Source organism: Chanodichthys erythropterus, chromosome 12, assembly GCF_024489055.1.
Source record: "Chanodichthys erythropterus isolate Z2021 chromosome 12, ASM2448905v1, whole genome shotgun sequence".
In the NCBI taxonomy this organism is placed as follows: Eukaryota; Metazoa; Chordata; class Actinopteri; order Cypriniformes; family Xenocyprididae; genus Chanodichthys; species Chanodichthys erythropterus.
In genome coordinates, this window is record NC_090232.1 from 55127804 (window position 1) to 55271982 (window position 144179).

The 144179-nt window shown below is 42.7% G+C and overlaps 3 protein-coding genes across 3 annotated transcripts; all 3 read right to left on the bottom strand.

Moving 5' to 3' along the window:
• Positions 1-21760: 21760 nt before the first annotated feature.
• LOC137032484 (microfibril-associated glycoprotein 4-like) lies at positions 21761-93356 on the bottom strand. The gene is made up of 6 exons (XM_067404247.1): positions 93351-93356; positions 93066-93275; positions 92886-92985; positions 92684-92803; positions 22078-22136; positions 21761-22015 (listed from the first exon to the last, which is right to left on the bottom strand). Exons 1-6 carry the CDS (start codon positions 93354-93356, stop codon positions 21761-21763), a joined length of 750 nt encoding a protein of 249 aa, XP_067260348.1.
• A 33745-nt stretch (positions 93357-127101) lies between these two features.
• LOC137032073 (microfibril-associated glycoprotein 4-like) lies at positions 127102-131222 on the bottom strand. Its single transcript, XM_067403588.1, has 4 exons — positions 131013-131222; positions 130824-130920; positions 127438-127605; positions 127102-127358 (listed from the first exon to the last, which is right to left on the bottom strand). The coding sequence occupies exons 1-4, from the start codon at positions 131217-131219 to the stop codon at positions 127102-127104; spliced, it is 729 nt and encodes a 242-aa protein (XP_067259689.1). The 5' UTR covers positions 131220-131222.
• A 5390-nt stretch (positions 131223-136612) lies between these two features.
• LOC137032072 (microfibril-associated glycoprotein 4-like) lies at positions 136613-138043 on the bottom strand. The gene is made up of 5 exons (XM_067403587.1): positions 137908-138043; positions 137623-137832; positions 137446-137542; positions 137196-137363; positions 136613-137105 (listed from the first exon to the last, which is right to left on the bottom strand). The coding sequence occupies exons 1-5, from the start codon at positions 137911-137913 to the stop codon at positions 136849-136851; spliced, it is 738 nt and encodes a 245-aa protein (XP_067259688.1). The 5' UTR covers positions 137914-138043; the 3' UTR covers positions 136613-136848.
• Between the last annotated feature and the right edge of the window lie 6136 nt (positions 138044-144179).

A 144179-nucleotide genomic window follows, 5' to 3' on the forward strand; every position in this document is an offset into this window, starting at 1 on the left:
CCCAGGGTACAACACATTGTTCCTCAGAGCTTTTCTCTTCTCAAGTTAAAAACATTTTTCTTGAGAGCTCACGGAAGATTTTACCAGAGATGCGGTATTTTCAGTTCCCAGCATACCTTGCATGTAACTGGATGAAAATAGTAAATGTCTTTTAGAGTGAGATACTGTAAGAAAATCAGCGACATGTTGCTGTTTAATGTTCTGTCATGAAGGGGTTTGGACAGGATCCTGTCCATTATACTTTTAAACAGAGTATATTTGATAATAAACATGCAGAAAAGTGATCGGTTTACTTTTATTTATTTATATACATCACAGATTAAGAAACTGTTGTGACACCAGTGACATCTCAAAATAGTTATTAAAAATCATTCACACAAATACCAATTACACACCAATTACACATTTAAATGATTCATGTTTAAAATCCCTTTTATGTGCTGAACTGTATAGGGCCATTATGAACAGAATACACTTATATTTTATAAATGGTTTATAATACTATGAAATAATTGAGTGTCTGAAATGTGTTTTTTTTTTTTTTTTTAAGATTTTTTTTTTTCTTTTAATTGCTTTGGTGCAGTTTTCAGAAGAAATTTTCAAAAGTACACTTTTTCCTAATATTTCAGCATGTTTTCAATTGTGTTAGTACAATACACAAAATCACAAAGTATCCCTTCACTGCACAAAATAAGTGTTTCATATATATAAATATTTTATTCACAGTAACCATCTTTCAAAAAGCTTATACTTTCAAACTTTTCATTTGCATCTCTTTTCGTTCAATTTAGAGTTTTTTTACAATCGCTATGACAGTTTTTTCAATACATTTAACAAGTTTCCTAAACTCTTAACACGGTTAGCACAACATCCGTGTCATGTCCCTGGGCTGATCTGTCTGCTGTTCCCCTGTCTGTCGCGTGTTGTTGTTGTCGTCTGTAGCACATGTGTGCGCTGTCATTGTGGCGTCTTCCCCGCCCCCTTGTTATTCCATTCACCATCTCGTTATTGTTTCACTCTTCACCTGTTCGGCATTAATCAAGTCCTCTATTTAATCCCCTCTCGTGTGCTGTCTTGTGCCAGATCGTTGTTTGTGCGTTGTGCCAGCAAGCTTCCAGCTTTGTCTCGTGTTCTGTCGTGTCGTGTGGATTCATGCCTCTTTGTTTTTGTCGTATCGGAGTTTTTCAGTTTTTGTTTTTCATCTTTTAGATGCTGTTTTGTTTTTCTCCTCTTCTATTGAATTCCCAGACTGGTCTCTCCTGCATTCAGCCCTGGTTGCGCTCTCCGTCTTCCTGCACGGATCGCTGTGTCGTTGCCCGGTCTCACACGCTGCCTGAGCGCCACCCGCATTCCGCCTCAACTGCGCCCTCTGCTGCATGACACTGTTCCATTCAGGCTCTTCAGCGACTGTGTAATTCTCTGTAAAACGCAGCTCTAAATTTGTTTCTGAGATTTCTCTTGGAGAAAAGACTTTAAATAAATCTTTTGAGAACCTGCAGACTTAGTCCGTGTTCTGATCTGACCTGACAGAACGATCTGGCCAATTATGGACTCAGCAGGCACAGATCCCCTCCGGTCAGCAGTCACTCAGCAGGGCATCCTCTTGGGCCAGCATGCCTCCCAGCTCTCAGCCACATCTCAGGGGGTTGAGTTTTTAACATCTCAGCTGGCAGATTTAACGGTCCAACTCCAGGAGCTTCGCAGGGAGACTTCAGCTAACAGAGCAGATGCCACTACCAGCTTTTCTTCTCCTCGTCATGAGCAAGAACCTCATGCTAACAACCCGCCGCCATATGATGGTAACCCAAACTCTTGTCGTGCATTTCTGGCTCAATGTTCTCTGGTTTTTGCTCTACAGCCTCGTCGGTATGCAGAAGAAAAGACAAAGATTGCATATGTATTAACCTTGCTCATTGGAAAAGCCCGTGACTGGGGAACATCGGTCTGGGAGGCTCATGCCCCTTTTTGCGCTACCTTTGAGGCGTTTCGTAAGGAGATGATCAAGCTGTTCGACCGGTCTGCTCGAGGTGAGGAAGCAGCGGCTCAGCTGGCACGCCTACGTCAAGGAAAGCACTCAGTGACTGAGTTTGCTATTGAATTCAAGACATTAGCGGCTTCCTGTGACTGGAACGCGGCATCATGTAGAGCTATGTTTCGTGCTGGACTTAATGAGGAGATCCAAGATGAGATTGCCACCCATAAGATCCCAAGTGGTTTCGACGACCTTGTTGATTTAGCTCTCCGTGTGGAGAGCCGCCTTCGTTTTCGGCATCAGCGCTTGACTGCTCGCCCCCCCTGGAGTTTCGGAGAGCTCACTAATGACATTACTCCGGCTCAGCCTTTGCCATCTCCAGCTGATCCTGAACCAATGTAGCTGGGACGCCTGCGCCTCACTCCCCAGCAAAAACAGGAACGACTGACTCGGGGCCTATGCTTTTACTTTCACTTTGCCATTAAGTGCCCTTTAAAAGCCAGGGCCCATCAGTAGCCAGGGGGATCCTGGTGGGCACTTCCTCCCTGGTTTCCTCCCCCTCTTCTCGCACCCTCCTTCCTGTTACTGTCCAGTTTAGAGGATCTAATTACTCCTGCTCTGCTCTAGTGGATTCTGGGGCCGGTGGTAGCTTCTTGGACAATGGTATGGCTGAGCAGTGGGGCATTCCAGCCATTCTCCTTCCTAGTCCCATCTCTGTTCGGTCCCTGGACGATTCCCTTATCACCACCATCACTCACGTCACCCCCCCTGTAAGTCTTGTTGTCTCTGGCAATCACCGTGAGGTCACTGAGCTGTATCTCCTCCACTCCCCGAGTGCCCCAGTGGTTCTGGGGCATCCGTGGTTGGTGCAGCACAGTCCTCACGTGGATTGGGCTGGTAATTCTGTTTTATCATGGAATCAGTCTTGTCTTGCGTCTTGTATGGGTATGGCCTCCTCTCCTGGCTCTGTGCTTCCTGTTTTGCAGGTGGAGGCGGCAGATCTGTCTGGGGTCCCGGTGAGATACCATGATCTTCGGCAGGTCTTCAGCAAGTCCCGAGCCTTGTCCTTGCCTCCTCACCGGCCAATTGATTGTGCCATCAATCTCCTTCCAGGCACTTCTCCACCCAAGGGTCGCCTCTATTCCCTGTCTGGTCCAGAAAGAGAGGCTATGGACAAATACATTAGAGAATCTCTCGATGCCGGTCTCATCCGCCCCTCTTCGTCTCCGGCTGGTGCAGGGTTCTTCTTCGTCAAGAAGAAGGATGGCTCCCTGCGTCCTTGTATTGATTATAGGGGGTTGAATGACATTACGGTTAAGAATAGGTACCCCCTGCCTTTAATGTCATCTGCCTTTGAACTTTTGCAGGGAGCCAAGGTTTTCAGTAAGTTGGACCTCCGCAATGCTTATCATCTGGTCCGGATACGAGAGGGGGATGAGTGGAAGACAGCATTTATCACTCCCTCGGGACACTTCGAGTACCGGGTCCTCCCGTTTGGCCTGACCAATGCCCCAGCTATCTTCCAGGCCCTGGTCAACGATGTGCTGAGGGACATGATTAACAAATTTGTCTTCGTGTACCTTGACGACATTCTAATTTTTTCTCCTTCTGTTCAGGTACACACTCAGCATGTTCGTCAGGTGCTACAACGGCTGTTGGAGAACCAGCTGTATGTTAAGGCGGAGAAGTGTGTCTTCCACATGGAGTCAGTTTCGTTCCTGGGCTACATCATTTCGGCGGATGGGATTAGAGCTGATCCCGCTAAGGTAAGGGCCGTAGCCGAGTGGCCAACTCCAGACTGACGCAAGGCTCTGCAGCGTTTTCTGGGATTCGCCAACTTCTATCGGCGCTTCATCCGGAACTTTAGTCAGGTGGCTGCACCCTTGACTGCTCTTACCTCTACCAAGGTACCGTTTAAATGGAATTTGAAAGCCCAGGGGGCCTTTGATGTTCTCAAGTCCCGGTTCATCTCTGCTCCTGTTCTCTCTTTTCCAGACCCTGAACGGCAGTTTATTGTAGAGGTAGATGCCTCTGAGGTTGGAGTAGGCGCGGTCCTTTCTCAGCGGTCCCCTAGAGACGGGAAGGTACACCCCTGTGCCTACTTCTCTCACCGCCTGAGCCCAGCAGAACGGAATTATGACATAGGGAATCGGGAGCTGTTGGCGGTCAGGCTTGCTCTGGGCGAGTGGCGTCACTGGTTGGAGGGGTCAACGCAGCCCTTCTTGGTCTGGACAGATCATAAGAACTTGGAATATGTCCGTTCAGCCAAGAGGTTGAACTCACGCCAGGCCCGATGGGCACTCTTCTTCGGCCGGTTCAACTTCACTCTCTCGTATCGTCCCGGGTCCAAGAACGTCAAGCCCGATGCGCTCTCTCATCTCTTTGGGGTCCCTGGAGGGGGTGTGCCGGCCGATACCATTGTTCCCAGGGAGATGGTGGTAGGGTCCCTTTCCTGGGGTATCGAGAAGCGAGTGGAGGAGGCTGTACGAGAGAGAGAAGTGCCAAGGGAGTGTCCGGAGGGCAGGCTATTCGTGCCGGCTGGGTTGCGCCCTGAGGTCCTCTGGTGGGGCCATTCGTCCAAGTTGGCCTGTCATCCGGGAGTCCGGAGATCGCTGTCCGCCATCCGCCAGCGATTCTGGTGGCCATCCATGGCCCAGGATGTCAGGCAGTTTGTGTTGGCCTGCTCGGTTTGCGCCCAGAACAAGAGTTCTAACCAGCCACCCATTGGTCTGCTTCACCCTCTGCCCATCCCTTCCCGCCCCTGGTCACATATAGCCCTTGACTTCGTCACTGGTCTTCCACCATCAAGGGGCAACACAGTAGTTTTGACGGTAGTCGATCGCTTTTCCAAGGCGGCCCATTTCATCCCCCTCCCTAAATTGCCTTCAGCCAGGGAGACCGCTCAAGTGGTGGTTGATCACGTCTTCCGGATTCATGGTCTTCCGTTAGATGTGGTCTCCGATAGGGGGCCACAATTTGTCTCCCGGTTCTGGAAGGAGTTCTGTCGGCAGATCGGGGCCTCTACGAGTCTGTCGTCAGGTTTTCATCCTCAGACCAATGGGCAGGCCGAGCGGGCCAACCAGGATCTGGAACAAGCGCTCCGCTGCCTGACGTCCCAGAATCCGAGCTCTTGGAGCCAACAGCTATCCTGGATTGAGTACGCCCACAACTCCTTGCCGGTGGCAGCTACAGGTATGTCCCCATTCCAGTGTTCCATTGGATTTCAACCTCCTTTGTTCCCATCACAGGAGCCCAATGCTGCTGTTCCGTCTGCCTTAGCCTTCGTCCGCCGGTGTCGTCGCACCTGGAGGAAGGCTCGGGAGGCCTTGGTCCGGGCTTCCAGACGAACCAAAGCAGCGACTGACCGTCACCGCACTCCTGCCCCTCGCTACATATGTGGTCAGAAGGTATGGCTGTCTACCAAGGACCTTCCTCTCTGGGTGGTTTCTCGTAAGCTAGCCCCCAGGTTCATTGGGCCATACCAGATCACTAAAGTGTTGAGTCCTGTGGTGGTTAAGCTCAAGTTACCTCCTTGACTTGGTCGGGTACACCCAGTATTTCATGTTTCTCGGGTCAAGCCTGTGTTTCATTCTAGACTTAACCCATCTGTTTCTGTCCCCACCTCCCCTCCTCCCCGTCTAGTGGATGGCTCTCCAGTCTACACAGTCAGAAAGTTACTGGATGTTAGACGTCGGGGTCGGGGCTTTCAGTTTCTTGTGGACTGGGAGGGATATGGTCCGGCGGAGAGGAGTTGGATTCCGGCTCTGGATATTCTGGACCAGTCTCTGATCAAGGACTTCTACCGGAAGCGTGGTAGGCCTCTCCCTGGGGCGCCAGGGGGCGCTCCTAGGAGGGGGGGTACTGTCATGTCCCTGGGCTGATCTGTCTGCTGTTCCCCTGTCTGTCGCGTGTTGTTGTTGTCGTCTGTAGCACATGTGTGCGCTGTCATTGTGGCGTCTTCCCCGCCCCCTTGTTATTCCATTCACCATCTCGTTATTGTTTCACTCTTCACCTGTTCGGCATTAATCAAGTCCTCTATTTAATCCCCTCTCGTGTGCTGTCTTGTGCCAGATCGTTGTTTGTGCGTTGTGCCAGCAAGCTTCCAGCTTTGTCTCGTGTTCTGTCGTGTCGTGTGGATTCATGCCTCTTTGTTTTTGTCGTATCGGAGTTTTTCAGTTTTTGTTTTTCATCTTTTAGATGCTGTTTTGTTTTTCTCCTCTTCTATTGAATTCCCAGACTGGTCTCTCCTGCATTCAGCCCTGGTTGCGCTCTCCGTCTTCCTGCACGGATCGCTGTGTCGTTGCCCGGTCTCACACGCTGCCTGAGCGCCACCCGCATTCCGCCTCAACTGCGCCCTCTGCTGCATGACACTGTTCCATTCAGGCTCTTCAGCGACTGTGTAATTCTCTGTAAAACGCAGCTCTAAATTTGTTTCTGAGATTGCTCCTGTCTGGATTATAGACTGCTTTTGTGTTGATTATTTGAAAGATCTGCTTTTATTTTGACTCTTGGAGAAAAGACTTTAAATAAATCTTTTGAGAGCCTGCAGACTGAGTCCGTGTTCTGATCTGACCTGACAATCCGTCTATGTAGGCTATACAATTAACACATTTCTTGTTGCTTTGATACAAAATGCATACAGTTAACACCAATTTAAAATGTTTGAACTTCTTTTACACACAAGCTCAACCAAGACCAAAACAATGTAATTGTACAGTCAAATTTACAAAGGCTTTCACACTATATGTCAGAACAGATAACATCATGTTCTAAACATAACTTATATACGCTAAAGTCAAAGTGAACAGCTGTTCATATTGTGAATTGAAACACAAATATATTCCCTGTATTTTATTCAATTTCTAATGAGAAACAGCTTATTGCAATTATGCAAATATATAAATCACAGCTGATTCCCATCTAGGAACCACACTCAGGTGTTGAGGTTTTTTCAATCGCATGATCACATGTTCTAAAAGAGGACTCTTTGGGCTGATCTTGTGTGGAAAAGGAACAATATAGAGCAACACAAAGAGAGAAAGAAAGAAAGAAAGAAAGAAAGAAAGAAAGAAAGAAAGAAAGAAAGAAAGAAAGAAAGAAAAAAATGCCTGCACGAGGGGAGGAAGATGAGTACCAGGACAAGGGAGAGGAGTGGGGCAAGGACAAGGACAAGGGAGAGGAATGAGGCAAGGACAAGGACAAGGGAGAGGAGTGGGGCAAGGACAAGGACAAGACAGAGGAGTGGGGCAAGGACAAGAGAGAGGAGTGGGGCAAGGACAAGGACAAGAGAGAGGAGTGGGGCAAGGACAAGGGAGAGGAATGGGGCAAGGACAAGGGAGAGGAGTTGGGCAAGGACAAGGACAAGGACAAGGGAAAGGAGTGGGGCAAGGACAAGGACAAGGGAGAGGAGTGGGGCAAGGACAAGGGAGAGGAGTGGGGCAAGGACAAGAGAGAGGAGTAGGGCAAGGACAAGGAGGAGTGGGGCAAGGACAAGGGAGAGGAGTGGGGCAAGGACAATGACAAGGGAGAGGAGTGAGGCAAGGACACAGGAGAGGACAAGGGAGAGGAATGGGGCAAGGACAAGGACAAGGGAGAGGAGTGGGACAAGGACAAGGGAGAGGAGTGGGGCAAGGACAAGGACAAGGGAGAGGAATGGGGCAAGGACAAGGACAAGGGAGAGGAGTGGGAAAAGAACAAGGGAGAGGAATGGGGCAAGGACAAGGACAAGGGAGAGGAGTGGGGCAAGGACAAGAGAGAGGAGTAGGGCAAGGACAAGGAGGAGTGGGGCAAGGACAATGACAAGGGAGAGGAGTGGGGCAAGGACAAGGACAAGGACAAGGGAGAGGAGTGGGGCAAGGTAGAGGGAGAGGAGTTAGAATGCGTGGTGGTGCTCAAAGAAGGATCAGAGCTAGGGTAATTGATCAAAAAAGAGCTACTATCATTGACACATGTCATAAACCATGAGCTATCGTACAGAGAGGCTGGTGAACGAGTACAGCCAAATCTCAGCCGGGACACCCGGCATCCATTGTCCGTATTTTCAGAGCAACCAACAGGTAGGATATTGCTTCTCCTACAGCAAAGTGTAAATAATTTTATAACTTATTGTATTAGAGTGACTGTATGCCTCCAGCCTCTAATATGTAACTGTATTTTGTCCCTCTAAGGATTTAACGTATACCTCCCTCAGGGGGCAGAGGAAAGCTCTTGGATGAAGAACAGGAACTTGCTATTGTCAACATGGTGATTGCTGACAATGAAATAAAACTGAAGGACAGTCATTCAGTCCAGAGTTGTAGAGGACAACCTTGTCTTTGTGAACATTGCAGCAATCAGCATGACATCCATTTCTCTGACTCTAGCTAAACACAGAGTCTGAATGAAACAACTATACAAAGTTCCTTTTGAAAGGAACAGTGAGCGCATCAAAGAACTCCTTCACCAATACGTCCAGGTAAGGTTATGCAATACAGTCATTACTGTACTATACACAGTGTGTTTTGCAGTAAACTACTCTATAAACCTGGAGTACATTAGAACATACAGTAGATATACAGTACAGCACAGCATTTACATACACTGTGTCTAAATACTTTGGAGTTGTCATAGAGTTGGAGGCCAATCAAGTCCCACATGAAATTATCTATGTTGACAAGGCTGGCTTCAACTTGGCAAAAAGGTGTCGCCACGGGAGAAACATAATTGGCAAAAGGGCCACAGTTATCGTGCCAGGCCAGAGAGGAGCCAACATCACCATGTGCGCCGCAATCTCCAACAACGGTGCACTCCTGCATAAATGTGAGATTGGTCCCTACAACACCGACCGCCTTCTCCTGTTTTTAGAAGACCTGCACGAAAGACTGGTGCTAGAGGTAGAAAGGGGACAGATGGGAGACCACTTGCCAATATATGTTATCACATGGGACAATGTGGCTTCCACCATTCCCGTGCAGTCACAGCCTGGTTTGACGCCCATCCAAGGATGATGTCCCATTTCCTTGCCCCTTACTCCCCTTTCCTCAACCCCATTGAGGAGTTTTTCTCAGCCTGGAGATGGAAGGTTTTTGACCATCGTCCACATAACCAAATGTCCCTCCTGGATGCAATGGATGCTGCATGCCAAGACATCACAGCTGAACACTGCTAGGGGTGGATAAGGCATGCCAAAAGATTCTTCCCACGGTTCCTTGACAGAGAAGATATCAGGTGTGATGTGGATGAGAACATGTGGCCAAATGCAGAACACCGGGCAGATTAGAAGAGTACTTTGGTCTTTTTTTTATTATAGTTCCGGTTCTTTTTCTGTTTGTATATCTTGCAGTAATGTCATTTTGCAAATAAAGTCTTCACTGCAGCAATTCTGTGTCTGTATTTTTTTTTTTTTTTACATAAACTGTACATTTTATAAAGCTACTCTGAGATGGTCATTCATTTTTTTGTATAGAATTTCTGCAGCAAAAGAAACAAACAAAATGCATGCATTTACTAAACCCAACAAAACAAAAATGTAGAGAGGCTTCAAAAGAAACTACAATGCAAAACACAATCTAATATCAATACAATATACTGTCTATTGTATAAGGGCAGACCTGACACATAAAATAATGCAGTTTCTGTAATTTTAGCTGATGATAGTGTTTTTTTTTTGTCATTGTCTTATGATTGACTAAATTTTCCTGTTGGAAGAGAACGTGTGTTAGTGTTTTGAATAATTATTTTATTTTAAAACATGTTTGCAGTGTTTTGTTACACATAGTGTATTGTGTTAGTTTATTATTGTATTTTGAAAATTAGTTTTGGGGTTTAGTTTACAATGTGTGATTTTGAACATGAAATTAACCGTTTTGCCAATTGTGTGTTTTAGGTGTTTTGTTGGTTAAGAGTTTAGGAAAATTGTTAAATGTATCGAATAAACTGTCATAGCGATTGTAAATAAACTGTAATATATTTTTTCCCCTTGGAATTGGCAACCACTCTTACCGTAAAATCAAGGAAAAAACTGTAATGTTCTGTAAAACGTAATTTAATTTTCTAAATGAAACAAGCTAATTTCACTGAAATATTATTGAAAGTTAATAGGAAAAGTTATGTGAAGTCAATAACTGATAAGGAGAGTAAATACTGAACTGAAGTGGTTTGTGTTTTTGTGATAAGCTGTTTGCTTAATCTAAAAATGTTCGTTATTGCGAGCTTAAACAAACTCCAAACATTTGAGTTTGTCATGTGTTTAATTATTTCACTATTATACATTAAGTGTTTGGAGTTAAGAAATGTTCATTTTCAATTGACTCAAATGAAAGAACTCACAGCACTAACACTGTATAATACCTAGTTTTTAAACTTGAACTATGTGAAGCAATTGGTTTCCCAAACTAAATGAGTTTATTTCCATGGTAGTATTACGGTAACATACTGTAAAAAAGGAGAGCTGAAAATTTACAGTACATTACTGGCAACCACTGCTGCCAGTAGATTACCATTATTTTACAGCACAGTTTTTTACAGAGAGGTTCTATCTGTCATTTTTGTCAATATTGAGTTATTCACATATTCTTTTTCTGTGACAACTTAAACTTTATTTGTGTACACTCAGAGTAAAAAAAAATGCTGTGCTTTTTGTAAAATAAAGAAAACGTCTCAGGTTACGTATGTAACCATAGTTCCCTGAGAACAGGGAACGAGACTCTGCGTTGAACAGAACGCATTGGGGAACCGTCACGTGACCCAGGTGTCGAAGCACTATCCAACAACTCCAATTGCTATTGGCCGGCGACAGCCTATGACGTCATACGGTGCGACCCGGATGTATAAAGGGAGCGCCTGGAGAGACAGTCACTATCTTATCGTCTTGAGGGACTGTTCTGAAGGCAGGCAACCTGAAGCATGGCAAAGGATCGCAGAGTCTCGTTCCCTGTTCACAGGGAACTATGGTTACATACGTAACCTGAGACGTTCCCTTTCGAAGGGAACTCCACTCTGCGTTGAACAGAACGCATTGGGGAACGATATACCCACGCCGCCATGCTGAAGGGGAGTGCCTGCCAAAAAATATGGCTGAGGCAAAGACCTCAAGGCAGTTCTCAAACTGCCCAGCAACTCCCCCTCGGGTCACACCAGGCTGTCAGTGACAGCATTCCCTTTGGCCAACAGCCCAAGCTGACCTTCCCACAGGCTTCTACCTTTCTCTTTTAACTAATAGAGCCTAGAGAAACGCTAAGGCATCTAGAACCCAATTTTCTTGTGAGAAAAGTGGTTCCTTTAAGGGAATGTGGCCAAGGAACCAAAGGGAACCTCGGCCAGTCACTCATGAGGGGAGCAAGGTCACCCTCCTTGCCACCAGAGAGGCCGACCTGGTCTTCTCAGGGAACAGACTCAGTTCAGGCCAACCCTGTCTGAATACAGAGCCTCTAAAACGCATTCTTCAGGAAGATAGTAGGTAAGAGTGACTGCAGAAAGGCAGAAACCTGCTGGAGAGCAGAACTCAGCTGAGTGCTATGAACCCTCATATCGAGGGGAGATAATCCGCTCACCTAGGATCTACCCAGTGCTTAATTAACGCACTGAGGAGGCTGTGCGCTGAAAACCCTGAAAAGGGGAGCACAAACCAGCCTGGGGCTGACGCTTAAGACAGGGCCTGATCAAGGCCGAACCATCATAATCAGCTTAGGGAGCTAAGCACTATTACAAACCCCAAGGGGAAGCGCAGAGCTCACCTAACAGGTAGACTATACCAAGAGCACATACTCATGGAGGCCCGAGAGGGGCTACAACATGACAACAGTTCTATATACATAAAGACAGAAGTAAACTTCAGAAAGAGGCCTGTTTCTGGTAAAGCCATTCTGAACATCTGTCTAAGCCGGCGGCGGACAGACAACTTCCATGGCAGCAATAGAAAGCTGCACAGTGCTCTTATGATAATCCACCCAACACAATCCGACGAGCAGTGTACTCAGTAAAAGTACCTTTTACTCTTTAAGCAAGAGGAGTACAGCGTACACCAACACGTATTAAGGAAGGCCTGGAAGGCCTATAACCTCAACAGACACGTGGTATCAGCTCGTGGCAGTGTTTAGGTCCCAAGCCTAGTAAACAGCCAGCAAAAGAGGGGGTTGAATCTACCACTTGGGCCCCTGGCCAATGAAAGTGTATAGAAATAGTTCTCAGAGAGAAATACACCTAAACAAACACTAGTGTATCCAAAAAAGGGGCGGCCCGCAGGCTAGCATCCTTCAGGACACACAGCGTAAGTCTTGTGGCCGTTTCCAGGAGCACAAGGTCCAACCTAATCCCTATGTGGCTCTTAGCTCAACTAGAATCATCGACTCAAAGAGGCAACAATAGGTTAAACCAAACCTCAGTAAGGTTTCACTACTGACATCTCATCCTGAGCCGCACAGAAAAACACAAACTGTGCCCATATGTAAACTAAAACGGAAGCCAGAAGCGGCCTACCGATTCAATGACACAAGGCTTCAGCTCGTGAGTTTCCAGGGGACCAAGCTACAGGGAACCAGCTCTAACCAACTAGCTATGGGAAGCTGACTACAACCTGTGCTAGGCTACACTTTCCAAACAGGCAAAGTACCCTAAGTTCTGAGACTAAAGGGAACCAATACAACCAACATGGTCTAAGGGAGGCTAATTAAGCCTACTACCTCAAACAAACATGCTGCAGGGCCTGAATCAGTGTAATAATAAAACAGTATGTGAGCAAACTAATATCCATTAAACAGCCAATATTAAAATATTGCAAACTAGAAGGAGGCTGAACAATCCAGCCTACAATCGCCGTTATATGTAATATAGCTGATAAACAGATAACTGAAAGGGAGCTGACAGATACAGACTTTTCTCAAAAAGTGATCTAGCTACCCTGAGTATACAACTCACATACAAACTAAACATTCCAACAGGCAATGTACCCTAAGCATGTGACTAAAGGGAACCAAACAAAGCCAACGTGGTCTAAGGGAGGCTATAAGGCCTACTAACTCAAACAAACACATGGCAGGGCCTGTGGTAGTGTACATATGTGAGCAAACCATGATCAGTTAATCAGCATGACAACTGCTAACTAGAAGGAGGCTAAATATCATAAAGCCTACAATCAGAGTTATATGCAATATAACCACTAACAAGATCACCAGGGAGCTAAAATAGATACCAACTTTCCTCAAAAAGTGGTTCTAACTACCCTGAGTATGCAATCCAACAGGTGATGCACTCAGTGACACAAATACACCTCTTAACTGGGGAATATGTAGTCACCATCCTCTCAAATAGAGGCCGCTTTACAGCAAAAAGGGGCCTACTATTAAGAGAACAGGTGCTAACCTGTGGCAGCATACGTAAGCTCACATATATATATGTAGGGCAAAAATCTAGAACTCAAAGTAACATAAAACTTTGAAATACATGCTATTTAAAAGGAAAAACATTCCCATACAGATCCTCAAATCTGTTCTAAGCCTAGCAGACGAAAGGCTAAAAACTAGCATTGTCCAAACAAACTTGATAAATACTGATATCAAGTGGCTCAGAGGAATTAATTTCCCTTAGCATGAAAGTTCTAGGAAGTGTGGCCTAGCAAACCTGCATAACTTATCTACGCAAAGATAAGGGCCTACCACCTGAGAGACAGCATCAGGGAGTCAAAACAGTCTATGACCTAGCTGTTAATCTCACAATTGCGCCTACACAAGCAAGAGGATAATGGCATACGGCCTAACAACTCCCTCGGGAGGAGGCCAGAACTAGGAACTATACAACCTGACAAGGGGGTAGTATACATAAGGTTATGTAAATAATACACCTAACCTAGCTCTAGCCTAGCCGCTAAGCTACAGGCCTTCTTACAAGGCCACAAGCCTAGTGAAGCCCGGGCTTCACCTCCAATCTCATGGATAAGAGAAAGAAAGTGAAGCTCACAAGCAAACAATGTCAGGCGGCCGAATAAGGCCGACCTAAACATCTACATATTAGCTGAAGTGACAAGTACTATCAACTTCAGTATGCCAAAAAAACCCTAATTTTCCTGACTACATGCTCAGAAAACTATACAGGAAATAAGGTCTTATTTTAAATGAATAAAATATAGACCCTCCTGCAGCTTCAAAAACCAAAAACTCCTAATGCTCCCTTTTACATAAAAGGATAGAATCTAAGGTTCTTTAAGCTTAAAGATCCTCTTACTATCAAACAGAAACAGCGGGCTGATAGAAACAATGACTATGGCCCAGCCATCAGTCTGACCATAAGAAGCATCTAAGCATGACATATGCTTATATATATATATATATATATATACACATATACACACAGGAGGTGGAAGAAGAAGAGGAGAGGGTAGCTATAAATCACCCTATAGCTGGGAGATTGATCACAAACGCAACAGTGTTTACAATCGATCACCCGTCTCATTCGCTCTTCCTCCCCCTCCCGTCTGTCTGGGTTCAGATACAAATCTGAATGGCTAGGGGTTTTTCCATTCCTCACCGATCTCAAAAGCGGAGATCAGAACGGAATGGAAAGTATGGAAGCTGCCGTATCAATGGACAGAAAGGAACCGCTCGCCGAACCGTTCGCGCGCCGCCCCTCTTTTAACGCGCCCTCCCGGCAGCCGCAGCCCGCCGAAAAGCGCGTCCCAAACACACAGCAGCTTGCATACACCCGCAAGAGTAGCGCTCTCCGCCGGACGCGATGACGTCAAACACGAACGTCATCGTCATCCGGTCGCTCTCGCCAGCCCCAGGGAAGTTGAGAGAATAAAACTTTCTCAAACTTCCCAACGAGCTCATCCGCAAACCCTATGATTGCAGCCACTGTTAAGCCTTAGCAAAAACTGGGGCCAGAACCACCAGGCAGAAATGCAGACAGCTCTTCCCTCGGGAAGAGTACCAAGCGAGAACAGAGTAAACAACAGACACACACATAGCAGTGCCCTCAAGCACTGTGTATGCGTGCTCCTCTCCAGACAGAAAACGCTCAGAAAAATATGTATATCAAGTGTCAAACCTTGGGACACGGATAAACACACTGTCATGAACGTTTTTAAGGTATATATAGAAAACCCTACCGGAGTCTTTTGGTATAGATGCAATCAGACAGAACAGGACCGAAAGACGAAAAAGATAGTGACTGTCTCTCCAGGCGCTCCCTTTATACATCCGGGTCGCACCGTATGACGTCATAGGCTGTCGCCGGCCAATAGCAATTGGAGTTGTTGGATAGTGTTTTCGACACCTGGGTCACGTGACGGTTCCCCAATGCGTTCTGTTCAGCGCAGAGTGGAGTTCCCTTCGAAAGGGAACTAACATGACGCGTGATCTCTCGTCTCCCTCTGAATGAAGTCCAGTCTGATAGTTCTCAGACAATGAAGTGTAACTTAGTGAATACTAATGACAAAAAATTAGACGCATGTCTAAAGAAACATTGAAATGTCAGGTTTTAAATTGTGTAAATCAAATCGAAAACAAACATTCTATGTTTATGTAATTTGTATGGAAAGAGAGCCATGTCAGAAGTCTGTGATTCAGCTCATTATCCACTAATGCGGCCATGCCCACGGAGCCAGCGCTATTCAGAGGCTAATTCTGAGGCAACACATGCATACATCGTCTCAATCGTGTATTTATTGTCTTAAAAAGTGTTTATCTGGATGTTAAAGCCATGGTTTGCGACCTCTAGAAGACATAACGTTAGTTCCTGGTTCCTGTTCTTGTTTAGATGAATTTGTGGACAAAAGGGACAGAGCGCCCTCCGGCTGCAAGTATGAATTGAAAACACCAGCGCTCATAGTGATGACAATAAATATTGAATAAATATTACTCCTCTGTACAGAAAATTTACATAAACATATGAGAATCCATCAATATTTCTCCAAATGTGCATGCTTTTAAGCTAAAAGCCTATATGAAATGCCATAGAGGTAACATAATTGTTCAGACACTTTGCATCACATAAATACATTATATTTTAAAGAATATAATAGAAAACCATTTAAATTGTAATAATATTTCACAGTATTGCTGTTTTTTCTGTATGTTTGAGACATTGAGACAGCTTGAGACATGATCACAGAGGGTTATTTCACAGCCTACCTGACTGAAAGAGCTCATTATTTATGCAGGTCATTAGAGCTCTTTGTGCGATTCTTTTGTCTTCTGAGGTGAGAATCACACATTATTCATGATGATTCACGCCTCCACGCATACTGTGTTTCTTGACAAAATGTGTCTTAGAAAATTTAAATCTCTCTGTTTTTTTTATATGAAGGAGTAGGCAGAATAATTTTTACATCATTTTGAAGCAAAAACTCTAGTCCACAACCTCCAGTACCCAGAAGTCTTGTGAACACAGATTTAATATATTTTTTAGGCTTTATTTCAGTGACTCAAGTTTTTTTGTTTTTTCAATAACCACACATAAACATTATTCCTTCAAAAATACAAACATGTACATACATGTTCCTCACATATTATGGTAGCCTAGCTTGTGCTGAATACAGTGTAATGACACTTTTTCCATTAATATGTTTATGAACAACTGAAAAAAGCACAAATGTCAGGGCATGTCAAAACTTCTCCAGGCCCCAAATCAGCCTCAGACTCCAGAGGGTTAACCACATTTAACAGTACATTAGCAACATGCTAACGAAACATTTAGAAAGACAATTTACAAATATCACTAAAAATATCATGTTATCATGGATCATGTCAGTTATTATTGCTCCATCTGCCATTTTTCACTGTTGTTCTTGCTTGCTTACCTAGTCTGATGATTCAGCTGTGCAGATCCAGACGTTAATACCGGCTTGTCTAATGCCTTGAACATGGGCTGGCATATGCAAATATTGGGGGCATAAATATTAATGACCCCGACTGTTAAGTAAACAATATGTAAACAAATGAGATTTACATAAGAAGGAGGAAACAATGGAGTTTGAGACTCACTGTATGCCATTTCCATGTACTGAACTCTTGTTATTTAACTATGCCGAGGTAAATTCAATTTTGAATTCTAGGGCACCTTTAATATACAAATGTTGCCCTATTCAAATAAATATTTTTTAATAAAAATGTTGCCATAGTCAAAATAAAATGTTGCAATATTGTTGCCATAAAAGTTTTAAAATATAAGCGTGTCACTAATTAAACTAGTATATAAGTTTAATTGGATGTCTACATCTCAAGAGAATGCAGAATTCAAGCAACAAATTATGTTTTATAAAAAAAGTTTGGGAGAAACACATTCATTCGGTCTTTCTTATAAGCTCGAGAGGAGGAATATATAGAGAGAGCTGACTCGCTTATAGTTACTTAAACGGTTTTCTGCATCACTTCTCCAACCCGCTCCTCACTCTGCTGGGGATACGGGGAAAACTTTGAGTTTGGGATAAATTTCAAGCTCAGAGCCCTCCATCCCCTTGGTCAGCACACCAAATACGCTTATTATATGTGTATTTTTTACTCTATTCAATCATTTGTAAATGTGAACTCATGAAAACCACCGCCACAGGTAATCAGACAATATTTATTTATTTGTTGATGTGTTTCATCATAGATTCAAATCTATAAATCAAAATTTATTGCAATTATGAAGAAAAGGTTCAGCACCCAAGGCTCTATCCTTTATTCCCTCAATGTACAGTGTCTTTGGGTGGATTAGGACTGTTCGTGATTTGGTCTTAGTGATTTAGGAGTCCTCTTGACTACTCATAACGTTTCACAGATTTAAGAGCTAGTTTTAGTGCTAAAATGCTTTGTGAAATACTCCTAAAATTAGGACTGACACGCCCATTATTTTTAAGAGTTTCTCCTAAATCGGCAATTCAGGAGCTACTATTAGCCTTAAGATGTTTTGTGAATACATGTTGTTTTGTGTTTTTGGAAACACAACCCCCCAGCAAAGTACAGCATAGAAAAGAACACTGGCTAAGATCCCTTGATAAAAAAACATCTAAAAACTGTATACTGACGTTAAATGATCTAAGTTTCAGTGTGAATAAGAAGGGAGCTAAGACTGTGCCCTGAGGTACTCCAGTATTAGTTAAAGTAGTATCAGAAAGATTTTTTCCAAGCCTAACAAACTGTGGTCGTGATAAGAGGTAATCTAAAATCCATGAAATGGTTGAATTGTGCAATTTAAAATCAATAAATTTTTTTGGCTAAAATATGTGGTTGTATAGTATTAAAAGCACTCGAAAAATCAAAAAACATGATCCTAACAGAGCTGGGAGTAGTTTCAAGATGACTATAAATGTTATGGACCATAAAAAGTAAAGCATCATCTACCCCAACACCCTTCTTATATGCAAATTGCAAGAGGACCTGAAAAACAGACATCTGCCTAGTCAGGTGATCCAATACAACCCTCTCAAAACACTTCATAATATGAGAAGTTAAAGCAATAGGCCTCAGATTGGCAAGGTTGTTGGACACCTTAGCTTTTTTGGGAATAGGGACAAGGCAAGCTGTTTTCCACATAGCTGGAATCTTTGCAGAGGACAGAGACAAAGAAAACAATGAATGAAGGACGGAGCAAAGCTGGTCAGCACACACTTTAAGGGTGCGTGGATAAACACCATTGGGGCCTGCTGCCTTATTAGATTTAATACGCTTTAACTACTGACGAACCTCTTCAATGATAAGATTAATAGCTGGGCTACAATCCTCAAGGCTGTACTGCCTAAGATTAGAAAGAACATTCTCGTGTAGAGAAGAAAAATCAAATTCATCAAACCTGGCAAAAAAAGCACTGGCATCATTAGCCTGTATACCTAGTTGACATAAACTGGGATTACTGGTCCCATATCCAGTAATAGACTTCATACCATTCCATAGCCCTCTTGTGTTGGTACAGGACATATTTCCTTCAACCCTTGCCTTATTTTTTGTTTGCCCTATTTGATAATGACTTTCAACTCTCTTTGAGCATCTTTAATCTTTTCTTTATCACCACTATAAAAAGCAACTTTCTTTCTATTAATAGCAGCTTTAACTTCTCTGGTAACCCATGGTTAATTATTGGGAAAAAATTTAATTCGTTTACTGGGGATTAAAGACTCAACACAATAATTAATATAACAAGTCACTTTGTCAGAAATACTGTCCAAATCACTATCTCCATCAAAAAACACAATCCAATCTGTGCATTCAAAGCACCCCCTTAGTATTTCACAGGCATCCTCTGACCAGATGCACACAGTAAGAAAGAGAAATAAGAACACAAACTACAACTTTCTTCAGCCACAGCCTTAGATGAACTGAAGATAAAAGACATTAAATCTCTGAAGATCTGATTCCACAACTCCACAAACAGCATTACCAGCTTCACTTATTACTAACCAGACTGACTTTATTTCTGTCACACGTCTACAGAAGATCTTATTGAGAATTAACAGAGGTTTAGATGTTGATGCTTTGTTGAAAATGTTAAGGTTGAGAATAAAATAGAATCACCATCATGTAGATCGGTGTTTGCTTTAGTTGCGCTCTTGACTCTTGACTTTTGTTGAGTTGCTTCTTTATCAGCTGTTTTCAGGAAATATTTCTGCACTGATAAAGCAGATCAACATGTCTGTTGTAGTTTGTGTTCTTATTTCTCTTTCTTTCAGTGTTTGTTCACAGCAGGTGTTTGAATGATTGAAAGAATGTTTCAGGAACATCTTACAAACATTTAAATAACATTCTACTAACATTAAGGAAACTGAACATTTTCATGTTTTTGGAATGTTACAAATCAACGTTCCTACAATGTTGAATTTTAGATCAAAATTAATTTGAAAGAACGTTTGAGGAACATTATACCTTATAAAAACGTTCCTGTAATGTCAAGAAAACTGGATGTTTTTAATGTTCCCAGAACAAACACTGAACATTTAAAGAACGTTCTATAACAAAATTCTGTTAGCTGGGATCTTGCATTGTTTGCTACTGAATGAACTGACTGTTAAAAGTACTAATATGAAAGAAGATCATACTGTTGTGTTTCTGTGATTAAACCAAATGTTCTTATTACACGTCACAATGATCTTGTGTTTTGAAATTATGTTTATGTAGAATGAAAATTTGTACAACTAGTATTAAAGTACAAGTGTGATCAGTTTGAAGTTTTGAAAATATACTTGTAAAAAAAAGCACCAAAGCGAAAACAAAAACTGTAATAAAAAGCATGTACAGTATATTCTCAAATTCACACACAGCTGGAAGTCATGTGAGTTGAAACTAAGCCAAACTTACAAAAGAGCATAAACACACCATGCCAGAAGCACAAAATATCACGTTCCAATTTCATTTTTTTTTTCCAGGACATAAAATATTTGTTCAGATTTTATCTGAAAACAAAACAAACAATGCTTCATATTTTGTATTTATCTATGATCTGGTTAATGTTGATAACTATTAAAACACACAATGACTTGTGAACACATTCAAATGATTTAACCCTCTTGTAAGTCGTTGTCGTATGGCAAAAAATTAATTTCTATTTCCTTGTTATTCAGAAAAAAAATACAATATATTGCACTATGGAAATTAAAGGCGCAGGCCTGTCGGTAGCCAATGATGAGCTGTTTTTAAGTCACATGGCATGTGAATAATGTCCTTCTAAAACACTTTTTCCTACAGTCACCCTCACACTGAAGACGCTTGTTGAAGTGCTCCAGAAGTTGCTCTTTTAACCTCATTTCTAAACATCTCTTCTCAAAGGGGTATTTTTTGCAGCATCTTAGATAAGTAAATTAGATATTTTTATTCACAAATCAAGTTTGCCGAACATAGTTTTACTGTAAATTGAGAAAATATCAATGTTTACATATGGAAACGCTGTACCACAGTGGAGGTCCTGTCAAGTACAGACCCTGGATTTACTGTAACTTATGGCAGGATCTTGGTATTTGTGGGATATTTAAGGAGGGATCTCTACTTTCCTTTGATAGCATCTCAAGATATAATTTACCTAGGCTATATTTTCAAAAATATTACTGTCACTTCTAAATATTCATTCTCAGTTATTGAGAAAATCCTTCTGAAACCTCCTCCGGACAAATTCATTCTTCTTTTCTATAAAGCTCTATACAGATTGATTTGGGAAAGAGCTCAGGGTGGATATTTTATTTATGGATTATTATCTAAAATTTATAGATGTTTTTATTCTTCTTTTTATGCACCTGCATACCAAAGCAAATTCCTTGTACATGTTGTAGTTGTCAATAAAAGTGGATTCTGACTCTGATATTTTGGAAGAGGAGTGGGAGACGGTCTGGTCCCAGACCAATAGGCTTTCAGTGTGTAACAGAATCCTCATATTAAGATTCATATAAGACACACAATTCAACTATTTCACTGCTCTGCCCTGAATGAAGTCTGATATAGGAGGTTATACTCATTGTATACAGGACTGTCATGTGATTCAGACTTACTGGTCCAGAGTTGTGGTTCAATTAAATAACATCTTTTCATGTATGAACGATGTTGTACTCAGTTATGTACAGCTAAGGGCAGCCTTTACCTAAAATTTTACCTAATGTTGAATACTGTTAAATGACATTAATGTAATAAGATGACTTCTTCTGTGGCGTACGTTATTGCATGTACACTGTTCTTATGTGAGCTCCTGTTTTCTGTTTTCATCTGGGCAGACTTCAAGCCCTCTGACAGACAATAAAAGCTGACCAAAAAATAAAGACAACATCATTGGTTTACTCAGTTGCATGGTTAAGGAAGGAAAGCACAACATTAAATCTTGTTATATAGCAGATGATTGCTTCTAGAAACACTAATATTCCTAACTACTAATATGCTGAAGGATTTCAAACTGACAGTGAAACTGCTCTTCCAGGTTGACCAAACAACACCAATGCTGAAATGGACTGAAGATATCTTCTCCCCATAAATACACACCGTTGGGGTTTGCATTGAGACAAAATTTGTACCAAAATGCCCCCAGAAACTCTTCAGCACAGTTTTCTCCATAGGAGTCTTGGTCTTTGTCAAAGGTGGAGAACTTCTGATCATTATGGGCAGATAAAGAAGAGCATCGCTGAGGACAGTAACTCAACTGGAATGAGTTTTCATGAGTATGAATGAAAGTGTCCTACCTGCTCCTCCATCAGTGAATCCTGAAACATGCAGTTTATACCCGTCAGTTTCAGGACCCACAGAGAAGGACGAGTACAGAGCAAAACCCTTGCTTCCAGTGAAATCCTCCAGATCCACTCTCAGCATGTACTTCCTGTTACGTGTCAGCTGGTGCATGTTCTCCAGCCCTGTTCACACACACACATGAAGAACATGTTCAACCAGACACTGGACACTGCACTTTGTTCATTTTCGTGAGCTCAGTCAGTCAGTTACATGCACTGTCGCCCGCATACAGTTCCACAGAAAACTCAGGTGTGCGTGTGCAACAGCACATGTGAGAGTTAATTACAGCATGAGGACAACAAAAGAGCCTTCGCAGCCTAACCAGGATTTTTTTTTCTTGAAACTGGTCTCGATGTGATTTGTAATAAATGAAGTAATTTCTCCTTTAGTTCACACAGGTATCATGACAAATATAATCCACACAGTTTCACAACCAAAAGTTGGCACTTTTCTTAATATTTTTAATCCTTTAAATGGATAGTTCACCCAAAAATGAAAATTTGATTTTTATCTGCTTACCCCCAGTGCATCCAAGATGTAGGTGACATTTTTTCTTCAGTCGATCACAAATGATGATTTTTAACTGCAACTGCTGCCCTCTGTCATTCAAATCATTGCAGTAGATGGGAACTTCATCTATAAGAGTGAATAAACCTTGCTTAGACAAATCCAAATGAAACCCTGCGGCTCGTGACGACACATTAATGTCCTAAGACACGAAACGATCGGTTTGTGAGAGAAACCAAACATTATTTATATCATTTTTTACCTCTAATACACCACTATGTCCAACTTCGTTCAGCTTCCTGTTAGTGAGGTCAAAAAACGCGTTGTGATGACGGAAGTGATGTCTCGCCCATATACTTCAATGAGCGCGAGACATCACTTCCGTTGTCAGAGCGCGATCTGACCTCATGATATAAATACTGTTCGGTTTCTCACACAAACCGATCGTTTCGTGTCTTAGGACATTAATGTGTCGTCACGAGCCACAGGGTTTCATTTGGATTTGTCTAAGCAAGGTTTATTCACTCTTATAGATGAAGTTCCCATCTACTGCAATGATTTGAATGACAGAGGGCAGCGGTTGCAGTTAAAAATCATCATTTGTGATCGACTGAAGAAAAAAATGTCACCTACATCTTGGATGCACTGGGGGTAAGCAGATAAATATCAAATTTTCATTTTTGGGTGAACTATCCCTTTAATTGGCGGCGTATCCTGTGGGATACAAACATTTGAGAGGCTGTGGGGAGAGTCAGGGAAAGTTTAGGTCTCATTTCTTGGTTTCATGTTGAAAGGGTGTTTGTTGTGAATCGTCTCAGGTTACGTATGTAACCATAGTTCCCTGAGATAGGGAACGAGACGCTGCGTCCGATAGGAACGCTTTGGGAACGCCTCCAGCGTGATAGCGTCTGATGCACGACTGTCAACTAGTCCAATGGCGAGAGTGAACGTCACGGGCGGGTGACGTCACGACCAGGAAAGGATAAATACACATCCGGTGCAACCGGCTTCAGCTAAATACTGCCGAGGCAAAACGATCACAGGGATGCAGGGAGTATGGCAACGCGACGCAGCGTCTCGTTCCCTATCTCAGGGAACTATGGTTACATACGTAACCTGAGACGTTCCCTTTCGAGGGAACTCGCGCTGCGTCCGATAGGAACGCTTTGGGAACGATATACCAAAACGCCATAATCACAAATACCTGTCTGTGTGAAACTCTGGCACACTTAAGACAGCAAAACCGATGATCCTGGAGCTGCGTCCAGGTCAAGGTCATAATACCTTACAAAGGTGAGTGGCGAGGACCAACCGGCCGCATCGCAGATCTCTTTGAGGGAAACCCCGAGATTAAGGCCTTGGAGGCCGCCATACTCCTAGTCGAATGTGCTCTGACAGCTAATGGACACTGCTGGCCAGAGACCTCGTAAGCAAGTGAAATAGCCTCGACTATCCACTTGCTTACCGTGTGTTTAGATGCTGGACGACCTCTGTTATGTGGTCCAAAGCACACAAATAACTGATCTGCTTTCCTCCACAGGGCAGTTCTGTGGACATATGTGTCCAACGCTCGCACTGGACACAGTAGATTCGACTTCTCCTGGTCTGGTGTAATGAATGGAGGAGGATAAAAAGGCTTGCAGCACAATAGGCCTTGGAACATTAGTCAAAACCTTCGGAATATATCCAGGTTTGGGGTAAAGGAAGGCTTTGACCATCCCCGGAGCAAACTCAAGACAGGTCGGGGACACTGAAAGGGCCTGAAGGTCTCCTACTCTTTTAAGGGATGATACGGCGAGAAGGAAGACAGTCTTAAGTGTCAGGAACTTATCTGAGACTGACTCAATAGGCTCAAATGGAGCTGTAGATAGGCCTTCTAACACAATAGCCAAATCCCAAGCAGGGACCCTCGTGCGCATCGCAGGCCTCAGCCTCTGGGTGCCACGGAGGAAACGAATGACTAATGGGTTCTTCCCAACAGTAGTACCATCCACATGGGCATGGTAAGCAGATATAGTCGACACATAAACTTTAAGTGTAGATGGGGTTAACCCAGATGAGAAACGGCACTGCAGGAACTCAAGTACTGAACCAATCTGGCAGTAGACTGGATCCAACTGTCGTTCTTGACACCAGGAAGTGAACAGTTTCCACTTCAGGGCATATAGTTTCCTCGTGGAAGGAGCTCTGGACTGTAGAATGGTCTCTACAACCTCAGTTGAGAGACCAGCTTCTATGAGCTTGGCCCCCTCAGAGGCCAAACCCACAGATTCCACATTTCTGGACGGGGATGCAGAATCGTGCCCCCGCCTGAGACAGGAGGTCCCTCCTGATCGGAATCTTCCAAGGTGAGCCATCGAGAAGAGCTATCAGGTCCGAGAACCATATTCGGCTCGGCCAGTGAGGTGCTACTAGCAATAGAGTTATCCCTTCCTGGCGAACTTTCTCCAGAACTCCCGGGAGCAAAACAACTGGGGGAAAAGCATACAGACGCAGCCTCGGCCACGTCTGTACCATGGCGTCCAGCCCCAGAGGAGCTGGAAGTGTGAGGGAGAACCAAAGTGGACAGTGCGTCGTATCCTGAGACGCGAACAGATCCACTTCCGCTTGGCCATAAATCTCCCATATGAGCTTCACCACCTCCGGGTGAAGTCTCCATTCCCCTGGCCTCAGCCCCTGCCTCGACAGAGTGTCTGCTCCAATATTCTGAATCCCTGGAATATAGATAGCTCTCAAGGAGAGCATCTTCCCCAGAGACCACAGGAGGATCTGTTGCGCCAGTTTGTATAATGGGCGCGACCGCAGACCCCCCTGCCGATTTATATAGGAGACCACCGATGTGTTGTCTGTTCTGACTAGCACATGATGGCCCCTCAGGTCTGGAAGGAAGAACTTCAATGCATTGAAAACTGCCATCATCTCCAGGCAATTTATGTGCCACGAGAGCTGATGACTCTTCCACAGACCCTGAGCTGAGCGGCCTTCCATTACCGCTCCCCAGCCTGTGAGAGAAGCGTCCGTTGTCAAAGTGACACGACGACATCGAGCTCCTAACACAGGGCCCTGGGACAGGAACCAATTCTTCTTCCATATGATCAAGGCGTGGAGACAGCGTCGCGTGATCTTGATCATGCGAAGTGGGTTGCCCCTCGGGGAAAACCCTTTGGTCCTGAGCCACCACTGTAAGGGCCTCATGTACAGCAGGCCAAAAGGTATCACGTTGGACGCTGCTGCCATCAGACCCAACAGTCTCTGAAACTGCCTTACAGTGCGTGACTGGCCTAGCTTCAATTCTTTTACGGCTGATAGAATAGCAGTGATGCGAGCTGGAGAGAGACATGCTCGCATTGTCGCCGAATCCCAAACCACACCAAGAAAAGTGGTCCTCTGTTGTGGAGTAAGTACGCTTTTCTTGGCATTCAGTCTCAACCCCAATTTCCGAATGTGTGCGAGAACGACATCTCGATGCCGAACCGCCATCTCCTCTGACTGTGCCAAAATCAACCAGTCGTCGATATAATTCTGCGTATGCCCTGCAGCCTGAGCGGGGCCAGCGCTGCATCTACACATTTTGTGAATGTGCGGGGTGAGAGAGCTAGGCCGAACGGAAGAACCCGAAATTGGTACGCTTCGACCCCGAAAGCGAACCTCAGGAACTTCCTGTGCTGTGGAAGGATGGAGATATGGAAGTATGCGTCCTTGAGATCTATTGTGACAAACCAATCCTCGGATTTGATTTGAGTCACGATTTGACTTAACGTCAGCATCTTGAATTTTAGCTTTTGAACTGCTCGATTCAGATGACGTAGATCTAAAATAGGGCGCAATCCCCCATCCTTTTTTGGAACCAAGAAATACCGGCTGTAAAACCCCGACTCCCTGTCGGTAACCGGAACCCTCTCTATAGCCTCCTTTGCTAATAAGGTTTTTATTTCTTGCTCCAACACCAAAGCCTGCTGAGGAAGCACTGACGTATGCAGCACTCCTTTGAATAGAGGTGGACGGCACCAAAACTGGATTTTGTAACCTTTCTCTATAATTTGCAGGACCCAACGTGAGATATTTTGAAGAGATTCCCACTCTACCAGAAAATCTACTAAGGGAACCAGCCTCTCGAGGCTGGCCTCTGGTGTTTTGTTCACAGCACATTTTTGATGTAAATTTATCCTCCTCAGAGGATGTGACGCGGTGTCGTGTTGATGTTCTGAACACTGCGTCACTAATTCGGTGGGAACCGCTGCGCCCCGAAGCACCAAGGGTGGCGGGGTTGGCAGAACGGCCCCCTGAGGGCCACGAGGTGGAACGGGCACCGTATACTGAGGTGTGTACTGCACCACCACGTGTGGGGCTGCCCTCAGAAATCTGACGCCACTGGCGTCAGGACTTCTTCTGCCCAGCCTTCTTCGCCTGAAGCAAAACCCTCAGGTCTGTCTTCGGCTTGGAAGGCCTGGGCTGAGAGTGCCGTCCCGGCCCACCGTGTCTTTGGGGTGGAGCTCGAGAGGCGACACTCTCTTTCTGCTGCGCTCGGTACGAGGAGCTGTACGGCTGGGACTGCTCACGCCCAGCAGCCCCAGAAGGTGGATGGCGGCGTGGAAGATACTTTTAAACGCCTCCGCCTGCTTCTTAGCTTCCTGGAACCTGTCGACAACAGATGTGACTGCGTCGCCGAACAGGCCAGATGGTGCAAGCGGAGCGTCGAGGAGAAAGGCCCTGTCTTTATCCTTCAATTCAGACAGATTAAGCCACAGGTGCCTCTCTGTCGCCACCAAGGCTGCCATAGACCGCCCAACAGCTCTGGCGGTCTCCTTTGTGGCTCTTAGAGACAGATCTGTGGCTCGACGAAGTTCTCGAACAGCGTCCGAGCCAATCCCCTCCCCACCATCCAAATCCTTCAACAGGTCTGCTTGGTACGCTTGCAACACAGCCATAGTATGCAAGCACGCACCAGCCTGACCTGCTGCCGTATACGCTTTCCCCACTAACCCTGATGTAGCTTTTAGTGGTTTAGTGGGAAGCGTGGGGGCCTTCAGGGACGATGCTGAACCCGGGGACAGATAACTCGCAAGCGTCTGTTCAACCCGGGGCATCGCCCCATAACCATGCTCTTTCAGCCCTCTTATATTAGAGTAGTGTTTCACATGAGGGCTGAAAAGACGTGATGAGTATGGCTTTTTCCAAGTTTTAGATATCTCATCATGCAAATCAGGGAAAAAGGGAAGGCCCCGTGGTGGAAGTGCTTTGTTTGATGACAGAAACCGCTCGTCCAGTTTGCTTTTTGGACGAGCGCCAAGATTCTCGGCTGGCCACTCGATGTTTAATTTTGACACAGCACGAGAAAGCACATCCACCAGCTCCTCGTACTCAGGGGAAAGTGATGGCGAGTCATCTTCCCCCATATCGACGCTCAGCACGTCTAATTCCTCAGAACTAGAGTGCTGATGCGACGAGCCCTCTCCCTGGGCGGAAGAAGCCGCGGGGCGGGCTTCCGACACCAGAGAGGGGGCGCGGGATCTGCCAGGTGAAGGCTGAGAAAAAGCACTCGTGCTCGTCTCAAACCCCGCTGACAGATCCATCTGCGAGCCCCACGACATCTTTCTCCGCGCTGCCTCGGCAGCAGCGGGTCCAGAGCCGTGAGGAACGCTTGCCTGCGCACTTTCCTCGAAAAGTGCGAGGCGGGAGCGGAGCGTTCTCAGGGGAAGTTTTTCACAATGCTCGCATTCAGCCCCTCGAAGGCTGAAAGAGCATGCTCCGCTCCCAAACACATAACGCACAAATCGTGTGTATCCCCACCCGAGAGAAAACGAGGGCAGGGAGGAGCACACGGTCTAAATGCTTGTGTGTTCGCCATGTTACTGATATATATTGTGCTGTATGATAAAGAGACAGACAACAATAAATAGACAAAGACAGTTTCACAAAGAGCGCTTTTGCTGAGGCAGAAAAGCTGAAGCCGGTTGCACCGGATGTGTATTTATCCTTTCCTGGTCGTGACGTCACCCGCCCGTGACGTTCACTCTCGCCATTGGACTAGTTGACAGTCGTGCATCAGACGCTATCACGCTGGAGGCGTTCCCAAAGCGTTCCTATCGGACGCAGCGCGAGTTCCCTCGAAAGGGAAATTCAGATATACTAACTTTGTTCATAAAGTTTTTGTTTAGCTCACGGGCAGCATTTAAAAACAACGTGACCACCTGTAGTGGGAAATCTACTCACCTTCTGATAAAACTTGATATATTTCACATATTTACAATATTTGGAGGGGACTTGCATGTGTAAAAAGTTGTTGTTCAGTGTTAGCTTATTACATTAATGTTGAACATTTATCAATATGTTTTTCATAATCTGTCTGTAAATGTTTGTACCCCCAGGATATGTCGCCAGTTTAGGGGTATAAATGAATTGAAAACATTGGTTTGGTAATGCCTTTTATGGCCAGATTTTTAAAACATTAATTCTCTCATAACTTAAAGAAAACATTCTTTGTAATATTCTGTTGAACAATAAATATAATGCCTATTTATGAATATATTAATCTATTGTGTCATATTTGATATGCAAATTTCTAGGGCCTATAAATTATCAATATGACCAAATCTTTGCTGAAAAACATTGTACACAATCTGCTGCATTCCTTCTGCCTCTGATTGATAATTCATCATTTTTTCCAAGTAAAGTATTTTTTACTCATAAATCTCATAAAAATTGATTTTTATGAAGTAAATGTGTAATAAATATTTTCTGGACTGAAGCAACTTGGGTTTACTTGATTATTCATACATCATTTTTTAATTTTTTTCATGTTAATGTAAATGTCATATATGACACAACAGGCTTTTGGGGAACATTTATTTGTCCATCTCTCAATTATCATTGATTTGTACATATAATACAGTTTGTATAGTATAAAAAATAATTGTCTATGGAGAGTCCCCACAAAGATAGTGAACCAGACGTGTGTGTGTATGAAATATGATACTCAAAAAAATATGTGCAAACTATATATATATATATATATATATATATATATATATATATATATATATACATATATATATATATATATATATATATATATATATATATATATATATATATATATATATATAGTTTGCACATATTTTTTTGAGTATCATATTTCATATATATATATGCATGTGTTTTTTTGCTGAGCATCATATTTATACATCTGGGCTTTAAAGCTCCTATTCAATTCAATGATAATTGAGAAATGTAAAAATAAATATTCCCCAAAAGCCTGTTCTGTCATATTTGACATTTACATTAACATGAAAAAATATAAAAACGAAGTTTTGGTAACACTTTACAATAAGGTTTGTTAGTTAAACATTAGTTAATGTATTAACACTAACCAATACATTCATTACTGTATTTACTAATCTTCTTTAACGTTAATTAATGAAAATACAGTTGTTCATTTTGGTTCATGTTAGTTCACAGTGTTAGTTCACAGTGTTAACAATGTTAACAAGATTTTAATAATGTATTAGTAAATGCTGAAATTAACATCAACAAATATTAATAAATGCTGTAAAGGTGCAGTTCATTATTAGTTTATGTTAACTAATGTAGTAACTAATGAACCTTATTGTAAAGTTTTATTTTTTACATAAAAAAAATTATGTATGAATATGAATCATTGAGTTTCTTCAGTCCAGTAAATGTTTATCTACATTTACTTTATAAAAATCATTAAAGATTTATGAGCAAAAACAGACTTGACTTTGGAAAAAAGTATGAATTATCAATCAGAGGACAGAAGGAATGCAGTAGATTGTGTACAAAAGATTTTTTTTAGCAAAGTTTTGGTCTTATTGATAATTTAAAGGCCCTAGAATTTTGCATATTAAATATGATACAGTAATATATAAATAGGCATTATACTTCTTGTTCAACATTATTTTACAAAGAATGTTTAGTTTGAGTTAAGTTTAGAGAGAATAAATGTTTTAAAAAGGTAGCTTGCCAATTTGCATTGCCAAACAAGCATTCTGTTTTCAGATCATTCAGAGAGGCAACATGTTCTAGAGATAAAAAATAAAATTCATGGGTTTTTTTTGTTTGTTTTTTTTATTTTTTGTTTTTTCATGAAATTGTTTTATTTATGTCCTAATTAGATGAAAAATAGCAATAAATTAACTTTCTGATTTCTCTTTATGGTCTTGCCCTTTTTAGGGCTAGTATTAAATTTAACTGTGCTGAATGAACACAATTTGTAGTTTGGATTAATTTCCTTAATGATTAATTATTATTTTGGGTGTAAATGTGGTCTTTCTCATAATGCACTTTATAGATTTCAAGAATGTTCCCTGTTTTGTTTGACGTGTTTTCTGTGCTTCAGTGCCTGGTGGCTGCTTGCCACTATCTTCTTTTTCTTGAATGGATGTATATGGCAGCACATAAAACAATTTGGTCAAAAGTGATGAACATTGGCACACAGATAGAAGAGAGTCTGAACATTGACCATAGAGTTCCCATTCAGTCAGTCACGTTCGACGTTACGTTGATACTGACGTAATGGGGTCTCGCTAGGGAGCCCAATCACCTCCAAGGATACAAAACAAGCCAATGGGAATTGGCCTGTGAGATTTACATGCCGGGCCCCTCCCCCGGCATCCGGGTATAAATAGGGCCGGCATACTCACCTTCATTCATACTTTTGCTTTGGAGCCGATTGGCTGATCATCTTTCACCTCCTTAAAAGAGTGAAATTTCAGAGAGAGCAAAAACAGCAATTCTAATTGCTATAAGGACACGGTCCTGCAAACAGCAATTTTAATTGCTACGTCCTGTTTTTGTTCCGGTGGCCTGCTCGAGTCTCTCCAGCTGGTGGGAAGGCACATTCAGCGATGGGAGTGACGACGCGCTGCCCACAGGACGGTGCTACGCCCATCCCTGGGTGCTTCGGCTGGTGAGGTATACTAAAAGAGCAAGCACGGGCGATCAGCGTCTTTTTCAAGATGTCTTTTCGTCCATGTGTTTCTGGATGCGGTCGTTTCCTGACCTCTTCTGACGGCCACGATCACTGCCTCATGTGTCTGGGTATACCGCACGCTGAGTCGGCGCTCGTGGATGGTACATGCCCTCACTGCGAGGGCATGTCCATGTTGGTGTTGAGATCGCGCCTCTCCTTCTTTGACACGGAGGTGAGAGGCCCCTCTGTCACTACCCCACCGTCAGCGGCTGTAGCGGCCGCTGGCCAGGCTAGTGCTCTGGGAGATCTGAGGATCACGGTGGGAGCCACTTCGTCGGGTCCGTCCCCACGAACCTCCCACCCCTCAACAACACCATGTGCCGTTCAGATGCCGCCTGCTGTCGCGGGGCCCTCTTCGGGGGTGCCCCACGTCACCTTTGGCGCTCCGGAAGAGGATCGGATGTCGATCGCTGCATCGGGGAGTGGGTTGAACGGCTCAGAGTCCGACGATGACTCCGAGCTTCCGCCCTCAGGGGCGGTTGCTCAGTCGGAGGCGGACTCTGAGTTAACAGCCATGCTTGCCCGGGCTCGAGTGGAACCCTCCACCGTGTCCCGAGCGCTCGCGGCTGGATGACTGGTTTCTGGGGTCGGGCCGTAACCGTCGAGGACTTTGCCCAGCAGTTCTCGGCGGTGCAGAAACAGACGGAGGCCATCAAACACATCTTGCCCAGGCGGGATGATGCCACCAATCCGCCTCGGGCCGTGCCTCCGTCTGCTCCTCGCCGAGGGCGTCCCCCTGCGGCTCAGGCTCCTGTGAGGTCGGAACCCTCCCATCCTCCTCGAGCCACCCGCAGGAAGGCCACGCCCCCCGCCCAGACCGCCAAGCCTCCTTCTAAAAAGAAGAAGGCTAAGAAGCGGCCCTGAGATGGGAGACCCGGAGGTTTCGGAGGCTGCTCAGGAGACGGGGACCGCTCCGCTCCTTCCCCCGGGCCCTGTCCTGTGAATCCTGTGTTGTTTTTTTTAGTTCCGCCGCTGGCCGCAAGGCCCACCCTTTCAATAAAAGAGCAATTTCTGAAACCTCTGGGTCATATAAGAAGGTCTGTGCTGGGGGTGAGCGAGCTTTCGCTCCCTCTCTCTCAGCCATTCCTTCCTTCACCACGGGCAGGGTCTTGGCGCCCCGGGAACGCAATGCCTTCCCACGCCACCCTGCCCACTCGGAGCCATGTGAGTGGACCCGACTCACAGCCTCGACTTCGGGACGCACTGCCTCCCGAGTTGGGCCACAGTGCTCCATGCTGCCCCCCCGTGGGTACTTCTGTTGTCCGAATGGTTTCACTCATACGGAGCTTGGGGGCGTGGCTACGCCTTCCCAACCCGTCCCGTTGGCTCATTCGGACAATCAGACTCGGCTATGCGATTCAGTTCGCCAGGCGTCCCACCAGGTTCAGTGGCGTTCTGTTCACCTCGGTGACAGGTCCCAACGCCTCTGTCCTGCGGGCGGAGATTGTGGTTCTTTTGGTGAAGGACGCAATAGAGCCTGTCCCTCCAGCCGAGATGAAATCTGGGTTTTACAGCACTTACTTCATAGTACCCAAGAAAGGCGGGGGGTTACGACCAATCCTGGACCTGCGTGTCTTGAATCGGGCCCTTCACAGGCTCCCGTTCAAGATGCTCACGGTGAAACACATTCTCACGTGCGTTCGTGCCCAGGATTGGTTTGCAGCTATCGACCTGAAGGACGCATACTTTCATGTCTCGATCCTTCCTCGACACAGACCGTTCCTACGGTTTGCGTTCGAGGGGCGGGCATATCAGTACAGGGTCCTACCCTTCGGGCTGTCCCTGTCTCCTCGCGTCTTTACCAAAGTCGCAGAGGGGGCCCTTGCCCCGCTCAGGGAAGTGGGCGTTCGCATCCTCAACTACCTCAACGACTGGCTCATTTTGGCCCAGTCACGAGAGCAGTTGTGCGAACACAGGGACCTGGTGCTCAGGCACCTCAGCCAGTTGGGGCTTCGGGTCAACCAGGAGAAGAGCAAGCTCTGCCCCGTGCAGAGCATCTCTTTTCTCGGTGTGGAGCTGGACTCGGTCAACATGACAGCGTGTCTCACCAACGAGCGTGCACAGTCAGTGCTGAACTGCCTGAACTCGTTCTCGCAGAAAACAGCGGTCCCACTGAAACAATTTCAGAGGCTCTTGGGGCATATGGCATCCGCAGCCGCGGTCACGCCGCTCGGATTGCTTCATATGAGACCGCTTCAGCACTGGCTTCACGACCGGGTCCCGAGGTGGGCATGGCACCGTGGCTCACTCCGTGTGGTCATCACACCGGAGTGTCGCCGCACATTCAGCCCGTGGTCAGACCTTGCTTTTCTACGGGCCGGGGTGCCCCTAGCACAAGTGTCCAGGCATGTTGTTGTTACAACAGATGCCTCCACCACCGGCTGGGGTGCCATATGCAGTGGCCAGTCGGCGTTGGGCTCCTGGACAGGACCCCATCGCCATTGGCATATCAACTGCCTCGAGTTGCTGGCAGTACTCCTTGCGCTGCGCCAGTTTAGACCGCTGCTGCAGGGCAAGCATGTACTGGTCCGGACGGACAACACATCGGCGGTAGCGTACATCAACCACCAGGGTGGTCTACGCTCCTGTCGCATGTCGCAACTCGCCCGCCATCTCCTTCTGTGGAGTCAGCGCCGACTCAGGTCGCTGCGCGCCTCCTACATCCCGAGCGAGCTCAATCGTGCGGCCGACGCGCTCTCATGACAGCTCACGCTCCCGGGGGAATGGAGACTCCACCCCCAGGCGGTCCAGCTGATATGGAGCCGGTTCGGGGAAGCACAGGTGGACCTGTTCACTTCTCTGGAATCCGCCCATTGCCAGTTGTTTTATTCGCTGACCGAGGGGACCCTCGGCACGGATGCACTGGCACACAGCTGGCCCCGGGGCCTACGCAAATATGCGTTTCCCCCAGTGAGCCTCCTTGCACAGACCCTGTGCAAGGTCAGGGAGGACGAGGAGCAGGTCTTGCTAGTTGCGCCGTACTGGCCCAACCGGACCTGGTTCCCGGAACTCATGCTCCTCGCGACAGCCCATCCCTGGCACATCCCCCTGAGGAAGGACCTCCTCTCTCAGGGGCAGGGGACCATATGGCACGCACGTCCCGATGTGGTTCCTGGACGGGACGCGGCAGACTTGAGTGGCCTACCGTCCGTGGTAGTCGACACCATCACTTCGGCCAGAGCCCCCTCTACGAGGCGCGCCTATGCCATGAAGTGGAGTCTGTTCGTTGAGTGGTGTTCTTCCCGCCGGGAGGACCTCCGGAAATGCCCGGTCGGTGTTGTGCTTTCCTTCCTTCAAGACGGTTTGGAACGGAGGCTGTCCCCTTCCACCCTGAAGGTCTATGTGGCCGCCATCGCAGCACATCACGATGTGCTCGACGGCAAGCCACTAGGAAAGCACGACCTGATCATCAGGTTCCTCAGAGGCGCCAGGAGGTTAAATCCCCCTAGGCCTCGCCTCATTCCCTCCTGGGACCTCTCCATCGCCCTGAGGGGCTTACGGGGAGCTCCCTTCGAGCCCCTAGAGTCAGTCGAGCTGAAACATCTGTCTCTCAAGACAGTGCTCCTGACCGCGCTCGCCTCCTTCAAGAGGGTTGGGGACCTGCAAGCATTTTCGGTCAGCGATTCGTGCCTGGAATTCGGGCCGGACTACTCCCAGGTTATCCTGAGACCCCGGCCTGGATATGTGCCCAAGGTTCCCACCACTCCCTTCAGGGACCAGGTGGTGAACCTGCAAGCACTGCCCCCGGAGGAGGCAGACCCAGCCCTTGCGTTTCTGTGTCCCGTTCGTTCTCTGCGTGCGGTCCACGTAAAAGCGCAGAGCACGAACGGGACACAGCAACGCAAGGGCTGGGTCTGCCTCCTCCGGGGGCAGTGCTTGCAGGTTCACCACCTCCTTCAAAAGCTCTGAGCAGCTCTTTGTCTGTTTTGGAGGTCAGCAGAAGGGAAAGGCTGTCTCCAAACAGAGGTTGGCCCACTGGATAGTGGATGCCGTCGCCTTGGCGTACCAGTCCCAAGGTGAGCCGTGCCCTCTCGGGTTGCGAACTCACTCCACTCGGGGTGTTGCTTCTTCCTGGGCGTTGGCGCACGGCGCCTCTGCTGCAGACATTTGCAGAGCTGCAGTCTGGGCGACACCGAACACATTCGTGAGGTATTATAACCTCCGAGTGGAACCGGTGTCCACCCGTGTGCTTTCTACTCGTAGTTAGCCATGGGTGTTCGCTTGCTGTGCCATTTCCCTCAGGAGAGGGAATGCGAGCACTTTTTCCGCTCCTCAGTTCAGTTCCCCGTAACGGCAAACCCTGTGGAGTTCCTCCTGCATCTTGCGGCGGCCAGACGTGGCGGAGGTGTCCGGCGCTAGGTCCAGTACTCGTGTGTATGCCCAGTTGGTCTGCCCTTGTACTGGGCTAGATGCCCATATGTCATGATTCCCCTCGGGTAATCCCATATGTGTTTGTCCACGGTAAGGTTTCCCTGACGGTAAACCCGTGTCTTTCCCTGGGCGGCTTCGTTTTGCCCCGTCTCTGATTGCTAGTCGTTCCTCCCGAAAGGTAGGACCTACATCAGAGATCTTCCATATGCGTTACTGTTCTCAGACCAGTCCACATGTGTCTTCCACACGTTACCTCCCTTCGGGCAGGGTGTGGTCTCCGTAGCTTTCCCCTCCTCGGGGAACGCTTTCCTGGCGTTTTTGTCGTTGCTGAAAAACGAGGGATTGAGTTCCGAAGCACTCTTCCCCGTGGGGTAGAAACAGCAGCTTCGACTTCTCCACGGTAACGCCCTGTCCTCTCCATCCCACCGGTATGGAAGACATTCCTGTGCTTGCTCTGGGCGCTGGAGGGTTGCGAGTATGGGCCGCATTTGCATTTGGCACGCCTTAGCCTGCCAGCACCTTCCTCCCTAACACTCGTAACGTGGTTCAGTTGCTATGGCGTTTTCCACGGGACCCCATTGCGTCAGTATCGACGTAACGTCGAACGTGACTGATTGAATGGGAACGTCTAGGTTACTATTGTAACCCCCGTTCCCAGAAGGAGGGAACGGAGACGTTACGTTCCCCTGCCATAGCTTGGAGCCACCGCTGAGCGGCCAGGTACCTATCTCGGCTCCTCAGCAAAAATATAAATGAAGGTGAGTATGCCGGCCCTATTTATACCCGGATGCCGGGGGAGGGGCCCGGCATGTAAATCTCACAGGCCAATTCCCATTGGCTTGTTTTGTATCCTTGGAGGTGATTGGGCTCCCTAGTGAGACCCCATTAACGTCACCGTTCCCTCCTTCTGGGAACGGGGGTTACAATAGTCAAGTCAAGTCAAATTTATTTATATAGCGCTTTTACAATTGGTAATTGTTCAAAGCAGCTTTACATATTAGAAGCACAGAAAAAGGGAAGTGGTTAAAAATAAGCTGTACAACCAAGCGTGGTAATATGTAACATATACAAGATGGTGCTACATTAAGCCAATGTCGGCTGACTCACGGGGTGGAAAAACCCCCCAAGGAGAAAAACCCAGCGTGCTAACACTGGGAAAAAAGTCCTAGGAGGGAAAAAACCCCTTGGAAGATATATATAATATATGTAAATGGATATGGAGATCAAAATCTGAATTATACATTTTTATTATAGAGATTAAAAATAGATTATATATAAATATATGTAAGTGGATACGGGGATTAAAAATCTGAATTATAGATGCAGCCAGAACTGGGTCTGTAGGCCCATTGTCTCCTGGGCTACGTTGTAGTCAGGTCCAGACACAGGTTCTCCATCTGATCTGGATACGACCTGGATCCAGCACCCGGCAAACCTCAGGATAAGCAGAGAGACAGATATTAGCGTAGATGCCATTCTTATTCTGATGTACAGGTATATCTAGTGTTATAGGAAATGTTCTCGGTTCCGGCCGACCTAATTATTGCAGCGTAACAATCCTTTAACGGATTTGAAAAAATGTTTATATATTTTATGTATTATATTTTTTAGATGGAAGAAGGCGGTTTTACAGATACTAGAAACATGACTTTCAAATGAAAGATTGGTATCAAAGAGCACACCCAGGTTCCTAACTGAGGACGAAGATTTAATGGAGCACCCGACGAGTGTTAGAGAGTATTCAAGGTTTTTTCGTGAGGAAGTTTTTGGTCCAAAGATTAGGATATCAGTTTTTTCTGAATTTAATAATAATAAATTCCTTGTCATCCAGTTTTTAATGTCAGCTATGCATTCAGTTAGTTTTGTGAATTTGTAGGTTTCGTCAGGGCGCGAGGAAATATAGAGCTGAGTATCGTCAGCGTAGCAGTGAAAACGAACACCATGCTTCCTAATTATCTCTCCTAAGGGCAGCATGTACAGAGTGAAAAGCAACGATCCTATTACTGAGCCTTGTGGTACCCCATATTTAACTTGTGATCGATACGACATCTCTTCATCAACTACTACAGACTGATAACGGTCAGATAAGTAAGATTTGAACCATGCCAAAGCAATTCCACTAATGCCAATATAGTTTTCAAGTCTTTTTAAAAGAATGTTGTGATCGATAGTGTCAAAAGCAGCACTGAGATCTAATAACACTAATAGAGAAATACAGCCACGATCGGATGATAAGAGTAGATCGTTTGTAACTCTAACGAGAGCAGTCTCAGTACTATGGTATGATCTAAATCCTAACTGGAAATCCTCACAGATTCCATTTCTTTCTAAGAATTTTCTTTCTAACAGTTGTGTTGAAACTGCCTTTTCTAGTATCTTTGACAGAAAAGGTAGATTTGAGATTGGCCTGTAATTTACTAAATCTCTCGGATCTAGTTGAGGTTTTTTAATAAGAGGTTTAATAATAGCCTGCTTAAAAGTTTTTGGCACGTATCCTAGTGATAAAGATGAATTAATTATATCAAGAAGTGGACCTACAACCTGTGGAAACATTTCTTTCAGTAGTTTAGTCGGCATTGGGTCTAACATACATGTTGTTGATTTTGATGATTTGATAAGTTTAGATAATTCTTCCTCTTCTATAGCGGCGAATGATTCTAGTTTTACCTCAGGGACACTACAGTGCACTGTCTGAAGCGAAACTGTAGACGGTTGCATGTTTATAATTTTGTCTCTAATATTGTCAATCTTGCAAGTAAAGAAGTTCATAAAATCATTACTGCTGTGCTCTTTGGAAACGTCAGCAGTTGAATCTCTGTTTCTAGTTAATTTAGCCACTGTGTCAAATAAATACCTAGGATTATGTTTGTTTTCTATTAAGAGGTTTGAAAAATATGTAGATCTAGCATTTCTTATAGCCGTTCTGTACTCAATCATTTTTTCTTTCCATGAAAGGCGAAAAACTTCTAGTTTTGTTTTCTTCCAACCACGTTCAGCTTTTCTAACAGCTCGTTTTAGAGCCCGAGTGTGCTCATCATACCACGGCGTTGGATTAGTTTCCTTAATCTTCTTTAGACGTAAAGGAGCGACTGCATCTAATGTGCTGGAAAAGAGAGAGCCAATAGTTTCTGTTGCAGCATCGAGTTCTTCTAAGTTGTCAGGTATACTAAGGCGATGAAACTGCTCGGGGAGATTATTTATAAAGCAATCTTTAGTGGTAGAAGTGATGGTTCTATCATATTTATGGCTAGGTGGTGGTTTTGTAGCCTTGGCTAACTGTATTATACAGGAGACTAAATAATGATCTGTAGAATTACAACAGCATCAATATCAATTCCATACGACAGTATTAGATCTAAGGTATGATTACGACAATGAGTGGGTCCTGACACGTGTTGTCTAACTCCAATAGAGTTTAAAATGTCTGCAAATGCCAATCCAAATGCGTCTTTATTATTATCTACATGGATATTAAAATCACCAACAACAAGGACTCTATCCGCAGCCAGTACTAACTCTGATAGAAAATCAGCAAATTATTTGATAAAGTCAGTATGGTGCCCTGGTGGCCTGTATACAGTAGCCAGCACAAATGTCAACTTACATAATGTTACATAAAGCACCATCACTTCAAAGGAATTATATTTGAAATTCTTTTGAATGATTCTGAATATATTACTATAAATTACAGCAACATTACCTTTGCCTTTCTGTCGAGGATTGTGTCGATAGTCATAACCTTGAGGACTAGCCATGTATTTAGTAATGAAACTTCCTCAGAAGAAATACATAGAACGCTGCCACCCAACATGAACAGGCCTGATTAGGGCCTATCCGTCGAGGTGGGGCGTGGCCTTTTTAGGTGGTCAGGTTTTTCCAAAGCATCCTGCCAACAAATCAGCTAAAAAGGAGGCCTAGTTGGGCCTACAATCTCAGCGACAAGTGGCGTTCAGCAACTGTAGAGTAAGAACACAGACTGTGACAGACTCAAGGAGGCTGATGTAGTTATAACCAAACCTCAGTAAGGTTTACCACCAGAACTCACCCTGAGAGGTCAGCCACTCAGAACAGTACTCGGAAAAAGCACCTTTTTACTCTCAAAGCGAGAGGAGTACATAACTGAACTCCAACATGCTACGCAGGAGGCCCATAGGGCCTACCTTACTAAACACGTGGCATCAGCAGGTGGCGACCATAACAACACCAAACATTAGGCCATGCATTCAAAGATTAGTTTCTAAAGGAGTGCATATTACGCCACATACTCCAAGAGAGGCCCGCTTAAGGCCTACTCAACAGAGGTGGGGCAATGCCAACGGTGGTATTGGATTCACAAGCATCCTGCCAGTATGTCAGCTAAAAAGGAGGCCTATAGGGCCTACAATCTCAGCAACAAGTGGCATTCAGCCCGTTTGTCCATATAACACACACTGAGCCAACATGTAAACTAAAAAGGAGGCCTTATTAGGGCCTACCATAGTAAACACGTGGCATCAGCCAGTCCAAGACCATATCAACCATCAGGCCATGCATTCAGTGGAAAACCATCACGCACTACTTAGAGTCCAATAACTAGAACTAGAAGCCCAATAATTACTGCTTAAGGTCTACTCAACAGAGGTGGGGCGTGGCCAATGGTGGTATGGGTTCTCGGATTCCCAGGCATCCTGCCAACAAGTCAGCTAAAAAAGGAGGCCCCGTGGGGCCTACAATCTCAGCAACAAGTGGCGTTCAGCCTGTTTGCAGAATAAAACAGCATGTGAACTAGAAAGGAGGCCTGTTGGGGCCTACCCTTCTAATGACACGTGGCTTCAGCTAGTGAAATGCTGTAAACTATGTGAGCAAACTATGATTAGCTAACAGCACTTGTTAGAAAAACAATTGCTAACTAGAAGGAGGCTAATTAACCATAAGAGCCTACAATCAAAGATATATGCAATATAGCTGTTAACAAGATCACCAAAAAAGGGAGCTAATAGAAACCAGCTTTTCTCAAAAAGTGGTTCTATGCTACCCTGAGTATGCAATCCCACAGGTTATGCACTCAGTAACACCAATAAACCTACTAATGGGGAATATAGGTCACCAGTGTCTCCAATAGCGGCTACATGAAAAAGCCTGCTATTACGGGAACAGGTGCTAACCCTATGGCAGCATAAGTAAGCTCACATACAATGTAGGGCAAAAGTCTAGAACTTCAAAGCAAATGCAGCGCTTTGATATATATGCTGTTTTCAAAGAGGAAAATAATTCTCTCCATACAGATTCTCAAATCTGTACTGAGACATAGAGGACGAATGCTAAACCCTAGCAACATTAACTCAAACTTGATTAAAGAAACAAGTGGCTCAGAGGAAAAAACACATTTTCCCTAGCATAAAAGTTCTAGAAAGTGGGGCCTTGCACACACAGCATGACTTATCTACGCAAAGATAAGGGCCTACCACCTGAGATAACAGCATCAGAGAGTCTAAAAACAGTCTACAACCTAGCTGTTAAACTCAACAATTGCACCTACAACACAAGGGGATAATGGGCATACGGCCTAACAACTCCCTCGGGAGGAGGCCAGAACTAGGAACTATACAACCTGACAAGGGATAGTATACATAGGGTTATGCGTAAATAACACACCTAACCTAGCTCTAGCCTGGCTGCTAAGCTACGGGCCTTCTTACAGGGCCACAAGCCTAGTGAAGCCTGGGCTTCACCTCCAAATCTCATGAAAAGGAGAAAGAAAGTGAAGCTCACAAGCAAACAATTTTAGGCGGCCGATTAAGGCTGACCAAACATGCATAATATCTGAAGTGACGAGTGCCAACTCAAACTACCCTAGAATACAGCAGATGAGAAGCTACTCTAAACAGGTGGCTAAGAAGCGGCCATTTTGTGGCCTGCACACTAGCCAACCAATCAATTTCAGTTTGCCCAAAAACCCCTTACTTCTTCTGACTGCATGCCCAGAAAACTATACAGGAAAATAAGGTCTTATTTTAAACACATAAAATATAGACCCCTCTGCGGCTCAAAGACCGAAGACTCCTAATGCTCCTATTTTACATAAAAGGATGGAATTTAAGGATCTTAAAAGCCTAAAAGATCATCTTACTATCAAACAGAAACAGCGGGCTGACATAAATAAATCACTATGGGCCCAGCCATCAGTCTGACCATAAGAAGCATCTGAGCATGAATTATGTTTATATTATGTTTATATACACATGCATATAAATATATATTATATATGCACAGGAGGTGGAAGAAGAAGAGGAGAGGGTATGAGTGATAGTGAAAGGGGTATAGGGCGTGGTCATACCACGACTAATCCGACAATGAGACCATCTTTGGGGGATGGGCCTTTTGTTTCCACTCCAAGAGCTGATAATACAGAACATGCGTTGCAACAGTTGACAGATATGATGGGTAGACTTGGAACCCAAATAGGTGATTCGATCATGGCAAGACTTGCTGAGACTGGAGTTATAAATGCTAATTGTAACTCGCAAAACAGCAGACATGTGGGCTCTGATTTTGTCAGACAAGATACGCCTCAGGTCACAGTACATGTTAAAGCAGACAGGGAACCAGTGATGTTTAAAGGTGACGGTTCTGATAAATACTCTGTCTGTGATTGGATTGAGTTGACAAAATCCCAACTAAATAAACAGAAGTGCCCAGTATCCGATCAAGCTGATGAGATACTTTCGAGACTAATGGGCAAAGCGAGGGACATTGTGAAAATTGGGTTGAGGAGTGATGTTTCTCTGGATGTGGTACGCAACCCTGAAATGATCTATTCCATACTGCTCAAATACTTCAGAGATGCTTCTTCGTGTTTGCCTCTGGCTGATTTTTATTCCACATGTCCAGAGCCAAAAGAAAATCCAGTTGATTATTGGATTAGACTTAACAAAGCAGCTGATTTTGCTGTAGAAGGGTTGCGCAAACAGGGTAGAGTTATGGATAACTTTAGCATGGAAGTGGCGCGTATGTTCGTGAAACACTGCCCTGACCCTGAGTTGTCATGCCTTTTTAAATGCAAGCCAATTGATGAGTGGAACGCGAGAGACATCCAGCGGAGGCTGGATGATTACCAGAGAGAAAAAAAGAGCACCATTGAGACATGCTAGTCCTCATCTTTGAAACCTTGCTGCTGTCGCCCAGTGCAATGACCCACCACAGTCATTTGAACTTTGTGAATCTAATACACAGACAAGCTGTCCCAACGTTCCTCTACCTACACAAAGTCAGCTAGGTGGTGCTCATTGTACTGACACAGTCACCTCCATGGCACAAAATGTGCGTAAGCCAGATGGGGAAATCTTTAGCCGAATGATGAGTATGCTTGAACAAGTGCTCGAGAAAGTGGCACAAAATAGCAATGCTCATATTTCACACAGTGCTGATTTTAGACAGGGCGATGGAGTGAGAATATGTGATGTCTGTAAAGCACGAACCCATTCCACCAAAACTGTCTTAGAGAGAGGCTATGTTTCTCTTGTTTTTCTTCAGGTCACACACACAATACGTGTCAACGCAGAGTGTCTGCCCAGTGCAGTCAGACTGGGGGAAACTAATTGACCCGTATATGGTGGGGGGGTGTACGGGTCTAGGTAGCAACTCCCATATGACTGATGTTGATGTTGAAGCTGCGACTACGCTGCCCAAAGACTTTCGTGATTCAACTGAAAATGTAATTGTACAGAACACCAACACAATATGCAGAAGCGACAGTTTGTTTTACACACCAGTCATCGTGGGGAACAAGTTAACTCTTGGTGGCATGCTCGATAGCGGTTCGATGGCTTGTACAATGAGTGAAAATGCAGAGGCCAAACTCCTCGATGCTGGTGTGTTGAAAAAAGAGAATGAGTCCAATTTTGATGTATTTCTGATAGGCTGTGGTGGCAGTCGAGTAAAGCCTAAATCTGCTTATGATGTTGAAATGGAAGTGTATGGCTGTAAGATCATTGTTCCTACTCTGGTTGTTCATGGCCAACTGGATGACCTTATAATAGGGACAAATGTAATCAAACATGTGATCCATCAGTCTAAGCGTTGTCCTGCCTACTGGAAAGCATTGTCTCATCCATGTTTGAATGCTGATTTAGAATCTGAACAGTTTCTTTCCATGTTAGCAGGAGTGGAACGTTGGAAGGGTGGGGAAATTCCAGATAAGATTGGAACAGTCAGATGTACTGCAGCAGTGTGTCTAGAACCCGGTCGTGAATACCTGCTGTGGGGAAAGTTGGATAAGTCTAGTGCTATTTCGCCAGGTAGTACTGTGATAACCGAACCTACTACTTCCAGATCGGCTCCCAGACATGTATTAGTGGCTAGACTTGTCACTCCTTTGTGGGGTGATGGGTGGATACCACTGAAACTCATTAACATGTCTCATCAGCAAATACTGCTGAGACGCAATGCAAAGATTGCTGATGTGTTTGCATGTGTGGCACTTGAAGATATGGAAAATGTCGTACCTATCAGTAAAGATGTTCCTCTGTTGAGATATTCTCAGGTGACTGACTCCACATCAAGCCAGGGTGGAGGGGTAAATGAGTTAAATGAGCAGCTGCTACGTGTTGGTCTGGGTGAGCTGGATATTAACTCATGTGAGGTTCCTGTAGGTTGTAAGAAACAACTTCTGGATCTTGTTTTGCGGTATGAGGATATTTTCTCCCGCCATCATCTTGAGTGTGGTAAGGCTGAGGGATTCATGCACAGAATTCACCTTACTGATACCAGACCCTTTCGCTTGCCGTACCGGAGAGTGCCTCCGAGTCATTATCAGGCTCTTCGCAAAGTACTTAATGAGATGGGAGTAGATATAATTCGAAAGTCAACCAGTGAATTTGCCTCTTCACTGGTACTGGTTTGGAAAAAGGATGGGGACCTGCACATCTGCACTGATTTTCGGTGGCTGAATAAAAGAACATCCAAAGATGCATACCCGCTTCCCCACCAAGCGGATTGCTTGGCTGCACTAGGTGGTAATTGTTTGTTCAGCACCATGGATCTCACATCGGGGTTTTACAATATGCCCTTGCATGTTGATGACAGGAAATATTCAGCTTTCACGACCCCGATGGGGCTGTACGAATATAACCGTCTTCCACAGGGGTTATGTAATAGTCCTGGTAGTTTTATGAGAATGATGACAGCAATTTTTGGTGATCAGAATTTCTTAAGCCTACTCTGTTATCTTGATGATCTTCTTGTTTTTGCCCCTAATGAGAAGACTGCTTTGGAGCGGCTAGAAATGGTCTTTAGTAGATTGCGTGGACACAACTTGAAGCTGTCATCAAAGAAATGTTTTTTTCTCAGGAAGTCAGTTAAGTTTCTAGGACACATAGTTGATGAGACGGGTGTCTCTACTGACCCTTGTAAAGTAGAGAGCATTGCAAGAATGACTTGCACTGATCTGATGGAACAGGATGGCGTGACTCCGAGTCAAAAACATATAAGATCATTTCTTGGCATGGTAAATTATTATCAACATTTCATACCCAAGTACTCATCCATTGCCATTCCTCTCTTTGAGTTGCTTGCAGGGCAGACAAGAAAATCTAAAGGTGGTTGGAGGTTGAAGCGATCTTCACAGGGCCATAAGCTGAGTCGTGAACACTGGACTGATGACCATGTTAGAGCCTTTGAGATGCTGAAATCGTCCTTGCTTAATAGTGTGGTTCTGGCACATCCAAATTTTGATCAGCCTTTTATGCTTTCCACTGATGCTTCGTTGGATGGCCTTGGGGCTGTTCTTTCTCAAGTGCAACAGGGCGACACTATTGCCAGGCCTATTGCATTCGCTAGTAAATCGCTGTCTCGGTCTCAGAGAAACTATCCTGCTCATAGACTAGAATTTCTGGCTTTAAAATGGGCAGTGTGCGACAAGTTTAGCCATTGGCTAAGAGGTAATAAATTCACTGTCTGCACTGATAATAATCCGCTGACCCATATCATGACGAAGCCAAAATTGGACTGTTGCGAGCAGCGATGGGTGGCGAAGTTAGCCAGCTATGATTTCGACATTAAGTATGTCCCAGGTTCTCAGAATTCAGTTGCTGATGCTTTAAGCCGTGTGCCTTTTGTGAACGTGGGACACAGGTTGCTGAATGAATCGTTTGATCATCTTAGGTGCAATATGAAAGAGATGTCTGATGCCTCTGTTCAAAATGCTTTTAGGCAGGCAGCGAGTGGTACTGACAAATTCACTCATGTTGATTCTGTTGTCCAGAATTTTACATTAGTGCCAAGTGATGTTGTTTCAGCAGTCTTGCAGTCTCACAATGAGTGGGAAACTGGTGCTCGGGTACGCGCTCTGACGGCTTTGCAGAATTTGCCCCAGATTGTTGATGCTGATTTTAACTTTTTCCCTGCATACACAGCGAGCGAACTTTGTGGTAAACAACGCAGTGATAAGATTCTCTCTCGTGTTTTGTAGTATGTTGAGAGATGCCGTAGGCCCTCTAGGAGAGAGAGAGCGAAAGAGCCTGCTGCAGTTGTAAGATATTTGAAGCATTGGGAAAAACTTAAGATTATTGATGGGGTGCTTTACAGAGTGTCTAGAGACAACATGTTGAAGACGAAGCGGTTTCAGTTTGTTGTGCCAGACTCTCTCAGAGCTGAGGTGATGAAGGGCACTCATGACCACGCTGGTCATCAGGGTCAGTTCAGAACCCTCAGCCTGGTGAGACAACGTTTTTTTTTTTGGTTGCATTTCGATAGGGATGTGCGTGAATATGTACGCCATTGCCAGCGATGTGTTGTAAGCAAAACTGTTGAACCCGATGGTAGAGCCCCTCTGGTAAATATACAGTCCGGCAAGCCTCTGCAGATTGTCTGCATTGACTTTTGGTCAGCTGAAAATTCGCAGAACAAATCCGTTGATGTCCTTGTTGTGACTGATCACTTTACTAGACTGGCTCAGGCCTTCCCATGTAAAAATCAGTCGGCCAAGGAGGTAGCCAGGGTTTTATGGGATAAATACTTCTGTATCTATGGGTTTCCGGAGAGAATTCACTCTGATCAAGGTGCTAGTTTCGAAAGTAACCTTATCAGTGAACTACTCAGAGTTTCAGGTGTAAAGAAGTCCCATACAACCCCATATCACCCGATGGGAAATGGTGCTGTTGAACGTTTCAACAGGACACTTGGTGGTATGATTCGCGCATTGCCTCCTGGTGAGAAACATGAGTGGCCGAGACGGTTACAGACTCTTACCTTCATGTATAATTGCACGGTGCATGAGACGACGGGGTTTGCACCCTTTTATCTCATGTTTGGGAGTGTCCCCCGTCTACCTGTAGACATGATTTTCGAAGTGTTTTGTGTGATTCAACATCATCAGATTACCCTAAGTATGTGTCCACCCTATCTAAGGATCTTTCTGAAGCTATGAACATAGCTCAAAAACTCGCTTCTAAGGAGCAACACCGCCATGCTGTGCTGTATGACAGAAAGGCAAAAGGGTCCAATATAGAAGTGTCTGATCGTGTACTTCTGGCAAATCATGCTGAGAGGGGGAAGAAAAAGTTGCTGATCGTTGGGAATCAACTGTTTATACTGTGGTTGACAAGATTCCTAGCACAAACACATTCAGAATTCATAATACTGTCACTGGACAGGAAAAAGTAGTTCACCGCAATATGCTGTTATTGGCCAACTTTCTTCCTGTGACAGATGCTTTCTGTAATGATTCAACATCTTTGCCTTTTTGAAGTGATGTCGAAGCTGATAGTCCATCATCAACCTTTGAGAATGCCTCTTTGCATAATTCCAACCCATGCTTCACACAGGATGGGAATAGAGTTTCTGAGGGTAACTGTTCAAATAAGACCGTTCATGCAGGTTTTTATGTTGACACTAATAAAACAGCTGTTGATGACTCTGCTAGTATTGCCCCCAATCCGACTGAATCAGTGCCTATAATGGATGAAACGAATATCTGTGAACACACCGAGGCAACTTCAGATTCTTGTGTCAAAGACTGTACCTATAGGACTCTAGAATGGGTCTCTCAGTTGCCTGATAATAGCTCTGACCGGGCTGATCCTGGTCTACGCAGTGAAGTGTGTTATCCTGTAAGTGCAAACAATGATTCCGTTGTGGTGGATGCAATGGCAGGGGGATCTACCACTCTTCCAGAACAGTCTTCTGTTACCTTAACACCGCCAGGCCAGCAATGTGATGTGAGCAGTAGTCATTCTGTTCAAGAGCAAGTCAATGATGATGTTCCAAGTGGATTTTCTCGTGTGACATCCCGATTTGGACGTGTTATTAATCCTGTAAACAGATTGGTATATACCATGTCCAGACAAGATGTAAGCTACGACCCTAAGAGTTATGTTAAAACCATTTGTAGGTCAGTTGTTCAAGCTCTTCGTGAATAGTGTTATTTGCTGACAACATTTATTGTTTGTGGATGTTTTGATTGTGTAAACCAAAATAAAAAAAATAAAAAAAAATAAAGAATATATACATTTTTTTTCCTTTCTTTTTTTTCTTTATTTTCAATTATTGCGAGAAAATGTACACACTTGTATAATACGTGACGGAGTGGTGGGGTGTAAATTGGGCACCCTACAGCCAGTTGTTGGGTTGAGACTCTGGCGCCAGTCTCTTCCCATTCAATCCTTATGGGATACTGTCACGATCACCGTCAGTTCCTGTCACTTCCTGGACTACATTCCCCATAATCCTCTCTGCCAATCACCTGCACTCACTCCACCAATCACTACACTAATCACCACACCCAGCTGCCATGCATTACCTGGACTATAAAAGACTCACACACTCATCACCTGATCGCGAAGTCTTGTTTTCACTTGTGTTACATTTCTGAGCGTTTCCTTGTATCCTGTTTGCCTGTCTGTGATTGATCTTGCCTGATTCCTGTTTTACGACCCATTGCTGCCTGCCTCGATCCTTGCCTGTACCCTGACTACGACTCTGCCTGTTCCTTATTGCTCCTGTTTGTTCCTGTTTGACCCTGCCTGAACGACCACGCTCACTTCTAATAAAACGCTGCAGTTGGATCTTACTCTGAGTCCTGCCTTCGTTACAGAAGACTTCGCCATACCCAGATCCAGCAGCTTCTGTGAGCGTTTCCAGTCTCAACATGGACCCCGCAATACGTCTCATCCGACTTCGTCAAGGTAACTGTACCCTGGAGGACCATATTCAGAAGTTTCTGGATATTGCTTACTATTCAGATTTGCCTGACTGTGTCTTGATAGACTTTTTTTGTGATGGTGTTAACCAGCCACTCCAAAATAAACTACGACAAGAAGGACCACGTTTATCACTCAGCGGTTTTATGGATTATGCGTTATTAACTGTGGGCTCTCCATTTACTGTGGGTGTCGCAGAGAAATGCAACACCACGGTGAATTATGTAATGGCTGCCACACCAATGGACACTCACAAAATGGTGGCTACCATCACAACAACACCAAGTCAAAACATAGTTGATCTTCATGAGTCACGTCACGCCTTCGCTGATCGCCCAGAGCAACGTCACACCTTCGCTGATCGCCCAGAGCAACGTCACGCCTTCGCTGATCGCCCAGAGCAACGTCACGCCTTCGCTGATCGCCCAGAGCAACGTCACGCCTTCGCTGATCGCCCAGAGCAACGTCACGCCTTCGCTGATCGCCCAGAGCAACGTCACGCCTTCGCTGATCGCCCAGAGCAACGTCACGCCTTCGCTGATCGCCCAGAGCAACGTCACGCCTTCGCTGATCGCCCAGAGCAACGTCACGCCTTCGCTGATCGCCCAGAGCAACGTCACGCCTTCGCTGATCGCCCAGAGCAACGTCACGCCTTCGCTGATCGCCCAGAGTCACGTCACGCCTTCGCTGATCGCCCAGAGTCACGTCACGTCGCCGCTGATCGGCCAGAGCAACGTCACGTCGCCGCTGATCGCCCAGAGTCATGTCACGTCTGTAGATCAGTCCGGGAGCGGAGAGGGTTGCGTTCCAGTGTGGCTGATCCTCCACTGGCTACGGTCCGAGCAGCTGGCATCCCCAAGTCCTCGCCGGACGCTTCGCTCTCAAGCCAGCCGGACGCTTTGCTCTCAACGCTCTCAAGTTCGCCGGTTGCAACGCTCTCAAGTGCCCCGGACGCGATGGACAAAGTGGCTGCCTTGCCAGTGCCCTCGGGCAAGATGGCCGCCCCTGCAATGAGTAAGGATGTAGGGGGCGTTCCAGCCAGTGAGTCCATTCCAGAGGCCGCTCCAGCCAGTGAGTCCACTCCAGAGCAGCCTGCTCTCCTGGTCAGTACTGTCTTGGCCCAGAGGGCTGTGCTCACTTTTTATGTTTTGGCTGTCCTGCGTGCGTTGAGGATAAACTCGAGCTCTATGGACTTTGGAGCAGTCTGCCAGCCCGAGCAGCCCGCTGTCGTCCCAGAGCAGCCTGAGCCTGCTGCCGTCACAGAGCGGCTCGCTGCCGTTCTAGAACAGCCTGTGCCCATCCCAGAGCTGCTAGCTCTCCCTGACACGGCCTCTGAGGCCGTCACCGAGCTGCCCGCTCTCCCTGACACGGCCACGGAGGCCGTCACCGAGCTGCCCGCTCTCCCTGACACTGCCACGGAGGCCGTCACCGAGCTGCCCGCTCTCACTGACACGACCACGGAGCACCCTTGGTCGGCCCTGCCACCACCGCTCAGGCCATCTGCCCTGCAGGCGCCACCCGAGCTCCTTGCCCATGAACCCGCCAATGCCTCCGTTGATTTCCCCAAGAACTTTTTTGGGGGGGGCAGTATACCTAGGGGTGGGGAGCTTGTGGGAGGGGACCCTGCTCAACCACTGCCGTCATCGGCCTTTGAACTATTCTGGCCATTTATGGACCCTGACCCGCCGTGGTTACCCAAGCTGCCTGACCTGCCGTGGTTACCCAAGCCGCCTGACCTGCCGTGGTTACCCAAGCCGCCTGACCTGCCGTGGTTACCCAAGCCGCCTGACCTGCCGTGGCTACCCAGGCCGCCTGACCTACCGCGGCTACCCAGGCCGCCTGACCTGCCGTGGCTACCCAGGCCGCCTGACCTGCCGTGGCCGCCCGAGCCACCTGACCCGCCGTGGCTTTCCGACACTCCGGACTCGCCATGGTTGCCCGAGTTCCTGGACCTGCATTGGGGACCCCGTTCCTGTCTGCATGCAGGTCTCCAATGCACCCACCCTCCCTCCCTATCTGTTGCTTTTACGCCGCGAGGACGCGCCTTCCGGGAGGGGGGCGTTATGTCACGATCACCGTCAGTTCCTGTCACTTCCTGGACTACATTCCCCATAATCCTCTCTGCCAATCACCTGCACTCACTCCACCAATCACTACACTAATCACCACACCCAGCTGCCATGCATTACCTGGACTATAAAAGACTCACACACTCATCACCTGATCGCGAAGTCTTGTTTTCACTTGTGTTACATTTCTGAGCGTTTCCTTGTATCCTGTTTGCCTGTCTGTGATTGATCTTGCCTGATTCCTGTTTTACGACCCATTGCTGCCTGCCTCGATCCTTGCCTGTACCCTGACTACAACTCTGCCTGTTCCTTATTGCTCCTGTTTGTTCCTGTTTGACCCTGCCTGAACGACCACGCTCACTTCTAATAAAACGCTGCAGTTGGATCTTACTCTGAGTCCTGCCTTCATTACAGATACTTTGATAGTTGGCAGTCCTTTTCTAGGACCCTGTCTTATGTCTTGGTAAACCTTTGTGTGTATTTATTTATTTTATTTTTTTTTTCTTCTTTCATCTGAGATTTTTACAATTTTGGTGAAATTCCGCAGGGGTGAATGTAACAGGGTTAATAATGTTGCTGTAAAATGTTATGACTTTCACCAAAATTTCTGTGTTTTTGTTGATTTATTAATTGTTTGGAGACCCCTTGTGGCGACATTAGTGGGTCATTTGTCTTATTTGTGAAACCACGCCCCCACCCCCAGCAGATAAGTTTATCCGATGCTGAGAGGTGGTAGGTAAATGTGCTCCGGTAAAATGAGATTTCTTGGCAACTTAGTATTTGTTAATTTCACAAATAATATTAAGACGTTCAGTGATATTGTGAAACAATATGTTAAGTGATTGTGATTGTATTTGATGAACTTTGTAGTTTAGATGCAATTTGTTCACCATGTGCGTTGCATGACTGACTCCATCTTGTTGAATTAAACTCAAGTGAATCTCTCATTTCTTTTGCTGTTTTAGATGCATGAGTGTAAATGCCCACTGTCGAAAAAGGATATATGTTTCTCCTTGTTGTGTTACAGGTATGTTTATTTGTTTGAATCTTGACTGTTAAAACTGTTCTATTGAGACAGATGCGTGCTGCGTCACGTTCAGTTGTTTGTTTAAAGCAACAGCAGAGAAGTTTATCCGATGCTGAGAGGTGATGCATGAGTGTAAATGCCCACTGTCGAAAAAGGATATATGTTTCTCCTTGTTGTGTTACAGTAAACATCGCATGAAACGTAGTTCTCTGTGTCCGCCTGTGATTCACGTGCAGTCGGATGAGAAGCGTTACATCTGCTCTGCTTCACTCTCTGGTTCGCTACCAGCCACGATCTCCACTCCTGCAACACAAAGGACAGTATTACCATCCTGTTATCATCCACCAAAGTTTATATTCGCACCTTACTCACCTGTTTCACTGTTTTACTCTGTTGTCAGTCCAATAAACATCACCTACCTGTATTCCGCTGTCTCCGTCCCTTCTGTTTGTAACACTAAACTAGGTTGTGTTATTTTTTTGATTATGGAATTTAGATTTTTTTTTATTTTACAGCATCAATGGAATTGAATGCAATCCATGTGATTTCACTGATTCTTGATGTATCTGTATATGTAAAGGATGCTATAGTTCAAACATTTCTGTAAATTATGAGTTTAAAAATCCTTTACTGATTGCTTTTGCACTGCTTGATCTTAAGATGTAGTATCTCAATGTTGCCAATATAAAATTACATTTATTTAAAAAAAAATATTTAAATTTCAGATAATGGTTAAGACACTGGACAAGTTCAGTGAACCAAGCATTACATGATGAATATTATAATCAAAACATAACCAACAACACCTGAGCACAATTTTTGTTTTTTTGGCCACAACAAATGTGTCTTAAATACACACGGTTACAGCAGTTTTAATTGATCGCATGGTATTTTTACAGCACCATACTGCAATGTAGATTATTGTCACGAATCCTGTCAGTTCCAGACTATTTCCCATCATCCCCCCTGTCAATCACATGCACTCATTCCACCTTTCACCTGTTGCCACATCCACCCTAGCACACCACACTGATCACCACACCCAGCTGCAGCTCATTATCAGGACTATAAAGGACACACACTCACACCACCAGTTTGCAAAGTCTTGTTTCCCCAGTGTACAATTCCGAGCGTTTATATCTTGCCTGCCTTTCTGTTGTTGATCTTGCCTGTTACCCGGTTACGATTCCTCTGCTGCCTACCCCTGACCTGTGCTTTGTTTACCAACCTGTGAGTTATATCTGCCAGTCCTGAACTCTGCCTGTATCTGGATTACGATTCTGTCTGCCCTCTGCTGTACCTGTCTGCTCCTGTTTTGACCCTGCCTGTACGACCACTTTCTCTTTAATAAAAGCTGCAATTGGATCTTACCATGAGTCCTGCCTCGTTACAATTATGGTAAAGAGCTGTAAAATTAACAGTAAAGAATTGGCAACTTTTTTGGCAGTATTTTACTGTAAATTCACAGGACAATTTTTTTACAGTGATGCCAACCACTATTACCGTAAAATCAAGGAAAAAACTGTAATGTTCTGTAAAACATAACAGTCAGATTTTCTAAATGAAACAAGTTAATTTCACTGAAATATTAGTGAGTCAATAACTGAAAGACACAGGCTTTGTTTAGGAGCAATCGTGGAACCAACCATATGGGATCCCCATAGGGTCACACATATGGAACCCAGGAACCAAGGCTATAGTATCTAGCGAACGTGTTAGGTGTCGCCCAGCCCGCAGCTCTACAAATGTCTGTCAGTGAGGCGCCACGAGCCAGCGCCCAGGAGGATGCAACACCTCTCATGGAGTGAGCATGCAACCTGCCAGTGCATCTGTCCCGAGTGTCCCCTCGGTCAGAGAGTAAAACAACTGGCAGTGGGAGGTTTCTGGTGAGGCAAACAGGTCTACCTGAGCCTCTCCAAATTCTCTCCAGATCAGCTGAACCACCTGGGGGTGGAGTCGCCACTCTCCTGGCAGTGCAGCTCATGATAGCTCGTCGGCCACACAGTTGAGCACACCGGGAACATGAATGGCGCGAAGCGACCTCAGATGCTTCCGACTCCACAGGAGGAGATGGCGGGCGAGTTGCGACATGCGACGGGAGCGTAGACCACCTTGACGGTTGATGTACGCAATGGTTGCAGTGTTGTCCTTACGGACCAGTACATGCTTGCCCCGAAGCAGGCCTTTGAGGCGGCTCAGAGCAAGGCGTACTGCCAGCAACTCGAGGCAATTGATGTGCCAATGCAGATGGGGTCCCGTCCAAAGCCCTGAGACTGCATGCCCGTTGTACGTGGCACCCCAGCCGGTGGCAGAAGCATCTGTGAAAACCACAGCATGCCGGGACACCTGTTCTAGGGGCATTCCTGCCCGGAGAAACAAAGGGTCCGACCACGGACTGAAGGTTTGGCGGCACTCCTGAGTGACTGGCACCCGGAACGTGCCGCGCTGCCACGCCCGTCTCGGAACTCGGCCGTGAAGCCAGTGCTGAAGCGGTGTCATATGAAGCAGACCGAGCGGTGTTACAGCCGCTGCAGCCGCCATATGCCCCAGGAGCCTCTGAAAGAACTTCAGTGGGACTGCTGTCCTGCCGTTGAACATATTCAGGCAGTTCAACACCGACCGAGCACATTCCTCTGTGAGGCGTGCTATCTGTTCGACCGAATACAACTCCATACCGAGAAAAGAGATCCTCTGCACTGGGGCGAGTTTGCTCTTTTCCCAGTTGACCCGAAGCCCCAACTGGCTGAGGTGACTGAGCACCAAGTCCCTGTGTTCGCACAACTGATCCCGAGACTGTGCTAGAATGAGCTAGTCGTCTAGATAGTTGAGAATGCGAACACCCTGTTCTCTCATGGGAACAAGGGCTCCCTCCACGACTTTCGTGAAGACGCAGGGAGACAGGGCCAGCCTGAAGGGTAGGACTCTGTACTGATATGCTCAACCTTCGAACGCGAATCTCAGGAAGGGCCTGTGTCGCGGAAGAATCGAAACATGGAAGTACGCGTCCTTCAGGTCGATCGCTGCAAACCAATCTCGGGGACGGATGCACTCGAAAATGCGTTCCTGCGTGAGCATTTTGAACGGTAGCTTGTGGAGGCTCCGATTCAAAACTCGCAGGTCCAAGATCGGTCGTAACCTGCCGCTTTTCTTTGGTACAATGAAGTAGGGGCTGTAGAACCCCGGCCTCAATTCGGCTGGAGGGACCGGCTCTATCGCGTCCTTTGCCAGTAGGACTGCGATCTCTGCATGCAGGACAGGGGCATCGACATCTTTCACTGTAGTGAAGAGGATGTCCCTGAACTTGGGGGGGACTGGGGAGCGCTAACCAGGCTCGCAGAGACCGTACAAGCGGGACCAAAGGGACCACCGGTGTACCCGCAGCAGGGCAGCGAGGTGGAACACAGGGACGCGGCTCGGGGGGCTCTCTTTGTGAGGCGGCCCGAAGCGGCGTCACAGTGTGCTAGGCAACACTTACCTGGCTCCACGGATGGACAGAGGGAGCAGTTGAGGCTTTGGCTGCCCGCTGCCCGCTGCTCACTGCTGTCCGCTGTTCTCCTCCCACTGCTCTCCAAACCCTCTTCAGACCTGGAAATGGAGGAACTGCTCTTTTAAATTTGGTTACCGCTGCCTCTTGGGTCAGTGGCGGAACAGAAACAAACCCAATAAAAGGATTTACCACCCGGCCCTCCTCCAGGGGTGGAAGAGCAGCCCCACCCATCTCTGGGTCGCCCGTCTCAGGGGTGATTCTCACCAACCACTTAAACAGCTGCAGAGATGGGAGGCGTCATCTCCCCGCAATGGACACAGCCGAGCCTGCTGGGCCGGAGTTTCTTGCAGGGGACGACACCCTTGGTGACGAGCAGACTGAGGGGTGGCCCAAGAGGAACTCAATGGTTTGTCATGGGATGCTCCCCGATCCGCTACTAACTGAGGAGAACCTCTGGGCTCAGTCCTCGACAGTGTCACCGAAAAGGCCACCTCGTAAGATGGGAGCATTGAGAAAGCATTTAGCTTGACAACCTCTCACACCTCACAAAGTAAGCCAGGGGGCACTTCTGGACCACTGAGGTGGACATCGTCTGGCTGAGGGCCTGCGCCGTGACTTTGATCACGGTTAGTCAACAAGCGCAGCTCAACCCCAGCACAGAACTACCCTCATGCAAAAAGAGTGCCTTGGCCTCACATGCAGGGTGGGTGTGGTCTGTGTACAGCTACCCCATCCAAGAGGGTAGTGAGAGAGGAAAAACTTATGCAGATTTCGGCACCTTTGGCATTCCACATTTATGGCACCAATATACCCCCATACTGCCAAGTTTTCCATGCACATCTGGAAGACCCAGGAAAGCATGGCTGTAAACTCAGAATCTGAGTCAGCATAAGCACACACCATTACAGTGGGCAGCGTCACCCTCATGAACATCGTTTCAGCACGCGCCCAGACATGTGAAACGGTGATCCTGGCCATCAGTGAGGACAGGAGCGACCACATCCAGAAACACAAGTAGGATGTAATCTTTAAAAAGACGCGAATCTACTTGTGTAAGCTCTTTCAGGGACTTTACTCTTTTAGAAGAGCTGAAGCACGCAGGGGAATGGCCACCGCGACACAGACAGGGATTGTGTGCAGCTTGTCGTGTGCTTTCTCTCTCTTTGAAGGCGCTCACTCTTACCAGCCATAAAAACGGCTTTTCAGCGCTCAAAAGCGCACCGTACCGGCCGTGAGAACAGCCTTCTGACGCTGTCAAACAGCTATTTGCTCAAAAATGGCAAACGTAACAAAAACAGAAAAAGAGAGGACTTCGACCCCGCTGCTGTGCTGTTCGCCCGCACTCAGAAAAAAACAGAAGTTCAACCAAAAAGCTTGACTCGTCTTCTAGCAGACACTCGCTTGCAGAGAACAGGAACAACACCGTTCGGCTCCGAAGCGAAAAGCTGAAGATGCAACGCACCTGCTGCTCATTATATACCCGCGCTGTGAGGCGAGCAGCTGATGCATATGATTGCATGCCAATGTGCATTGGCTCGTTTTAGTTACACTCGAAGTAGATTGGCCTCTCTAGCGAGATTCCTATTCGTCGGTCTGTCCGACGTACGTCGAACGTGACCGACTGAATGGGAACTGCAGTTGCTGATACAGTGATAAGCTGTTTGCTTAATCGCCTATGTGTGCTATTGCGAGCTTAAACAAACTGCAAAGATTTGAGTTTGTCATGTTTTAAATCATTTCACTATTATACATTAAGTGTTTGGAGTTAAGAAATATTCATTTTCACTTGACTCAAATGAAAGAAGTTCACATCACTAACACTGTATAATACCTTTGAAGCAATCGGTTTCCTGAACGAAATGAGTTTATTTGCATGGTAGTATTACTTTAACATACTGTAAAAAAGGAGAGCTATAAATTTACAGTACATTACTGGCAACCACTGCTGCCAGTAGATTACCATTATTTTACAGCACAATTTTTTACAGTGAGGTTCTATCTGACATTTTTGTCAATATTGAGTTATTCACATATAATTATACTGTGACAACTTTACATTATGTGATTTTTTTTTTAATGATTTATATTGTGTACATTTTAGGACTTTTTATTTAGGAAACAAAACAAAGTTCTATCTAAAAAGTAGAATGGAATGCAGAAACTTAGAAGCTCAATAACTCAAAACTACTCAGAATGCAGATAGATCCTTATAATTCCAAAGGGAATGATTTGTCTATTATTTAATACATCTGATCTTAATGGTTAATCAATGAATCATTTGTTACATCTATAGATTTCTGTAGTTATTGATTCTATAAGCAGTTTCTATAGAACTTGTCTGCAATTCCAATATGGATAACCAAATGTTATCATATTCTTTTTACAATATAAGCAGCTTATCTTAGATGATACACACACACTTTGAAAACTGAGGTTGTGTGTGTGTGTGTGTGTGTGAGAGAGAGAGAGAGAGAGAGAGATACAGATACAGAGGAAAATGATATCTGTAAACATAGAGCAGGATGTGTACAAGGAAAAGAAACTGTCAGTGACTGTATAACATCAGATTGATCAGAGACAGATGGCATCAAATAAAGCACTTCACATAACAGTATGTGTGCAATGTGATACTGTAAACATTACCATGGTAGAAACTGCCACATTACTGTAACTCACCCTTCATCTGTAAGGATCAATTATAGATTCAGCAGAAACTGCAAACTGCCACAAAACTACACAAAACCTCATGACTGTTTCATGACTTCATCACACCTTTGGATAACACACTGAATACTGTTACAAACATTATGGATTTTACACCAGTTCTATAAGTTAGGTAATGTTCGTGTATTTTCTAATGTGTCATCCGTAGCCTGTATTACTGCAATTATTTCAGAAATGTTAGTTGAATGTTATTTAAAGGTTAGTATGATTCATGATCATTCAAACACATGCTGTGAATAAACACTGAAAGAAAGAGAAATAAGAACACAAACTACAACTTTCTTCAGCCACAGCCTTAGATGAACTGAAGATAAAAGACATTAACACTAGAAGTCCCAGAGATTTGTAACCCTCCTTTAGCCAAGTGGATGCTAACTGGCTAGTCTTTTGGCTATCATTAGCATCAATTCATGTGTAAATATGGTCATTACCTGAGCAATCTGCAGGGGGGTTGGGGGTGTGTGTGTGTGAATGGTTGCTGGTGGCTTGTTTGTATGTGTGGGGGAGGGAGGGCTGCTAAAAGCAGAGAACTTGATTGACCATGGGCCGGTTTCAGAAAGGAAGTTAAGTGAAAACTCTGAGTATGTTAACCCTGAAATGAGGGAGTGCAAGTGATGTTTAAAAAGTTAACTCACTCATTCACACTGCAAAAATGCTTTTCATACTAAGTATTTTTTTTATCCTATTTTAAGTAAATTAAAAAAAAAAATCTTAAATCAAGATGGATTTTCTATATGAGAAAATTATATATGATATTTAGTCTTGTTTCCCGGGGGGATCTAAATTAAGTGCATTTTACTTAAGTAAAATGATCTGCCAGTGTGGTAATAAAAATAATCTTAATGCAAACGGAAAGTGTTGGAGTGTCTACCCAGGTGAAAAAAAAAGTGCCGTAAAATACACTTTATTTTAGTACACTTTTACACTTCCATAATGTCCAGTGCTCTATTTCTGTGCACTTATTTTGTACTAAAAGCTCTTCTTTAGTACTTCTTAAGATAATCTTAAGAACATCTAAGTGTACTCAACTAAGCTATTTTGAGACACCATGAATTTGAACTAAAATGTGCTTTTAACATACTATCTCTGTATAGAAAAATGTTTTAAGTTACCACTTGTAGTACACTTGAAACCATCTTTCAAACACTTTTAAAAATGGACTTATGATGTATTTCAAATATAAGATTAATATATAATGAATGTATTTATAATATATTGCCAGGCAGTGCCAGGATTGTGAGTGATTGCTGGAATGTACTCACTCACTTTTTAATATTATTTGTAAATATGTGTACAAATGGTTGGTTTCTTTATTTTATTGTGTACTATTTTTATCAATAGATCTCAGCAACAAAGTAAAAAAAACATGTGTGTTGATTTCTCCCTAAGATGGCAAAGTGAAACACAAGTTTCCTTGAAGTGGCTCAGCATGGCCCCACATTGTTTACATAACAAAAGCAACTGTTCACAGCTGATTAAGGATATTAGCCTAAAGACTTCCAGCCCATCGGCTGTCCTGCGGGTTTTATAGGTAGAAAAGCCAAATGGCTGCTCTCTGGGACTTCTAGTGTTAAATCTCTGAAGATCTGATTCAACAACTCCACAAACAGCATTACCAGCTTCACTTATTACTAACCAGACTGACTTTATTTCTGCGACACGTCTACAGAAGCTCTTATTGAGAATTAACAGAGGTTTAGATGTTTATGTCTTATTGAAAATGTTTAGTTTAGGTTGGTCACCATCATTGAGATCGGTGTTCGATTTAGTTGAGCTCTTGACGCCTGACTATTATAGATTTGCTTCTTTATCAGCAATTGCAGGTGTTTTCAGAAAACATTTCTACACTGATAAAGATAAAGATAAAGATCAACATGTCTGTTGTAGTTTGTGTTCTTATTTCTCTTTCTTTCAGTGTTTGTTCACAGCAGGTGTTTGAATGATTGGAAGAATGTTTCAGGAACATAATATTAACATTTAAATAACATTCTACTAACATTAAGGAAACTGAACATGATCATGTTCTTACAATGTTACTAATCAACGTTCCTACAATGTTGAATTTTAGTTCAAAATTAAGTTGAAAGAACATTTGAGGAACATTATACCTTGTAAAACGTTCCTGTAACGTCAAGAAAACTGGACGTTTTTAATGTTCCCAGAACCAACACTGAATATTTAGAGAACGTTCTTATAACAAAATTATGTTAGCTGGGATCTTGCATTGTTTGATACTGAATGAACTGACTGTTAAAAGTTCTAATATGAAATAAGATCATACTGTTGTGTTTCTGTGATTAAACCAAATGTTCTTATTACACGTCACAATGATCTTGTGTTTTGAAATGATGTTTATGTAGAATGAAAACATGTACAGCTAGAATGAAAGCACAAGTGTGATCAGTTTGATGTTGTAAAAAAAGTACCAAAGCGAATACAAAAACTGTAATAAAAAGCAGGTATATTCTCAAATTCACACACAGCTGGAAGTCATGTGAGTTGAAACTAAGCCAAACTTACAAAAGAGCATCAACACACCATGCCAGAAGCACAAAATATCACGTTCCAATTTCATTTTTTTTTTCAGGACATAAAATATTTGTTCAGTTTTTATCTGAGAACAAAACAAACAGTTCTTAATATTTTATATTTATCTATGATCTGGTTAATGTTGATAATTACTAAAACACACAATGACTTGTGAACACATTCAAATGATTTAACCCTCTTGTAAGGCGTTGTCGTATGGCAAAAATTAATTTCTACACAGCAAAAACTGCAGTGTTACATTAACTCTCCTGGCAGTATATGTGAGACCATACTCAAGACTGTTAAAGTGTTAAAATAAGAGTGTTAAATGAACACTGAAGCGGTGTTAAAGTTAATGAGTTAAATAAGTGATTAACAGTGATGATTGACCATTATTGAAGATACCTGATGATAACAAGCAGAATCACCAAAGGAGAAAATCACAAATTTAAGCCACCGTCATGGTGATCAGTGTTTGCTTTAGTTGAGCTCTTGACTTTTTAGAATAAATTTTTGTTTGGGCTGTTTTAACTGAGTTATAACATCCAGACAAACAAATGGAAAAGATAATCAGGTGGTGTTGGTTATGTTTTCACATAATCATTATTTGACCTGAATCACTGAACTCTCGCTAACCAATTCTCATCAATGGACACTAACACTGCTACTGTCACTCTCTGCACCACTCTATCATCTTGCTTAGATGATTTCTGCCCCCTTTTAACCAGACCAGCCCGCGCCACCCCCTCAGCCCCCTGGCTCTCTGATGTTCTCCTTGAGCATCAGTCTAGACTCAGGGCTGCAGAGAGGAAGTGGCGCAAATCTAAAAATCCTACTGACCTTAGCTTATATCAGTCACTCCTTTCTTCTTTCTCTACTAATGTCTCCAATGCTAAAACCTCCTACTATCACACTAAAATTAACAACTCAAATGACTCCCGAACACTTTTCAAAACCTTCTCTTCTCTTCTTTGCCCTCCTCCCCTCCCTCCCACATCAGTTCTTACAGCTGATGACTTTGCCACTTTCTTCACACATAAAATAACAACCATCAGCGGCCAATTCTCCACACCACACACTGACAAGAACATCTTAATTGAAAACACACAAATTCTCCCCTCCTTCTCCATGCTTTCTGAGGCAGATGTTTCCAAACTCATTCTTTCCAATCACCCCACTACCTGTCTGCTAGACCCTATCCCCACTCATCTTCTTCAGGCCATCTCCTCCTCAATTCTACCTGCACTCACTCACATTATCAATTCTTCCCTTCACACCGGAACATTTCCCACAGCTTTTAAGCAGGCTAGGATTACCCCACTGCTTAAGAAACCCACTCTGAATCCAGCACTTTTAGAAAACTACAGACCAGTATCCCTTCTTCCTTTCATTGCTAAGACACTTGAGAGTGTTGTATTCAACCAACTGTCTACTTATCTCACACAGAACAACCTCCTTGACAACCACCAGTCTGGTTTCAAGAGTGGCCACTCAACTGAGACTGCCCTGCTCTCAGTCACTGAAGCCCTGACACTGGCACGAGCATCTTCAAAATCATCAGTACTCATCTTGCTGGATCTGTCTGCTGCCTTTGACACAGTGAACCACCAGATCCTCCTGTCTACACTCATGTCGAAGGGCATCACGGGAACCGCGTTCCAGTGTCATCTCCCTCTGAACAAAGTCCAATCTGATAGTTCTCAGAAAATTAACTGTAACTTAGTGAATACTAATGACACAAAAAAGAGACTTATGTCTAAAAAAAACATTGAAATGTCAGGTTTTAAATCTTGTAAGTCAAATCGAATATTTGATCAAATATTTTCTGTTTATGTAATGTGTATGAAAAAAGAGCCATGTCAGAAGTCCTTGATTCAGCTCATTATCCACTAATGCGGCCACACCCACGGAGCCAGCGCTATTCAGAGGCAAATTCAAACGCAAATTCTGAGGCAATACATGTATACATCATCTCAGTCGTGTATTTATTGTCTTCAGAAGTGTTTTGCATAGCCATAGTTAGCGATCTCTGGAAGCCTCTGTTAGTTCCTGGATTGTCACATGGCCTGTTCTTCTTTAAGAGGCATTTGTGGACTAAATGTGCACAGAGCGCCCTCCGGCTGCAAGTATGAATTGAAAACATAGTATCCAGCGCTCATAGTAATGACAATAAATATTGAATAAATATTACTCCTCTGTATAGCAAATTGACATAAACATATGAGAATCCATCAATATTTCTCCAAATGTGCATGCTTTTAAGCTAAAAGCTTATATGAAAAGCCATAGAGATAACATAATTGTTCAGACACTTTGCATCACAGAAATACATTATATTTTAAAGTATATAATAGAATACCATTATTTTAAATTGTAATAATATATCACAGCATTGCTGTTTTTTCTGTATGTTTGATATACACCATGATGAGCTTGAGACATGATCACAGAAGGTTTTTTCACAGCCTACCTGACTGAAAGGGCTCATTAATATCAGAATCAGAATAAGAAAGAGCTTTATTGCCAGGTTTGTTGTTTACACATACTAGGAATTTGTTTTAGTGACAGAAACTCCACAGTGCAACAGAGTAACAGCAACAAGACAAGACACATAATAAAGAGAATAAAATAATAATATACAAATTTACAAGATAGACAAAGTGCAAAAAAAGCAAAAAACAATATATAATATAGACAATTTGTATGTACAGTTAAGTGTGCAAATTTGAAATATAAATAAGCGTTTTAAGTAAGTAAAATGTAATAGTGTTCTGTGTTCTGTGTTTGTTAAGTGTTCATGAGGTTAATTGCTTGAGGGAAGAAACTGTTCCTGTGTCTGGTCGTTCTGGTTTGGTAGCTGAGCTGAACCAGACGGTAATTGAAGTGCAGAGGATGGATTCAATGATGGCAGAGTAAAACTTTTTCAGCAGCTCCTGTGGCAGGTTGAACTTCCTCAGTTGGTGAAGGAAGTACAGTCTCTGCTGGGCCTTTTTCACAATGGACTCAATGTGGTTGTCCCACTTCAGGTCCTGGGAGATGGTGGTGCCCAGGAACCTGAATGACTCCACTGCAGTGCAGTTCATGCACAGTGCAGTTCATGATGGTGAGTGGGGGAAGAGCAGGGGGGTTTCTCCTGAAGTCCACGATCATCTCCACTGTCTTAAGCGTGTTGAGCTCCAGGTTGTTAAGACTGCACCAGACAACCAGCTGTTCAACCTCCAGTCTGTAAGCAGACTCGTCACCGTCCTGGATGAGGCAGATCAGTGTGGTGTCATCCGCAAACTTCAGGAGCTTGACAGAGGGGTCTTTAGAGGTGCAGTTGTTGGTGTAGAGGGAGAAGAGCAGTGGGGAGAGGACACAGCCCTGAGGGGTGCCGTTGCTGATGGTGAGGGTGCTGGATGAGAATTTTCCCAGCCATACTAGCTGCTGCCTGTCTGTCAGGAAGCTGGTGATCCACTGACAGACAGAGGTGGGCACGGAGAGCGAGATTGGGCTGGAGGAGTGATGTGTGACGATTTGCACAGTTATTAATCAATTTATGGGTGGAATATGAATATGATAATTCATAAGGTTTTATGAATTATTATGCACATACCGACCCAAGGGGGAATTAACCATATATGGTGAATTAACTACAACGAATTATAATCAATCACATATATGATTAGTTCTGTTTTAACAATTATGAAGAGAACTATCGGTCCGTCCAGCAAACCGGTAAGTTCCACAGACTCTTATGACAGAAATATTACCCTCTGGCCACGAAGATAAATTTCTATGGTAGCATCCAAATGTAAAGCCAGGATATTAGAATCAGAACGTTAAAGTGACTAGGTTGTTGCTAAATAAGCAAGTGAACAAAATAAGCATGGATATGATGAATTTAATATACAGAACGGGTAATACAAAGGTTATACAGATAAATGGACACAAGTAGATACAAGTACATATAGGTGAAAGTAAAGGCAGAAACGAAAGAGATTATCAAAGCATGGCAAATTGCAACAGTCACCTTTAAGAGCCAGCAAGGAAACTCAGCATTTAAGATTGTAAAACGTTATACTTGCATAGGTTCGTTGGGGTGCTTAGAGTTTCGGAGCGCTCGGTTTGATAGTTGTTTCTTCTTCCGGAGGTTGTTTCGGCGAAGTTTCAAACGAAGGTTTAACTGTTGTAATATGACCGGAAAATAAAGAAGAGAGTCTGTCTTGACGGCAGGAACTTGTGCAAAAAACTTGTGCCCCCAAAAGACGTGTGTCCTGGTATTTTAAGGACAACAGGCCAGAACGCCTTCTTGATAACGTCCTCCAATGATAGCGTTGCAATTTGGCGGTTTTCCACATCCCTTTGTCCTGTCCAACGAGTTAATTTATGGTATGTCAAATCGGTGCATTTTCTTCATAGTGCTATTAAACATTGAACGATGCATTTGACAGAAATGTAACGTACATGGGTGAATAGCTCGGACTCACAGCTTTACGGAGAGATCAAACTCAACAGGTGTCTCTCATCCCATAAAGAAGATCACTTTCTACTCTAATACTATCGTTTAACATGAAAACTAACCTACTATAGTCAATTCTACGATTCTACATTAGTAACACATACATGCAACAAGCACCATAGTGGCAGATACATTCATTTTTGCAGGTATAATATTTGTGTATACAGTCTTTATGTAGGGCTTTGTGTGTGTGTGTGTGTCTGTGGGTGCGTGCATGTATTTTCCTTTTTTATTTATTTTCCTGTCTCCTCGAAACCCGACCCCTGGTGTTCGCATCTCCTTTGAAGTCGCGGAGGAGAGGTTCGGGACTTATCGCAATAGTCATAAAAAAGAGTCTCGTGATCCATTAGTGTCTGCCGGGCCGGAATCGATGTAAGATTTACAAACCAAAGTTCCGTGAATTGAGGCTTAAACACAGTTCATGGTGGGACCTGCTCATCCTTGAGACTGTGCAGACCCTACAGATGGGATGATGGTGTTAAAAGCAGAGCTGAAGTCCACAAACAGGATCCTCACATAAGTCCCTGGTCTGTCCAGATGCTGGAGAACATAATGCAGTCCCATATTGATTGCATCATCCACAGACCTGTTTGCTCGGTAAGCAAACTGCAGGGGGTCCAGTGATGTCCTTCAGATAAGCCAGAACCAGTCTTTCAAATGACTTCATGGCCACAGACGTTAGAGCCACAGGTCTGTAGTCATTTAGTCCATTAATTTTGGGTTTCTTTGGGACGGGGATGATGGTGCAGCTTTTGAAGCATGAGGGGACTTCGCACAGCTCCAGTGATCTGTTGAAGATCTGTGTGAAGATGGGGGCCAGCTGGTCTGCACAGGTTTTCAGACAGGCTGGTGAAACGCTGTCTGGGCCTGGTGCCTTTCTTCTCTTGTTCTTTCTGAAGACCTGGCGCACATAATCTTCACTGAACTGAATTGCAGGTGTGGGGGAGACGGGGGTTGTTTGAGGTGTGAATGGTGATTTTTCAAACCTGCAATAAAAACCATTCAGATTGTCTGCCAGTTGTTGATTCTCCACAGAGCTGGGGGATGGTGTCTTGTAGTTGGTGATAACTTTCAGACCTTTCCAAAATTCACCCTGTGGTGAACTGGATTTGCAATGTACTAAGCACAGGAATTGTCTCATATTTTTATTTTTGCTTTTTAAATCTTAACACTGATGAGGTCCCTAAAGTCAGAGCTTGGTTATCAGATCTGAACATTTCTAATAGAATCATTGAATGGGATACAGTGTGGGATAATACTTTCCATGCATCCACAAACCCTGACCACCAATTCATTCATTTTAAAGTTATTCACAGGGCATATTAAACTACACGTATATGACATGCCATGGGCCTATCACCCCACCAATATTGTAATTTTTGTGGTCCTGGTTGCCTGGACACTTTGATGCATATGCTTTGGGACTGTCCCGATGTGCAAAAATTCTGGGATATGGTGCTTGATGTGTTGTACAAAGCTTCTAGGGTTCGTTTTCCCAAAGATCCGGTTATTTTTTTTGTTGAATGACAACTCTCAATTTCCTTTAACTGAGAAAGTACTCAAAAATTTTGGCTAGCTGCCATGACTGCTGCAAAAAAACTACTTGTTCAACGTTGGAAACCACCTCATGACCTTTCCTTTAATCATTGGCTGCACTCTTTAATTTGCAGCTACTGCTTCTGCTGTTAGCTTGTATTATGTTTATCCTTCCAAGTCCTGAGTGCAACGGGATGGGTGATTGTTGTTGGAACTCTTGCTGTCAAGTCAAGTCAAGTCACCTTTATTTATATAGCACTTTTTACAATGCAGATTGTGTCAAAGCAGCTTTACAGTGATAACTGGTATATAATTTTGGCTGCACAGCAGCTCTTAAAGAATAGTGTCAATGCAGGAAGATCAAAAACACTGTTGAATAAATGTCAAGAATAATAATAATAATGCATTTTATTTAACGGCGCCTTTCAAAACACCCAAGGTAACACCTTACAGGTAAACAAGCAATAACAGTATACATTATATAACAACACAACTTAAAACACACATGCATCATAGAGACAGTAAAATAAGTAGAAAATCATAAAAAAGCCTGTGTAAAAAGGTAGGTCTTAAGACAGGATTTAAAAGTATGCAGACTGTCAATATTACAGATATCGAAAGGGAGAGAGTTCCATAGGCGAGGGGCCGCATGGCTAAAAGTTCTAGCTCCCATGGTAGTTAAGCGTATACGTGGTAAGACAAGAGAAAGTGTGAGTGAGGATCTTAAAGTGCGCGAAGGGGTGTAAATATGAAGAAAATCAGTAAGATATGGGGGAGCGAGACTGTGCAATGCTTTGAATGTGAGAAGCAGGATTTTAAAGTCAATTCGATATTTCACTGGTAGCCAGTGAAGTCGCTGGAGAGTTGGTGAGATATGCATGGTAGAAGGGGTTCTAGTAAGAACATGAGCCGCAGAGTTCTGAACCAACTGAAGTTTATAGAGAAGTTTTGAAGGAAGACCAGTAAGAAGAGCATTGCAGTAATCAATATGTGAAGTAACCAGTGCATGAATGAGAATTGCAGTATTGTTCATTGAAAGGGAGAGACGAAGGCGATTAATATTACGTAGATGAAAGTATGCAGTGCGTGTAATATTATTAATATGGGCTTCAAATGAAAGTGTGCTATCCAGAATAACACCCAAACTCATAACCTGTGAGGAGGGATAAATGGGATGCTGATCGATATCCACAGAAATACTGTCAGATTTAGTCAAAGTGGATTTTGTCCCTACAAGTAGGACCTCGGTTTTATTATTATTAAGCTTAAGAAAGTTAGCTGAGAGCCAGTCTTTAATTTCAGCTAAACAACGGGACAAAGAAGGCGGTGGAAGAGAGTCAGAGGGTTTGGAAGACAGGTACAGCTGGGTATCATCAGCGTAGCAGTGAAAGTGAATACCATATTTCCTGAAAATGTGACCAAGTGGGAGTAGTTAGATAATGAATAAGAGTGGGCCCAAAACAGAACCCTGAGGAACACCAGTAGTGACTGTAGATTATCTCATTCTGAAATGCTTTAATTGAACAAACTGAGTGCGATCAGAGAGGTACGATATAAACCAGGACAGGGGTGTGCCAGTGATCCCAATAGAAACTAACCTGTCAAGGAGTATCTTGTGCGAGATGGTATCAAAGGCTGCACTCAGGTCGAGAAGGACAAGTATGGTTAATAAACCAGAGTCAGCTGCCAACAAGAAGTCATTAGTGATTTTCACAAGAGCTGTCTCTGTACTGTGGTGAGGACGGAAGCCGGATTGAAAAAGCTCAAACAGTTTATTATTGGAAAGATGTTCATGGACCTGTGTTGCAACACATTTTTCCAGGATTTTAGAGATGAATGGCAAGTTAGAAATTGGACGGTAATTATCTAGGTTGGATGGATCAGCCCCTGGTTTCTTAAGGATTGGGGTAATAATAGCAGATTTGAAAGAGGAGGGTACAGAGCCAGAAGCAAGTGAACAGTGAATAATTTTAGTAATTAAAGTAGATAATGATGGTATGCAGGCTTTGACTAAGTGAGTTGGTAAAGGGTCAAGCCAACAGGTAGTAGACTTGGATTCCCGGATGAGACCCAGTATCTCCACCTCAGTTGGTAATAAAAAAGTAGAGAGAACAGCATGTGAAGACACTTGAAGGACTGAGCAACATAAATTATGACCTGTATTACTAGCAAGTAATTGTTGGTGGATATTTTTAATCTTAGACTCAAAGAAAGTCATAAAATTGACGCATAGTGTGGTAGAATACATATCTGAAGGCAAAAGAATACTGTTGAATATCAAATGTCAAGACAAATGTTAAGTGTCCCCAACTAAGCAAGTCAAAGGCGACAGCAGCAAGTAACCCAAACTCCAACAGGTGACACCAGGTGGCAAACAGGTGGCAGATAGGTGTTAAAATGGAGAAAAAAAATCTTGGGAGAAACCAGGCTTAGTTGGGGAGCCAGTTCTCCTCTGGCGAACAGTGCTTTGTTACGATTCAGGTTGCTATCATAAGTCTGATAGGATCGCAACATTCAAAGTATTTATTCCAGTTCCATCCAGTTGAGGGTCGTATTCTTCATGCCGGTATGGACGGTCTGTTGAGGAACTGTGGCACTGGCTGTCGTGTCGATGAGGCCTTCACAATGGATGATCTAGTTAGGGTGACCAGACGTCCCGTTTTTCCCGGGACAGTCCCGTATTTCAGCTCTATTTTTAGTGTCCCGACTTATTAAGAAAAAAATAATGTTTTGTCCCGTATTTCATCTTTCAACTGGGTGATGGAGTTCTGTCACACAAGAACAGCCTAATCAATTCGTCGTAGAACAAAGTTACCATTCAATCACAATTCGTTATCGATTAGTGAAGGGATTAGCGGGATAGGCGGAATCACGCTGAATAACACAGACCGGAAGCCTCTCTCTCACGCACTCTCTCTCTTTCGTGCGATCAGTTCTCCTCGCGCCTGAATGGTCAAATGCACACATAGTTTTTCAATATGACCATCGTGTGGAGTATCTCACGTAAATACAGTCGGTTAAGTGGACGTAAACAGGTGGGTAAAAACAGGAAATGTGTCAGTAGCCTATATTACATCCATGGATTCGGTCTTAAAGGGACAGTAGCCTAATTAAATATTTGTCAGTATATTCAAATGTGAAAAAACAAGTTTAATCTCTGTCGTATTTGTTGTATTGTTTGTAACTTGTTTGTAAATTTCTTTTTATATAACAATATATAACAAATATTTATATCTACACTGCCCTCCAAAAGTTTGGAAACGCCCTAGAAAAGTGGGGTTTTGGACAATATTGGCATGAATCCTTTTTAATTTGTGATTAATTTTGCACTGGTAAGGGACAACACAAATTATAAAAACACATTTTATTACATAAACAGTTTATACATAGAAAAAAACTTAAATTTTTGATTCATCAAAATATCCAGCATTAGCAGCTATCTGACCTAAACTGGGTTCTAATTATTTCATTGTATTCTAAACTTAATTGGCAATCAATTGTTGAAGCTATTAAGGTGTGCTGACCTAAAAATCTTTTACAAACCTGGGCCAAGTTTAAACCAGTAACCAGGCATCACAGCTGGCAAAGGGGCGTGTCTGACTTTGACATGTATATACTGCCATTATTATGTAATGAAATGAAATGAACACATGAAAATTATTATTGCTGGATAATGTCGTTACTGTAATGTATTTGCACCAAAAAATTATAAGGATTTATGCTGATATCGTCCAAAACCAGACTTTTCCAGGGGTGTTTTCAAACTCTTGGAGGGCAGTGTATATATATATATATATATATATATATATATATATATATATATATATATATATATTAGTGAAATAAAATTTCTTATATCATGGTCATATTGCGCACTCGTCCCGTATTCCACCATGAGAAATCTGGTCACCCTAGATCTTGTTGACTCGATCTCTGCTGATACTTCAGGGCTGCGCTGTGGTCGTGTCAGGGCACCGGTCCTCTGTCTCATCTGGACACGGCCCAGATCCAGTTGACTACAGTAATCCTCGGGATAAACAGAAAAACTAATATTAGCGTAGATGCCATTCTTCTTCTGATGTAACGAGTACATACGGTGTTATAGGAAGTGTTCCTGGTTCCAGCTGACCTAATTTATGCAGCATAATAATCCTTTAACGGATTTGAAAATATAAATTGATAATGTGTTATGTGTATGCCTGGTTAAAGAGATGCGTTTTTAGTCTAGATTTAAACGGACAGAGTGTGTCTGCTTCCGAAGCAATGCTAGGAAGATTGTTCCAGAGTTTAGATGCCAAATAGGAGAAGGATTTACCGCCTGCGGTTGATTTTGATATTCTAAGTATTATCAGCTGGCCTGAATTCTGAGATTGCAATGAACATGAAGGACTATAATGCTTTAAGAGCTCGCTTAGGTACTGGGGAGCTAAACCATTTAGTGCTTTGTAAGTAATTAACAAGATTTTAAATTTGTGATTGATATGACCTCTCTTCGTTTACCACTACAAACTGATAATGGTCAGTTAAGTATGATTTGAAACATAACAATGCAATGCCACTAATGCCAACATAGTTTTCAAATCTATTTAAAAGAATATTGCGATCGATAGTGTCAAATGCAGCACTAAGATCCAGTAACAGTAATAGAGAGATACAACCACGATCTGATGATAAGAGCAAATCATTAGTAACTCTAATGAGAGCAGTCTCAGTACTATGGTATGGTCTAAATCCTGACTGGAAATCCTCACAGATACTATTTCTTTCTAAAAAGGAACATAGTTTTGATGAAACTGCTTTTCCAGTACTTTTGACAGAAAAGGAAGATTTGAGATCGGCCTGTAATTGACTAATTCTCTAGGATCAAGTTGTGTTTTTTTAACAAGAGGTTTAATAATAGCCAGCTTAAAAGTTTTTGGTACGTATCTTAGTGATAAAGATGAATTAACAATATTAAGAAGAGAATCTATGACCTCTGGAAGCATCTCTTTCAATAGCTTAGTCGGTATAGGGTCTAACATACATGTGGTTGATTTTGATGATTTAACAAGTTTAGACAATTCTTCCTCTCCTAAAGCAGTAAATGAATTGACTTTTCCTCAGGGATACTACTATGCACTGTCTGGCATGATACTGCAGTAGATGGTTGCATGGTTATAATTTTTTCTCTAATATTATCAATCTTGCAAGTAAAGAATTTCATAAAGTCATTACTACTGTGCTCTTTGGAAACATCAGAAGTTGAAGCTTTGTTTCTTGTTAATTTAGCCACTGTATGTATCAAATAAATACCTAGGGTTGTGTTTATTTTCTTCTATAAGTTTTGAAAAATAGGCAGATCTAGCAGTTTTTAACCCTTAGGGGACTAAGCCCTTTTTGGTCAGTTTTCTCTATTTTTACATTTCGGCTTATAAACCATATGTAATGATGATGGACCACCATGTATTTGGTATCAATGGATTCAGAAGACCCTAAGCTACAATAAGCATGCATGCAATATGTTTATAAAGGAAGTATGAGTGAAAAATTGTACAATAAACTAGAGAATTTCAAAAACGAAAATGAGATTTTTCTCATTTATTACTGAAAATCCTACCTCACACAACAATAGTGAAAAGTTTTTGACCCAAAAATATACTTTTCTAACCCTTTTCTTGACAGAAATGGGTTAATGTTCAATCAAATGTGTAAAGAACAGTTAAATAATTAACTTTATTTACAAACAGTCTTAGGCGTTTTTTTTATTTTTGGGACTAAGCCCTTTTTGGTCTGTTTTCTCTATTTTTATATTTGGGCTTATAAATCATATGTAAAGGAGATGGAACACCCTGTGTTTGGTATCTATGGATTCAGAAGACCCTAAGCTACCATAAGCATGCATGTAATGTGTTTAGAAAGGAAGTATGAGTGAAAGAAAATGTACAGTAAACTAGAGAATTTCAAAAACGAAAATTAGATTTTTGTCATTTATTACTGAAAATCACACATCACAGAATATAGAACAAAAAATATATATTTTTTCAAACTCTTTGCTTGACAGAAATGTGTTATTGTTTGATCAAATGTGTAAAGAACAATTAAATAATTAACTTTTTTTTACAAACAGCCTAGGCATGCAAGTGAGCAAAGCGAGGCCTCTCCATCGGTGTAAATTTTAATAAAACAAATCTGTAATAATGCTATATCTCTCTCGAATTTATCTCTTTGTGCTCGCTAATACTCAGATCACTCTCTGTAACACTCCGATCGCTTTCTGCTTTCTCCACCTGATGCTGATTCTCCGATCGCTTATTGATTACACCCGGCTGCCGGTCTTTTACTATAGGCCAGCGAGCTTTTACAAGGCTACAGCAGAGCTACAGAGTCCTCTGAATGGCTAGAATACATCATGGTAACCTTCCTCTGAATTTTTACATTGGTTGTTGCGTGTTGAATCTGCCTAACATAATCGTTTTCATTGGCCTGTTTACGCAGTGGTATTGCGCAATAACGGAAGCACGTTTAAAAAAGACCGCATCTCTCTAGCATTAATAGTTTTTGAGATAACTACACATTTGTAAAAGTATGCCATTTTGGGCTGTACCGCCCAATCCGTCCCTCAAGGGTTAAGGCCTTTCTGTACTCTCTCTCTCCACGAAATGCGAAATACTTCTAGTTTTGTTTTCTTCCAGCTGTGCTCCATTTTTCTGGCTGCTGTTTTAGGGCCTAGTGTGCTCATTGTACCATGGCATTGTATTAATTTCCTTAATCTTTTTTAAACGCAAAGGAGCAACTGAATCTAATGTGCTGGAAAAGACAGAGGCAATTGTTTCTGTTGCAACATCAAGGTCTTCTAAGCTGTCTGGTATGCTAAGGCGATGAAACTGATCAGGAAGATTATTTATAAAGCGATCTTTAGTGGTAGAAGTGATTTTTCTACCAAGTTTATGGCAGGGAGGCAGTTTAGCCTCTTTGACTAAATGTAGTATACACAAGACTAGATAATGATCTGAGATGTCATCACTCTGCTGCAGAATTTCAACAGCAGGTTGATTTTATTAATTATTTGTTTCTATGATATAGTTTATTTAGTACTTACAGATTAAATTATCTAAACCAGTGGTTCCCAACCTTTTTAGCCTCAAGTACCCCCACAACTCCATCAATAAGGCTCAAATACCCCTTTATCAACACTAAACAAAAATGCGGTGTTTATATTTTAATGCAGTTGTAACAATTACCTAATTTACCAATGAACCAGTTTTATTGATTACAATTCAGACTTGAAGATATTGGGAAATTTTAAATAAGAAACACAATGTAATTGTAAATGTAATTGGACATTCCAGCACTTCAAATATTATTTTGAATATGATGACAAAAAAATATTTATTCAGTCTTTAGAGATTGTCCCCATTTGTAAAACTGAAAGTTTCAAGATGTAGGAAATCCAACATTTGATTGAAAACAAATACTTTTATTTAAAAATAAATACACAAAAAATAGGCTGCCACTATAGTCAAGTCAAATTTATTTATATAGCGCTTTTACAATTGGTAATTGTTCAAAGCAGCTTTACATATTAGAAGCACAGAAAAAGGGAAGTGGTTAAAAATAAGCTGTACAACCAAGCGTGGTAATATGTAACATATACAAGATGGTGCTACATTAAGCCAATGTCGGCTGACTCCCAGGGGTGGAAAAAAACCCCTAGGAGAAAAACCCAGCGTGCTAGCACTGGGAAAAAAGTCCTAGGAGGGAAAAAACCCTTGGAAGATATATAATATATGTAAATGGATATGGAGATCAAAATCTGAATTTACATTTTTATTATAGAGATTAAAAATAGATTATATATAAATATATGTAAGCGGATATGGGGATTAAAAATCTGAATTATAGATGCAGCCAGAACTGGGTCTGTAGGCCCATTGTCTCCTGGGCTACGTTGTAGTCAGGTCCAGACACAGGTTCTCCATCTGATCTGGATACGGCCTGAATCCAGCACCCGGCAAACCTCAGGATAAGCAGAGAGACAGATATTAGCGTAGATGCCATTCTTATTCTGATGTACAGGTATATCTAGTGTTATAGGAAATGTTCTCGGTTCCGGCCGACCTAATTATTGCAGCGTAACAATCCTTTAACGGATTTGAAAAATGTTAATGTATTGATAATGTGTTATGTGTATGCAAGAGCAAAGAGATGTGTTTTTAGTCTAGATTTAAACTGACAGAGTGTGTCTGCTTCCCGAACAATGCTAGGAAGATTGTTCCAGAGTTTAGGTGCTAAATAGGAAAAGGATCTGCCGCCTTCAGTTGATTTTGATATTCTGGGTATTATCAACTGGCCTGAATTCTGAGATCGCAATAAACGTGAAGGACTATAATGCATTAAGAGCTCACTTAGGTACTGGGGAGCTAAACCATTTAGAGCTTTATAAGTAAGTAGCAATATTTTAAAATCTATACAATGTTTAATAGGGAGCCAATGTAATGTTGACAGAACTGGGCTAATATGGTCATACTTTCTGGTTCTAGTAAGAGCTCTAGCTGCCGCATTTTGGACCAACTGTAGTTTGTTTAAAAGCCGAGCAGAACAACCACCCAGTAGAGCGTTACAATAATCTAGTCTTGAGGTCATGAATGCATGAACCAACTGTTCCGCATTTGTCATTGAGAGCATATGTCGTAATTTAGATATATTTTTTAGATGGAAGAAGGCGGTTTTACAGATACTAGAAACATGACTTTCAAATGAAAGATTGGTATCAAAGAGCACACCCAGGTTCCTAACTGAGGACGAAGATTTAATGGAGCACCCGTAAAGTGTTAGAGAGTATTCAAGGTTTTTTTGTGAGGAAGTTTTTGGTCCAAAGATTAGGATATCAGTTTTTTCTGAATTTAATAATAAGAAATTTCTTGTCATCCAGTTTTTAATGTCAGCTATGCATTCTGTTAGTTTTGTAAATTTGTAGGTTTCGTCAGGGCGCGAGGAAATATAGAGCTGAGTATCGTCAGCGTAGCAGTGAAAACTAACACCATGCTTCCTAATTATCTCTCCTAAGGGCAGCATGTACAGAGTGAAAAGCAACGGTCCTAGTACTGAGCCTTGTGGTACTCCATATTGAACCTGTGATCGATACGACATCTCTTCATTAACTACTACAGACTGATAACGGTCAGATAAGTACGATTTGAACCATGCCAAAGCAATTGCACTAATGCCAATATAGTTTTCAAGTCTTTTTAAAAGAATGTTATAATCCATAGTGTCAAAAGCAGCACTGAGATCTAATAACACTAATAGAGAAATACAGCCACGATCGGACGATAAGAGTAGATCGTTTGTAACTCTAACGAGAGCAGTCTCAGTACTATGGTTTGGTCTAAATCCTGACTGGAAATCCTCACAGATTCCATTTCTTTCTAAAAAGGAACTCAGTTGTGTTGAAACTGCCTTTTCTAGTATCTTTGACAGAAAAGGTAGATTCGAGATTGGCCTGTAATTTACTAAATCTCTCGGATCTAGTTGAGGTTTTTTAATAAGAGGTTTAATAATAGCCTGCTTAAAGGTTTTTGGCACGTATCCTAGTGTTAAGGAAGAATTAAATATATCAAGAAGTGGACCTACGACCTCTGGAAGCATTTCTTTCAGTAGTTTAGTCGGCATTGGGTCTAACATACATGTTGTTGATTTTGATGATTTGATAAGTTTAGATAATTCTTCTTCTCCTATAGTGGCAAATGATTCTAGTTTTACCTCAGGGACACTACAGTGCACTGTCTGAAGCGAAACTGTAGACGGTTGCATGTTTTTAATTTTCTCTCTAATATTATCAATCTTACAAGTAAAGAAGTTCATAAAGTCATTACTGCTGTGCTCTATGGAAACGTCAGCAGTTGAATCTCTGTTTCTAGTTAATTTAGCCACTGTGTCAAATAAATACCTATGATTATGTTTGTTTTATATTAAGAGATTTGAAAAATAAGTAGATCTAGCATTTCTTATAGCCGTTCTGTACTCAATCATTTTTTCTTTCCACGAAGGCGAAAAACTTCTAGTTTTGTTTTCTTCCAACTACGTTCAGCTTTTCTAACAGCTCGTTAACAGCTATAACCGGCAGTAGATAAGCACTTATTGCCTTATAAAGTTAAGCACTTTATGCACTAAAGTAGGAAAAGTCAAATTCTTTCAAATCTTTAAATTACAATGTGTCTACTACCCTTTTTATGAGAGGATTTGTGAGCATAGGACTTATTAAACTGGCACTAAAAAGAAACTTATTCAATGTTTTGAGGGATATTGAGCTGAGTTTAACAAACAATTCTGATTGGCCATTATTTTCAACAGTAAAGCATGTGCTTGGCTACAATACTCAATGCTGCAAAATCATGTTGTAAATAGACACATTTGCAGCGATTAATGCGCAAGGTTGGGGTGAAGCTGGGGCGACTGAATGCACTCAGCAAGTCTATTACACTTAAGCGACAGGGGACATTAAAACACTCAATGTACTAAGTGATATCAACAGACCAAACTTAGTAGCTAAACATCATACTAATAAAGTCTACTACAGAAAAGCAGTTGAGCCCAGAATATAATCGCAATTCATTTAATTACACGTTTTCCTCCCATAGAAAACCGTTATAAAGAAAAAGCTTAACGTCGCTTAATGTAGCCTACTGAGTGATCAAAGATCAAATTCTGCACAAAACAATTATTCTATATAGCTTTCTTTATTAATATAGTGTTGACTAAGTTTGGTCTTTTAATGTCACTGTCTAACATCCACTGTCTAATCCTCGTTAAGCGTTTTCTTTATGGGAGGAAAATGCTTAACGTAATTAAACGTGTTGCGTTCATATTCTAGGCTCATCTGCTTTTCTGTACAAGTTATGTGTTTTAGATTGTCCCAGTGACAGGAATGAACAAACCAAGCAAAATCTCAATCTTTTTCATACCCCCGGTTGGGAATCACTGATCTAAACGTGTAAAATACTGCAGTCACATACAACCACTGGTTTATGACAGCTTTATTTTCGATACAGTTCTTAATACAGCTTATTTTATATAGTATTTACCATGCCTAACAATATATTTAACAAACATTAGAAGTATTAAAAGTAAAAATGATACATTTAGGTCTAAAAGTTATTCATGTGTAATCAAAAGTCGTGTCCCCTTTCCACCGTAACGATGTTGCTTCTCCTGCCAGAGATGGGCTCGCGTTCGGCGGCGGAACTCATTTCAGACCACCGCCCTCCATCTCACCCATAGCCGAAAGATGCTTTAGCTGCTTCCATAACCTGGCCATAAACAATCAGTGCACAAATGCTGTATCACATGCCTGGGCTTAAAATACGGTGAGGTGGCATTTGTGGATGAGTCATGTACCCATTGTGGGCAGATGACCATCTTGGAGTTGCGATCTAGACTCCAGCTTCTGCAAAGGGGTGGAGTCCCAGTTCCGTTGCCTCGATCCAATCCTCAGAGGGTTGCTTCGGGCAGAGGTCCTGGTGATCTGAGGATTACGGTGAGCACGCTTCCTTTGGGGAACCAACTCTCTAGGAACCCTCATCCCTCCTGCACTCCGCAGCCAGTAGAGCTGCTGGGGGAATGCAGTGGACCACCCCAGAGGTGTGTACCATCCTTCGGGGCTCCCCAGGATGACAGGATGTGAGCCTGAAACTTCTGGGAAAGATGATTCGGCGCAGCTGCCTCCTTCTGGAGTGACAATTGTGCCCAATTTGGACCCAGAAATGATGGCTATGCTTTCCCGGGCCGCCAACAGGGTCGGGCTTGTGTGGAATACTCCACCGTGTCCCGAACCCTCAAGGCTGGATGATTGGTATCTCGGGGTGGCAAGGGAGATGGTGACCGCACCACTCCCTTCCCTGGAGGAGGGCCAGGTGGAGAATCTTTTGTTCATGTCTGTTTGTGTTCCACCCCCACCCAAATTTTCAATAAAAGAGCAGTTTCCTTCATCTCCGGGCCTGAAGAGGGCTCGGAGAGCAGTGGGAGGGCAAGCACCTCACCACTCTCATCCCCAAAGCCTTGACTGCTCCCTCTGTCCACCCGTGGAACCAGGTAAGTGTTGCCCAGCACACTGTGATGCCGCTTCGGGCCGCCTCGCAAAGAGAGCCCCCCGAGCCGTGTCCCTGTGTTCCACCTCGCTGCCCCACTGCGGGTACGCCGGTGGTCCCTTTGGTCCTGCTTGTATGGTCTCTGCGAGCCTGGTTAACGCTCCTCAGCCCGTCTCGCTGGCTCATTCAAACCATCAGGCTCGGCTATGCGATTCAGTTCGCCCGGCGTCCCCACAAGTTCAGGGGCGTCCTCTTCATTACAGTGAAAGTTGTTGATGCCCCTGTCTCACGTGTGGAGATCGCAGTCCTACTGGCGAAGGACGAGATAGAGCCGGTCCCTACAGCCGATATGAGGTCAGTGAGTTCTACAGTCCCTACTTCATTGTACCCAAGAAGAGCGGTGGGTTACGACCTATCCTGGATCTGCGAGTCTTGAATTGGAGCCTTCACAAGCTACCGTTCACGGTGCTCACGCAGAAATGCATTTTCGAATACATCCGTCCCCAGGATTGGTTTGCAGCGATCGACCTGAAGGATGCGTACTTTCATGTCTCGATTCTTCCGCGACACAGGCCATTCCTGCAGTTCGCGTTCGAAGGACGAGCATATCAGTACAGAGTCCTACCCTTCGGGCTGGCCCTGTCTCCCCGCATCTTCACGAAAGTCATGGAGAAAGCCCTTGTTTCCATGAGAGAACAGGGTGTTCGCATCCTCAACTATCTCGACAACTGGCTCATTCTAGCACAGTCTCGGGATCAGTTGTGCGAACACAGGGATTTGGTGCTCAGACACCTCAGTCAGTTGGGGCTTCGGGTCTGACTGAGGTACGCCTTGCTCTAAGCCACCTCAAAGGGCCACTACGGGGCAAGCATGTACTGGTCCATACCGACAACACTACGACCGTTGCGTACATCAACCGTCAAGGTGGTCTACGCTTCTGTCGCATGTCGCAACTCGCCCGCCATCTCCTCCTGTGGAGTTGAAGCATCTGAGGTCGCTTTGTGCCATTCATGTCCCCAGTGTGCTCAACCGTGCGGCTGATGAGCTCTCAGAGAGGTAGACCTGTTTGCCTCACCAGAAACCTCTCACTGGCTGTTGTTTTACTCTCTGACCGAGGGAACACTCGGGACAGACGCAAATACCTACGCAACCCGGGGCTTGCGCAAATATGCGTTTCACTCAGTGAGCCTACTTGCACAGACACTGTGCAAAGTCAGGGAGGACGAGGAGCAGGTCCTGTTAGTTGCGCCCTATTGGCCCAACCGGACCTGGTTCCCAGAACTCTCACTCCTCGCGACGGCCCCTCCCTGGCCCAATCCTCTGAGGAAGGACCTTCTTTCTCAGAGACGGGGCACTCTTTGGCACCCACGTCCAGAACTCTGGAAATTCCATGTCTGGTCCCTGGACGGGACCTGGAAGTTCTAGGTGACTTACCCCCCGAGGTATTTAACACCATCACTTCGGCACGTGCACTGTCTACAAGACGTGCTTACGCCTCTAAGTGGAACCTGTTCGTCAAGTGGTGTTCTTCTCGCCGAGAAGACCCCTGAAGATGCTCGATCAGAGTCGTGCTGTCCTTCTTGCAGCAAGTGTTGGAGCGTAGGCTGTCCCCCTCCACCCTCAAAGTCCACACTGCTGCTATCTCCGCTTACCACGACCACATAGATGGCAAAACTGTTGGTCAGCACGACCTGGTCGTCAGGTTCCTTAGGGAGGCGAGACAGTTAAATCCTCCTCAACCTCCCTCCATACCCTCTTGGGACTTTGCTCTGGTGCTTCGAGCACTTCAGATTGCTCCCTTTGAGTCCTTGCAATCAGCAGACTTAAAGATTCTGTCTATGAAGACTTTGCTGCTGGTGGCATTGGCCTCCATCAAGAGGGTAGGGGACCTGCAGTCATTTTCGGTCGACGAATCGTGCCTAGAGTTCGGGCCGGGTGACAGCCATGTGGTACTGAGACCCCGGCCTGGCTATGTGCCCAAGGTTCCTACCACTCCCTTCAGGGACCAGGTAGTGAGCCTGCAAGCGCTGCCCTCTGAGGAGGCAGACCCAGCCCTGGCTTTGCTCTGTCTAGTTCGGCTTACCAAGCTCAGGGCGTGCCCTGCCCACTCAGGTTGCATGCTCACTCCATGAGAGGGCGCTGGCTTGTGGTGCCTCGCTAACAGACATTTGTAGAGCTGCGGGCTGGGCGACACCTAACACGTTCGCTAGATACTATAGCCTTCGTGTTAAGCCGGTCTCCTCCCGTGTTCTCGCCTCAGGTCAGAGGCACGAAGAGGCCCCGGCTTGGTGTCGGCTTGCTGCGCTACATGCGCTCTTTTGCTCCAGACAGTCCTCATGGGCAGACCCTGTTGAGTCCTCCAGTTACCCTTCGTCAGCCGATGTGGCGGAGCGTCTGGCGCCAGGCCTATACTCCGTTGCATCCTTGAGAACCGGATTTAGGCTGGGTTCTATATGTGTGACCCTACGGGGATCCCATATGGTTTTTTCCATGGTTGCTCCTAAACGAAGCCTGTGTCTTTCCCTCTGGGAGAACCCATCTCTCATATAACCCATATGTTGTACAACCTACAAGATTAGTCCATATGTACTTCTCCACATAACTCCTTCGGGGAAGGATGTGGCTTCCGCAGCGTTCCTTTTCTAACGAAAGGTTATGCTTTCCCAGCGTTATCCAATAGTCTCACTGAATGGGTTTGGGAACAGCAGTGATCGACCCTCTCTGTGTTTTAGCCCTGTCCCACCATCCTCAGGCAAGGGGGTTCAGGTGGCTTACAACAGAGCGCTGGAAGAGGGCAGCTCCTGTGGCGCTTTGGTAGGGATTCCTATTCGTCGGTCTGTCTGACGTACGTCAAACGTGACCGACTGAATGGGAACGTCTCGGTTACAAAGGTAACCCTCGTTTCCTGAAGGAGGGAACGGAGACGTACGTCCCATTGCCACAGTCATTGTCCTGCTGATGCTGCCGCCTGCTTGGTTCGGCTCCTCAGTGAAAACCTGAAGATGCAACGCACCTGCTGCTCATTATATACCCGCGCTGCGAGGCGAGCAGCTTCATTTTCTGTCACTTTAAAGCAGTGGTCGCCAACCCGTCGATCGCGATCGACCGGTCGATCTTTATCACTGTTCCAGTAGCTCGCGAAAATAACTGAAATATGAGTACAAAAATAGCCTACATTACATTACATTTCTCCAGTCTTTGTACTGTATTTTTGTATTTATTTTTCTGTTATTTTTGGGAGCTACTGGGACAGTGATAAAGATAAATAGCCCACATTATGTCTGAGTCTGTAAAACGGCCGTAAACAAAGGGCCAGAGACGCTGAAGATGGACGCAAAGAGGAGAAAATTCTGTAGCAGGCAGAGCAGCTCACTGTTCACCATGCTCGAAATATAGGAAGAAAATATAAATATTGAATTAGGGGTGAAGGGTTATATGAATGCATCTCTAAAAGGAATTACTGTCTTCTGGCAACAGCATTTTATTTTCATCTTACCTCCGAATAAAGTAGCTAATTATTAGCACAGTTCAGCTTTGTTTACAGCGGTAACCAAGGAAACGCTGTATCACTGCTGCTCCATAAGCGCCACCTGCTGTCAGAGAGTGAATCTGCGTCTCATTCAGCCTGCTGTTTTTGTTTCATGCTTTTTTGTGTAGCATATAGTTTCACAAAGATAAAGTCAGACCATTCTGTTTTTGCTTTAAATCTTGAAATTAAATCTCAATTAATTCAAATAAAAAACAACTGCTCATGCAATGTGATAGAATCTTTGTTTGGATTGTGATTAAAAAGCAGTGGTTCCCTCTAATTTGAAATGGCTATGTATTTTTGTTTATAATAATAATAATAATAATAATAAATATCTGCAACCAGAATCAGAATCAGCCAATTTGCTTGTAAAAATAAATAAATCAGAATCTAAATTGGCCACTAACTAAATACAGTCTGGGCTGTCTTTTTCTATCAAGTAGATCTTGTCTTTCATAAAGGTCGAGGTCAGGGATCTTGGGCTTAAAAAGGTTGGTGCTTTAAAGGATTAGTTCACTTTCAAATAAAATGTTCCTGCTAATTTACTCACCCCATATCATCCAAGATGTTCATGTCTTTCTCTCTTCAATCGAAAAGAAATGAAGGTTTTTGATGAAAACATTCCAGGATTTTTCTCCTTATAGTGGACTTCAATGGCCTTCAAACAGATGAAGGTCAAAATTACAGTTTCAGTGCAGCTTCAAAGAGCTTTAAACGATATCAGACGAGGAATAAGAGTCTTATCTAGAGAAACCATCGGCCATTTTCAAAAACAATACAACTGTATATGCTTTATAAACATAAATGATTGCCTTGCACATGCTTCCGCTTCAAAAACCTTCCGCTGTATGTCCTACGCCTTCCCTATTCTACTTATGGAAAAAAACTGAACAGGCGGCACGTTCCTTCCGTAATTTGGTGTGTGAATGTTTGGTTTTTATTGGCAAGGATTGTGACACCAGTGACAAATACATCACAAAATAGTTATGAAAATCTTTCGCACTAGTATTAAACGGTGTAACATTATACATTTAAATGAATCATGTGGGAAAATCCATTTAAACGTAAATTAAGAACTTCAACGTGGTGAGAAAATCCTCTCTGAACTTTCACCTATATTACAACATTACTGTTTTATGGACTTTAAAGATTGTTGACTGTTTTAAATAATTTTTATGGCTGAAAAGTTCATAAAATGTTTATGAGCTGTGAAAAACTGCTTATGAAAAGAACAGACAAGTAGTGCTTTATGAGGATGTGTGTTCACATGTTCAGACAAAAAACTAGAAGTCGTGTGACCTATATTTAAATTCAGGACATTAAATATTGGTTCAGTCTTTGTCTGATAACAAAATTCTCTGAAAACAAACAGAGCATATTGTCTTATATTTATCTATGATCAACTTGATATTTAAAAAAAAAAAAAAATCATTTATTTGTTTCACATTTGGTTATGTTGTAGCCTTATGCTAAAATTTCACATGACAAAGCATTATGAGAAAGCACTAAAATATCACATTGCGTAAATATTCAGACCCTTAAATCAGTACTTCATTGACGCACCTTTGGCGGTGATTACGGCCTTGAGTCTCTTTGAGTTTGATGTGACAAGCTTTATACACCTGGATTTGGGGATTTTCTGCAATTTCTCTCTACAGATCCTCTTGTCAGGTTGGACAACCATTTTCAGAGCACTAGGAAGAGTTCTGATCATCCCAAACTTCTTCCTTTTAAGACTTATAGAGGCCACTGTGCTCTTGTGAACCACAGAATTTTTTGTAGTCTTTCCCAGATCTGTGCCTCGACACAATCCTGTCTCTGAGCTCTGCAGTAAGTTCCTTTGACTTCATGACTTGATTTTCCCTCTTATATGCCCTTTTTTTAGCTGTTAGGTCTTACAGATCTGTGTAGAAACATTTCAAAGATGAGTAATGTGATGCACCTGAGATACTGTTCAAATGTCATAGCAAAGTGTCGGAATACATACATTTAGGTGATTTTTCAGTTCTTTTTCTTTTTAACACATTTGCAAAGTGAAATCTGTTTTTTTCTTTGTCATTATGTGAGTGCAGATTGATGTAATAAAATAACTGAAAGCATTTAAGCATACGGTTACATTATAAAATGTGCCATATTTCCTCTGCATTTGAAGGCACAATATGTAATTTTGAGAGAGACAAGGGCAACACACGGTTTGAGAGCAGTGGAGCTTTTATAATCCTGCAGACGACTCTTTTTCCTCTTCTTCCCATCAAGCGTATCCGAGATTTAAACAATAAGACTTACTGTGTTGAGCAACAGTATATAACAATGATTAGTTTTCTGTCGATTAATGTATCCAAACAGTTGCTCATCTATCTTACAAAACACATATTAAAGCATCTTTGGTGTTTCCATAGTTTCTACAAAATAAAAAAATCAAGGGTGAAAAAATGAAAATCAAGGGTAACACGAGTGACAAGTGTAATATACATAATCCACAGATAAGATATATAGTGTCTGATATAGAGCTGCAACGCAATTGACTTTGAGAAAATGCATGTGTTTCCATTATGAATAACCATCAAAAAACAATTACTGGCAGGAACTAAAGATGCCATGACCTACATACTCAAGATGTTGAATGAGGGCTCCACCTGGTGACTGACAACAGGGTTCACAGACAGACCCAGGGTGTGTGTTGATCAGATGAGTCTTCTTCGCTTGGACGGCCCTATTGTGTCAAAATCATTCCAGTGCACTTAAACATCCATTCCCTAAAATCTCACAGTGTATTACAAGAGCAAAAGCCAGTGATTCCAGACTCCTCACTGTGTTCGCTTACCAGAAATGTCATGTTTTTCTTCACCTGTGTTCTCCAGAGGTGACAGAAACAGAGAAGCACATATCCATAAAGAAGCTTTAACATCCATGGAATCTTTCCATTAGACAAAATCTTTATAGTGGAAAAGAGTTTTCCTTCAAACTAATAAAAAATAGTTCCTTTAATAAAAGTTTCTTTGGGAAACCCACAATTTAATATTAATTCAGTCACATTCACACAGCAGCAGAATATGGTTGTCAGTCCTGTATTTGAGTTGAAATTATTTCATTCTAAGAAAAATAGTCCATTACAGTGCAACAAAACAGTGCAATGCTTTAATATTAAAGTGTTAATATATGTATTTTTTATTAATCTTCAATCTAAGGTACTTGTCTGCTTCTGCTTTAAGTTCTCTCTCTCATCCATATATATAAGGTTAATTTACTGTAAGTAATTAAATGTAATGTTATACACACATTATGGGTAAAAAACATTTTTAATGTTTCTGAAAGAAGACTCTGCTGCATTTATTTGTTCAAAAATACAGTAAAACAGCGAAATATTATTCCAATGTAAAAGTGTTTTCTATGTGGATATATAGTAAAGTGTAATTTATTATTTTTGTATTTATTATTAATTTTCCATAATAATACATGGTGTTAGAAGCTACATCTCATTTCGAAGGCTGTGTCCTCCGGAGGTTTCATTTAAAGGCTGCATAGAGGTGATATAATTTAAGAAAAGTAACATTGCAAAGTAAGAAAGAAACTACAGTATTTTACACCTTGCTGATACCTTGCTCCTCCATGGAGTCAAGCAGGGCTGACAACACTGGAGAGAAGTCACTACATTGGTGAAGATTGTATACTGGAGTGAAGTGTGTGTAACGCGATATTCTGTTTGTTTATTTTCTGGCATTATCAAATAAAGCACGAGCGACCAGCGGAGCGACCAGGTGCCTCACTTCCAGGTGATCGTGCAGGCACAACAGGAGGACCGTGAGAGGTTCCAGAGCTGGATGGACCGGGAGGTTCGGGCAGAAGCCGCAAGCCACCAAACTACACCTCCCCACCTGCTGCTAAACAAAATGGGGGCCCAGGATGACTCAGAAGTCTTCCTGGACCTGTTTGAGAAGACAGCGGAAGCCGGGGGGTGGCCCAGGGAACAATGGCTGGTGCGCCTCATACCTCTGCTGTCCAGCGAGGCGCAGGTGGCTGCTGGTCTTTGACAACCTAAAGAGAGCCATCATTCAGCGGGTTGGCCGAAGCCCAGAACAACATTGTCACTCTCGCCCAGCTCCAGCGTCCGACCTTTTGTGATGGCGCAACAGCTCCGGGACTCATGCCGCAAATGGCTATTGGCTGAGGGAGGCAACGTGAACACCATCATTGACCATGTGGTGCTGGAGCAGTTCATAACTCATCTGCCAAGGAAGACGGCAGAGGGGGTCCAGTGCCACTGGCTGACGTCGCTGGACTCAGCCATCCAACTGGCGGTGGATCAGATGGTGGCGTGCCCTGGCGTCGGCGGATCTCTTCCAGCAGTCTCTCTCTCCTCCCCTTTTTTTCTCCCTCTCCCTCTCCTTCTAGACCTGTCCCTTTAACCAGGTCCCGTCTGCCCGGTTCTCCTCGAGTCCCACCCTGAGGGTGGGGTGGCTCAGCTCAGGATTATGCTGCTGCTCCTAGAGCTCTGCCCAGGGGAGCGGGGCTGACCATGACGGCGACCGATACTGCGTCTGCTTCCCCGCTCTCTCCATGCCAATTGCTTAACCCACTTCCTGCCACTAGGGCGGCCGGTAGGCCTGGGTCAGCCTGTTGGCATTGTGGGGACCCGGACCATTTTATTGACAGGTGACCTATGATGGAGGTGGGGACTTTGATCCAGGTCACAGACGTCCCGCAGGTTGCCCCCGATCAGGCTGGCCGGTACCAAATACCTGTGAGTATCAAGGGGGGTACTTATCAGGCTCTGGTGGATTCAGTATGTAACCAAACCTCTATCCATCAAAGTCTGATTCAGCCCGGGGCATTGGATACAAGCCCCATGGTTCAGGTACGGTGTGTGCACAGGGACGTGGTGAAATATCCTTTAATGTCGGCTGTTATCCAATTTAAGGGAAAAAAGCATAGTGTAGAGGTTGCTGTTAACCTGCACCTCTGACATCTGCTAATTCTACTACTAATTGGCCTGCTTTTAGTGAATTATTGGGATGCTTATGTGCGGATGTCTCTTGTGAAACCAAAAAGCTGGGAAGGAGGGCGCTTGTGCAGTTGGGAGAGGCTGAATGGGGACCACTGAGATCTGATCCAGAGGAAGCGAGTGATATCGAGAGGCTAGTCCTCTCGGAGCACGATGATTTTCCTCTGGAACAGTCTCCGGATGAGTCATTAAAACATGTGTTTGAACAGGTCCGTTATATCGATGGTCAACCTCTCCAGCCTGCTCGTGCACTTTCCTATCCCTATTTTGTGATTATAAAAGACTGGTTGTATCGAGTGACACAAGACACTCAGACAAAGGAAGATACAACGCAATTATTGGTACCAAAAAGCTGTCGGGAAATGCTTTTCCAGGCGGCTCATTGTAATCCTATGGCTGGACATTTAGGGCAAACAACAACACTAAATCATCTCATGACCCGATTTTTTTGGCCGGGCATTCACGAGAATGTGCGCAGGTGGTGTGCGACTTGTCATGAATGCCAGCTGGTAAATCCACCGGCCACCCCAAAAGCGCCGTTGCGCCCCCTTCCATTAATGCAGGTCCCCTTCAAAAGAATTGGGATGGACCTCATTGGGCCATTGGAACAATCAGCAAGAGGGCATCGTTTTGCATTAGTGCTGGTGGACTATGCAACACGATATCCCGAGGCAGTGCCGCTCCGCAGCATCTCCGCTTAGAGTGTTGCGGATGCGCTGTTTCATTTGATCTCCCGAGTGATTCCGAAAAGAGATCCTCACTGATCAGGGCACGGCGTTTATGTCACGAACGTTATGTGAACTATGTGAACTGAATTATTGGGCATTAAACAGATTCGTAACAGCGTCTTACACCCAAAAACTGATGGGCTGGCCGAATGTTTTAATCACACGTTGAAGACCATGATTCGTAAGTTCGTTCACGAAGACGGCAAAAATTGGGACAAATGGTTGGAACCCCTCTTGTTCGCTGTGCGCGTGGTCCCGCAAGCCTCCACGGGGTTTTCCCCATTTGAGCTTCTTTATGGACGTCAGCCCCGAGGGGTTTTAGATGTCCTGAGAGAAACTTGGGAGGAACGACCTTCGCAAAGTAAAAATGAAATTCAGTATGTACTGGAACTGAGAACAAAACTCCACACTTTGGAGTGGCTATTTATACAGAATTTGTTACAGGCCCAGGACAAACAAAGCCGGCTGTATAACAGGGGGACCAATTTACATAAATTTTTACCGCGAGATAAAGTATAAAGTGCTTGTATTACTTCCAAAGTCGAGCTCTAAATTTCTTGCAAAGTGGCAAGGACCGTTTGAGGTCACACGGCAACTCGGGGATCTCGATTATGAGGTAGTGCGATCAGATAGGAGAGGGGGACATCAAATTTACCACCTCAACCTCCTAAAGAAATGGAGCGTGGCGGAGTCAGTGATGCTGGTGATGGTAGTGAGTGGAGAGGATGATCGGAAGTGAACACTAAAACTCAATCTCTCACTCTGGCCCCGGGAGGTGATCACCTCTCGCCCTCCCAGCTCAGTGACTTGGCCAGGTTGCAAGCAGAATTTGCTGATGTGTTCTCCCCCCTACCCAATTGAACTAATCTCATTCAGCACCATATCGAGACCGAGCCTGGTATGGTGGTGCGCAGCCGGTGGTGGTATGGTGGTGCGCAGAAAAAGGGGGTTCAGACGGAATTGTAAGCGATGCTCGAGATGGGGGTAATAGAAGATTCGAACAGCGATTGGGCGAGCCCGATAGTTTTAGTGCCTAAAACGGACGGCTCGGTTCGATTCTGTGTGGATTATCACAAAGTAAATGCTGTGTCGATATTCGACGCATATCCAATGCCGCGGGTGGACAAATTGCTTGATCGGCTAGGTACAGCTCTGTTTTATTTGATACTGGATTTAACGAAAGGATATTGACAGATCCCGTTATCGCCGGTATCCAAAGAAAAGACAGCCTTCACAACGCCGTTTGGATTGCACCAATTTGTTACACTTCTGTTCGGGTTGTTTGGGGCACCGGCCACTTTTCAGCGACTCATGGACCGTATTCTCGATCCACATTCTGCATATGCCGCTGCCTATTTAGATGCCATTATCATCTATATTAATGATTGGCAGCGGCATATGGAGCATTTGAGGGCGGTTCTGCGAGCGCTGAGAAGGGCTGGACTCACAGCCAACCCGAAGAAGTGTGCGGTTGGGCACGTGGAGGTCCGGTATCTGGGTTTCCATTTGGGTCACAGAAAAGTGCGTCCCCAAATTAATAAGACGGCAGCAGTTGCAACTTGTCTGAGACCTAAGACCAAAAAGGAGGTGAGACAGTTCCTGGGGCTGGCGGGATATTATAGAAGGTTTGTGCCTAATTATTCAGATCTCACCAGCCCGCTGACTGATCTCACTAAAAAGGAAGCGCCAGATCCGGTTCAGTTGACGGAGCTGTGTCAGCAGGCTTTTGCTCAAGTGAAGGCTGCTCTATGTGGCGGGCCGCTTCTGCACTCTCCTGACTTTTCTCTCGCCTTTTTATTGCAGACTGACGCATTGGACAGGGGGCTGGGTGCTGTCCTGTCCGAGGAGGTGGAGGGAGAGGAACGGCCGGTGCTGTATATTAGTCTTAAGCTCTCAAAGAGAGAGACTAAATAAGGCACCATAGAGAAGGAGTGTTTGGCCATCAGGTGGGCCGTTCTCACAATTCGTTATTATCTCCTGGGATGGGAGTTCACCCTCTGTTCAGACCACGCCCCTCTGCAGTGGCTCCACCGCATGAAGGATACCAATGTGCGGATCACTCGTTGGTATCTAGCATTACAGCCCTTTAAATTCCAAGTGGTCCACAGGCCGGGTGCACAGATGCTGTGGCTGACTTCCTCTCCAGAAATGGGGGGGCTGCAGGCCGGACAGCTCCCCGGCCTGAGTCGGGCGGTGGGGGAGGCATGGTTCTGCGAGGTTTGCAACGGGAGAGAGAGTTGGGAAATAAGCGGTGAGTAAGTGGGTTAAGTACAGATGACAAACACCTGTGTCTTGTTTCAGTAATTGGTGTGGAGAGCACATAAAGGCCAGCTGGAAGTGAGACGCAGAGAGAGAGAGACAGACTGAGGACTCGTGCAGGGCTGACGACACTGGAGAGAAGTCACTACGTTGGCGAAGATTGTATACTGGAGTGAAGCCTGTGTAACGCGATATTCTGTTTGTTTATTTTCTGGCATTATCAAATAAAGCACGAGTCTCGGTCAAGCCGACCATGTCATCTTCCTTCCTACAACCTTGAACTTTGTTTCAGGGGTCGTCTCATTGTTGCCCATCTACTGGACCTGTTGGTAATTTCATTATCACAAAAGCAGCTGAAACTGATTAACAAACCCCTCTGCTACTTAACTGACCAGATCAATATCCCACGAGTTTAACTGACTTGATGGTATTCTCTGATGAAAAGTGTTCCTAGCAGTGTATATATAAAGTTTCGCATTCCACTGCATTCCAAATTTGATGTGTGACCAGTCGATGCATCACAGCGTGACCCATTGTCTGAATTAAAAGAAAGCATATTTTTGCAGTACATTGTAAATTTTGACATTTTGAATGTATTACTTTTTGTTATATGTTGAATTCATGTTTATAAAAAAGATGCCGCAGAGTGTGAAGACCTTTAAAATGTCCGTAGAAATTTTGTGTGCTCAAAGTCAAGTGTGACCACGGCTTAATCTTGAAAGTGCCCTAGTTATTGGCGATTCTATTACACATAATATAAAAATAGAGACACCAGCCACCATAGTCACGTGTTTGCCGGGAGCCAGAGCACCTGACATCAAAGCAAATTTAAAAGTGCTGGCTGATGCTAATCGTAAATACTCTAAAATTATAATTCACGTCGGAACTAATGATATTCGACTTTGCCAGTCAAAGATCACTAAAATTAACACTGAAGAGGTGTGTGAACTTGCAAATTCAATGTCAGCAGAAGTAATTTGTTCTGGCCCTCTTCCTGTTCATCGGAGTGATGAGATAGTTAGCAGATTATCATCACTCAATGGCTGGCTGTCTAAGTGGTGTCCACAGAATAATATAGGTTTCATAGAGAATTAAAAAAGTTTTTGGGGCAGACCTGACCTGTTGAAAAGAGATGGTATTCATCCGTCTCGGGATGGTGCTGCTCTTCTCTCTAGTAATATGGCACATAGTCTTAGAGCTGAAACATGACAAACTGCGGCCCAGGACAGGAAGCAGACAGACTGGCTAAACCGACCATCTGCTAGCTGCCTCACGTTACAGAAGTCAGATAAATCCCAACACATAGAAACTCTCACACCTAGATATTATCACATGGAGACTGTCTATACCCCGAATTAGTAAAAACATTTAACAATTAAAAATTTAATTGATGTTTAACAAATAAAAAAATAGAGATAATACTGATAAACAACTGATAAAGCTTGTGTTGTTAAATATTAGATCCCTTTCTTCAAAATAACTTATTGTAAATGATATTATCACAGACAATAATCTACTGTAGATGTGCTGTGTTTGGCTTAACCGGACAATTACATTACTTTAAATGAATCTAGCCCTCAAGGTTACGATTATCAACACAATCCTCTTCAGAAAGGCAAAGGGGGAGGTGTTGCTTTAATTTATTGTAATACAGTATATAGTGAAAACATGACTGGGCCCAAAATGGATCCTTATGGGACCCTACAGGCAATGGATGCTGGAGAAGAAAACTAATTACCAATCTTCTCTGTAAAAGATCTTTGCTCCAGGTAAGAGGCTGTAAGGCTTGATTTTCCTGCTAAACAAAAACTGAGATCAAGCATCCTGTAATAAAGCAATAAAGTGTATCTGGAGAGAAGATCTTAAAAGAATAGCACAGGACAACGCCTTGCCCCCACACATCTACAGTATATACACATATACTGTATATATACACATATACTGTACACATATACAACGCCTTAGTATATGTAGAAGAGCATCATTGAGGACATCAGGTGCACATTTACTGAAGTGTGCTCCTCCATTACTGAATCCTGAAACAAGCAGTTTATACCCGTCAGTTTCAGGACCCACAGAGAAGGACGAGTACTGAGCAAAAACTTTTTTTCCAGTGAAGTCCTCCAGATCCACTCTCAGCATGTACTTCCTCTTACGTGTCAGCTGGTACATGTTCTCCAGCCCTGTTCACACACACACATGAAGAACATGTTCAACCAAACACATGATCATCCACACAAACGGACACTCACTGTGAGATCTTACCCAGCCAGTATTCACTCTCCACATTCCCAAATCCTCTCTTGTACTGATTCCACGGCTGATAGAAGAAATTCACACTGCCGTCCATTCTCCTCTGAAACACCTGTGATGGGTTTATATAGAAGATATTATTCATAATGTATGTTCTGATGTGTGTTTAATGATCTACAGTCACATTCGTACCGTCCATCCTCCGTTGTCTTCATCTTTCTCACCTGAGATCATGTCACAGTAAACCCAGACAGGAGCGCCACCTGCTGGATAGATGGAGTAAATCCCACTGACTGTTTGTCCTGCTTTATAAAGGTCAGAACAGTCGACCGGCGTGTTTTCATCATTACTGCAGCCGCTCACCAGAACAACAGAGAAAAGAACCGCTAGAAACACCATCAACTACATGAGACAGAGAGAGAAAGAAATGAACATCACCCTGAAAACCATCTCTACATATGTTGTTGATGAACTTACTGCCATCTTCTCAGTCTCTCCTCAGTAGATCACAGCAGAGATCTGTTTAATCTAGACAAAAAAAAAAAAAGAAAAAAAAAATTCTTAAAGTTGTATAAATGTCTGAATGTTTTCTGAGGTAAGTGACGAGTAAAACAGTAACTCACCGTTTGTGTTGTTGAGTCTGACAGACACTCTTTATATATCTGTCAGATTTTCATGCTCCTCGTCTGTGTCACAGAAGAAATTTACTCAATGAACACCCACATTTTGGATGCAAATAAAAAAGGCATCTGTCATCCTCAATGCAAATTATATATGCAGTGTATTGAATTTTATCTATTCAGTAAATCTCACTGAATCTGGCTGATTTAGTTTAGAGCTACAATTTGTAGTTTTGATTGAATCCATCATGTTTATTATTTTGGATGTAAATGTAAATGTGGTCTCTCTCATAATGTGCCTTATATTTCATGAATGTGTTGTCTGCTCTTTTTGCAGTGCCTTCAGTGCTTGGCCCCAAATTCTTCTTCCTCTTCTTCTTCCTTTTCTTTAATGGAAGTCTATGGCAGAACTGTTTGGTCAAAAATTGTAAAAAACTGGCACATAGAAAGAGGAGAGTCTGAACATTGATCAGAGCACATTTTTCCTCTGATTCCAGCACTCATTCTAAGTCAGATGAACACCATGTTTACAATTTCTGTCAGATAAAATATTAGACCGTTTTCAGTTTGAATTAAATGTTTTTTCCCCTTTTCTTCTCCTACAAATTCTGACCAATCTTCAACAAACTCCTGCCCGCTCCAGCAAAATTCTCCCATTCCCACCAGAAACATTCATGTTTTGTCCCATCCCTGCCCACAGGTAAAGTTATTTTCAGTATTTTCAAATTTCCATGAAATAGTTTCAAGTTAGGCCACCTAGCAACAACCTTCATCCCAGCATAAACATTCCTGATACATTATTTGTTGTTACAGCATCTACATTTAGAATTGACTTTAAGATCCTTCTTTTCGCATATACTCAGTCGTATTATTGGTTTTACAGAAACAAAAGGATCTGCAACATATATCTGCATATATACCTGCAAAAGTTTTCCATATAGAAATTAAACTTTAAAAGCTAAAAGCGATTTCTGTTACGTAGTCAGTAATTCTGCAAATTCCATTTTAAATCACTTTGCCAAAAATAATCACTATAAAGCTACACATTTGTTTGCCCAGGTACTGTAATCGCTGCAGCTGTATTTTATCAATTATTTGCAAAATGTACAAATAAATCCATAAGTTTATTTACAGTAAGTCATACTGCACATCCAGACCAGATATTTTCCCTAAAAACACAAAGGATTAATAAGGAGGAAATACAAATGCTGTTTCCCTCCTTCAGCACATCCTGGACAAACATGGTCTCATCAAACAGACTCAGTTAAACAAAATATTAAATCTTGTCGATTTAATAGCTGATGTTTGATTTTGATGTTTGTTCCCTTGGAAGATCAGCTGACTGCCATGACCCAGGGTACAACACATTGCTCCTCAGAGCTTTTCTCTTCTCAAGTTAAAAACATTTTTCTTAAAAGAGATACGGTATTTTCAGTTTATAAATGGTTTATAAAACTATGAAATAATTGAGTGGCTGAAATGTATTTTTTTAAGAATTTTTTTTTAAATTGCTTTGGTGGCGTTTTCAGAAGAAATTTCCAAAACTCTTAGTACTAATATCACAACAGATCATCAAAAGTACACTTTTTCCTAACATTTCAGCATGTTTTCAATTCTGTTAGTACAATACACAAAATCACAAAGTATCTTTTTCACTACACAAAATAAGTGTTTCATCTATATAAATATTTTATTCACATTAACCATCTTTCAAAAAGCTTATACTTTCAAACTTTTCATTTGCATCTCTTTTTGTTCAGTTTAATACATTTTGTCCCCTTGGAATTATACACTGTAAAAAAATGCGGCCAAATTTCGACAGTAACATGCTGTTTTCCATTAAAACAGTAATATACCATAGAAAACAGTGTATTCTGGGTAATATTTGATGTTTTCGAGAAAGTAGCCTATAGCAATATACCATGAATTAACAGCGCTCAAAGTCGACAATCCGAGGCTGTTTCAAATCACATCCTATACCCTCATTCACTATTCACTACATTAGTTCACTAATATAGTCCACTTGACAGAGTGAATAACAAAAAATAAGTGAATTCAGGCACTGATGAACACCTGCTGTTAACAAGCAAATCACTCAAGGAAAGAGAAACAAGAACAGAAAAAAAGATTAAATCAACTGAAAATTAAGAAGACATTAAATCTCTCAAGATCTGATTAAACAACTGGACTCACTGGACTCATTGTATGCTTACCTCAAGGACTCTAGTTATACTCACCATCTCCACTCCAGCATGTTCCCAGTCTCCTCCTGTGATCCCGTCTCCATGTGTGTCTTCAAGCATCGTCTCTGCTCTGCTTCACTCTCTGGTTCGCTACCAGCCATGATCTCCACTCCTGCAACACAAAGGACAGTATTACCATCCTGTTATCATCCACCAAAGTTTATATTCGCACATTACTCACCTGCTTCACTGTTTTACTCTGCTGTCAGTCCAATAAACATCACCTACCTGTATTCCTCTGTTTGTAACAGAAGGCCAGACCAACACTTAGAAAGACAGCATGAGTTCTCCAGATCCATTTCAGGAGCTCATAGATGTTCTAAACCGAGCACTCACCTCCAATCCACCTGCATCTCCACAAGCGATCACCTCCGTCAACATCGCCGTCACTCCAGCACCCTTCTCTGGTTTCGGAGGAGGATTGCAACAGCTTCCTCCTGCAAAGTTCGCAGGTCCTGGAGATGCAACCACTTGTACCCTGATGACCATGCTAAGGTAGCGTTCATTATTTCCCAGTTGAATGGCAGAGCACTTCAATTGGCTGAAACTATTTGGTTGCAAAATAGTCCTGTAACCCAGTCTCTCACTAGTTTTGTGACCCATTTCAAGGAAGTATTCAGTATACCTGCCAGGGATTCATCTATTGGTGAGCAACTATATCACTTAAAACAAGGTACCATGACTGTTAATCAATATGTCCTGAAATTTAGGACTCTTGCAGCTGCTAGTGGATGGAATGAGCAGTCACTGTTAACCACCGAGCATCAGGGTCTGGATCCATGAGTGCGGTTGCATCTCATGCATACGAGGATACCATCAGGCTAGAATGGTTCATCCAACTCTCCATTCAATTCACCACTCGTAAGCAGTTGTGTAGAAGAGCACCAGTGCCAGTCACTATTTACACCATCACTCCGCCGGCCAGAATCCATCAGCCCTCCAGAACCAGCCAACGGACCCATGCAGCTGGAAAATAACCGGTTGACATTCGCTGAGCAGCAGAGGTGGCTGACCCTGGGATTATCTTTATACTGTGGTGCTCCTGGGCATATCATTTCAGCATGCCCCACTCGTCGTCCTCTTCCCATGGTGAGTGCCATTATTCCTCCCAATAATAAGATGAAGCCTCTCACTACCATTGTAATGCTTACTGCTGCTGATGTTTCCATTCCAGTTAATGCTCTCCTCGACTCCGGGTCAGCCAGTAACTTCATCTCTGGTACCCTCTGCCGCCAGCTCAAACTCAAGACCACAAATTCGCTGTGTGTGTGTGTGTGTGTGTGTGTGAGAGAGAGAGAGAGAGAGAGAGAGAGATACAGATACAGAGGGAACTGATATCTGTAAACATAGAGCAGGATGTATACAAGGAAAAGAAACTGTTAATGAATGTATAACATCAGATTGATCAGATACAGATGGCATCCAATAAAGCACTTTACATTACAGTGTAAAGAACCCTGCATCAGCCCAAAAACGGACCCCGATGCCCCCGGGTGAAGGTTAACGCGTGTATGCCTTTTCAGCGTCTCTATTAAGTTCACTTAATTTCACTCGCTAAATCTGACTCCAATTTCAAATTATTCTTACACTTAGGTTGTGTTTCCAATTAGAAATTAATCATTTGTTATGTATTAATTTAGATATTCGATTATTCTGATTACCTTATATCTTCAATTATTTCGTTCACTGCAGTCCCGGTATGGCTTTAGAAGAGTCACTTGGCCGATTTGAGCACTCTTCCCGGACACAAACTCGTCAGTCTGACCTTAAACATTGGATGCAGGGTAAATATCTACCTTTAAGTCGGTCGCGCTCTGCTTACTCGTAACAACAAGCATAGTTCTCTGTTCTGGAGAGAGTTTGCGTGGAAGGGTGTTGCTAGGTTTTTTTCCACTCCTGGTCAGATCAAGCAAGCATCAATCGTATAGATCCAATTGTTGGCGAAAGTGTGGGGTAGACAAGGCAAACCATTTCCACATTTTCTGGGGCTGTACTTCTATTAAACAATATTAGTATGAGATACACAAATGTCTAGAAATTACTCTTAAGATTCACATTCCATTTAGTTTTGAAGTGATGTACCTGGGATTGATTTCCAGTGATTTTCCAAACAAATACCTGTTCAGAATCCTAACCATAAGATGATTTGGTGGACATAGTACATGATATTTTTACCATGGAGAAGCTAACCTATGCTTTAAGACTTAAGTCCCAGTTATTTTCAGTACTATGGAAAGATTGGATTGAGTATATATCCCCTATACGATCAGATTTTGTTTTATAGCAGAATAACTTTAAAAAAATATTTAGGAAAAAAAGCAAGTCATCATACCTCCCACCCCCCCCCCCTCCTTTTTTTCCCCCTTCCTTTTTCTTTCTCAGTGGCTATGGTTTTTGAAACAGATTAACCCATTCATTTATAAAAAATAGATAAACATTTAAGTATACAAGCTTTATATGGGAAATGTTCTTTGGCTATGGAATGTCATTGTTTGTTTCTATACCCATCAGCTTCAGCTGTGTCTTTGGTATCCTCTGTTCAATCCCTGTGTTTGTATTGTTAACAAAGACTGATTGTTTTTGGAAAAAAAAAAGAAAATATATTAAAAAAAAAGAAAAACACTATGAGGAAGAAATGACAAAGTTTAAGAAACGACTGTGTGGTGCTCGTAAAGTGTCAATTGGAATTGACCTATGGACTAAAAAGGGACTGTCTGCATCATTCCTTGGCATAAGTTGTTGCTTTTTTGTGTTGAACAAAACAATCCAGAACACACCCTGCTCGCTCTTGAACAAGTTGCCCATCCACACACTGCCCAGTCCATTAAGGCTGATTTTGCTACTCTAGCATGAAACATGAAAGTCATTTTAAACCAGCGCTTTGCCTGGGTTTTGGATCCATCAGATGAAAAGTTCTCTCCTCTTGTTGCAGCTGCTTTCTTTCTCAACCCTGCTGTGTGTGATACTCTCCTTGATGTGGCTGATGACAGGAACTTTTTAAGCAGGCAGAGGGGTATGTGGTCCAGTGCACTCAGAGTCAAGAGACTCACCCTGATGATGATGTGGAGGAACTGAATGGACCAGAGCCTGACCTTGAACCACCTCCTCAAGGCAGCCAGTCTTCAGATTTCTGTCCAAATGCTGTGCAAAGCCTAAACCAAAGTCCTCCACAGCATCAGGCAGCAACTAAGCAAGTATAAGGAGCAGCTCTCACAGCCCATTACTTGTGTTTTGGCTTGGGAAATGTGACACATTTTATCACAGCTTGAAACCATTAGCATTAGATCTGTTAGCAATGCCGGCTTCGCAAGCTTTTGCAGAGAGAGTATTCAGTGTCACAGGTGACCTTACCAGGGGAAAGCGTAACAGAGCAAAAGTCAATTACGAAGTGCTTTCGTGTCGCAAAAGTCACACACAAAGTGCTTTCTTGAAAATGAATAGAGGTAAATAAGTGTTATTATTCTGTGGTTGAATTGCCAGCATTGTGGTAGCAAGAAGAAAATGTTGTTCAGTGCACTTTAGATTCAAATTAAAAATGTTTGTACTTATTGTTCAGCTCAGCTGTAAGCTTTAAGGTCCTGGACCTAACTTTATTTTTCTTTTATTGATGGTGAATTGGCAGCTAGTTATTGTTTACATTACCATAACAGTGTTTGTTGCTGCATAAAATCTTTTGAATTGAAATAAAGACACAGTTGTGTTGAAATAAAGTTAAATTTGTGTTGTATATATTGTAGTATCTGAGGAACGTAAGACAAGGGAGGCTTCGTTCTGAACTGTTTTAATCGGAACGCAGAACAATTGCAACACACCCGCATCAGACTAACTAACTCTCTGTCTGCCTCTCTTCCGGGCTCATTAACTTCCTGCCTTAACCCTAGAACTGCGGTGCAAAATAATAAACAGCAATTTCAAAAACAATTACAAAGATTCTGTGTGCTACACTACCCTCCCCTTAAGAGACAACTGTCCCAGTGTCCATAAAAGAGCTCAGTAGCGCACGGCAACTTCTATTTGCAACAACTTTAGTCCTTCATCTGGTCTTATAAATGAGCAGCGTCACAGATGTAGTCTTGTAAGGATCTTGGCTTCCTCCGTTGTCGCTGTGGTCGTCCTTCCCCCATCGTAGCAGGTGGGCTAGCTAGCTTGTGTTGTTTCCTCTTCTGGATTCTCTTCCGAACGCTCCCTGACCATGGGCTGATACGGGCCAAGTCGATCGCGATGGAGCACTACCATTCGCCGTCGTCGCCCTCCCATCTTGACCCGGTACACAACATCAGAAATCTTGGCCAGCACTTCACATGGGCCATGCCAGTGACTGTATAGTTTCGGAGAGTAGCCCTTTTTCCTTTTTGGGGAGTAAACCCAAACTCTGTCACCAGAAGCGAAGTCTCTGTCATTACTGTGAACATCGTAAGCCCGCTTCTGCCTGGCTGATGCAGCTCCCTGCCGGTCCCGGGCTCCCTCGTGCACTACATGGAGTCTGTTCCGAAGCTTCTGCAAATACTCCAACCCCGGCCCCCCAGGGATTTCTGGTTCCACCGGTGTTCGTAGTTCCCGGCCAAACATGAGCATAGCTGGTGTGCAACCCGTAGATTCTTGAAATGCTGTTCGGTAGGCCCAAAGAACCAGGGGTATGTGCCGGTCCCAGTCGCGTTGATGCTCACTGGCTAGGATAGCTAGCTGGGTGGTCAGGGTACGGTTGAAGCGTTCCACCAATCCATCGTTTTGTGGATGAAGGGGAGTTGTGCACGTCTTGCGTATCCCCAAAAGTCGGCACACCTCTTGGAATACTTCAGCTTCAAAATTACGTCCCTGATCACTGTGGATCTTTCGTCTGGGGCTCCGAATCGGCAGAACATCTCCTCAACCAGCTTCTCTGCCGTGGTGGCCGTACTCTGGTCAGGTATTGCATATGCCTCTGGCCACTTGGTGAAGTAGTCCATGGCGATTAGGATGTAACGGTTCCCAGCCTCTGAGACCGGGAAGGGGCCCAGGATGTCAACCCCCACGCGCTCCATGGGAGCCCCGACTGTTTCAGCGGGGCATGGGGTCGCCGTGTGGGTCCCTTCTTGGCCGTGCATGCGTCACAGCAGTGGACGTAGAGTTCGACGTCCAGACGGCATCCTGCCCAATAGAACCGGCTTCTCAATCTCCGTAGGGTCTTCGCAACTCCAAAATGCCCCGTCCCCACTGAACCATGCACGAGCTGTAGGACTTGGCGTCGCAAGGAGTGGGGAACTAGCAACTGCAGTAAGGTAGCCTCACCATCTGCCACTGACGGTAAAGCAGACCATCACGGAGAGTAAGGGTGGCCCACTGCGAGTAATAGGCTTTCACTTCCGGTCCGAAAGCCATTATTTCCTGCCGCTCAGGCCGCTGCCCTGCTGCCAACCACTCACGTAGTCTCTTTAAGGCAGGGTCTGCCTCCTGCTGCAGTTGCAACTCACGAGGTTCCAGGGGGTCGCAGCTCTTATCCTTTCTGTCCACCTGGTACACCATAGCTTCGTTGATGGCCTTTTCCTGTTCTTCCTGCTTCCGACAATTTCGGCAGTCGATTACTTCGCAGGGACGGCGGGACAGGGCATACGCGTTTCCATGTTGCCAGCCAGCCCGGTGCTGCACTTCAAAATTGTAGTCCTGGAGAATCTCCAGCCACCGAGCCACCTGACCCTCAGGATTTCGGAAACTTAATAGCCAGATGATGGAGGCATGATCTGTCCGCAGCCGGAAGTTCTTTCCATACAGGTAGGGCCGGAAGTGCCGGAGTGCCAGCACCACCGCTAGTAGCTCTCGGCGGGTAACGCAGTAGTTTCTCTCTGCCTTCTTCAGAGCCTGGCTGAAGTATGCAACAACATGTTCTCCATCGTTATCTTCCTGGGATAACACTGCGCCAACACCAACATTACTGGCATCAGTGTCAATGATGAACAGCCGGTCTGGATTAGGGTATGCTAACACTGGAGCCTTGGTCAATACTTCACGTAAGTGGTTGAAGGCGGCCTCACACACCTCATCCCAGATAAAGGGTCGGCCCTTTTTCGTTAGCTGGTGCAACGGGCTAGCAATGGTGGAGAAGTTCTGGACAAAACGTCGGTAGTATGATGCTAATGCTGATGTTTTTTGGGATAGGCCACTCCTTCACTGCTGCTACTTTTTCTGGGTCAGTGGCAACTCCTGCAGCACTCACTACATGCCCCAGGAAGGTGGTCTTCTCCCGTAGTAGATGGCATTTCTTTGGATTGAGTCGTAACCCAGCTCGGCGGATAGCAACGAAGACCACTTGGAGGTGCTGCAGTGCTCCCACAAAGTCTGGTGCATGCACTAACAGGTCATCCAGATACAACACGCAACAGCGGCGAGAGATACCTGCCAGGACCTGCTCCATCAACCGGGAGAAGGTGGCTGGAGCATTACAGAGACCAAATGGCATTACCCGGAACTGCCATAGCCCCTGGCCGATGGTAAAAGCAAACCGAAGATGGTTTGGCCCCCGGAGCCAACTCCATCTGCCAGTACCCGCTCCGGAGGTCAAGGGAGCTGAACCAGCATGACCCCGCGATGTAGTCCAGGGTGTCGCCGATTCGCGGTAGCGGGAAAGAGTCTTTTCTCGTGACAGAATTTAAGCGGCGATAGTCCACACAAAACCGCCAGGAGGAGTCCTTCTTTTTCACCAGCACGGCGGGGGCTGCCCACGGGCTGTTGGAAGGCTCAATTACTCCTGCTTTTTCCATCTCCTGGATCTTTTGTTCTGCTGCGGTCTGTTTAGCCAGCGCTAACCGGTGGGGTCGTAGCCGGATGGGCGGGGCTTCACCAGTATAGATGTCGTGCTGTACAAGCCCCGTTCGTCCGCAGTCCTCGTCTCGTGCCGCAAAAACATCCTGGTTGCGGTCAAGCTTCCCGTAACTGTCGACGCTGGCTGGGGGTAAGTCCTTCACTGCACCGTTGCCACAACTCTTGTACGGCCTGTACAGTCTCTTTTGACAGGGTGGGCACTGGAGCGGTGCTAACATCGACATGGGTAGCTTTCCATGTGGGTGCTTGCTTATTCTGCCCAGCTGCTTCCCCTCCCGCTTGGCCTGAGGGCACATCAACTGTCTTTTTTCCTTTCTGTAGGGGAACGACTTCATGACCAATCTGAAGGTAAGCTCCAGCCACATTTATACAGGCCCCACTCAGTGTCAAAAAGTCTAGTCCCATAATACAATATGTCTGCCAGCCAAAACTCATGGGCGAAAACACCTTTGCCCACTGTCACCTGTAGGCACTTCCCTCCTTTGAGGGCAGCCCGCTCCCCAGTTACAGTTCTCATCTGCATCGCAGTAGCTGACCACCCAGCTGGGGTTGACCCTTCTGTTCCAGGTAGGATTCCCGGCCGAACAATGGAAATGGTGGACCCCGTGTCAATGAGGGCCTTACAGGCATAGCCATTTAGAACACACAACACATATAAACCCTGGGTGTGGCCCACTAGTGAACATTTTCCATGGAGGGGTGTAGACTGTGGTGGGAGCGGCCGTCCCTCCGCCAGACCGCTCTCTTCTAGTTTTCCGAAAAAGCAGGCTTGCGGGGCAAAGGCGTAGGGGTGGGACAATCACGGGCCACATGTCCTGCTTCCCCGCAACGGTAACATGGATCCCCTCGTGTAGAACACCCTCGCCGGTTCATGGGCCGTTCTCTGCTCTCGACTTCAGTATTGTCGACATCAGTATGCTCGGCCTGGCGAACTCGGGCAGGAGGGTGGTAAAACGGGGCTGCCGCTCGTGTTGTCATAAATACAGACTCCGCTCGCTCAGCCTCTGCCAATGCTTGAGCCAGTGTTTGTGGGGCAAATAAGCGAACATGCTGTCGCAGCTTCTCCGGAAGCAGGGCTTGCTGGAATGCGTGGAGAGCCAGCTTCTCCTGGGCAGCTGCGGTGCATTGCGGGTACCCACGCCGCACATAGAACCTCACATCCGCGGCCAAAGCACCCAAACTCTCCCATTCTTTCCTCCGTCTACCAGCCAGCTGTTCCCGTCTTTGCTCTGCTGTTTGCTGCACCCCAAAACGCTGTTCAAGTGCTCCCGTAAGAGTTTCGTAGTCTCTCTGCTCTGCTGGTGTGAGATCAAGCAGGACTTGTAATGCTGGCCCCTCCAGCGCCAATGCCAGCTGAGCCGCTGAATCCTCTTTACTCCACCCAGCAAGCCAGGCTGCCAGCTGTACTTGTGCAAAATAGGGCTCAGGTGGCACAGATCCGTCATACCTGGGCAGCTTAACATGAACCCACGATGAGCTGCAATCAACCCTGTTCACCTCTCTTCCAGGCAGAATTTCCCCTGCTGCACCCAAACTTCCCATTATGGGGGAATGGCACTTTCTCAACAATTCAAAACCAGCATATTCACTCTCACCGGCTGAAGCAATGTCCTCATTTTGGCTCACTTCCAATTCGCATGGATCTCGTGCTATTGCCTCTAAAGAGTCCATTGAGCCGTCACGGAAACGATCGCAGCACTCCCGCGGGCGGAAAGTTCGTGCACTGGCCCCAGCCACCTCTCTCTCTCTCAGCGCGGGTGTCCGCATCTCGGCAGGCGCGGTGTTTTTCCCACCGCGGCTTCGCACGTCGGACGAGACTGCTTAATCGTTCTAATTTGCGTTCTGATATCCCACTTCTGACACCAGTGTAGTATCTGAGGAACGACAGACAAGGGAGGCTTCGTTCTGAACTGTTTTAATCGGAACCCTGCCCAGCCACTGCTGTCAGGGCCATTAACTTCCTGCCTTAACCCTAGAACTGTGGTGCAAAATAATAAACAGCAATTTCAAAAACAACTACAAAGATTCTGTGTGCTACAATATTTTGGTTAGTTTGTTTCCTATACCAGCGGTAAAAAATTGTCTAGTAAATCTGTTATTGATTTTAGTCTTATTTTAGTCGACTAATATATGACTAAAATTAAAATAAATCAGATGACTAAAACTTGACTAAAACTAAAAAGAATTATAGTCAAAAGACTAAGACTAAAACTAAATTAAAATTTCTTGTCTAAATTAACACTGGTCTGGATGCATTAAAGGCAAGTAGCAAAGAGTCTAAACAACTAGTATATTTACAAGTGGTATAAATAATTAAATATATCACATACTTAAACATAGAAATACACAATTTCATAATTACAATTATAAAACTGTCTATAACAGTTGTTTTAACTGCACATCCTTGATGCAGAACTTAGGCTTCAATCAAGTTAGGCTTCAATCAATTAGAGAATGGAATTTACAGAAACAGAGATTTAAAATCTTTTGTTTAGCTTTTACAACCATCATCTGTGCATTTGATGTACAGGCTAAGCCACACTCAAGAATAGAGGTCTGGTAATTGGGTACCTGATTTATAGAAATGCCTGCATTTCAGTTCTAAATGTTTAGTTCAATTTGTCATTAGTCATATGTTGGAAATTATGGGGCCCTCCTATTTTTCAACAATGCCAAAACGCTTTGTCCAAAGAGACCAGTTACATCACTGAATAGGTCTCATTTAAATTTGTAATTTGTAATTTGAATGATCAGAAATTATATTAATTGATGTGTGACTAAAGCCATGCACATGTCCTGCATATTATAGTGTTTCCATTATACCTCAAAATTAACACAGTTAAAAAGGAAAAGAAATTACGACAATAATTTCCCTTGTCCTATATGTATAAAGGTGAATGATGTATGTTAGATTTGCATTATGTGAATGCCAGATAGAGATGTTGTGAGTTTGTAGTGTGTGTTCTGTATGTTTGTGTAGAATATGGGTGGTGTCTATCCTACCATAATTTGTGTTGCATAATTTAGTTCCAGTTTTACACTGGGAGGCCATGTATCTATTAGTGTCATGAGATGGCCTCTTGAAGTTTCTACACCCCCATCTCCTGCATGTGAAGTTGTATGTCATGGCTCAATACAGGTGGGACCAGAACCTTGTGGAATATGGCCCTTAACATGGCAGCTGTTAATCCTGAAAGGGAAACAAACATACAAAAAAAAACAGTTGATCTTGAACCTTTAAACAAATTGCATTAAGATAGATGGTGCTATCTTATTTTTTCTTAAATGGTCTTATCCAGACATTTGTTGCAAATGGCTTTAATCTGTTAAGATTGTATGCCATTAGAAGAAAATTTGTTTTAGTATACAGAGACATAGATCATTATTATGATTATGTTTCTGCAAAGAAAAGGCCAGATAAAACTGAATGTTAGTGGTCAGATCTGACTGCTGGTGTTTAAGCATTGTCAGAGAATCTTGCACTTTGAGTTGCTATTGCAGCTGTGTTTACACAGTCTGTTGTGTTGTGAGCATTATCACTCCCGGGTCTCCTGGGGGAATCTCACATTAGTTAGATCTGTGATTAGGACACCAGATCACCTTTTGTGGTGCTGTGCTGGTTGTTTAGCAATTGGTATTTATGGTGTCCTTCAAATACTTGACCATTTGGACCTCTGTGGTCTGTAAAAACAGAAGAGTTTCTGCCTGATATTAACATTTCACACAACTTTAATTACATGTCCAGTAAAATAACTTCCCTGATCAGATCCCATATGATCCAGCGCCCTCAGAGAGGAGTTTTCTAACACTTTGTCCACTTTGTTTGTGGTTTTGTTGCAAAGGAAAATCAAAACTTATACTTCCTCTTGTCAGTGGATTCTAGATCAATAGAATCAAATTTTAATTCCTGTTTTGATCTTGAATGGATTAGCCGATTCAAGATATGACAATCGGGTTGATTATTTTAGTTGTTAACTCCCTCGGGTCGGCGGTCACGCCGGCGTGATCACCGCGTTTTTTTTCTAACCAGTGTGAAAGAGACTCAAAATACTCTGTCAATGTTGCACATCCAATTAAGAGCTATACACCATTTTAATCTGTGGAATATCTTCTTTCATTTGTGTACACTCAGAGTAAAAACAAAATGTTGTGCTTTTTGTAAAATAAAGAAAACTAACATGATGTGTGATCTCTCATCTCCCTCTGAACGAACTCCAATCTGATAGTTCTCAGAAAATGAACTGTAACTTATGAATACTAATCACAAAAAAATTACACTTGTGTCTAAAAAAACGTTGAAATGTCAGGTTTTGAAAGAATAACGCTGAGCTGATGGAACGTGTCTTAGAGCTTGAACGATACAAATGCCGGTGGAATCTTCGGATTCGTGGACTAAAAGAAAAGGAAGGTGAAGATATACGTGATGCGGTCGCTGATTTACTCGTGAAAATCTCCCCTTCGTGGTCCTCGAACGTCAACCACATTATGGACTCAGTTCATCGAATAGGGAGACGTGAAGACGACAAAACAAGGCACGTCGTCATTCAGTTTACTCAGAGATTACACCGAGACGTGCTGTGGAAAATGACCAAGGATCACGCGATTTGCAAAGAGTTATGTATCGGCTTCATCGAAGACCTCTGCAAAGCTGACAGAGAAACCCGAGCCGCTCTGTGGCCAAAGATAAAAGAAGCAAGAGATGCTGGAAAGCGTGCATATTACAGAGGTGGTGCTGGATACATTAACGGACAGAGAATTACTTGAGAGCACACAAGGTACACGATTAAGGGCCTTAGTTTAAGGTTTGAAAAGGCCTTTTGACTCGAATTTTGAAGTCCAAGATGTGTTTGGATGGTTTATCTGCATTTGTTGCTTTTGGTAGGGACCATGCCTGTTTGGGCTTTCTTTGTCTTCAAAACTAAGTCTGTTGTACATTATTCACTGGCGGTTGCTAGTTGTTTATGATTTTTTTTTTTTCTTGTATTTCACTTAATGCTAGGGGCTTAAGAGAGAACACTAAGAGAAAATCAATATTTTTGTTTTGTAAGGGAGAAAAAGCACATTTTATTTTTTTGCAAGAAACCCATTCAAAACCGGAGGATGAAAATTTTTGGATAAACCAATGGGGAGACAAAATTATATTTGATCATGGGTCCACAAGATCAGCAGGTGTAGCTATTTTGTTTTGTAATTCACCTGGAAAAGTAGTGACATCTAGATTTAGCAATAACGGTCACTGGCTAATTTGTGTTCTGAATATGGATGATTTCTTCTTTATTCTGATCAATATTTATGGTTTTAATAGTGTACTTCAAAACAAAAACTTCAGAAATTTCAAATGTCATTGTAAACCTTAAACTCATTTATCCAACTGCCATCATAATAATGGGGGGTGACTTTAATATGGTTAACAATGAATGGCTTGATAGACATCCTTCCAGAGGTCATCTCAGCTCCTGTAACCCTGTTTTAACTGACTTTTGTCACACTCATGATTTATTGGATCCCTGGCGCTTCAAATATCCTAACATTAAGCAATATTCCTGGTTTAAACCAAACGACACAGATCACTCTGTTATTAAACTGATTTTCAATCCCCCTAATGCTGGTTCACAGAATAAAGGGTACTGGAAATTCAATTCTAGTTTATTAAAATGCCAATCATTCAATGAAGGTATTAAAGCCATAGTCTCTAATGTGATGTCTGGTGAATCAATAATATCCTACACTTCCAAATGGGAATTCCTTAAATTTAAAATCAGAGAATATTCAATTCAATTTGGGAAATAACTCAATAAAAGTAATAGATTATATGAAAGTAACATTATCAAAGAAATAAATATATATCATAATAAAACATCACCTACTGATAATGATAAAAAGAAACAAAATCTCCTAAACAAACTTGACAAAATATATTTTCGTAAAGCTGAAGGAGCCTTTATCAGGTCTAGGGCAAAATGAAGGCAAGAAAGACTTTCAATTAAAGCCCTATCAATTCAGGGCCAGTTCACAACAGATCAAGCCTCAATTGGAAGTTGTCTCCTTTTATAGTAACCTGTAGTCTGTAATCTTTTTCCTTAGATGATGCAGCTTCCTTTTTCAACCATATTAAACATCTTATTCCTCGAACAGATGATGATTGTGTAATGCTGTGTGATGCTGATATTACTTCTGAGGAGTTGGATAAAGCAGTAGGCAGTCTGTCTTTAGACAAATCTCCAGGGTGTGACGGTCTTACTGCTAACTTCTATAAACATTTTTGGATTCTACTAAAAGACCCTAGCCTGGATGCCAGCCGAACTTAGCCCCGCCCACAACATTTTGAGGTCGGGGAGTTCGGTCTGGACTCGATCCATAGAGGAGTAATTATGCCCGAACAGTAACTGTTCGGACCAATCACATTTGTCAGGGTGATGATTGACAGATTATCACCAGAAACGTAATCAGCCACGTCATCAAAGAGCGCTTTGGTTGAATTAGTTTACAACAATGATGGCTGTTGTTGAAGAACTGAGATGTGTAGATTCCGCCATCGCGTCCGTTATAGAAGATATCGACAGCGTATTAATTGGCAAGTACTCCGTGTATACTTATTCTTTTTACAACACCGGCAAAGATTTTTTACGCTCATCTTCTACTAGTTCCAGCATGTGTGCAGATGAGTTCTGTTGACAACTATGCGTCGCTCAACATACATCACTTACTCTGTAGCTCTGATTGGTTGTAGGTCTATCCAATTGAGGTCTTTCCTGGATCGGTTGAAATATGCCCCCATAATCAAAGCCCAATGGAGCAGTATCAGACTCATATTCAGTATCAGACCCCTTTTTGCTCATGGTAAAAGAAGCAACAGAGAGTATGACCTTCCCTCCCACTATGAAACAAGGTATAATAACCTTAATACCCAAACCTGATAAAGACCCCAAAATTTTAGATAACTTTAGACCAATTACATTATTAAATACTGATTATAAAATTGTTACCCTAATATATGCAAATAGATTAAAAATATTTTTACACAAAATTATAAGTGATTCCCAATCAGGTTTTATGAAAGGGAGATCTATTCACAACAATATTCGTCTAGTGCTGGATCTTTTTAGATTACAGGCATCTAATAGAAGATGAAGGCTTTATTCTCTTTATTGACTTCTACAAGGCATTTGATTCAATTGAACACCTCTTTATTTTCGACTGTTTACATTTTTTTGGCTTTGGAGATAAATTTCGAAGCATTATAAAATCCCTCTATAAAAATTCCAATAATTCAGTTTCTTTATAAAGTGGTATGTCAACAAGATTTCCCATCAATCGTGGCATAAAACAGGGTTGTCCTATTTCCCCATTTCTTTTTATTATAACCACAGAAGTGCTTTCTGTCTTTATTAAAAACGCAAATATAGCCCCATTAGATGTTCTTGGCCAACCAGTAATCATCAGTCAGTTTGCAGATGATACTACTATTTTTATGAAACAGTTATCAGAGGTGCCTAAAATACTACAACTAATTCACACCTTTTCCAAAGCCTCTGGTTTAAAAATTAATCTGAACAAATGTGAATTAATGCCAATTCATCAATGTCATTTATCAGAGGTTTACAACATTCCTATAAAATCCCAAGTTAAATATTTAGGAATGCTTATTTCAAAAGATTCCGTTGAAAATTAATATATTAATGTTTGGAAAGTATTAGATAAGTGTCGGATTAAACTTAACTTTTTGGTTATTGCGAGATATAAGTTTGCTAGGTAGAATATTTTTAACTAAGATGGAAAGCATTTCAAGATTAATTTATCCTGCATATTGTCATGATCACCGTCTGTTCCTGTCACTGTTCCTGGACTACATCTCCCATCATCCTCTCTGTCACTCACCTGCACACACTTCACACTAATCACTGATCACCACACCCAGCTGCAGCTCATTACCTGGACTATAAAGGACTTCCACACACACCACCTCACCGCGAAGTATTGTTTCCCCAGTGTACAATTCCGAGCGTTTATTCCCTGTTTGCCTGTCTGTTCTCGACCTTGTCTGTTCCTGTTTTTGATCCGTTGCTGCCTGTCCTGATCCTTGCTTTGCATACCGACCTGTGAGTGATATCTGCCTGTCCTGATCTTTGCTTGTTCCTTGACCACGATTCTGCCTGTCCCTTGCTGTTCCTGTTTGCTCCTGTTTGACCCTGCCTGTACGACCACTCTCACTTTAAATAAAGCTGCAAATGGATCTCTGCCTCAGTCCCGCTTCGTTACAGAATACTTCGCCGCCACTACAATCCAGCAGCTTCCCCGGAGAGCATCTGCACGGTATGGACATTACTCAACTGTTGTTGTGGAGTACGCAGGATACACGTTCCCTGGAGGAATATATTGGTGAATATCTAGACATTGCTTACTATTCTGATCTGCCGGACTGTGCATTAATAGATTTTTTCTGTGATGGCGTTAACCAACCACTCCAGAACAAACTACGTCAAGAGGGACCGCGTTCATCACTCAGTAACTTTATGGATTTTGCTTTATTGACTATTGGCTCTCCGTTTACTGTGGGTGTTGCGGAGGAATGCGACCCCTCGTCTGGTTGTGTAATGGCCGCCGCACCAGATGACACACACAAAATGGCGGTCACCACTATAACAACACCAAGTCAGGTCAGCACTACTTACCCTGAACCTAGGTTGTGTTCCAGGTTGCGTTCCAGTGTGACTGATCCACCGCTGATTTCAGCACGAGCGGCTGGCATTCCTAAACCTCCGCCGGCTGCTACACTCTCAAGCCAGCCGGTCGCTTCGCACTCAAGCCAGCCGGCCGCTTCACACTCAAGCCAGCCGGCCGCTTCGCACTCAAGCCCGCCGGCCGCTTCGCACTCAAGCCCGCCGGCCGCTTCGCTCTCAAGCCAGTCTGCCGCTTCGCTCTCAAGCCAGTCTGCCGCTTCGCTCTCAAGCCTGCCGGTTGCTACGCTCTCAAGCCTGCCGGTTGCTACGCTCTCAAGCCCGCCGGTTGCGACGCTCTCAAGCCCGCCGGTTGCGACGCTCTCAAGCCCGCCGGTTGCGACGCTCTCAAGCCCGCCGGTTGCGACGCTCTCAAGCTCGCCGGTTGCGACGCTCTCAAGCTCGCCTGTTGCGACGCTCTCAAGCGCCCTGGACGCGATGGACAAGATGGCTGCTTTGCCAGTGCCTACGGGCAAGATGGCCGCCCCTTCGGTGCTCACGGAGGTAGGGGACGTTCCAGCCATTAAGTCCGCTCCAGAATCCGCTTCAGCCAGTGAGTCTGCTCCTGAACCCGCTCCAACCGGTGAATCATCGACTCACCCTCGGAAAAAGAGGAGGAGGAGGAGGAAGAAGGCGTCCTCCTCTCCTCAAGACGCCGATGCCCTTCAAGAGGCTGCTGTGGGCCTGGGGACCATTCCAGAGGTCTCTCCTGCTCCGCCCAAACGCCTCGCCCTGCCGGCGCCACCTGAGCTCCTCGCCCTGCCGGCGCCACCTGAGCTCCTCGCCCTGCCGGCGCCACCTGAGCTCCTCGCCCTGCCAGTACCACCCAAGTTTCCAGTCCTGCCAGCGCCACTCAAACTCCTTGTGCTGCCAGAGCCATTCAGGCGTCTTGACCTGCCGGCTTCACCCACACGCCTGGCCCTGCCGGTGCAACCCGAACTCCTTGCCCACGAACCTGCAACTGGCCCCGCTGAAATCCCCAAGAACTTTTTTGGGGGGGGGCAGTAGACCTAGGGGTGGGGAGCTGTTGGGTGGGAACCCTGCCCAGCCACTGCTGTCAGGGCCATTCATGGACTGTAGCCCACTTGGGCCATGTATGGACTCATTGCCGTGGCCGCCCAAACCACCTGACCTGCCGTGGTTGCCCGAGCCACCTGACCTGCCGTGGCCGCCCGAGCCACCTGATCTACTGTGGCCGCCCGAGCCACCTGACCTGCCGCGGTTGCCCGAACCACCTGACCCACCGTGGCTGCCTGAGTCCCTGGGGCTGCATTGGAGATTCCGTCCCCGTCTGCCGTTAGATCTCCAATGCACCCACCCCCCCTCCCTAGCTGTTCCTTTTACGGCGCGAGGACGTGCCTTCCGGGAGGGGGGCATTATGTCATGATCACCGTCGGTTCCTGTCACTGTTCCTGGACTACATCTCCCATCATCCTCTCTGTCACTCACCTGCACACACTTCACACTAATCACTAATCACCACACCCAGCTGCAGCTCATTACCTGGACTATAAAGGACTTCCACACACACCACCTCACCGCGAAGTATTGTTTCCCCGGTGTACAATTCCGAGCGTTTATTCCCTGTTTGCCTGTCTGTTCTCGACCTTATCTGTTCCTGTTTTTGATCCGTTGCTGCCTGTCCTGATCCTTGCTTTGCATACCGACCTGTGAGTGATATCTGCCTGTCCTGATCTTTGCTTGTTCCTTGACCACGATTCTGCCTGTCCCTTGCTGTTCCTGTTTGCTCCTGTTTGACCCTGCCTGTACGACCACTCTCACTTTAAATAAAGCTGCAAATGGATCTCTGCCTCAGTCCCGCTTCGTTACACATATACAATAGCCATTTCTAATAGAGCCATTAAAAAAATCAATCAGGTTAACTTTGATTACATCTGGAGAAAGAAAACCCATTACATGAAAAGAGTTGAGATGACAAAAAATGTTAAAGATGGAGGTTTGCAAGCAATTGATTTTGATTTTATAAATGGGACCCTGAAAATTAATTGCTAAGATCCTTCCTGAACCACCAAAATGTTTGGTTTTTATATCCCCAGAGAATTGTTTAAAAAATTAGGAGGAATAGAATTTTTATTAAGATGTGCTTTCACCATACAATGTCTTCCAATTAAATTGTCCCAGTTTCACCAACAGGTCTTGTTATATTGGAAGATTCTATACAACCATAATTTCAAACCACACAACACACCACTATGGAATAATAGATATATTACAATAAGAAAGAAGTCTCTTTATGACAAAGACTGAATGGAGAAAGGTATTTGGTCAGTGTCCCATTTAATTGATGGTAATGATGGAATTATATCATATGAGAATTTCTGTGTTAAGTACAATTTACTTCTTCCTGTACTTTTAATTGAAGGTTGTGATTTTAAAGGATGTAAACTTTCCAATAAAATGATCAGAAATAGGTTTAACAACATTTCTTATCCCATAGTAGCTTATAGAAATTCAATTTCACTTAATTTCTCCAAAGATATTATTCATAAACTTAGAACTAAATATTTAAAATTTCCTTTACCTCCCAAAATTTTAAATGGGATATATCCATCCAGTGAATTCCTACGACTTAGATTTGGGTTTGATTCTAATAAACGTATGTTCTGTGATGATATAGAAACCACAGATCATTTATTTTTTCATTGTATGTATGTGGAGGCTTTATGGTCTGATATTCATGACTGGCTTTATCCAAAGGTGCCTCACCTTGGTAACTTCACTCTAAAGGACATCACTTATGGACTTATAATGAACAATAACAAAGATGACTTTCTGATTAACAACATTATTATGCTGGGAAAATTTTATATACACAAATCCAAGTACTTGAAGGAGAAACCAATGTTTTATGCATTTCATAATGAGTTTGTTTCTTATATAAAAGCCCTCCAAGTGATGACAAAGAAAAATGCAATAAAGCTTTTCTCCATTATAGAAGAATATGATTTAATAGAAAAACCCTAGCCCCCTTTATTATATGTTATTTAATTATTATTTATTTTTATATATTTTTGCTTTTGTTATATTGTATTCTCTCATGCACTTGTTCTGTAATTTGTAATGCAACAGTGTGTTAATAATGCCATGTTGTTTGTACACTACTAATTGGTTATTAAAAAAAAAAAAAAAAAAAAAAAAGTTCAGTTATTTCCTGGATTGCCTATTCTTCTTTAGCATTGGCATTTGTGGACTAAAAGTGCACAGAGCGCCCTCCGGCTGCAAGTATGAATTGTGAACACAGTACCCAGCGTTCACAGTGACAACAATAAATAATGAATAAATACTCCTCTGTATAGAAAATTGACATAAACATGAGAATCCATCAATATTTCTCCAAATGTGCATGCTTTTAAGCTAAAAGCCTATATGAAATGCCATAGAGGTAACATAACTGTTCAGACACTTTGTATCATAGAAATGCATTATATTTTAAAGAATATAATGTAATACCATTATTTTAAATTGTAATAATATTTCATAGTATTGCTGTTTTTTCTGTATGTTTGATTTACATTATGATGAGCTTGAGACATGATCAACAGAGGGTTTTTTCACAGCCTATCTGACTGAAAGGCCTCATTAATATGCAAGTCATTTCAGGTCATTATTATGTGATTCTTTTGTCTTCTCAGGTGAGAATCACCCATTATACATGATTATTCACGCCTCCACGCTTACTGTGTTTCTTGACCAAAGATGTTTTAGAACATTTAAATCTCTCTATTGTTTTATATGAAGGAGTAGGAATGATAATTTTTACATAATTTTGAAGCAAAAACTCTAGTCTACAACCTCCAATACCCAGAAGTCTTGTGAACACAGATTTAATATATATTTTTTGGCTTTATTTCAGTGACTTAAGTTTTTTGTTTTTTCAATAACCTCGCATAAACGTTATTCCTTCAAAAACACAAACATGTACATGCATGTTCCTCACATATTATTGTAGCCTAGTTTGTGCTGAATACAGTGTAATGACACTTTTTCCATTAATATGTTTATAAACAACTGAAAAAAGCACAAATGTCAGGGCATGTCAAAACTTCTCCAGGCCCCAAATTAGCCTCAGACCCCTGAGGGTTAAATACTGGTCATTGTAATTTTTCTCATTAAAGATTCTTGCACAGATAGAAGATAAAGAAGTTCTTTCCCATTATTTTTATTTATTTCTTCCATTTTTCTTAACAACTTATTTAATGCAATTGTGAAGCACATTGTAGCCTTATGGCAATTCTATGCTCCTGTGCATGGTTTAACTGCAGCTATATGGAAGATAGCTGAGTGTTCCATTTAGGAGACAAACAAATTTAACACAGACACACGTGTTGTACTATTTCAGTACTAGTTATTCCAACTTACACAAGACACATGGTCTAAAATGCATAGCATCTAACCTCAAACCTAAGTGTGTCAACACATTACTTACAGTAAGGCAGTCATGTGTTTTAAAGAATAAATTCAACTAGTCTAGGTGCACATGTAGCACAAACAAGTAGAATGTGTGTTCTGTGAGAACAATGTGTCTAACACAATTACAAATTTGAATCCTTCCATTGATTCCTCAAAATTCTCTCAGCACTGATAGTGCTCCCAACTTCTGTCTTCATTCTAGTTCCATCTTACTACATTCTAATTCCTTCTGCTCCTCTCCAAAATCCTTTCTTCTTCCAAACCATTGCTTGAATCATCATGAGATTAAAGGCCATCCCTGGCCATCATAATATAATATATCATGATGTGATCATAATATAAATTATATTAAAATAGTATAAATTAAAAATCATTTTATTTGCTGGTATCAAGAGGGTCTTGGCTGAATAATTTGTCAAGAGTGACTTATCACCTCACTGATCTTTTAGAAGGCATTTGGCCCTGCAGCTACAGCTGTGATCGCATTGCATTGTGTTCACAGCAACAGGCTAAACTGGAAACAGTTATAGACTTTGACGCTGTGAATATTGGGTTAAATAATTTGCTCAACTTTAAGATTTTTGTGACTATAATATAGAATTGGACACAATTTTCTTATTTTTGGGCTAAGATGTTAAAGATGTTACACTCTTCTGAGAATCTATTTGGATATGAAAAGAAAGGTTGGACAAACACAGGGTTGATTGAGAGCACAGAGATTCATTTTTGGTCTGTTTGTTTTTTCAGTTTCTTTTGAGACACTGAACAACATACAAGAGTGAAGTAATGTTTTAAATTCTGAACTAAGACCAAGGTAAAAGATGTTTTATAAGACTGAGCATAACCAGTGCTGTTTACAAGATTTATGACATCAGTCGTAAACTTTCTTAGCACCTCTTGAAATTTCTTTTATAAAAACAAAGACAAGCTGGGCATGTCCTCTGAATGGGTGAAACCCTCAGGTTTGGTTGCAAGCCTCTAAGTGACATCATAATTATCTATATACACATCAGTTTTAACATTTAGTGTATTTTCCCAGTTACAGTCTCTCTAGGACTTCTGCATGGCCGCAGTTCCCCAGGACTGAGACAGAATTATACCCAAATCTTTTCTTTTGAAAACTTTTAGATTTACAACATCATTTTGTCCAGCTTCCATTCCACACACAAAGGATTTCAGTGAGAGATTCTCCCTTGTTATCTTTTGGCTTATCCAATCACAAGATTTTTCCGCAATGTGACCATTTGCTTATTTTCAGTGTTGCAACGTTGTTGCAGCAAGACAAATAAACATGTAGCTGGGCATTCTTTACCTCAGAATTTAGGTTTTAATTTACAGCCCTCTGTTGAATACCAGAATAAAATTTGGATGATGTTATTCCAATTTAAGGTTAATCTGTTGTTGCTTAGGCAAACAAGGAGATCTTTAAAGTTTAAAGCAAGGGATATAATTTCTCCTCTACTCTGTCACTATCATGTCCCTGATAACATGTGGTTGTCTAATTCTCCAGCCCCACCGGATTTCGGTCTCCGGTCTTAAATCTATGGGTACGCCGACCCATTCTACAAATGTGTAGGATGCAATTATCTTTCCCTCAACACTTCTAAGAGGCAAATAAGAATGGACTTACCAAAGCTGAAGAAAGAAAAGATGATCAAGCCTCTTACTTGTTGCAAATCCCAATTTTCCACTGAAAAGACACTCGCCACCAGGATATGGGAGATCACGTCGGGGTCACGACTTTGTAAGAAACCCTGCATCGGCCCAAAAATGGACTCCGACGCCCCCCGGGCGAAGGTTAACGCGTGTATGCCTTTTCAGTGTCTCTATTAAGTTCACTTAATTTCACTCGTTTAATCTGACTCCAATTTCAAATGATTCTTACACTTAGGTTGTGTTTCCAATTAGAAATTAATAATTTGTTATGTATCAATTTAGATATTCGATAATTCTGATTACCTTATATCTTCAATTATTTCGTTTACTGCAGTCCCGGTATCGCTTTAGAAGAGTTACTTCGGCCAATTTGAGCACTCTTCCCGGACACAAACTCGTCAGTCTGACCTTAAACATTGGATGCAGGGTAAATATCTACCTTTAAGTCAGTCACGCTCTGCTTACTCGTAACAAAAAGCATAGTTTTTTATATATTTACGAAAACTGCAACTTATTTAAGGCAGTGATTGTCAGAAATCGAAATGGACTTAATTGACGTGCCCCATGCTCCATTTATTAAACCTTTCGTATGAACAATCCTGAACACAGATTTGAGGTAATACCTTCGCTTTGATCTACTAGAAATAATGGATTAAGAATAATACAGAATCAACCAAATATAACATTTTATTTGTCAAGTAAAAAATTTATGATGCCAATTACATTACAATTAGAAGCCAATTCAGAAATGTTAAATGCATAACATCGATTACTCAAAGAAATGCATATATACACAGGGATGGGTGAATGTCCTCAGACATTCACCCATCTCTGTGGGGGCCTCTCCTACAGATGATCCCCCATGACTGCTTTGCTCTTTACCTTTTATACCAGAACCAGAACAAAAGGATCGTAAATGTTTATTACACCAACACCTGTTTTGGGGGAGAGGAGAAGAGACACCACCCAAAAAGAGGACAGAATTTTCCTTAGTTTTCCATCTTCTTCATAATTCTAGTGACTGCTGTGAAATTGAGACCGTTTTACCAACTGACCGAGACTTTTAAAATGATACCAAACATGAAAAGGGAAAAACAATAGATACACAAGTTACATTATACACAGAATATACATTTTCAGTGACTTGAGGCAGGGGGAAGGAGAGTTTGTGTGTGTGTGTGTGTGTGTGTGTGTGTGTGTGTGTGTGTGTGTGTGTATGTATGTGTTTGTGTGTTTGTGTGTTGGGGGGGGGGGGGGGGGGGGGTTGGGGGGGTTGCATACTGTAGATGTGTGGGGGCAAGGCGTTGTCCTATGCTATTCTTTTAAGATCTTCTCTCCAGATATGCTTTATTGCTTTATTGCAGGATGCTTGATCTCAGTTTTCGTTTAGCAGGAAAATCCAGCCTTACAACAGTATGTGTGCAATGTGATACTGTAAACATTACCGTGGTAGAAACTGCCACATTACTGTAACTCACCCTTCATCTGTAAGGATCAATTATAGATTCAGCAGCAAACTGCCACAAACTACACAAAACCACATGACTGTTTCAGGACTTCATCACACCTTTTGATAACACACTGAATACTGTTACAAACATTATGGATTTTACACCAGTTCTATAAGTTAGGTAATGTTCGTGTATTTTCTAATGTGTCATCTGTAGCCTGTATTACTGCAATTATTTCAGAAATGTTAGTAGAATGTTATTTAAAGGTTGGTATGATGTTCCTGAAACATTCTTTCAATCATTCAAACACCTGCTGTGAACAAACACTGAAAGAAAGAGAAATAAGAACACAAACTACAACTTTCTTCAGCCACAGCCTTAGATGAACTGAAGATAAAATACATTAAATCTCTGAAGATCTGATTCAACAACTCCACAAACAGCATTACCAGCTTCACTTATTACTAACCAGACTGACTTTATTTCTGTCACACGTCTACAGAAGCTCTTACTGAGAATGAACAGAAGTTTAGATGTTTCGTTTGAGGTCACCATCATGGATATCAGTGTTTGATTCAGCTGAGCTCTTGATTTGTGTTGAGCTGGTTCTTTATCAGCAATTGCGGGTGTTTTCAGAAAACATTTCTGCACTGATAAAGAAGATCAATATGTCTGTTGTAGTTTGTGTTCTTATTTCTCTTTCTTTCAGTGTTTGTTCACAGCAGTGTTTGAATGATTGAAAGAATGTTTCAGGAACATCATACTAACCTTTAAATAACATTCTACTAACATTAAGGAAACTGAACATTTTCATGTTCTTGAAATGTTACAAATTAATGTTCCTACAATGTTGAATTTTAGATCAAAATTAAGCTGAAAGAACGTTTGAGGAACATTATACCTTATAAAAATGTTCCTGTAAAACTGGATGTTTCTAGGTTCCCAGAACCAACACTGAATATTTAGAGAACATTCTTATAACAAAACTCTGTTAACAGAAGAGTGTAGATAAAACGCCTCTAAGAAACGAGACCTAATCTGATCACAGCTTCATTTCATCATTTAAATAAAATTTTAATACTCAGAACCATGTGTTTAGAGTGAAAAATACTGAAGATTGTTTTCTTTTTGTCCTGCAGAAGTGAATCATTGAACAAAGTGAACATTATACCTTATAAAAACATTCCTGTAACGTCAAGAAAACTGGGCGTTTTTAATGTTCCCAGAACCAACACTGAATATTTAGAGATAACAAAATTATGTTAGCTGGGATCTTGCATTGTTTGCTACTGAATTAACTGACTTTAAAAGTACTAATATGAAAGAAGATCATACTGTTGTGTTTCTGTGATTAAACCAAATGTTCTTATTACACATCACAATGATCTTGTGTTTTGAAACGATGTTTATGTAGAATGAAAACATGTACAGCTAGAATGAAAGCACAAGTGTGATCAGTTTGACGTTTTGAAACTATACTTGTGAAAAAAGCACCAAAGCGAATACAAAAACTGTAATAAAAAGAAGGTGTATTCTCAAATTCACACACAGCTGGAAGTCATGTGAGCTGAAACTAAGCCAAACTTACAAAAGAGCATCAACACACCATGCCAGAAGCACAAAATATCACGTTCCAATTTCATTTTGTTTTTCTGGACATAAAATATTTGTTCAAATTTTATCTGACAACAAAACGTCTCGGGTTACAGATGTAACCCTGGTTCCCTGAGTAGGGAACGAGACGCTGCGTGACAACGCATTGGGAACCTTCTGTGTGATGTCGTCACTGAAGCACTCATGTATCTAACCAATCGCGTAGCGAGACGTCAGAGACGGGTGACGTCACGGACCAGGAAACTATAAAGCACACCCGGATGCAGAGCACGCTAGCTTCTGAATAAGTCTGAAGCAAGCACTCGCAAGTGTGCAGGGGTACGGCAAGAGACGCAGCGTCTCGTTCCCTACTCAGGGAACCAGGGTTACATCTGTAACCCGAGACGTTCCCTTTCGTGGGAACTATCGACGCTGCTTGACAACGCATTGGGAACGCAATCCCAACTGAGCCATAGCTCAAACACTTGTCAAAGTTATCTTGACAAAACGGAGGACCCCAGAGGGGAGCCGATATCAAAGTTATAATACTTAATAAATGTGTGCTGGTATGACCATCCAGCTGCATCACATATATCACCCATGGAAACTCCTGACATCAAAGCTTTTGATGCCGCCATACCCCTAGTTGAATGGGCGCGAACATTCAAAGGAGAAGGCTGTCCGGCCGCTTCATAGGCAAGTGAGATGGCCTCGACCACCCACTTGCTCATTCTCTGCTTCGATGCTGGGCCGCTTTTTTTAGGGGACCCATAACAGACAAACAATTGATCTGACTTACGCCACAGGGCAGCTCTGTGGACATAAGCATCCAAAGCCCTTACTGGGCACAGCAGATAAAATTTTTCCTGATCCGCAGATTCAAATGGAGGAGGATAGAAGGCCTGAAGCACAATGGGGCCTGGGACATTGGTAGGGACCTTTGGGACATAACCCGATCTAGGATACAGGAATGCTTTCACCATTCCTAGAGCAAAATTCAAGAAAAGAAGGAGCAACAGAAAGTGCTTGTAAGTCTCCTATCCGCTTCAGAGAAGTGATAGCCAATAAAAGAATCGTTTTAAGAGTGAGGAACCTCTCAGGAACCTCCTCTAGTGGTTCAAAGGGAGCCTCAGCTAACCCCTGTAAGACCACGGCCAAGTCCCAGGCCGGAACCCTTGTGCGCACTGGCGGCCTCAACCTCAGTGTGCCACGGAGGAAGCATGTGACGAGGTGGTCTCAACCTACCGAGATATTCCCCTCAAGAGGAGCATGATATGCTGAAATTGCTGCAATGTAAACCTTCAAGGTTGAGTGAGATAGGCCCTCCGAGAATTTTTCCTGGAGGAATTTTAGAACACAGCTAATAGAACAAAGGACAGGGCCCGTATTATTGTTTCTACACCAAGTAGAAAACAAATTCCATTTGTAGGCATACAACTTCCTCGTGGCGGCAGCATGGGTCCCTGGGACAGGAATCAAGGCTTTTTCCACATGACCCGAGCACGAAGGCATCGCTGCGTGACTTCGATCATGCGAAAAGGATTTCCCCTCAGGGAAAACCCCTTGGTCCTGTGCCACCACTGTAAGGGTCTCATGTGCAGAAGGCCAATAGTAATCACGTTGGACGAAGCTGCCATCAGACCCAACAGTCTCTGAAACTGTTTTACAGTGAGAGTGGTTCGAAGGGAGCCTCAGCCAACCCTTGTAATACCACAGCCAGGTCCTAGGCTGACCTCAACCTCAGTGTGCCACGGAGGAAGCGAGTAACGAGGGGGTCTCGACCCACCTAGAAGCCACCCTCAAGAGAAGCATGAAAGGCTGAGATAGCCGCGACATAAACCTTCAAGGTTGAAGGCGATAGGCCCTCCGATAATTTTTCTTGGATAAATCTTAGCACAAAGCTGATAGGAGGGTGGACAGGGTCCATATTATTCTGTCTGCACCAAGCAGAAAATAAATTCCATTTATAGGAATAAAGCTTCCTCGTGGCGGGAGCTCTGGAGTTAAGGATGGTCTCCACAACCTCAGTTGGAAGACCAGCATCTATGAGCCTGGCCCCCTCAGAGGCTAGGCCCATAGCTTCCACAGTTCTGGGCGGGGATGTATTATCGAGCCGCCTGCTTGCGACAGGAGGTCCTGTCTAAGGGGAAGCTCCATTGGGGAGCCGTCTAGTAAGTACACTAGGTCCGAGAACCATATTCTGGTTGGCCAGAAGGGGGCTACCAGTACCAAGGCAATCGGGGGAAATGCGTACAGATGTAGCCTTGGCCACATCTGTACCATGGCATCCAGACCCAGAGGTGCTGGATGTGTTAGGGAGTACCAGAGTGGTCACTGGGTTGACTCTCCCAAAGCAAATAGGTCGACTTCCGCTCGACCAAAATTTTTCCATAGGAGATCCACCACTTCTGGGTGGAGTCTCCACTCCCCGGGCCTCGGCCCCTGCCTCGACAGGGCGTCTGCTCCCTTTATACCCCAGGATGAAAGCTGGCTTCAGAGAGAGCAGCTTCCCTAGGGACCATAGGAGGATCCGACGGGCCAAGTAGTAAAGTTGGCGAGACCGCAGACCCCCTGATGGTTTATATATGAGACCACTGCCGTGTTGTCCGTGCGGACCAACACGTGATGGCCTCTTAGGTCTGGGAGAAAGTGTTTTAATGCTAGAAACACCACCATCATCTCCAGACGATTTATGTGCCAGGACCTCCCATAGACCCTGAGCTGAGCGACCACTCATGATCGCCCCCCAGCCCGTGAGGGGCGCATCTGTCGTAAGCATTACACGACGACCAGAAGTCCCCAGCACGGGTCCCTGGGACAGGAACCAGAGATCTTTCCACATGGCCAGAGCACGAAGGCATTGCCGCGCGACTTTGATCATGTGAAAAGGATTTCCCCTCTGAGAAAATCCCCTGGTCCTGAGCCACCACTGTAAGAGTCTCATGTGCAGAAGGCCAAAAGGTATGACGTTGGACGCAGCTGCCATAAGACCCAACAGTTTCTGGAACTGTTTTACAGTGAGTGACTGGCCTAACTTCACCCCTTTCACGGCTGCGAGAATGGAACTCACACGAGCAGGAAACAAATGTGCCTGCATCATGGTGGAGTCCCAAACCACACCTAGATAAGTGGTAGTCTGAGCCGGAACTAGCACACTCTTTTTGGCATTGAGCCTCAGCCCAAGCCTTTTCATGTGGTACAGAACAGCATCTCGATGCTGAACTGCTAGTTGCTCTGATTGAGCTAGAATCACTTTCTATGTAATTCAGTACGCGGATGCCCTGGAGTCTCAGTGGAGCCAGCACTGCATCCACGCACTTCATGAATGTGCGGGGTGATATTAACAGGACGAAAGGAAGAACCCTGTATTGGTAAGCTTTGCCCCCGAAAGCAAACCTGAGGAACTTCCTATGGGAAGGATGGATGGACACCTGAAAGTATGCCTCTCTCAGGTCTATCGCCACAAACCAGTCCTCGGACCTGATCTGTGGGATAATCTGTTTAAGTGTAAGCATCTTGAATTTGAGCTTTCGAATTGAGTGATTTAACACATGTAAATCTATGGTAGGACACATCCTTCTTTGGAACAATGAAGTAGCGGCTGTAGAAGCCTGACAGCTTGCTGGGAGGAGGAACCCTTTCTATAGCTCCTTTTCGCAAGTCATGACCGGCTCTCCTCGGAAGGTCGGTGGAGACCGCTGCGCCCTGACGCACATTGGGTGGCAGGGTTAGCATAATGGCCCCCTGAGGGCGCCAAAGGGGGACGGGTATCAGATATTCTAACACAGGACCCCCTCCGGAGGGGGCTGCCCTCATGGATCCTGGCCCACAGATGTCAGGACCTCTTTGAAGCCTTCTTAGTGATAATAACAGTCCGCAGATCTGTCCTACTTCACAAAGACTTCAGCTGTGTCACCTGTCCCGGTCCCCAAGCTTTCTGCGGGGGAGCAAGGGTGGTGACACCCTTTTCCTTTAAATTCCTCAGAATTTAATGTATTCAATATTTCATTTAATCCTTAAATTAAATGCAGCCCAAAACAGTCAAAAATGACAGGCTGAATATATTAGAATACAAAGAGAGTTATAGCTCGTAATAGTTTGCAAGGTATTATAGGAAAGAGAGAAAGGGAAACTCCTGTCTACTCAGTTCCCTCCAGATATACATATATATATATATATATATATATATATATATATATATATATATATATAAACATTATATAAAAAATATACTACTAGCACGCAATCTATGCACAGCCTCGGCAAACGCAAGATCCGAGCGAGCCGTATATTTTTTGTTGCACACTTAATCTACGCGCTGCCTCGTCAAACGCGAGATTCGAGCTATATATTCCTTATCGCAGGCTTAATCCACGCGCTGCCTCGGCAAACGCGAGATCTAAGCCTCGTGTTAGACTTTTATTCCCTCGAGAATAAAGCCAACAGGAGTGGAGATAAAAACTCCCGCTAGTTCATTTCTTTCTTTACACTCCGGGACATTTTTATGAATGAACCGTAAGCTGCTTTGTTTTTGAACTGACGTGCATGCTCCACTCCCTAACACGATGTGTGTGAGGTGGCGAGTCCTCAGATCGATATCACAATATCCACCTCCTCAGAGCTGGGCATGTGAAATACCGGTGCCTCAACCGGGGAAGAAACCGCAGAGCGTGCTTCCACCTGGGAGACGGCACTGAACCTGGCAGGTAAGGGCAGAGAAAAGGCAGCGCCCGTCTCTAACCCCTCTGTCAGATCCATTTGTGAACCCCACGAATGGCTTCTTTTTCGCGATCCGCGGGGAACACTGGAACACAGTATTCTGAGCGCGTTTCTTTTTTCTTTTTCTTTTTTTTTACAGTGCACACAGACGGCTCTCTCTCGAGAGCTGCCCAGGCTTACTCAACTCCCATTCAACTGCTGTTTCTCGCCATAATACGTGTCTTTTTTATATATATATATATATATATATATATATATATATATATATATATATATGGATTGGTGTGAGATACTCTTGTCCTCAGACAAAGATATCGTGACTTGTTTATATGAAATAAGACAAACAACACCAAATAAGACACACGATAACATAGAGTGCTTGCTGAAGACACAGAAGCTAGCGTTCTCTGCATCCGGGTGTGCTTTATAGTTTCCTGGTCCGTGACGTCACCCGTCTCTGACGTCTTGCTACGTGATTGGTTAGATACATGAGTGCTTCAGTGACGACATCACGCAGAAGGTTCCCAATGCGTTGTCACGCAGCGTCGATAGTTCCCGTGAAAGGGAACAAACAGTGCTTAATATTTTGTTTTTGTCTATGATCTGGTTAATGTTGATAACTATTAAAACACACAATGACTTGTGAACATATTCAAATGATTTAACCCTCTTGTAAGGCGTTGTCGTATGGCAAAAATTTATTTATATTTCCTTGTTATTCAGAAAAAAAATACAACATATTGCACTATGGAACTTAAAGGGGCAGGCCTTAACATAGCCAATGATGAGCTGTTTTTAAGTCACATGACATGTGAATGTCCCTCTAAAACTCTCTTTCCCACAGTCACCCTCACACTGAAGACGCTTGTTGAAGTGCTCCAGAAGTTGATCTTTTAACCTCATTTCTAAACATCTCTTCTCAAAGGGGATTTTTGTAGCATCGTTGATAAGTAAATTAGATATTTTTATTCACAAATCAACTTTGCCTAACATAGTTTTACTGTAAATTGAGAAAATATCAATGATTACATATGGCAATGCTGTACCACAGTGGAGGTCCTGTCAAGTACAGACCCTGGATTTATTGTAACTTATGGCAGGATCTTGGTATTTGTGGGATATTTAAGGAGGGATCTCTACTTTCCTTTGATAACATATCAAGATATAATTTACCTAGGCTATATTTTAAAAAATATTACTGTCATTTCTAAATATCCATTCTCAGTTATTGAGAAAATCCTTCTGAAACCTCCTCCAGACAAATTCATTCCTCTTTTCTATAAAGCTCTGTACAGATTGATTTGGGAAAGAGCTCAGGGTGGATATTTTATTTATGGATTATTATCTAAAATTGATAGATGTTTTTATTCTTCTTTTTATGCACCTGCATACCAAAGCAAATTCCTTGTACATGTTGTAGTTGGCAATAAAAGTGGATTCTGACTCTGATATTTTGGAAGAGGAGTGGGAGACGGTCTGGTTCCAGACCAATAGGCTTTCAGTGTGTAACAGAATCCTCATATTACGCCTCATATAAGACACACAATTCAACTATTTCACTGCTCTGCCCTGAATGAAGTCTGATATAGGAGGTTATACTCATTGTATACAGGACTGTCATGTGATTCAGACTTACTGGTCCAGAGTTGTGGTTCAATTAAATAACATCTCTTCATGTATGAACGATGTTGTACTCAGTTATGTACAGCTGAGGGCAGCCTTTAGCTAAATTTTTACCTAATGTTGAATACTGTTAAATGACATTAATGTAATAAGATGACTTCTTCTGTGGCGTACGTTATTGCATGTACACTGTTCTTATGTGAGCTCCTGTTTTCTGTTTTCATCTATAGGCAGACTTCAAGCCCTCTGACAGACAATAAAAGCTGACCAAAAAATAAAGACAACATCATTGGTTTACTCAGTTGCATGGTTAAGGAAGGAAAGCACAACATTAAATCTTGTTATATAGCAGATGATTGCTTCTAGAAACACTAATATTCCTAAGATACACGATTGATCGTCATGCTGAAGGATTTCACACTGACAGTGAAACTGCTCTTCCAGGTTGACCAAACAACACCAATGCTGAAATGGGTGTCATCTTCTCCCCATAAATACACACCGTTGGGGTTTGCATTGAGACAAAATTTGTACCAAAATGCCCCCAGAAACTCTTTAGCACAGTTACTTCCATAGGAGTCTCGGTCTTTGTCAAAGGTGGAGAACTTCTGATCATTATGAGCAGATAAAGAGTCGCCTGCAGAGAAGAAGAGCATCACTGAGGACAGTAACTCAACTGGAATGAGTTTTCATGAGTATTAATGAAAGTGTCCTACCTGCTCCTCCATCTCTGAACCCTGAAACATGCAGTTTATACCCGTCAGTTTCAGGACTCACAGAGAAGGACGAGTACAGAGCAAAACCTTTCCTTCCTGTGAAGTCCTCCAGATCCACTCTCAGCATGTACTTCCTGTTACGTGTCAGCTGGTGAAAGTTCTCCAGCCCTGTTCACACACACACATGAAGAACATGTTCAACCAAACACTGGACATTCATAAATCACATTTTAAAAGTTTATAGTCATTCCAGCCATAATATACAGCGGCCTCAACATGTATTTGGCTTCTTTTGGATACTTCAGTCCCACTTAACAATGTCTTAAATTTGACGCATTAGATTCAAAATACCAAAACCACTGAAAGCCCAAGAATACTCAATTTTCTCATACACAAAGTCATTCATGGACGTGTTCGGCACATGTGCACTATGTTTATTTTCTCAATCAGTTAGTACATGCACTGTCGCCCACATACAGTTCCACAGAAAACTCAGGATGTGGACGGTGTGCGTGTGCAACAGCACATGTGAGAGTTAATTACGGCATGAGGACAAGAAAAGAGCCTTTGCAGCCTAACCAGGATTTCTCACAACTAGTCTCAATGTGATTTGTAATGGATGAAGTAATTTCTCCTCAAGTTCACACAGGTATCATGACAAATATAATCCACACAGTTTCACAACTTTTCTTAATTTTTAACCCTTTAATTGGCGGCGTATCCTGTGGGATACAAACATTTGAGAAGCTGTGAGGGAGAGTGAGGGAAAGTTTAGGTCTCATTTTTTTGTTTCATGTTGAAAGGGTGTTTGTTGTGAATATTTAAATATATTGATTTTGTCAATAAAGTTTTTGTTTAGCTCACGGGCAGCATTTAAAAACAGCATGACCACCTGTAGTGGGAAATCTACTCACCTTCTGATAAAACTTGATATATTTCACATTTACAATATTTGGAGGGGACTTGCATGTTTAAAAAGTTGTTGTTCAGTGTTAGCTTATTGCGTTAATGTGGAAAATTTATGAATTAAATTTTTACATTTTGCATAATCTGTCTGTAAATGTTTGTATCCCCCAGGATACATTGCCAGTTTAGGGTTATAAATGAATTGAAAACAGAGTGCTTGTTTGGCAATGCCTTTTACAACATTATAGCAAGATTTTGAAAACATTTATTCTCTCATAACTAAAGAAAACATTCTTTGTAAAATTCTGTTGAACAATAAATGTAATGCCTATTTATGAATATATTAGCCTATTGTATCATATTTGATATGCAAATTTCTAGGGTCTACAATTGATCAATATGACCAAAACTTTGCTGAAAAACATGTTGTACACAATCTACTGCTTTCCTTCTGTCCTCTGATTGATAGTTCATACTTTTCCAAGTAAAGTTTTTTAACATTTTCTGGACTGAAGCAACTTGGCTTTGATTATGCATGCATCATTTTGTAATGTTAAAAAAAAATATTTTTAAATTTTTCATGTAAATGTAAATGTCAAATATGACACAACAGGCTTTTGGGAACATTTATTTGTCAATTTCTAAATTATCATTGATTTGTACATATAATACAGTTTGTACAGTATAAAAAAACATTGTCTATGGAGAGTCCCCACAAATATAGTGAACCAGACGTGTGTGTGTGTGTGTGTGTGTGTGTGTGTGTGTGTGTGTGTATGAAATATGATACTCAAAAAAAAAATATGTGCAAACTTATATATAGTATATGCATGTTTTTTTTTTTTTTTTTTTTTTTTTGCTGAGCATCATATTTATACATCTGAGTTTTAAAGCTCATATGCAATTCAATGATAATTGATAGATGGAAAAATAATATTCCCCAAAAGCCTGTTCTGTCATATTTGACATTATCATGAAAAAATATAAAAAATAAGTTTTGGAAACACTTTACAATAAGGTTTAATAGTTAAACATTAGTTAATGTATTAACTTACATAACCTAACCAATACATTTGTTACTGTATTTACTAATCTTCTTTAACATTAGTTAATGAAAATACAGTTGTTTATTGTTTGTTCATGTTAGTTCACAGTGCATTAATTAACGTTAACAAGATTTTAATAATGTATTAGTAAATGTTGAAATTAACATTAACAAAGATTAATAAATGCTGTATAAGTGCAGTTCATTATTAGTTCATGTTAACTAATGTAGTTAACTAATGTTAACTGATGAACCTTATTGTAAATATTTTTTTTTTACATTAAAAAATTGTGTATGAATATGAATAATTGAGTTTCTTGAAAAGGTTTATCTACATTTACTTTATAAAAACCATTAAAGATTTATGAGCAAAAAAAGACTTTACTTGGAAAAGTATGATCTGTCAATCAGAGGACAGAAGGAATGAAGTAGATTGTGTAAAACAGATTTTTTCAGCAAAGTTTTGGTCATTTTGATCATTTATAGGCCCTAGAATTATAAAATTAAATGCCATATTAAATATGATACAGTAATATATAAATAGATATATAAATAGGCATTATACTTATTGTTCAACATAATTTTACAAAGAATGTTTAGTTTAAATTAAGTTTGGAGAGAATAAATGTTTTAAAAAATATAGCGTGCCAATTTGCATTGCCAAACAAGCATTGTATTTTCAGATAATTTATAAATTCAAAGAGACGTGTCCTGGAGATAAAAACATTACAATAAAAAATAAAAGTCATGTTTTTTTTTTTTGTTTTTTTTTTTTGTTTTTTTTTCATTAAAATTGTTTTATTTATGTCCTAATTAGATGAAAAATAAAAATAAATTAATTTTCTAATTGCTCTTGCTAGTATTAAATTTAACTGTGCTGAATGAACTTATATGAGTTTGCATTATAAATGAATTCATAAATATTTTTTATCACTTGTTTTGTATCAGAATGTGTTGGAAAGGAAGTGTATTGTATGTTGTAAGATAATAAAATGTTTTAAAATAGTTTAAAATGTTGTAAAAGGCACTGCCAAACTAGACTCCAGTGTTCAATGAATTTGTACCCCCAAACTGGCAACTTATCATGTGGGATACAAACATTAAAATCAAAATTAAAAGTCACATTTTGAAAAAAAAAAAAAAAAGAAGATCAAGTTGTATTATTTGTTTGCTAATAAGATGAAAAGTAGCAATAAATTAATTTTCTGATGTCTCTTTATGGTCTTGCCAATTAAAGGGTTCACATTATATCTATTGTTTGTAGCCTATATTAAAATGGAAGAAACTTCATTTCCATTTCTTTAACATAAATGACATTGAATTCAATACTTTTCTTATATAATGCAAAGACAGTTATATATTTTTTATAGTGACTTAAGTGTCCAGTAAATGTTTTAATTTCTGATGCAACCCAAAATCGCTAGTGAATTGTTACCCAGCCAGTATTTGCCCTCGGTGGTCCCGAATCCTCTCTTGTACTCTTTCCACGGCTGATAAAAATGAATACTGCCGTCCATTCTCCTCTGAATCACCTGTGATGGGTTGTAGTATTTATCAGTTTAAAGGTTAAAAGCATTTATTAAATGTTATCCATGTTTGTTTATATAAAAAGTCACATTCGTACCGTCCATCCTCCGTTGTCTTCATCTTTCCCACCTGAGATCATGTCACAGTAAACCCAGACAGGAACATCACCTGCTGGATAGATGGAGTAAATCCCACTGACTGTTTGTCCTGCTTTATAAAGGTCAGAACAGTCGACCGGCATGTTTTCATCATTACTGCATCTGTTCATCAGAACAACAGAGAGAAGAACCAAAAGAAACACCATCAACTAGATGAAACAGAGAGACTAGATGTTCACTTCTTTCTCTCTCTTGTGCAGATGTTGTTGTTAGCGGCTTTTATCCCTGTTTTACTGGGCTGTGAGTGTGATAGTGATGTAGAAAAGGAGTCGACTGTTCTGACCTTTATAAAGCAGGACAAACAGTCAGTGGCATTTACTCCATCTATCCAGCAGGTGTTGCTCCTGTCTGGGTTTACTGTCACATGATCTCAGATGGGAAAGATGAGGACAAGTGTTAAATAATTTCTTATTTCTTGGGCTTCACTTTTTGCCTTTCTTTGTGTCTTGGGATTTACAAGAAGTAGTAGTTCTTGGACACACTGACACACACACAACCAGAAGTTGAAGACACACACACATTTACATGTCATAAATGTAGGGAAATAGTCAGGCTGACAGAGAGAATCTCCGAATTAGAGACACGCATCCAAACTTTAATTGAGGATAGTAAGAATGCAGGGGCTTCAGATACCATTTTGGATGCGACTAGCTTAGTGAACTCTGTACATTGTTCGGTTCCGGCTGTAGAGCCCGCGCAGCAGGGCACTCGGGTAACGGTGAGGCGGCCTAGCCGTGGAAAACACCACTCTTCCGTTCCATTAAGAACATCAAACAGGTTCTTGTTGAAAGAATCTTGTTGAAAGTGCCCTAGTTATTGGCGATTCTATTAGACGGAACGTGTAAATAGAGACACCAGCCACCATAGTCACACGTTTGCCGGGAGCCAGGGCACCTGACATCAAAGCAAATTTAAAAGTGCTGGCTAATGCTAATCGTAAATACTCTAAAATTATTATTCACATCAGCACAAATGATGTTCGACTTCGCCAGTCGGAGATCACTAAAATTAACATTAAAGAGGTGTGTGAACTCGCAAGTACAATGTCAGAAACAGTCATTTGCTCTGGTCCATTTCCTGTTCGTCGTAGTGATGAGATAGTTAGCAGATTATCATCACTCAATGGCTGGCTGTCTAAGTGGTGTCCACAGAATAATATAGGTTTCATAGAGAATTAAAAAAGTTTTTGGGGCAGACCTGACCTGTTGAAAAGAGATGGTATTCATCCGTCCCGGGATGGTGCTGCTCTTCTCTCTAGTAATATGGCACATAGTCTTAGAGCTGAAACATGACAAACTGGGGCCCAGGACAGGAAGCAGACAGACTGGCTAAACCGACCGTCTACTCGCTGCCTCACGTTACAGAAGTCAGATAAATCCCAACACATAGAAACTCTCACACATATATATTATCACATATGTGTCTGTTATAATAATAATAATTATGTTTTATTTATTTAGCGCCTTTCAGGAACCCAAGACGCCTAGCCTTCGCCTTCATTAATCTGAGCTCTGGGGTGAACCAGGTGGAAGAATAAGCTGAGGGGACAGTTCTTGTCTTTAATGGGGCCAGAGCTTCCAAAACATTAGATGTAGATTCATTATATGATGAGAGAATCTCACCAGGACAACAGAGATTAACAGAGAGAGGCAGGGAGTAAGCAGCAATAGCAGTAGAGAAGTTGTCAGCGTCTATATTTTTCAGGTTTCTATAAGATATTGAAGATTTGATTTTTGATTTGGCAAGGGGGAGAGAGAAACTAAAGTCAATGAGTTTATGGTCAGATATGCCAACTTCGAGACCCTGGACACAAACATTGTTAATTCCAACAGTGCAGATTAAATCAAGGGTATGAGAATGAGAGTGTGTAGGAAAATCAATGTGCTGTATTAAATCAAAGCAGTCCAATACAGTCATAAAGTCCTTAGCAAAAGTACCGTCAGAATCCACATGAATATTGAAATCACCAAGCATAATAATGTTATTATACTGAGCACATGCAATAGTAAGCAACTCAGAGATATCAGAGAGAAAGTTAGCATGATGTTTAGGCGGTCTGTAGATCAGCAAAATCAAGAGTGGTGTGGGACCAGCAATTCTAAATGACAGATATTCAAAGCTAACAACAGCATGGAAGTCGATATTGATAGTTTTATATTTGTTCTTAATCACAGCTGCCAGGCCACCGCCTCTGCCAGTGGGACGTGGTTTAGACAGATGGTAGTATCCAGGAGGCGTCAGCAGGTTAAGCTCCATAAAGTCATGAGGCGATTGCCAGGTTTCAGTGAGTAGAAGTATGTCCAACTTTCTTTCGACGATAATGTCATTCAGAAATGTAGCTTTATTGGCCAGGGAATGAGTATTGAGTAGAGCAAAGTTATGTCTAAGGGGCTTATGAGTCTCACAGGTGTATGTCACATCTCTAGCCAGAGGTGTGAGAGTACGAGACATGTTATTGCAATGAAAGCGCTTGTCGTTATGGTGACGCATCAATCTATGTGAGCGTATCACGGGTATTGAAGACAGGAAAACAGAGTGTTGAATCAGCCAGCGCTTAGGAGACCGATGAATATAACTAGGGCGACGAGAAATTCCGAGGCTTTTACACCATTCATATGTAGAAAAATCCAGCCGAGAAAAAGAGTTCATTTGGTGCAGTTGTGACGAGGTGTAAAAAAACTCCATGTTAAACAAAAAGAGAAAAAGACAAGAGATGAAAAGGGGTCTAGTGACTGCGAGTTTATTTATGAAGTACATTGCCTTCGAGACGAAGAGCACTCGCAAATATGCAGCCACACCAAACTCTGTTGCACGAACTACGTTAGCCAAGCCCAGGGGGGTACGATCGCCAGATCTGTCATGACCCGCGAATTCAAACGTACAGAAAACCCAGCAATGGGCACGGGCAGAGGGCTCGTGGTGAACAGAGGAGTGAGGCCGCACCACACACGTTAGCCAAGCCCGGTGAGGAAAACAAGCAAAACAATGAGGAAGGGGAGACTTACTCACCGAAGGTATTGAGCGTTAAACCAGACACAGGCAGAGAGCTTGCGGTGAAAATTGAGGCGTGTCACGAACACCAACCATACAGGTAAAGGCAAACGTTTGTAAAAACCAGGAAAACAGTCCAGTAATGTTTATGTTTGATGATTTTGTATCCAAAATGGGGAAAAAACACAAGAGAAAATGATGATTGATGTTGATAGTGATGGAGGAGACTGAAATAACGGCGATAGATTTGATCAAAACAAATAATCCAGACATATGGGTCAAGACAGAAACATGTTGTAGTTAGTAGAAAAAACGAGTCCAAAAACATACAGACAACCAGCAGCAAGGACAGGATGGTGATACACAGCTTGCAAACGGTTAGCAAACAGGAAAAAAAAAAAAAAAAAACAGTGAACATTGACGATGAGAAGCGGCAGCCACAGTGCGCACGGCGTTCTCTCACCGGAACCGGAAACGTTCAGGATTCTGGCCAATGAGGAATTAGTAAAAACCCGAATTAGTAAAAACAAAAAACTTCCAAACCCATTTAATGGTAAAAATTTAATTGATGTTAAACAAATAAAAAATAGAGATAATACTGATAAACAACTGATAAAGCTTGGGTTGTTAAATATTAGATCACTCTCTTCAAAAGCACTTATTGTAAATTATATTATCACAGACAGTAATCTAGATGTGCTGTGTTTGACAGAAACGGGGACGATTACATTACTTTAAATGAGTCTAGCCCTCAAGGTTACGATTATCAACACTGTAATGATGGGTCGACAGAATGGGGATCCATTTGCAGCTTTATTAACAAAGGTATACAAACAGGTGGGACTTTGGGCAAGAGCATAAACAGGGACAGGCAATGGTCGAGACAGGCGGCAAGCAAACAGAGTCGAGGAACAGGCAAGGGTCAAGACAGGCGGCTTACAATCAGAGTCCAGATAACAGGCAGTGTTCAAGGCAGGCGGCAAGGTTCAACAGAGATAAACAGTCCAGTCGGTAACAAAAGGCAGTACACAGGGAAAAACGCTTAGAAATGATCACCTCGGCAAATCAAGACTTCGCGAGGTATGTATGCATGTGAGAGTGTTATATAGTGTGAGAGTGATTGAGTTCAGGTGTGTGTGCAATCAGTCCCAGGAATGAGGGCACATGGGAAATGAAGTCCGAATCAATGAAGTTCAATATTCAGGTGATGGCTCCCTCCGGCGGTCCGGAGGACGAGCCGAAGGAGCCTCATTCATGACAAACACATTCCTCGTCAGAAAGGCAAAGGGGGAGGTGTTGCTGTAATTTATAGTAATACAGTATATAGTGAAAACACGACTGGGCCCAAGATGAATCCTTGTGGGACCCTACAGGCAATGGATGCTGGAGAAGAAAATGAGGCAAACCATTTTGTTCCCTGGACTCTGACAATCTGTTTTAAACACTGTAACCTGAAGTGCTGAAATGTCTGTGTCTGTATATCTGTAACCTCATTACGTCCTATAGCTCTTGGCGTAATGTTATTAAGTACCTTTATGGATCTTGAGAGAGGAAGTACCATTGCTGGTGATGCAGGCCTCACTGAGCCATCAGATTTCATCAAAAATATCTTATTTTGTGTTCTGAAGATGAACGAATGCCTTACGGGTGTAGAAGGGCATGAGAGTGAGTAACAAATGACAGAACTTTCATTTTTGGGTAAATTGGCCCTTTAAATGTCCAGCGCCGTTTATAAGAATTCGGGTCTTCTCGGGGTCCATTTGGAAAAAGCACATTTATTTTAAATTACCCGAGACCAGAGGCCACTAATACCAAACCCGACACGTGTCAGAGGCACTCATCAAAATCTCGGGTTGGCTCTTGGGTTTTTAGATCAAAGTTGACCCATGAAGACCTCTACACAGTACTACATCCACAATCATATAATTTTTTTTTATTATTATTATTTATTTATTACTACTAAAAAAAAAAAAAAAAAAAAAAAAAAAAAAATTAATTATCCCACAACAACTTTTTCTAATATCTTAGCCAAGTTGGGTAATTTTGAAATCAGTCAGTTTTTTTAATTATGTGGGTCCAGATTGTTTTTTTTTTTTTTTATTATTATTATTTTATTTTATTTTTTTTAGATGGGCTCAACTATAGCTTGATTTCAAAGTGGTACAATCCCATTCTGGAGACTGTAATTAATAATGGATAAAATGCTTGGGCAACTAATATCAACACCATCCTTTAAGGAACTGCGTCACTGAGGCAAGATGCACGGTTTGAATGGAGAATAATATTTTTGATATTAGAAAGTGACACTAGGTCATACTGACAAAAGCACAGCCTAGTTACATCTACTAAAACTTCACAAATAAATCACGATTTCTGTAAAAGAGTCAAGCTAAGCTTGTCTGTGTTGATAAAACGTGACACATTGTTCATTTACACATAGGGTTGTATTTATAGGGAAAGTTTATGAGCAGTTGAACTGAATTCCTCATTTACAGTTCCTGAGGTCTTTTGTAGAGTTAAACAAATCCACATCAACACATAATGCCTTTCATTGCTGGAGTTTATTAAAGTTTATTGTTGATTTGTTTCAGTAGTATATTTAAAAAAGTGACCCAAAACAAAGAAAATAAGAAAATAATTAATGAGATAAACAAAACAACAGCCATATATCCTGTTACAATATATACCATGATTTACTAAGTTACAGAGTTAAAAGAAGAAGAGAAACCCAAAACCTTAATTTAATTTTGTTTCTGAGAAACACTGTAATGTTTCTTCAAAGGTCTAAGACACACGTTTGATCTTCATGCTGATGGATTTCAAACCAACAGCGTAATTGTTCTTATAGTGGTACCAAACATTTCCAATGGCGAAAATGGTGGGATCTTCTCCTCCTAAATACACACCGTTGGGGTTTGCATAGTGACAGGCTACGTACCAAAATGCCCCGAGAAACGTTTTTGCACAGTTATTAGACCAGGTGTCTTGATCTTTGTCATAGGTGGAGAACTTCATACCATTGTGGTGGGTCAAAGAGTCACCTGCAGAGAAGAAGAGCATCATTGAGGACATCAGGAGCACATTTTCTGAAGTGAGTGTGACTTTTTTTAATGTGAATGAAAGTGTCCCACCTGCTCCTCCATTACTGAATCCTGAAACAAGCAGTTTATACCCGTCAGTTTCACAATCCACAGAGAAGGATGAGTACTGAGCAAAAACTTTTTTTCCGGTGAAGTCCTCCAGATCCACTCTCAGCATGTACTTCCTCTTACTTGTCAGCTGGTACATGTTCTCCAGCCCTGTTCACACACACACATGAAGAACATGTTCAACCAAACACATGATCATCCACACAAACGGACACTCACTGTGAGATCTTACCCAGCCAGTATTCGCTCTCCACATTCCCAAATCCTCTCTTGTACTGATTCCACGGCCGATAGAAATTCACACTGCCGTCCATTCTCCTCTGAATCACCTGTGATGGGTTTATATAGAAGATATGATTCATAATGTATGTTCTGATGTGTGTTTAATGATCTACAGTCACATTCGTACCGTCCATCCTCCTTTATCTTCATCTTTCCCATCTGAGATCATGTCACAGTAAACCCAGACAGGAGCGCCACCTGCTGGATAGATGGAGTAAATCCCACTGACTGTTTGTCCTGCTTTATAAAGGTCAGAACAGTCGACCGGCGTGTTTTCATCAGTACTGCATCCGCTCACCAGAACAACAGAGAGAAGAACCGCTAGAAACACCATCATCTACACAAGACACAGAGAGAAAGAGATGAACATCACACTGAAAACCATCTCTAGAAATGTTGTTGATGAACTCACTGCCATCTTCTCAGTCTCTCCTCAGTAGATCACAGCAGAGATCTGTTTAATCTAGACGAAAAAAAGAATAAAAATGTCTTAAAGTTGTATAAATGTCTGAATGTTTTCTGAGGTAAGTGACGAGTAAAACAGTAACTCACCGTTTGTGTTGTTGAGTCTGACAGACACTCTTTATATATCTGTCAGATTTTCATGCTCCTCCTCTGTGTCACAGAAGAAATTTACTCAATGAACACCCACATTTTGGATGCAAATAAAAAAGGCATCTGTCATCCTCAATGCAAATATATATGCAGTGTATTGTATTTTATCTATTCAGTAAATCTCACTGAATCTGGCTGATTTAGTTTAGAGCTACAATTTGTAGTTTTGATTAAATCCTTCATGTTTATTATTTTGAATGTAAATGTAAATGTGGTCTCTCTCATAATGTGCCTTAGATTTCATGAATGTGTTGTTTGCTGTTTTTGCAGTGCCTTCAGTGCTTGGCCCCAAATTCTTCTTCTTCTTCCTTTTCTTTAATGGAAGTCTATGGCAGAACTGTTTGGTCAAAAATTGTGAAAACTGGCACATAGAAAGAAGAGAGTCTGAACATTGATCAGAGCACATTTTTCCTCTGATTCCAGCACTCATTCTAAGTCAGATGAATACCATGTTTACAGTTTCCAGCAGATGAAATATTAGACCGTTTTCAGTTTGAATTAAATGTTTTTTCCTCTTGTCTTCTCCTACAAATTCTGATCAATCTTCAACAAACTCCTGCCCGCTCCAGCAAAATTCTCCCATTCCCAGCAGAAACATTCATGCTTTGTCCCATCCCTGCCCACAGGTAAAATTATACATGGGTTATTTTCAGTACGTCCATAAAATAGTTTCAAGTTAGGCCATCTAGCAACAACCTTCATCCCAGCATAAATGTTTCTGATAAATTATTTGTTGTTACTTTAGAATTGACTTTAAGATCCTTCTTTTCGCATATAGGCAGTCGTATTATTGGTTTTACAGAAACAAAAGGATCTACAACATATATCTGCATATATATCTGCAACAGTTTTCCATATAGAAATTAAACTTTAAAAGCTAAAAGCAATTTCTGTTACGTAGTCAGTAATTCTGCAAATTGCATTTTAAATCACTTTGCCAAAAATAATCACCATAAAGCTACATATGAGATTGGTGCAGGCTTTGCTCAGGCACTGTAATCGCTGCAGCTGCATTTTATCAATTAATTGCAAAATGTACAAATAAATCCATAAGTTTATTTACAGTAAGTCATACTGCACATCCGGACCAGATATTTTCCCTAAAAACACAAAGGATTAATGAGGAAGAAATACAAATGCTGTTTCCCTCCTTCAGCACATCCTGGACAAACATGGTCTCATCAAACAGACTTAGTTACACAAAAGATTAAATCTTGTCGATTTAATAGCTGATGTTTGATTTTGATGTTTGTTCCCTTGGAAGATCAGCTGACTGCCATGACCCAGGGTACAACACATTATTCCTCAGAGCGTTTCTCTTCTCAAGTTAAAGACATTTTTCTTAAAAGAGCTCATGGAAGATTTTACCAGAGATACGGTATTTTCAGTTTATAAATGGTTTATAATACTATGAAATAGTTTTTAATTGAGTGGCTGAAATGTATTTTTTTTTAAGATTTTTTTTTTTTTTTAATTGCTTTGGTGGCATTTTCAGAAGAAATTTTCAAAACACTTTTTCCCAGTGGTGTATAAAGTACTCGAAAACCATACTTGAGTAAAAGTATAGATATCTTGCCAGAAAATGACTTTGGTAGAAGTTAAAGTTGCTGTTTAGAATGTTACTTGAGTAAAAGTTTTAAAGTATGTGATATTTTTTGTACTTAAGTATGAAAAGTATTTTTTTGATATTAAATGTACTTAAGTATTGAAAGTAAAAGTACAAGTAAATGTAAAATACAAAAGGAGCAAATATTAAAAATTGTTCTATACACAGTTTGAGCAGCAAGATTGTGTTGAGTTTTAACGCTCTTACATTTTGTTTCTTTAAATTGGCTAAAGGTTTATTGTAATTTTTATACATAAAAAATACTAATATATGAATTATACATTGATGATTCGTTCATGTTAATTTATAGTGCATTATAACTAATGCAAGAGACAACTTTAAAATGTTAAAATGTAAATGATGAAATTAAAAATGAACAATACTTTTATTAACCTTATTTAATGTTACAAATGTTGTAAAATGTTACTATTTCATATAAATCCAAACAGTCATGCTTAAAAATTACCATCTTTACACACAAAGGCATAGCATGGGTCTATTATATGTGTACTTTCACACATTATTTGGCTCTATTTTAGAAAAAAATATGATTATCTAATCAAAATATGTGTTACAGTGCCGATAAAAACTGAAATTGAATAGGCTACATTTCTGATTTGTTAAGCTTCTGTCGCTGTATGAGAATACAGTTTAAATATGCAACTTCGCCGGATAATGAATGCATAACAGCGAACAAATAGTTATAAACTAATGCAAATGAATGGTAACAATCGTGGCATACAGTTGTTGTTTTTTTTTTTGTCACATTGTTTTAACCGCTTGAGGTTAGGCCTACTACTAATGTCTCAGCCTCGACGACAAACATACTGTTCTCCACTAATGCAACATCTATTACTTTATAGTGATATGAAAACATGTACTGTAGTGTACATTGTATAACATACCGTTTTGTTGTCCGTTTTAAATCGTTTTGAAGTGACCCCCTCTGTGCAGCGCGCAGCCTCACATCACGTGTCAAAAGAAACCATACGAGGCATCAGTGATAGTTTTTATTTCGCCTCTAGAGGCCGCTCTCGTAATGTCTCATAATCTATGCTCGTAATGACAGCGCACTTCTCCAGCCGCAACCCGGAAAATTAAATCAACCGCGGTTGTGCGAGCACTTGTTCGCACATGCTTGCTTGCAGTCTGTGTTCTTCCGACTTTATTTTGTAGTAAGTAACGAAAATGCTTTGGGAAAATGTATCGGAGTAAAAGTATATAATTTATTTAGGAAATGTAGTGGAGTGAAAGTAAAAGTTGACAGAAATATAAAAACTCAAGTAAAGTTCAGATTATCCCAAAAAATACTTAAGTACTGTAACGAAGAATTATTACTTTGTTACATTACACCACTGCTTTTTCCTAACATTTCAGCATGTTTTCAATTCTGTTAGTACAATACACAAAATCACAAAGTATCCTTTTCACTACACAAAATAAGTGTTTCATCTATATAAATATTTTATTCACATTAACCGTCTTTCAAAAAGCTTATACTTTCAAACTTTTCATTTGTATCTCTTTTCATTCAGTTTAATACATTTTGTCCCCTTGGAATTATACACTGTAAAAAAATGCGGCCAAATTTCGACAGTAACATTCTGTTTTCCATTAAAACAGTAATATACCATAGAAAACAGTGCATTCTGGGTAATATTTGATGTTTTCGAGAAAGTAGCCTATAGCAATATACCGTGAATTAACAGTCGACAATCCGAGGCTGTTTCAAATCACATCCTATACCCTCATTCACTATTCCCTACATTAGTTCACTAATATAGTCCACTTGACAGAGTGAATAACAAAAAATAAGTGAATTCAGGCACTGATGAACACCTGCTGTTAACAAGCAAATCACTGAAGGAAAGAGAAACAAGAACAGAAAAAAAGATTAAATCAACTGAAAATTAAGAAGACATTAAATCTCTCAAGATCTGATTAAACAACTGGACTCACTGGACTCATTGTATGCTTACCTCAAGGACTCTAGTTATACTCACCATCTCCACTCCAGCATGTTCCCAGTCTCCTCCTGTGATCCCGTCTCCATGTGTGTCTTCAAGCATCGTCTCTGCTCTGCTTCACTCTCTGGTTCACTACCAGCCATGATCTCCACTCCTGCAACACAAAGGACAGTATTACCATCCTGTTATCATCCACCAAAGTTTATATTCGCACATTACTCACCTGCTTCACTGTTTTACTCTGCTGTCAGTCCAATAAACATCACCTACCTGTATTCCTCTGTTTGTAACAGAAGGCCGGACCAACACTTAGAAAGACATCATGAGTTCTCCTGATCCATTTCAGGAACTCATAGATGTTCTACACCGAGCACTCACCTCCAATCCACCTGCATCTCCACAAGCGATCACCTCCGTCAACACCGCCGTCACTCCTTCGGCCAAACCAGCACCCTTCTCTGGTTTCGGAGGAGGATTGCAACAGCTTCCTCCTGCAAAGTTCGCAGGTCCTGGAGATGCAACCACTTGTACCCTGATGACCATGCTAAGGTAGCGTTCATTATTTCCCAGTTGAATGGCAGAGCACTTCAATTGGCTGAAACTATTTGGTTGCAAAATAGTCCCGTAACCCAGTCTCTCACTAGTTTTGTGACCCATTTCAAGGAAGTATTCAGTGTACCTGCCGGGGATTCATCTATTGGTGAGCAACTATATCACTTAAAACAAGGTACCATGACTGTTAATCAATATGCCCTGAAATTTAGGACTCTTGCGGCTGCTAGTGGATGGAATGAGCAGTCACTGTTAACCACCGAGCATCAGGGTCTGGATCCATGAGTGCGGTTGCATCTCATGCATACGAGGATACCATCAGGCTAGAATGGTTCATCCAACTCTCCATTCAATTCACCACTCGTATGCAGTTGTGTAGAAGAGCACCAGTGCCAGTCACTATTTACACCATCACTCCGCCGGCCAGAATCCATCAGCCCTCCAGAACCAGCCAACGGACCCATGCAGCTGGAAAATAACCGGTTGACATTCGCTGAGCAGCAGAGGTGGCTGACCCTGGGATTATCTTTATACTGTGGTGCTCCTGGGCATATCATTTCAGCATGCCCCACTCGTCGTCCTCTTCCCATGGTGAGTGCCATTATTCCTCCCAATAATAAGATGAAGCCTCTCACTACCATTGTAATGCTTACTGCTGCTGATGTTTCCATTCCACAAATTTGCTGTGTGTGTGTGTGTGTGTGTGTGTGTTTGTGTGAGAGAGAGAGAGAAAGAGAGACAGAGAGAGATACAGAGACAGATGGCATCAAACAAAGCACTTTACATTACAGTATGTGCGCAATGTGATACTGTAAACATTACCGTGGTAGAAACTGCCACATTACTGTAACTCACCCTTCATCTGTAAGGATCAATTATAGATTCAGCAGCAAACTGCCACAAAACTACACAAAACCACATGACTGTTTCAGGACTTCATCACACCTTTTGATAACACACTGAATACTGTTACAAACATTATGGATTTTACACCAGTTCTATAAGTTAGGTAATGTTCATGTATTTTCTAATGTGTCATCCGAGCCTGTATTACTGCAATTATTTCAGAAATGTTAGTAGAATGTTATTTAAAGGTTGGTATGATGTTCCTGAAACATTCTTTCAATCATTCAAACACCAGCTGTGAACAAACACTGAAAGAAAGAGAAATAAGAACACAAACTACAACTTTCTTCAGCCACAGCCTTAGATGAACTGAAGATAAAAGACATTAAATCTCTGAAGAACTGATTCAACAACTCCACAAACAGCATTACCAGCTTCACTTATTACTAACCAGACTGACTTTATTTCTGTCACACGTCTACAGAAGCTCTTACTGATTTGCTTCAGTTGAGCTCTTGATTTTTGTTGAGCTGCTTCTTTATAAGCAATTGCGGGTGTTTTCAGAAAACATTTCTACACTGATAAAGAAGATCAACATGTCTGTTGTAGTTTGTGTTCTTATTTCTCTTTCTTTCAGTGTTTGTTCACAGCAGGTGTTCTTATTCTTGAAAGAATGTTTCAGGAACATCATACTAACCTTTAAATAACATTCTACTAACATTAAGCAAACTGAACATTTTCATGTTCTTGAAATGTTACAAATCAACGTTCCTACAATGTTGAATTTTAGATCAAAATTTAGTTGAAAGAACGTTTGAGGAACATTATACCTTATAAAAACGTTCCTGTAACGTCAAGAAAACTGGACGTTTTTAATGTTCCCAGAACCAACACTGTATATTTAAAAAACGTTCTTATAACAAAATTATGTTAGCTGGGATCTTGCATTGTTTGCTACTGAATTAACTGACTTTAAAAGTTCTAATATGAAAGAAGATCATACTGTTGTGTTTCTGTGATTAAACCAAATGTTCTTATTACACATCACAATGATCTTGTGTTTTGAAACGATGTTTATGTAGAATGAAAACATGTACA

Bases quoted from the DNA above. Each gene is read 5' to 3' on its own strand.
- LOC137032484 (XM_067404247.1), bottom strand. The intron at 92,986-93,065 runs GTACGAATGTGA...AACCCATCACAG, and splicing joins AAGACAACGGAGGATGGACG to GTGTTTCAGAGGAGAATGGA. The intron at 22,016-22,077 runs GCAGGTAGGACA...TACTGTCCTCAG, and splicing joins CAGGATTCACTGATGGAGGA to CGATGCTCTTCTTTATCTGC.
- LOC137032073 (XM_067403588.1), bottom strand. From the start codon at position 131,219: ATGGTGTTTCTTTTGGTTCTTCTCTCTGTTGTTCTGATGAACAGATGC. The intron at 130,921-131,012 runs GTACGAATGTGA...AACCCATCACAG, and splicing joins AAGACAACGGAGGATGGACG to GTGATTCAGAGGAGAATGGA. The intron at 127,606-130,823 runs GTAACAATTCAC...GTGTGTGAACAG, and splicing joins CGAGGGCAAATACTGGCTGG to GGCTGGAGAACTTTCACCAG.
- LOC137032072 (XM_067403587.1), bottom strand. The intron at 137,543-137,622 runs GTACGAATGTGA...AACCCATCACAG, and splicing joins AAGATAAAGGAGGATGGACG to GTGATTCAGAGGAGAATGGA. The intron at 137,106-137,195 runs GTGGGACACTTT...TCTTCTCTGCAG, and splicing joins ATTCAGTAATGGAGGAGCAG to GTGACTCTTTGACCCACCAC.